Raw genomic sequence first — 122537 nt, forward strand, 5'->3', positions numbered from 1 at the left:
TAAAGCAAAAAAAAAAACCAATATAGGATGGAGAGAGAAAGAGATTGTAATGAGGCGGCACTCAGCAGTCTTGCAAATAAGATACCTTTAATCTGACGTTTCAGGGACTACCCCATCTTCACTAGAACAGGTGTCGCAGACACAGTGACGCTATACGGCGTAGACCAGCAAGCCCAGTGCATCATGGAAATTATGACGTGGTTGCCTTGCAATCGTCATCACTAGAATAAAAACAATAACAAAACGCATTAAAAACAATATACAGCTCCAAAACAGTGGATCATATGTTAGACACCCTGGAATAAGCTATAAGTTATCCTGTAAAGTGCGGATACGGAATATAAATGACTAATTGGAGCATGACCTATAAGAAACACTGTAAGCCCAGTTCATTTAAGCCCTTAGGGGTAAGGATATTTATGCTAATATTATTGTACAGAGCCGTAACTAGACTTTTTGGTGCCCTGTGCCAGAGAGAGCATTGCCCCCCCATTTTGTAAATAGGGACATAAGATAGTGCACCTGAAAAAGGGTCATGGCCTCACGGGGAAGGACCAGGAAAGAGATAGGGGACGCCAGGAGATGCTAGGGATGAAAGAAGTGGAAGCTACACGTGAGAATGATAATAAACAGGAAAACTGACAGGTCCAAACAGCGCCTCCTGCCCTGCGGTACCCTGTGCCATGTCACTGGTCGCACTACCCTAGTTATGGCTCTGCTATTGTACTGTTTCTGTGATCTGTTCTCATTATTACATATTAGCAATCAGTCCACAGCAATAAAGCATATTTCCATTTCAACTTTTAAAGGGGAAGGCAATGAATATGTGTATATAATTAAACTTAGAACTTTCATCTTTTCATTGCGTCTTGGTCTAATTTCCTTTTACACTTTAAATGCGACTTTATTATAATACTATCCAGTCATATACTACAGTATATTGTGTATGAATTGTGTGCAGTATTTTAAGCAGGGGTACAGTATGTATCACTGTTGGAGGTGCATATGTTAACTTTGCCGAGCTGTACACATCTTACGTATACATCCAGTTCTGCAAACTAAGCAAAATGTGTCTCTTTTTAGGGACAACATTTTGTGCATGGAAATGGAAATTCCATCCAATGCAGCATTAGACCTTAAAAAGAGTTTAATTTTTTGATGATACATAATTTACTTGTATCTTTCTCCATATATTGCACTTGCCGAGATGGGCACTGCAATAAACAGAAGTACTAAGTACAAATGCCATCTTGGAAAACAGAAGTCATAGGAATTGTGGCTTGTCTTAAGAGTCGGTCTTAATTTCTCTGTATATTACAATAATGTGAGTGGGAGCTGGCATACTATTTCCTTGTTCTAGATACCTGTCCAGTACAGCATGAGTAGCTAAGAGGATCAAAATCTATGATATGGTAGAATCAAGTGTTCAAAAGTTAAGTACTGTCAAGCAAAAATCACACCCTAATATGTGAATCACTGTATGTAAACAATATGTTTAAACATGTTGTAAATAACATTTATTGGCAGGGTTCCTTTAATAATTTTTATTTACTACAGTTGCTGTTCAGATGTAGATTTGTCTGTATTACTCTTTTTTATTGCTTTTTATTAATATCAAAACACATTAGTTGTTTATTATAAGGGGTACTTACAGGAGAACTATATCACAATCCACCACATGGTGGCTTACGTTTAAATACTATTGGGTATGTGAATCGATGCAATCTCAGCAATTAAGGTTGTAGATTTAAAGCAGCAATAATTTAAAAGGCAAAACTAGGTTGGTTTTGCCTTTTAAATGATTGCCACTTTAAATATCCCACCTTAATCGCTCATATCACACTGTTTCACGGAACTTGCACCCTATTACTGATATTTCAATATAACCTTTTTCTTCATGGATGCTAGGCTTAAACTTGCACACCAAGATATGGAATTTTATTTTTAAGGATTATTATGAAGGATATACAGTATATTATCATCTGACAATCTCTATTATTCTGATATTTAATTTAAAATAAGCTGTAAGAAAGTCTGCCAAGTGTATCACAGCATATTTGACCTTCATGTTTTAATCTGTAAAAATTTTTATTTACAAAACGCAAAAATAATCAGTCTTAAATTAATATTTACAGTCTACTACAGACGCACTAACTATTTTCAAGGTCCAGTAGTTGGTTACTTAGTCTATAGTACCACATCTGCAACAGAAATTCTAAGGTAAAAATACATCAATGGAACATAAAAAAAAAAAGATTTAAACATAATTTTTCCAGCACTTTAATAATGTAACAAACTTACAGCTTCAGTTTTTTAATATATCAGGTTAAAGATCAGCAACATTAATAAGATGTAAAAATATGTTACAATTTCTTCAATAATACAAACGGAATTTACACTTTATTATAAGTCATTACTAGCATTGTATCACGTTAAAAAACTTTAGGCCTGATTCAGTAGCGATTTCACACGGAAAGCAGCTGCGAACATTTGCTAATGCATGCCAAAGCACAACTGGCATAAAGACGCCTACTGCCTTCTCATATTCGTCCAACCTTGCTCTTCTGCGTAACCATCGGTACCATCGATGCCAATCGGCCAGTCACGCAGTATTTACACCGAGTCTGACCAGCCGCAGATATTGCAAGTCTCGTTGCATGCAGAGAGCCCTAATGCTGCGTATGCAATCGCAGTGGCTAATTTATGCACACCCATGAAACGGCGTTCAAACGGACATACGCGCCTGCTTTTTTCTGACCACTCCCGTGTCACAACCACCAAACGCTCACAGCCTGTCACTCACTCTGCGATGGATTCCTCAGTGCGTACGTAATCACAGTGCGATCGCTGCGCACATGCAGTGTGGCTTATACACATGCGCAATGGCTAACAGTCACTGGATATGTGTACGTAGTTGCATTTGCGATTGCTGCTGAATCAGGCCCTTTGTTCACGATTATGCAATTGAAGGAGTAGAAAATGTAATATCAATGCTGGTCCTGATTTTGACGTGGCTGGCACTCCTGGGAGGCAAACGTATCAAAAGCATAGAATTTGATAAACATATTAACGGAAGACCAAGTGGCTGCCTTGCAAAGCTGTTCAGCCACGGCGCCATGTCTTATCACCCTTGTTAGGAACAGGGAGACCAGCTTGTGCATAGACATGTGAAACAGTCATACGAAGCCAGCGAGCCAACGTCTTGTTTGTTTGCTGGCCAACCTCTTTTGTGAAATCCATATAGCACATACAGAGAATCTGATTTCCTGATGGAACTGGTCCGATATACATAAATAAGAAACACTCGAACCACATCCAAGGAAGCTTCACTTGTAGACAGGTCTGAAGACTTGAAGGTCGGGACTACAATTTCCTCATTTATATGGAAACGGGAAACCAGCTTTGGGAGGTAGCCTGCCTAGGTATGGAGGACCGCTCTATTGGATGAGAGATCAAATATGGAGAACAACATGACAAAGCTGCCAAGTCAGAAACTCTGCGGGCTGAAGAGATGGCGAGAAGAAAAAGTGTCTTCGCAGTCAGCCATCTCAAGTCCACCTTATCTAAGGGTTCAAAGGGATGCAACTGCAGTGCCCTGAGAGCCAAAGACAGCCGCAAAATCCCCTGTAAGAATGTTCTAACATTCGGCAGAGGAGCACTCTTGCACTGGAACCAAACTGTCAAAGCCAAAACTTGGACTCTCAAGGTAGCCAGGCGAAGACCTAAGCCTAATCCAGCCTGAAGAAAACCCAGTATTCTCGATACCTTGAAAACTTTAGGGTCATATTTACTGTGGGAACACCAAAGAAAAAATGAACGCCAAAAACTGCAAAGTGATGCCATGAGATCTACGTCCGGTAATCCCCACCTGTCCACCAGAAGTTGAAACACCTCCGGATGAAGAGCCCATTCTCCATCGTGTATGTCCTGGCGACTTAGGAAGTCCATAAGGAGAAAAGAAAAGTACTCTCTAGTGTAGGGGCACAATATCTGCCTAGATAAGTTAAAACAACTTTTAATGTATATCGGAAGACAAGGACTAACGAGACTTAAACAACATAAAACACATATCCATAGTGTACAGGAGAGGGTAGTCAATAACCAACCTGTATGAAATTTTAGAGTAGTACAACAATTAGATAATAATTGAGAGCATTTACAGCAGGAAGAAATGGATCGTTATAAACAGACTATAAAAATAGTCATTAATATATGCTGTTATCATTGCTGTATACAATAGGTGAATATATATATATGAAAAATAAAAATAAATCAACAGATAATTTCTGGAAGTAAGAACTGGACCAAACTACCGCCGTATTGCTATTAATAACCAGACAATGATGTACCTGGTACATATAAAGTATCAGCGCTATATATCAAGATACATTCTATCAGAAATACTGATGATATAAGCAGGTACTAATTAGGGGTGAGCGGGTTCGGATTTCTGAAATTCGAACCCCCCCGAGCCCCCCCAATCCGAGGCAGATCCGAGTCAGGCTCGACTTTTCCCGCCTGACTCGGATCTGAAATTGAGGCGTATCGTCATCATCCCGCCTTCCGGGTCTCGCGGGTTTTGGATCCTATATAAGGTACCCGCATCAGCGCCATTTTCTCACTCGGCTGTGGACAGTGAAGAGGGAGGGTGGGAGTTAGGGCTGGCTGGGCTGTGTAGTGTAGTGTAGTGCAGAGTAGTGTTGTGCTGTGCTGTGCTGCGCTGTGCTGCTGTTGTCCATAGGGGCTGTGTCCACTACTTCAAAGTCCATAGGGGCTGGCTGTGTTGTGCTGTGCTGCTGTTGTTAATAGGGGCTGTGTCCACTACTTCAAAGTCCATAGGGGCTGGCTGGACTGTGTTATGCAGTCAGTTCTCTATAGGGGCTGTGTCCACTCCAAAGTCCTGTGCAGTGTCCCAGTCCTAAAGGGGTGCTGTAGTGTTGTCCAGGGGGTGCTCTGTCCATCAGGGGTGCTCCCCCCAAGTTCTAAAAAAATAATATTTTTTCTATGTTTGTGAATTGTGTGCGCAGTAGCCGCACGTGCATCAACGAAGTAGTGCCAAGCGTGCGCCTGTGTCATAAGTAAAGGGCCGGCTGGCTTGACCGTTAAAGGGTGCTGTAACCCCCAAAGTACACTCCAGTCCAAACCAAAAAAAAAATATTTTCTGTGTTTGTGAATTGTGTGCGCAGTAGCCGCACGTGCATCAACAAAGTAGTGCCAAGCGTGCGCCTGTGTCATAAGTAAAGGGCCGGCTGGCTTGACCGTTAAAGGGTGCTGTAACCCCCAAAGTACACTCCAAACCAAATAACAAAATATTTTTTCTGTGTTTGTGAATTGTGTGCGCAGTAGCCGCACGTGCATCAACAAAGTAGTGCCAAGCGTGCGCCTGTGTCATAAGTAAAGGGCCGGCTGGCTTGACCGTTAAAGGGTGCTGTAACCCCCAAAGTACACTCCAGTCCAAACCAAAAAAATATATATTTTCTGTGTTTGTGAATTGTGTGCGCAATAGCCGCACGTGCATCAACAAAGTAGTGCCAAGCGTGCGCCTGTGTCATAAGTAAAGGGCCAGCTGGCTTGACCGTTAAAGGGTGCTGTAACCCCCAAAGTACACTCCAAACCAAATAACAAAATATTTTTTCTGTGTTTGTGAATTGTGTGCGCAGTAGCCGCACGTGCATCAACAAAGTAGTGCCAAGCGTGCGCCTGTGTCATAAGTAAAGGGCCGGCTGGCTTGACCGTTAAAGGGTGCTGTAACCCCCAAAGTACGCTCCAAACCAAATAACAAAATATTTTCTGTGTTTGTGAATTGTGTGCACTGTGGCTGCACGTGCATCAACAAAGGAGCAGCGCCAAGCGTGCGCCTTTGTCCCATAAGTAAAGAGCCAGCTGGCTCATTTCTTAAAGGGTGGTGTAACCCACAAAGTGCACTACTCTCCAGCAAAAATAAAAAAATATTTTCTGTGTTTGTGTGCGCCTTAGCCGCACGTATATATCAATATAACATAAATGGAGGACCAAACTTTCTCCAATAAAAATAAAATAAGGAAAGATCAAGAACCACTTCCTCCTAGTGCTGTTGCTGCTGCTGGGAGTTGTTCATCATCCCAGAGAGGAAGTAGGAACACCACTACTTTTACTAAACAATTGACCCTCCAATAGTCCCTAGCGATGAGGATGAAGTACGACAGCAGTCATCCTGAAGCAAAACGTATAACTGAGGCCTTGACTGCTATGTTGGTGTTAGACGTGCGTCCGGTATCCGCCATTAGTGCAGTGGGATTTAGACAATTGATGGAGGTAGTGTGTCCCCGGTTCCAAATCCCGTCTAGATTCCACCTGCATCCTCAAAGCAGCAGCGACAAGCGTGCGTCTGTCTGTTAAAGGGTGGTGTAGCCCTCAAAGTGCGCTCCACAAACAATAAAAATATATATATATTTTTTTCTCTTTGTGAAATGTGTGGGCTGTAGCCGCACCTGCATCCTTAAAGCAGCGGCGACAAGCGTGCGTCTGTCTGTTAAAGGGTGGTGTAACCCTCAAAGTGCGCTCCACAAACAATAAAAAAATTCTTCTTTTTTTTTCTGTCTTTGTGAAATGTGTGGGCTGTAGCCGCACCTGCATCCTTAAAGCAGCAGCGACAAGCGTGCGTCTGTCTGTTAAAGGGTGGTGTAACCCTCAAAGTGCGCTCCACAAACAATAAAAAAATTATTTTTTTTTCTGTCTTTGTGAATTGTGTGGGCTGTAGCCGCACCTGCATCCTCAAAGCAGCAGCGACAAGCGTGCATCTGTCTGTTAAAGGGTGGTGTAACCCTCAAAGTGCGCTGCACAAACAATAAAAATATTCTTCTTTTTTTTTCTGTCTTTGTGAAATGTGTGGGCTGTAGCCGCACCTGCATCCTTAAAGCAGCAGCGACAAGCGTGCGTCTGTCTGTTAAAGGATTACATCGGTGACAGCATCCAAGTAGGCATGTCAGACAGTCCGTACCTGTACTGGCAGGAAAAAGAAGCAATTTGGAGGTCCCTGTACAAACTGGCTCTATTTTACCTGAGTTGCCCCCCCTCCAGTGTGTACTCCGAAAGAGAGTTTAGTGCAGCCGGGAACCTTGTCAGCGAAAGGCGTAGGAGGTTGCTTCCACAAAATGTGGAGAAGATGATGTTCATAAAATGAATTATCAACTCTTCCAGGGAGACCAGCCTCCAGAACGTACAGAGGGACCTGTGGTTGTGGATTCCAGTGGGGACGAATGAATACTCTGTGAGAATGAGGATGTACACAACACTGAAGAGGGTGAGGAATCGGTGGATGAGGAGGATGAGGATGACATCTTGCCTCCGTAGAGCCAGTTTGTGCAGGGACAGATTAATTGCCAGCTTGTTTTGTGGGGGCCCAAACAAACCAATCATTTCAGCCACAGTCGTGTGGCAGACCCTGGCGCTGAAATGTTTGGTTTGTTACAGTGCGCATGTCCTGTTTATACAACATAAGGGTTGGTGGGAGGACCCAAGGACAATTCCATCTTGCAACTCTTTTTTTTCTTTGAATTATGTACTGTTTGGGGCCTAGTTTTTCAAACTGCCATCCTGTCTGCCACTGCAGTGTCACTCCTAGATGGACCACGTGTTTGTGCCGCCCACTCGTATCTCTTAGCATAGTCATCCAGCTACCTCGGTGCAACCTTTTGGATATAAAAACACTATTGTGAGGTGTGAGGTGTTCAGAATAGACTGGAAATGAGTGGAAATTAAGGTTATTGAGGTTAATAATAGCATAGGAGCAGAAAAACACACAAATTCTGTGATTTTAGCTGTTTTTATGCTTTTTAAAAAAAAAATACAGATCCAAAACACAAAACCCAGAACCCAAAACACGGAAGGGTGGTTTTGGCAAAACCAATCCAGATCCAAAACACGATGAAAGATCCAGATCCAAAACCAAAACACAAAACACGAAAAGTGGCCGGTGCACACCCCTAGTACTAATGAACACATAACACAAAGGTAAATAGAAAGATTGTTCAAATCAAGCACAATAAATCTAATATAGCAGGCACTGAATCTCTCAATGTAAATGAGATAACAAAATGTGAATAAATCTTATGCGTACATATATGTGCACAGAATGTAGACCCCTCACATAGATCTAATCAGTATTGACCCTTAGTTTGTAAAACAAAATATGTAGTCGTTGGTAATATAGCAGATATCAATTACTGCAAACAAGGCAAAATAATACAAAATAATGGTGACCAGGTATTATGTGTGCAATTATGCACACCTTGTGAGGTAAAAACGTGGAGATCCACACATGGGTCTGGATGCTAATGACCCCTTAAAGCAAAGTGCAGAACAATTAATAAACAATCAATTAACAGACCACATGAGTGGTTAGTACAATATCTGACATATATGAAATATAAATAAAGATAAAGATACCTCTCACTTAAGGTAAGGGGATGAGTGGCTTCTGTATTCCACGTACCGAAGTATTGAATGGGATATGAGCGGACTCTCCACATGTACCATGAGGGTATGAAATAGTGTAATGGTGAATAAATGCTAATTCCCTTGTATGTCCACCCAGGCTTGATATATTGCCAATATAATGGTGGAATACCTGGGGAATGAAAAGTATCCAGAAAAAATGTCAGTGACAGTGAGTAAAGGCAGTGTTTAGAACCAACTCCGTTGGACCTGAAAGATAAGAGTAAATAGTTGCTGTGGGTTACTATAAAGTATTGGTAATGGCACCTACAGCGCTATGAGAGAAGTAAAAGGAGAGACAGCGCAGGTATCTGCAATGAGCGCACCTCACCCTACTGTTATCGGAAGACAGCGCAGTGGGAACAATAAGTGAAGTGGTGCAGCACGGATGTCCCTAGAAAAGAGACAGGACAGATACCTGTGTGTATATTGCGACGGTGGGTCCAGAGAGCGGGAGTCCCCTCGTGCACTCTGGAGGCTCCCTGCTATCAAGCAGACGCGTGTTTCACCTACGGCTTCGTCAGTAAGTCCGCCTCCCAGTTGAGAACACCTGGGATGAATTTTGCTGAGATTGCTGGAAGATGGCCCTCTGCCCACAGCAGAATCTTTGCCACTTCCCTCATGGCTGCCAGACTTTGTGTGCCTCCTTGATGATTTATGTAGGCGACTGCTGTCGCATTGTCAGACTGAACCTGAACAGGCCTGCCCTGAAGAAGGTCTGGAGCCAGACTGAGTGCTTTGTGCACTGCTCGAAGCTCCAATATATCTATTGGTAGGTGACTTTCCTGGTCCATCCACCTTCCCTGAAAGGTGTGATGACCCGTCACTACTCCCCATCCTTGCAGACTTGCATCAGTTGTGAGGAGTACCCATTCCGGGATCCATAACAGACGACCCTTGTCTAAATGAGTTGTCTCCTGCCACAAAGCAAGGGAAAGCCGAACCTCTGGTGAGATGTGAATCATCTGATGCTTTATCCAATGATTCTGGCCATCCTACTGGGCCAGTATCCATAGCTGTAGGGACCTGGAGTGGAACTGGGCATAAGCCATCATGACGAATGTGGCCACCATGGAGCCCAGTATCTGCATAGCCAAGTGAACTGACACTGTTTGCTTGCAAAGTAGATTGTGCACAAGAGACTGTAGTGCTACAATCTTGTCCTCTGGAAGAAGAATCCTCTGTCCCGAGAGTCAAACAGCACCCCCAAGTGCACCATCTGCTGAGTTGGAAAAAGAAAATACTTTTTCCAATTGATTACCCAGCCGTGCTCCTGTAGGCAGGCAATGGTCATCCGTAGATGATATTGTAACACCTCCTGAGATTGTGCCAATATCAGGAGGTCATATAGATATGGCAGTATCCTGACTCCTTGTTTTCTGAGACGAGCCACCATTATCTTGGTAAATACCCGAGGGGCTGTGGCCAGACCAAAGGGTAAAGCCTAGAATTGGTAATGCTGTTGATCTACCACAAACCTGAGAAAGGCCTGGTGGGATCTTGCAATCGGGACATGCAGATATCTGCTTACCAGGAGTATCCCATGCTTCAGACATGAGATTCGACAGCTGCCCAGACTGAGGGAAATAATCCTTAGTCACCACCTGATGCCTAAAGATTGGCTCCTTAGATGCCAATGACACCTCCTCTTCCTCAATACTGAGGATAGATCTGACCGCTCTTACTAGAGAGGGAACATCCACCAGGGACTGATGGTCTTCTTTCACTGACAGACCCAGAACTCTGAGAATCAGTCTGATGAGGAGGTCGAGTCAGACTCCTGAGACAACACATGAAGAGAACCTCTGTTATGCCACTGCTTTTTCACTACCACTGGTCTATCCACCTGTGGAGAGGCTGTAGTTGGCAGTATACTCTGACTAGAGTGAGCAGACAAATTACCCCAACAGGGATTCATGGGGGGCATACACGTAGGATGATGCACATGCTGTGCATACCCCATAGCCTGAGGCACTACAGCAGCCAGAGCCCGTACTTCCGTGGCTTTGCCTATTAAGTAGGACAAAACCTCAGACGTAATGGCCATCCAAGATGACTCTGGTGCTGGAGCAGGTGTACCAGATATATTGGATAGCTGTTTGCGACAGTTATTACACAAACCCTGCTGGTTAACATCCTGGTCAGACAGGCCTGCAGAACAGGACCTACAGGACATAAGCACTGGAGGGCCCTCATCCTCACCCTTACCTTCAGACATGATCATGTATAAATGGTATAAGGTATACCAGAGCCGTAACTAGGCTTTTTGGTGCCCTGTGCCAGAGAAAGCATTGGCACCCCCCTCATTTTTCAAAGGGACATAATGCACCCAAAAAAGGGCCATGGCTTCATGGGGAAGGGCCAGGGAGTAGAAAGGAGAGGCCAGGAGATGCTGGGATGAAATAAGAGGAAGCTACAAGCAAGAATGATAATAAACAGAAATGTGACAGGCCCAAACAGCGCCCCCTAACCTGTGGTGCCCTGTGCGATGGCAGCGGCCGTACTACCCTAGCTACGGCCCTGAGGTATACAGTAAAAATGCAATGTGCCTTTTGTTAAAGCGAAAATATAATTTTCCTTAGTTAAGCGATAGAAGCCATTTGTGTGAAATACATTAATGTTATAATTAATGTAATAATCATAAGGGAATATCATTTATTGGAAATAAGCTTTCATAAATAAAATATTAATGTGCAATAACAATATACATATTTAGAATAGAAATAAGTGATTAGAGATTAATAAAAGGTTGCAGATAGAAAATGCATATTATAGAAATAAATCAGATTGCATGAATAGATAAAGTTAGAATGCAGACATGGTATTTAATCTATAAAGAACTTATATTACTTAATAAGTAATATAAGGATTGTGTGATTAATCAAGGTAAAAGAACAAATAACAATGGCATTTGTATGAAGAGATCAGATGTTTATTCTAAGAAGTGTATTAATTATATTAAAGTATATTTGGAGTGTTCCCTTTAAAGATAGCTGACAGGGCTATAAAGTGAGTTCAAAACAGGGTTTAAAGTTTTGCTGAGTGTAATCAACAGGCACCCAGATGCTTCTTGGAGATCGTGGGCTATAGATAAAGATATACATCTGTTACTAGCTGATGTCTGTGTCTGATACCATGGGAAGGGTCAAGGCGAAGTTGGCACAGTCTGTGCTCAAAGACTGCCCCGTGTGACGTATGGGACATTTCTTGGAATCCAAAATGACCAGGACCTATGGACAACCCTGGACATTTGCATAGGAGCAATGAGAATTAAGGAACATCACTTTAATTTCTCTTAGATATAGATTTGGAAAGTTGAGTAGCTTGCGGCGCTGTATACTTATGAATATTGTAATGAGATATGTTATATAAGGCAACTAATGTAATGAGAAGTTAGGTATTCTATTTTGAAGCTCATGACAGCATGTTGTCGCTGCGATGATAGCTGCTGATGTCATTGTTGATTTATGATGGTTGCTGAGAAGATATAAAGAAGAATTTTATCTTTTACCTTTTTTTGTGGTGTACCATTATTATTGCTTTGATAATTTTGGGGCTACATCCTGACTTTATCTGAGGGAACCATCTGCTCACCACAAACCTGGGACCACAGCTCTTTCCCAATTGCTAGACGGAGGAGACCTTTTTGTTCTGTGTTTCCATGGTTTTCAATGTGTTCAGGAAGCTGCTGCGTTGGATTGGGTTCTGTCACTCTTTCTTGCGTATTTTCTTGTGTTGAAAGTGTTGTGGCTTGTGTGTCTGACTGTAAGACGTGTTGTAGAGACTGTGAGTGGTCTCTAGAGGAGACTCCTAATTGTCTAGAGTTTTGGAAACCCTTAAAGGCTGACCCACAAAACGAGGTAAGTGGGGCAGGTTAAGGACTAATCATTTGGTCAGACGTGGCGACTTGACTACGTGGCCACTTGAAGTGTAGGTAGTAAAGAGTTGCTTTCATTGCACTTCATGCAAGCTGCTCCCTGAACAGCTGCTTGGTTGCACTTGGGATAAGCTGCTCCCCGGGTAAAGGCAAGCCACCTCAGGTTTGACTCGGGCTTGTCACAGGGTGCACCTAAGAAAACACATTCATTGTGCAGGAAGACAAGGTTTTGTTTGCTTGTGCATAAGCTGCTCCCTAGCTGAGGGCTAAGCAAGCCTCCTTGAAGTCAATCCGGGCAACTGCATTTGCAACCAAAACATACAAGCATTACGAAATTGGTTTTTGAAGGGAACGGAAAAAGATGAGTAATCGATCTTTTAAGGTAGCTACGAAGGAATCGGTATGAAATACCGTCGGCCGGCGGTTCGATTCCTGGCAGCGCCTGGCTGATAGATGAGCAGAGCCCGGCAGCAGAAGCCCGACAGCGCTGGAAATCCCGATCGTCCCTAAGGTAAGTATAATTAACCTAACCCCCTAACCCTCCTTAGGGGTGCCTTACCCTAACCGCCCCTCCAAGTGCCTAACCCTAATCCCCCCTCTAAGTGCCTAACCCTAACCCCCCCTTCCCCGCTGCCTACACCTAAGTCCCCCGGGGGGTGCCTAACCCTAAGTCCCCCCCGGGGGTGCCTAACCATAACCCTCCCTCCCCCTAGCCTAACCCTAACCCTCCCGGGGGGTGCCTAACCCTAAGTCCCCCCCAGTTACCCTAAGCCTCCCCCCCCGGCTGTCCGCTCCTGGCATCCCTTCAATCGGGATGCCAGGCGCCGGTCTCCCGGCATCAGGTAAATGTCAGGCGTCTACATCTAGATGCCCGGCATTTCACCCTCGCCGGGGTATTAAGGCAGCCGGTTTCCTGATTGTATACCACTACGAAGACGTTTAAGAAAAAACAATATTTAGGAAGGATGAGCAACAGCAATGAGACCAAATCTATGAGTGAAGATTCACATGCAGATCCACGCGGACCTTGCATTATAATAAACCAAAGTATAGGGACGATGGTATGAAACATGTGAAAGAATGGTCTGAACTTACCAAACACTGTCTGCTCTCTTTCCCAAAACAAGGCACCTTTAGTCTTCCTGTATTATCAAAAGTTGAAGAGAAAATAATTGAATTACGTACTACAAAAATAGATTAAAACAGCTAAGATGTTTGAAACTGTGGAAACATGAAGGAATGTGTTTACTGAGGTCTCGGGAGCCTAAAATGATAGCAGCAGTCATACCTACGGCACCGCCACCGTATAACCTTACTGCGCTTGCAACAGCCTCTCTTTACCCTATATGCGAATATACCACTTCTGATGAAGAAGTGGATACCACTGCAAAGGCAGCAGCTGTTGCCATACTTGCAGAAACCCCTAGACAAACGATACAGCATACATCTGACTCTTCTTCTGACACTTTGTCCGAGGAGGATGCAGATGTATCTCCAGAAGAAGTGAAGATCGCATCAGCACCCTTGTCCCTTGTCTACTGCCCCTTCTCCATCAACCACAATGCTACAATATATTAGGTTAAGGCAACGTGGAAAGAAAAAGAAGAACCGGTACACCCATAATCTTAGGGCAACCGGTACTCCTTTAGATCAGGTAGCAAAGAAATGCACTACTGCCGCTACCACGGCAGGGTCGCGGGGTACTTCACCCCCAGACACCACCAATCCACATTTAATGCCCCTCAGAACTATGATTATCCTGGGACAACAGGGAAATCCCAGCCGCACTGTGGTCATGGATGGTCCCTGGACGTGCACTGAGTTACGCTCGCTGCTACCTGACTTTCCTAATCCAAGAAAGGACCTAACAGCCTGTTGTAATTTCATTAAGACTATAGGGCATGCCCATAAGCCAACAAACAAAGATTGGAGATCCTTTCTGCTAGCTGCTTTACCAGAAGATATTGATAGAGCAGCCACTTGGACTGCAATGGGCATCGCTACAGAGGCACCCGTTACTGCCCAGTCCAACCTAACCAATATTACTAATATCGTGGCTCAATTAAATATTCTTTTCCCACCAAAGGTTGACTGGCAGAAAATATTAACCATTAAGCAAACAAATCAAGAATCAGTAAGGTACTATTGTAAAAGATGTAGATACATGTGCCGCGTACACTACGATGACCGCAAATATACTAGTGGAGGGTCTTTTAGGTCCGATAAAAACTAGATTACAAACACAGCTCCTCAGTTGGAGAACTGACACTGTACAGAATTTGATTGAAAGGGCTGTACAGCATGATGACAATATTATTAGACAGAAAAACACTCAACAAAGTAAATTACTTAATCTGCAGCTGCACACATTGGAATTACAGCACAAGCAGATACAAGCTACACCAAGCTACACCAAACCAAAGGTGTAATGAAATACAAGGTGATGAGAAGCCTACTAATGTTATGCCTGCAGTCACCTGCTATAATTGTGGAAAACAGGGTCCCATCAGCAGATACTGCAGAGTGCCTCCAAAAGGAAGACAAGTCTTCCAAGGGTTTCGAAGTCACGCATCTCGTACACCACCAGCCTGGAACCCAAAAATGGATTTCAGGTTGGCAGAATGCCAAAGGCAACAACAACCATCATTACAGCATGTGCCCTTATGGCACCCGCCGACAAATAACCAGAGGCAATGAAGTCTTGGCCGTTCCTGTATCCTTAATAATCGCACTCTTTCTCCCCTATCAACTGACCCTGTTGAACCCATAGTCCAGTTAACACTACATTGCCAGACCCATAATTTGATAATTGACACAGGAGCAGGCCAATCCCTTATTTCAGGAAGTCAAAATTTACCTTTGTCACAGCAAACTGTAAACGCAATGGGAGTTTCGGGAAAGACGTATCCCTATCCTGTTACTAAGCCTCTCACAACAACTATTGGGCCCCTCACATGTGAACATGCTTACACAGCACCAGTTAGCCTCTAAAGGTGCCCACACACATAGTGATATTTTACACGATCTGGTAGATTCCGATGCATTGGAACGACAGATCATGTAAAATATGGCCAAATTGTGAGGAAGTCGTGAGTCCCCACTCACGATCATGATGCGATGTGTGTCCCCACTGGTCGCACATCGCATCTTCAGATCTGCCGTGCAGTAGGGCAGATCTGACATTCTAGGACACGATGCACTGTGAAAGTCTGGATGCAGGAGAGATCGTTTGAAGATTGGACACCAAATCGTGTACAAATCGTGTGGAGATCGTGTGCAGAGCTGCCGGGGAGAGTTTCAAGGGAAATCGTACACATTGGCTGATCGTGGGCAGATTGGTATGTGTGTGGGCACCTTTAGGAAGGGATTTACTTACTAAACTCAACTGTGCCATTTACTGTTCCTCAGAAGGAGTTTTCCTTGACTTTCCTTCCAAATATGAAGAAGAATCTTATCCCTTACCTCTTGTGTGGTGTACCATTATTATCGCTTCGATACTTTGTATCAATGAAACACCCCACATACTTTCAGAGGGATGAGGAGAAACACAGTGATAGATGCAGGCAGTGTGCACACAGCAGCTAGCATGCAGTCACATACAATGCATAAATACATACATTTGCTAAAGCAATATGGACGCTGGATCAACTGACCATCCCCAAAGGGGTAATGGTAGGATATACAGTGCGATATATGCCAAACCCAAGGGAGAGGTATATAGAGACAGACAAAACCTCTAAGACCAACCGCTTTAGCAGTGCCCGAACAGATGCTAAACTGCGCGCGTCTCACACACGAGGTGGTCAAGTATAGTAAGTAAGACGCGGGAATCTGTATCGGAAGTTTGCGTCTGGGGGGAGGAGTGGCCGGGAGAGCGCCTATCTCCCCTAGGCTGCGATTTTGACAGCCACGTACACTGACCTCACAGCAGCAAGACGTTGACTAGTGTGCCTGCCAAGAACCTCAGGGCATATAGCGGTGCTGGTGTTTCAGCATCAGCGGAGGTAGGAGTCGCGGTGAAAGAGTCTTTCACTGCGCCTGGTACCGCTAAACTCTAAAATTCTAAAAAACTTAAGGTAAAACATAAAATAAAAAAGCCTAGTACTGCCTAGCAGTCTCGCTGTTATAACAGGTGTGTCTTGCCACGCACCAAACAAAAAAATTGAATGCCTGTGGCTGGGAGCGAGGTTTATAGGGAGCTTTGCTGTTTGGTACTCTGGATGTGATCCAACTACATGCCCCAAGGTAGATCCTGTGGACCCTATGGAACCCGAAGAAGAAATACTGTTATGCAAACATAGAATTCACTGGTGATGGCCACGTAGAATGCCCTATTGTTATGAATTATATGAAATACATAACTCCCATGATCCATATTGTTATTGAAGTTATGTATGACATAAAACCAATTATGTATATTTACATATCCCTCAATCATATATTATCACAACCTCAGGATTACTATCTTCAACACTGGCAATGATTTTTGTGGACACACAACACCCTGCCAAAGGACATTACCATATATAATCAAAGGATTTTTTGGATGGTGGCTACATTATTACCATTCACTTTGATAACATTGTTACATAACACTGTGTAAATCCCTGGGGATGTCTGTTACTCCCACCTTCATCTTATAATAAAGTATAAACTCCTCAATACAATATAAAATATCTGAAAGATTCCTGCACACATAAATGTTTAATCCCAATTTCTATCTTTATTCACACTTCTTAGAATTATTTTGCAGACATTTTAATTAACTGTGTTTTAATTTATGTACTAAAAGTTATATTTTATTAATTTCTCTCTCAGTGCACCACAGTATACACATTCTAGTCTTTAAACATATTTTTATCTAGTAATCAACCTTCAAAAACAACCATTAGTAAGGAACACTAAGCACGAACCCTAGAAAAGCACTTTTTCTTAGTTGTACTAGAGAATAAGGACCTCATTAAGAGTCGGTCGTTGCGGCCGCACGGTTGTAAGGGAAAAGGGGCCGGATATGCAAATGATGCACTCGCAAGTTGCGTCCTTAAGATCGGATCGTTAGCTGGCCGACCAAGGGGAGGATGCGGCCGTAAGACAAAAAATATGCCCCCTTCTCGTACGCATTACACGTCATCTCTGGCCATATAAGGATTAATCGAGACCATCGGTAACCATCGGAACTGGTCGTAGAGCTTAAGGTTGACCATACCCTCTCTTAAGCACTACGATCAGGTCAGTGTACAAACCACCCATGTCACGTGTGCCATGACACTACTTTGTTAATTATGCACTCCCATAAAACGCCGTTCGCATAATTAGGCACGCCTGCGTTCGGATCTCCACTCCCCCGTTTTCAAGCACCTTCCCCTGTTACCACCCACAAACGCCTCATTCTGTTACTCAAACTACCGACCTGGCTGTGTTCAAGGAGAGAGAAATTTCTAATCGTAGCAGCTAGTTTGCGCACGCGCATTGCGAACTTTACGCATGCGCAGTTTAGCAAACATTGGTGGCGTACGACCGTGCGGCCGCAACGACCGACTCTGAATTAGGTCCTAAGTGCTGTAAAAACCTGTAATGAATCTCACACCAAATGAGTTGCTTAAAAAAACAAAACAAATGTTCTTTCTTTAAACAAGTTTTTATATTGTGTGTAATTTTCCTTTCTTCTCATATACATATACCATTGCATTCAACAGTCTGCTACCAGTTAAATATACTTAGAGCTTAAAATTTACTTTGGTAGAATGAGAAATAAAAAAAAATATTTCCATCTGAAGGAATGCAGCCTGAAAATGTAAAAAAGTATGTGTTTTTTAAGATACAGTGTTGGGCGACCACAACTTGATGTTGGTTAGGAATCTTACATATTGCTTAAGGGCCTTATTCACTACCTACGCAACTGCGAATATGCACGCAATCTGCCGATTGTTTCGCACTGCGCATGCATACGCATCGCAGCGCGCAAACCAGCCACTGCGATGGGGACTGCGATCGCAGCGGCTACGCCGACCCAGAGTGATTGACAGGAAGTGCTGTTTGTGGGTGGTAACAGGGGGGTGGTCGGCTGAACGCAGGCATGTCAGTGCGTTTGTACGCCGCTGCAGGGGCGTGCATAAATTATCCACTTGCGATCCCATTTGCAGTGTGATTACTTATAGCGTGTGGTTGTTAGCAATTCCTGAGTAAGGTCAGAGCTTGTGCAAGTGTGCGTAAGGCTGCGTTGGTACTAGATTGTACCAATGGTTTCTCTATTCTGCTAAGTATTACGGATGTGTGCAATGTAAAGTGGGCATCCTGATCTAGTGCTGAGTTTGCATTGTCATCGCAATGGATTAGCATACTATAGCATTTGAACTGCGTCCGTACATTATATTGCAATCCGTAATGAATCAGGCCCTAAGTCCATTAATTGTCCATTATGCTCTCTTTCACCACGCTGCACAGATAGTGAATGATTGACATTCAGGCTTGCAATGGCAGCATTTTCTGTGTGGATTTGTAGATTCATAGACAGGGGCAGTGATTTCACAGCAGTTCAAATTACTACAGTCCCTGCTTTTTGACCTTTATCTGAATCTATTCGGGCACTGTCTTAGACTTGTCATAGGTGGCTTCATATATCGGACAAGTAATTTTCTATTAAAGATTATTTTAACACAATTTTACAGTGAAGAGTCAGATTAATGATGAACTTTATACACTGCTTGTCATGATTTATTTCTGAAAAAAATAATGTGCACTTTTAGTAGTCCTTTATTCCGAAAATATGTTGCTTTAAGACTAGACTTAACAATATAACAGAGGGCCTGATTCAGAGCCGGACGCAATCAGCCGTTCGCCAGCAGTAGGTACGACCGTCCAAATGTCAAACCAAGCACTCGCGCGTGTGTTTGCTCGTAGCGAGTCTTCCGCCCCATATTTCCACAACCCCTCCTCTAGCTAACGAGTGTCCGAAATAGCGAACACACTACTCGTTTTTTGATGAAGTGTTCGCTCGCACAAGAACGACCGGAAGTAGGCCTGTCATTTGTCGATTGCCTTGTTTCTCCTTCGTCAAACATCCGTGAATCGATTGGTGCCAATCATTACCTTAATTTACTTAATTGTTGGTCGAATGTTTTCAATCTTGTTTCTTTTTTGAATGTCAATAAACTTTATTGTTTGTTTTGTGTTCATTTTGGTCCGTAGAATCCGTCCGCTTTTAACGGCAAACTTGTTTTTTTTCAATCCAAAGGCTGTTTGTTTGGTTTTTTAATAGCTTTTATTTTGGTTTATAATTTAGAAATTGTTTTATTTCCGGCTTGTTGCTAACGCATCCAAATGCAGCAAGCCAATCCTAAGAATAAAATATATTTTTAGGGGTTGTTCACATGACTCACACATTATCCAATAGAATTCTTCATGTTATTTATGAAAGTACATTAGCCAATCAAAATTTAGGGGTCCCTGTAATAAAACTGATTTGTGTAAAAAAAAAAAAAACATTGCTATCATGAGAGCCAGTGCTTTTACACGGGGTGAGCTGCTGGTGCTCACTGAAGTGCTAGATCGGTGAATTACAGACATGCCGCCCCCCGTCACCAACCAACGCAAGCGATGGGCGTACGCGGAGGTGCGGCGCAGGCTGCGGGCATTGGGATTTTGGAGGACCAACGGCCAATTAGAGAGCTGGTGGTCGGATTTACGCCGCCAGTCCCCACACCTGCTTGCGCATCTTCGGATGAGGATCCGTCGGCGTAAGTGGATATTTGAATGTTTATATATCTATGACAATTTGTTGTTACTTTTTGTCTTTGCTAATGTAATGTGCATGTGTGCAGTATGCGCTTTTTTGTGCATGCCAACATGTTTTCCCAAATCAGGTAAGAAACACATTTGTCCAGGTGTAAAGGTCATTTGTGAGTCACTAATGTCACACGCGTTTATTTTCAGGAAGTTAGAAGGTTGTTGTTTGGATTTTGCAAAAAAAAAATAAAAAAAAAAGGTTAAAATTCAAAACACACATAATTTTCATTAGTCACAATGTCTACAAATGTTAAAAAAAGGAAAATCAAATACCTGAAAAAGCGTGTAACTACCTCATCACTTATGGCCCCCACTGACACTCTCCTCCGACCAACCTTGGGGGGGCCATCCTCAGGCAAGGCATCCTCTGGCTGCATTGGGACACCACTCCTTATGGCGATGTTGTGAAATATCCCACACAGGACCACAATTTAGAAAACCATAGCCGGCAAATACATGAGGTCGCCAGCAGAGCGGTGGAGGCATCGAAATCAGCCAATACAACACTCCACCACCTGCCTGGTGGCAGTAAGTGTGGAATTATATTGACTTTGTGGCCCTGGTGTAGGAACCAAATAAGGAGTGAGCAGCCAGGGTGTGCAAGGGTAACCACTGTGCCAAAGCCTTGATTGTCAGATGACAAATGAATCATGTGCACTTCCTGGAAATTTGGCATTCAGGGACAGGATCTGGAGGGAGGCATCACATACCACCATTACATTCATTGAATGGAAATGTTTACGGTTCCTAAATATTGCCTCCAGCGCTGCTGGAGGCTGAAGTGGTATGTGAGTGCCGTCCACAACCCCTATGATGTGTGGGAAGCCTGCAATTTCAAAAACTTTCTGCTTCACCACATTAAGGGACCCCATATCCAATGGCATATTAATAAAATGATGGAGGTGCTTAAAGAGTGCATCCATTACCGCCGTCAGGATCCTTGAAAAGGAGGATTGGGAAATGCCAGCAACGATCCCAACTGTGGTCTGGAAGGATCCTAAGGGGCAAAAATGTAACACCGACATTAACTGCATAAGTGGTGGTATTGCTGTTGGATTGTTAATTTGCATTTCCAGATCACTCTCTATTAATGAAAGAGTGTCTAGGATGATTTGGGGTGGTAGGCGATAACGCCGTAAAACCACATCATCAGGCATTCCAAAAATGGTGACAAGTGTTCTAAATATCTGGGGCCTTGCACGCCTACGATGTCTATGCCTAGGAGGATGTTCAGGTTGGTCAGGGTTGTGGACCATCGCCACTATAATTCGCCCAACATCAATCTGAAATGTTAGACAATGTAGTTATTTAAACAACATTTAAAAATGTGAAAATATACTTATCTTTTTTACACAGTAAGAAGAATCTTACAAGGTCAGGCAGTGACATCTTGAAGTAAACCTACGAATTAGATTTACCATAAAAATAATGTTAAAATTAACACAAAATAAAGACAGGCTACGGCAAAAATATAAAGAATGCATGCACTACACAGATGATGTTGTTATTCTAGGATTTTCATAAAAAATTAAAATGTACGCTAAAGCCACAGACAGGAGATGTGCAAAATATATGCAATTGAGGTTACAAAATACCGCTAAATGGTACGCTAACGCCACAGACAGGAGATGTGCAAAATATACGCAATAGAGGTTACAAAATACTGCTAAATGGTACGCTAACGCCACAGACAGGAGATGTGCAAAATATACGCAATTGAGGTTACAAAATACCGCTAAATGGTACGCTAACGCCACAGACAGGAGATGTGCAAAATATACGCAATAGAGGTTAAAAAATACCGCTAAATGGTACGCTAATGCCACAGACAGGAGATGTGCAAAATATACGCAATAGAGGTTACAAAATACCGCTAAATGGTACACTAACGCCACAGACAGGAGATGTGCAAAATATACGCAATTGAGGTTACAAAATACCGCTAAATGGTACGCTAACGCCACAGACAGGAGATGTGCAAAATATACGCAATTGAGGTTACAAAATACCGCTAAATGGTACACTAATGCCACAGACAGGAGATGTGCAAAATATACGCAATACATTTTACATTTTTGATGGCCAAAAAAACATTTGACCAAAAAAAAAAAAAACCTGCATAGTGTGACCCCTTAAAAAAACATGATAAATTTAAAAAAAAAACAGGGTCTAATGTATGTCAAGAAACACTTACCGCACAAAGACGATCACCATAAAATAAACGCAGTCCACAACACGAAAGGAGAAAAAAAAAAAAAAACTAAAATAAAAAAAAAAACACGTATTAACATTAAAAAAAGTAAGAAAAAATTCAAGTTTAAATCGACCCAAAAAGCGACCCAAAAAACTTACCTCAACACCAAAAAAAAAAAGGCTTAGTAAAAAAACACAAAAATGCGAAAGAAAAAGAAATAAAAATCGACAACTCGCACCAAATCCAACCAACTACTTCACAAACCACTACTCCGCAATAATCACAACCTCCAACCACTTCAATCAACGCACCCCAAGACAAGGCCACAAAAAAGCCTTAAATAGACCGAACTTTCCCGCTCAAATCAATGACGCACAATAGATGCGCCCGTATAATGCACATGCATCTATAAAAACGTCACGAGAGGGCACAATGGGTCTGCTGAATTCAAGGGTTTAATCATGTCCACTGAACAGCAGCAAAGCCAAAATCCAGGACCTCACAGTAAGTAGCTCCAAAATTAAAGTTACCACACAAATAAAAATAATTAAAAAAAAAATTACATTTTTTTTTTTAAAGGTGTTGAGACTGACAATGAGGAGGCTGCGGGGCCTAGTACCAGGCCAGGGCCAAACGAAAAAGGCAGCCGCAATTCACAAGAAAGGAGATGGAGGCTTTGGTGCAAAAGTGCATTGATAACTTGGCACAGGCACCCCGAAATATGGGTGCAACCCAGAGATGGAAACTGTGGGAGGAAATAGCCAGTGCTGTCAAAGGGGTTCGTGATTTTGTCTGTTCAACCAAAGAGGTCAAGCGCCGCTACGTAAATGCTGTAACCGATTTCCAAAGTTCAAAAAACTTAGTTAAAAAACTAACCATACATTTTTAAACAACAGATGGAGCGACTTCAAATATCGGCTAAAACAAAAAATGGCTGATAGGGAAAGGCATGCAGGGGGGACAGGTGGTGGGCCAACCCTTGTGTCATTGGAGTTAACAGATTTGGAGGAGCTGGCACAGGGGTGTGTGCAGGAAGAGGAGGTGTTTGGCATGTCCAACATGGACACAGACATGCCAGACTTTGCAGCTCCACATGTTGCTGCAGGTAATTTCGTTATAAATGTTTGAAAAACTTGTTTAAGTACAAAGACAAACGTACTAATATTTTTATGATCTCTCTGTTTTACACAGGCACAGAAGAAGACGAGTCTGCTCCAGAACTGAGGTTTGGCCGCAGTAGATCTGCTGGCTCCGCAGGGGAGGAAGCAGTATTTCCGGCTGGGGACCCTGTTGTGGACAGTCCAGGGCCTTCCCCCTCGCAGGCAGTGGCCCTTCTCACAGTTCTCAATGATAAAACGGATAAAAACACAGAAATTCTGATGAGGATGGACGCCAATCTGCTACGGGTGGCAGACGCCCTGGAGGCAAACTCTGCGGGCCAATGTCAGAATAGCTAATGCCCTGGAGCAGCTCGTCCATCTGCGCATGTTGGAGCCGGCCTCCCTTCCTGCTGGAACATCAGGGCCCTCCACCTCTGGCGCAACATCGGCCATTCCTCAAAATATGCCTAGCCCTATGCCTAGCCCAGAGGAAACACCAGCTACCTCTGCCCAGGCACGCTGTACAACCAGACAGACAAAGTCATGCTCCCTCCAACATCAAGCCAAGCGGGGGAGAAGGCGTTGACAGCACTGGCTAATTTCACCAAATTCCATCTCTGTGTTTGCCCCATATTTTTCCTACACCAAACCTCCCTCTCCTTTCTTGTGAATTGATTTTTTTTTAACATTACTTTATTTTTGGGATATAAAAAATAAAAAAAACTTGGCTGAAAAAAAAGCCACATTTCTAACAAAATGTGAACATTTAATTTTTGAAAAATAAAAATTCCTAAAACAAAAAATGTGTGTCAAATTCATTAGCAAATGGCTAAAATGGACTGGAACAAACATACTTAAATACATAACAAAGGTCATATACTTGAAAAAAAATTTAAATCCAAAAAACATAAGGTAACAGGTAGGTAAACAATAACACAAGCAAAGCAATTAGTAGCTGATTGTCTTTCTGTATTTTAACCAAAATGTAAATAAAAATTATACATAAGAAAAAAATGTGTTGGGCTTTTTAAAAACAAAATAAATCTGCCAACAACATGCGTACGGAATATAGCAAAAAAATCAAGCATTTTAACCTTTATTTAAACATTTATTTTGTGATTGCTGTGATTACAAAACACAAACAAATAGGAACACAACATGCGTTCCAAATTTAGCTAATAAATCATGGCCATTGAAAATCACCTTCTCGCAAGTGATCCAATTATTAGGTGATTGGTCTTGTGCCTTGTAAAGGAGAATAGCAAAACATCGATTCGCTAAGGGAGCTACGAAGAGACCATCGTCTTTGCGAGATCCAATACCCTACCACAAGCTGAACGAGCAGTCATAATGGAAACTGGATCACACAGTGACGTATCCAAAATAGCGTCCAAATTGGACGTTCGCACAAGATAATACATGTACGCCCAAAAAACGGCTTGCCACACCTGCATTTTTCTCATTTCCACCCCCGTTACCACCCATAAACGGAACATTCTGTCAATCAAATGACATAGGTCACTTCCTGTTCGCTGTGTATACGAGCGAACAAAAAATTACCGCAATGATCCGGCCGCACATGCGCAATGAGAACCGGACGCATGCGTGGTTTAAAACAATCGAATGCGTACGAGTGAACGGCTGATTCTATCCGGCTCTGAATCAGGCCCAGAGTCTGAGTCCTGACAAGATGGCAGTAACAGAAGTAATCCATCTATAGTGGCCGTTCAATTCTAAAAATATTCTTATTTGCTTATAGTTCACAGGTGTGGGAAAGTTCTTCAGTGATTTTATATGACTAATCTGAGGTTTAATTAAGCCTTGGTGTAACTTGAGAATTTGCTTTTAACATAAAAAAGATTTATAACCACTAAGTCAAGATCAACTGATGTGTGCTGACTATGAAACATATATACTGTAATGCTAATATAAAAACATAGCTAAACTGTAAGCAGATCATACCATCGAAGATGTGCTGATGGGAGAATTATATAGCACCTGTTTGCAGGATCATGAGGATATCTAAAATGCAGACCTGCACTATCCCCTATCCATGGTGCATTTAGGAAGCTACTACAGAAGCCTGAAAGTTTCAGATCTAGCTAATATCACACTGACCACTAGGTGGAACTTACACAGGTATAAATGCATATAACAAATATAAATGCTGAAGGCATAACACTCCCTGGAGATGATGTACTAAGCTCTGAAAGTGATAATTTGGAGATAGACTTCCAGCCACTCAGCTCCTATCTCTCATGTTACAGGCTGTATTTGAAAAATGAGCTGAGTGGTTGGTAGTTTATCACTCTCCAATTTATCACTTTCCAGAGCTTAGTACATCTGCCCCACTGTCTGGTATCAACGAATACCACAATTTAAATCTTAACAAGATCAGTTCAGATAGTCTACATGGTGCATATGATGGCTGTTCTGGTGGCTGACATATAGGGTGGTCCCCACACACAGAGTGATCCGCTCATTGGCATCACAAGGGGGGTGCGGTCCGCACCCAGGTGTCACCTGCTGAGGGGTGACCCCAAGGTGCAGACTCCCCCTCACTGACAGGATCCGGGTGCTGCACTCTTGATTTAAGTGCAGCACTTGGCTCCTGTCACTGGGGGAGCTGGCCAGCACTCCACACAGGGACCTCCTGCACCCCCTCCCCCCTTCCCTCCCAAGTAATAGGCATGGGAGTTTCGGGCTGCATGGCCACGCCCTTTTCTGTGCCGCACACTTCATCACTCCCTGTAGCGGGTGACACAGCGGGGGGGGATGCCACAGTGTGTCACCAGGTTTTAAGTTACTGTAGGTTTGCCAATTTACCACTTGTTCTTTGGTTGCAAGGTAAAGATACATTGTCTTTTCCTCTGTCACAGAAGGTGTTTTCAAGGCTTTTCACTTGTTTGAATAAATCTTTGGTGGTGAATTCTCCAGAAGGAACATTTATAGTTCCGGTTTTCTGAGCAAGAAGATTTGCAAACATAAGTAGCAGTGGATCTTCTTGGCGATTAGAAACTGAAGTCCAGGGTATGGAATTAGCAATAGCTGAGATTGTGGTATAGAAAGTAGACACTTGTGGATGGATTTTGACATCTGAGGCTGCATCTACTAGCTGAAATTCACTTTCAGGAATGTTTCAATCTGCTTTGTACAAGCATTCAGGCCCTGTGAGTCAATAAGGCTGGGTACACACTAATACCCCTTTTCCACCTAAATTCCGGGTCTGACCCGGAGTTGGAACAAAGTTCCTATCCGGATCAGACCCGGAATTTTGCCGGCGCTGACTCGGGATAGACCCGGCTTTTGCAGAGTGAAAGTGGACGCTTGGAGATGACGTCATCTCCAAGCGTCACTGAAGCCGGACCGATCGGCCGGCTAGCAGCGCACTCCAGGTCATCGTGACCCGGAGTGCGCTGTTCCCATAGCAGGGTTTCACGGGCTACGCCCTTGTTAAACCCTGCTAGTTACCAGGGTTGGATTGCCGGGTCACTCGACCCGGCGATCCAACCCTCTGCCCTTTTACACCAGGGAGCTGCCCGGGTTAACCCTTCAAAAACCCGGGTTTTAGCTCCGGTGTAAAAGGGGTATTAAAGATTTTCTGTTGGATGGTTGGACAGAAAATCTTTACGTGTGTACCCAGCATGTGTCTTTACGGAGATTGACTGTGACCAGTAGATACATACTGCCACTGTTGGATTGGTGGATCTCCTGATTCATGACAACCAATTGTTGACATAAATGTGGAATCGTCTGGTCTTGTTGCAAATGTAACCTAAGGCTGGGTACACACTTAAAGATTTTCTGTCCAACCATCCAACTAGTTGATTGGTTGGAATGAAAATCTGGTAAGGTATGAAAGCAAATGACAATCAGCAATTTGCTCCCAAACACCAGAAAATGGCCAAAAACTATTGTTTGAACAAATTGTTTAGATCAAACATTTAACAAACTTGAAAGAACGACCATTTTCATCTGTTTTCCGACATTTAGGAGCAAATTGCTGATCATCATTTACTCTCAAACATTACTGGATTTTCATTCCAACCAATCAACTAGTTGGATGGTTGGACAGAAAATCTTTACGTGTGTACCCAGCTTAACACTATTTTAGAATATGTGTAGACTTCTTTTTCTGCAAACGCAATTGGCAACTCATATTAAATGAGTTCAGCTAATTCAACAGCTAGTACTGCAGCACAACATTCTAATCTGGATACTTTGTGCTCTGGATGTGGTGCTAACTTTGCTTTGCCCATAACAATGTGATATTGTCTTTTTATGTCCACAGTTTTATAGCATGCAACAGCAGGTGTTGTAATGACTGAAGTATCAGAGAATACACAGTCCCTGGTTTTGTATTGCTGTAGAAGGCACAGGAGCATATGGGCATGTAATACAAAGGTTAAGGCAGTGTTACAACTCACAGTGTGGGTTCCACTCCGGTCCTCAGAAAATCCAGGCGTTCCAGATAGCTTCCGGACCTCCCTTCCACGTATTTGGTTGCTGATCCTATTTCTAGGCTTTGAACGGTCACCGCCCTGCCGGCTATAGCTCATTCCTCCGACATCTCTGCTGCTATCTCTGTTACCTGCTCCGTGGAATATCCTCTGGCATACCAGCTTCCTGGAGAGGCCTCCGGAGCCTGATGTACACCGTGCTGCTGCTGTTCACATTCAGCTATACACGTCCATCATATGTTTGGTGTGTGAGTATAACACACCATTACCAAGCCTGCATGTATAATTATACCAACTGTATCTGAACTTACTTTTCAGGTTAAAGTTCTACCTTACTGCTGCAGTGGCTGCTTCTATTCATCTGTGCACATCCTGCATATGTTTAGTGACTGAGTTTTGCACACAATTACCTAGCCTGCATGTATAATTATACCAGATGTATCATTCTGAACTCACTTTGCAAGTTTAAAGTTCTACCTTACTGCTGCAGTGGCTGCTTCCATTTCTTCAGTACACATCCTGCATATGTTTAGTGACTGAGTTTTGCACTCCATTACCTGCATGTATAATTATACCAGCTGTATCTTCATCAAATCTGAACTTACTTTGCCTGTGCCTTCTGAGAATTTGATATACCTGCACTTTCAACTCCACACTACAGGTTCACACACCTGTTCAGTGACTTTGTTTCTACCGGCTCACTAGCCGCGACTCGGCCTGTGCCGCACCTATTGACCCTCAAGGTCCTACATCTTCATTGGCTCAATCGCCACTCCATTCGTCTCACTAGCCGCAACTCGGCTCATGCCGCACCAATTCACCTTCAAGGTCCTATGACTTCATTGGCGCATTCCCCACTCCATTCGGCTCACTAGCCAAAACTCAGCTCATGCCACACCAAGTGACCATCAAGGTCCTACACCCACACTGGCGCAATCGCCACTTCACCTCGGCTCACTTGCCGCAACTCGGCCCATGCCGCACCCAGTGACCCTCAAGGTCCTACGTCCTCACCGGCGCATTCGCCACTTCACCTCGGCTCACTAGCCGCGACCCGGCCCGTGCCGCACCAATTGACCCTCAAGGTCCTACATCTTCATCGGCGCAATCGCCACTTCACCTCGGCTCACTAGCCGCGACCCGGCCCGTGCCGCACCAATTGACCCTCAAGGTCCTACATCCTCACCGGCGTAATCGCCAATTCACCTCGGCTCACTAACCGCGGCTCGGCCTGTGACGCATCAAGTGACCCTCAAGGTCCTACGTCCTCACTGGTGCACTCGCCAGTTCTACCGGCGCACCCGCCGCGACTCGGCCCGTGCCGCATCAAATTATTTTTTGGTTCTCAGGACTTTATATTTCATGTGCTGTGTTGTTAACTATCCCCTGGACTTGTTGGAATCCAACCTTATTTTCTGTTTTGCTGCATGTGTGTTCTATTTTGTTTATTTATGCCAGTAATTGTTTATGCTCATTAAACCTTAATTGGGTTCCAATCACCCTATGCCTCTGTAAAGCTTCACTTGGTCTCCATACCAGGTAGATCATAACAGGCAGATAGAGAGTTCTCCCACTCTTCCCACATATGCCCCTTTTCTGGAGGCAGTAGGTCATCCCAGTAGGTGACTTGCAGGTTAGGTCTCTGAGCAGGACTTTACCGTGGTGACAGGAGATGTACCAGCATTCCTCTGTATCTTTGAGGATGGGAGCTCATTGTGACCATTTTGAAATATTTTGCCCATGTAGGAGAAATGATCTGTTATCTCTGATATTTTGTGAAAGTTGCCTTTAAGTGAGTAGAAGCTTTTAAGTAGTTGTTTTCTGTAGTTAGGCAGGCAATGGCTATGGGTTCTAAAGGGTAAAGGTGCAACCTAGCTGTTTTCTTCATCTTTAACTAGTCCATTCTCCATTATTTCCAAGATGAGTTTGTCCTCCATGGACATTGCCACCTGATCATCCTTCTTTGAAAGACTGTGCACCCAGGATGATCTTGGTAATTGTCACAGATGTGGTTTTCACTAGAAGAGTAGGGCAGTTACTTTATGAGAAAACTGTGATATGGCTGGAGAAGAGAAGGGCATTCATTTTCTACAGTACAGATGTAATGATAAAGCCCATTTCATATCAGAATGGGCATATTAAATATAATATTGATACTGATGATCCACTGTATATATGTTTAAATTGTATCAGCTAACCAAATGAGTGTAGGTTCAGGTAGCAGGCCAGAATGTTTACATTTATGCAAAAACCTAATTAGGTTTCAGAGGATGTGACTGAGAGCTAACCAAACATTCTGTGTGCAGTGTATTGTGTAAAGGGGCCTATCCATTACCAGATCTTTCTGAAAGACAAAAGATTTATCTTTTGAAAATTCCTGGGGCTGCTGTGACAGATATCTGTCATGTACATGACAGATTTTTGCAAACGACGAACGATATTTCATGACATCATTCTGGGAGTGGATTTTTTTTAAAGTTTCTATTCATTTTCATAAAAAAATCGTTCGTCGTTTACCGCAATAGATATTTCTAATAACTGTCAGCAATAAACGATAAATTGACCAACATGTTGGAGAAACAAAAAGACCCAATTTGTCGGCCGCGGGAGTGCGCATTTTTATCATTCAGAGCCTATCCATTAGCAAATAAATTGAACGACTGTACGATAAATCGTTCATCGTTCAAATTTATCTGCTAATGGATAGGCCCCTTAAGTTGTGTTATTAGCACCACAAGGGGTCGAATGGGAAATAGGAATTCACACTTGTAGATTGTCTGAAATCTAAGCCTGTCTCCTCAGTATGACAGAGTATGTCCCATTTTATGCTGCCCACCGTGTCATCTCCATTTGCCGGACAGGAACTCTGTTATGAGAACAAGGTCGGCCATCACACGTGAAAACAAGGAAAATAATTAAATCTTAGACTTGCTGTGTCCCTCTGCCATATGCTATGAAGTTTAGAATTAATTTATGTGAGATAGGAAGTAGGACAGAATGGGTATAGTAAACTAGCAAACTGGACAGCAAATGGTCTGTCACGACCGGCTGTATGGAATCCCCTACTTTGGGGTGCAAGCTGAGGTTCAGGGCTAGAGAAAGTCTGAGATGTGGGGCCTGTACACAAGGTCTCCTCATCCACGAGTACCAGTTATTGACGAGAACCAGTACAAAGGTGCAGAATCTAACCAGCCGGGAGGTGTTCACCAGTGACCCCACCAAGCGGGACTGATACCATGGGAAATAGAGAACCTTGCTATAGTGGCCCTAGAGGATATTTCTATCAGAAATATGCTATACCCTTGTATACCTTCCTATATGTATACATACACCGGAGGATCTAGGAAGCACGATGGGACAGAGGATGAAATGCTGTAGTGACAGCGGTTCCTAGGCTGGGTGCTGTAGTGACAGCGGTACTGAGGATTTGACACTTGTAATGTACACTAAAGAGAGGTTCCGGAGGCACGGTGGTATAAAGAGTAGGCAGGTGTTTGTCACACAGATGATATATCGGTGGACGCACTTTAGCACAGTGAAGTGGCAATAACTCCGTACACAGGTGAGATTTACAGGATGCACTTTAGTACAACAAGGTGGCAATGGCTTCACACAGGCGGGATGTTTCAGGACGCACTGCGGCACAATGAGGTAGCAATGGCTCCGTATACACGTGAGATGTGCAGGACACACTTTTGCACAAGGAGGTGGCAATAGCTTCACACACAGGCGGGATGTTTCAGGACATACTACGGCACAATGGGCACTGGAAAGCACAGGAGTAACACAAAGATAGGACCTGGAACAAGATAGCATCAGTAGACACAGGAAATTACAACATTGCTCAGGCAACTTCCTGTGGTCCGCAGTCTGGCTTTATCCCCTGCAGTAGCAGATCATTGGTGGACAGCATCAGCTGATCACTGTCATGCTACCATTGGGTATGGAGTCGTCAGGTGAAGCAAACTGTCATGGCTGTGTCCATGATAGCAACCGCAGAAACCAGACATGGAGCAGTCCAAGGCAGTTCACATGGCACTAGGTAGAATATGCAGCACATACCCTCCGCTGCACCTGATGTCTGACCTATCGGAAGATCAGGGAAAGCTGGCGCAAAGGTGAGTAACGGCCGATCCTAGGCCGCAACCTGACAGTCATTCTTTTAGGGAGCCACACCTGGCTGGGATGCACCATCTTCTATATCAGGAGAGACCTTACTCCAGCATTGTTCAATTCTGAAGGCAATATCTGAACTTTGTTTTACCCTTTTTTGGGGGCTTACACTTCCCCAAGTCTGTAATGTAAAGAAGAGAGCTAGGGGTTGTATTCAATGTTCACACAGAAAAATTGTACTCATAATGAAACATAACTTTTATTCTTATTGGTCTAAAATTGTCCCATTCTTAGAGATGCATACACCTCGCACTTAAGTTTATTTGTATTACATATGTATTTACAGGTATAACTTCATATCGGGCAGTGTATCGGGCATGAACTGCCAGCAACAATAATAAAAGAAACATTGTTGCCATCTGCTAACAATACCCAATACATAAGTGTCATACAGTATCTTTTGAATGATTACAAATATAATGGAGTAACAAGGATACACCATATCTAAAGGGAATTAGTGTCATGAGAGGAACCCATTTAATAGCTCTGATTAAAGGTGATAGAGCAAGCATTACAATATATATTGCAACCTATACATTATTGTTAGGCGGACAATATTGTTTTTCTCAAATATACAACCACCCTATTTATTGTGGAGTGAATATACAGTATGTATGTGTTGATAAAAGTATTAGATCTTACCTGTATCACCAACATCCACATCATCTAGTTTCAGAGCAACATCAAATATTATAAGAGACCGATTAGTGGACCCAGCTTTTTATATACTACTTGTTCACATTTTCTGATCTATTTGCACAAACTATGGCCCTCATTCAGAGCCACTCGCTAGCGGCAGTACGCTCGTTCCGAGTGATGTTCGCACATCTGTGCATGCGTACGGATCGTTATACGCATGCGCGAACCAGTCAGTGCGGCCGAAATTCATGTGCTCGCAATATAGCGAATGCCTGCTATTTTGAGTGACAGAATGAGGCGTATGTGGGTGGTAACAGGGGAAGGTGCTTGAAAATGGGGAGTGGAGATCCGAACGCAGGCGTGCTTAAAGGTCAAAACGGGCGTTTTATGGGTGTGCATAATTAATACAGCAGCGTCATTGACCACGTCACTGGGTTATTTTATAGCCAGAACTGCTCGCAAGATTGTGGTAGCAAAAACCAACCACAAGAATAGCGAGCAGTTCATACGCTGGTTGATGTACTCGATTAATCTAATAAATAGCGGACATGACGTATGGTGCGAGCGGCCAGGGGGCATTTTTAACAAATAAACGAGCATATGTTTTGCTCGCTCGTTCAGACTTAGAGGTGTGAACAGACTGCAATTTGCGAATGGATCATTTGAATAGCCACCCCTTGTTTTTGAACGAACGACCGCAAATAGCGAACGGCTCTGAATCAGGCCCTATGTTTGTTTGTTAGGCAATCTATAATTTTAACCTCTATATTTCACTATATGTATCCTTAAGAATGGGACAATTTTAGACCAATAGGAATAAAAGTTATGTTTTATTATGAGTACCATTTTTCTCTGCGCCCATTGCATACAACCCCTAGCTCTTTTCTTTATGTTACAGTCTAATCTGGTTGGCATAGGGCTGTACCCCCATTTTTTAAATAACATTCAGTAATCCATAATATGGGGTTGGTTGCATGACTTCAACACGCTCAGTGTGCAGATATATATTTCTCTTTTTCTATGAATACTTCCCCAAGTCTGCCTATTATGGACCGTCACTTGCTCCTCCAATGATAGGTGATGCTCAGGTATCTGTGGGTTGTGTGACTGTTTAGCCGCAGCCACTTGTTATTAAATTTGGAGGCTCGATCTACTACAATCTGGCAGCCATGGTCCCGTTCAGCAGTTCCGACGTACTGCGTGTAGCTGGAAAACGCAGATATGCCTGTATCTGGAGCACAGCGGTGTATCTGGAGCAGAGTGGTGTGTCTCCCTGCCTAATGGCAGTGTCCAGGTCTCCCCCCAAGGTCAGCTACCAAGAGTTGCGGACAATCCATCTACACTATCTTGGGCATGAATGCTAGTGCACCTCAGGCCTCCTCAGTGTCTTCCATTAGACTATCTATTTCATCTTACCCCATCCTGCACCCTTACAAGGCAGCTTTTACCTAGAGCCAGCACTCTATGCTCCCTAGAGACTATTTACTATCTACACTGGAACACTTGAGAACTTTGCTTCTGTGAGTAGCCTGACACCTTTTGGTGAGCCTGTGTAACTGCCTGTCCAAATGTGATACTTGGGAGACTAATTCATCAGTCCTTCTGAGATTTATCTTTTGTACACTGCTGACTGACCAATGTGTCACTCTTTTCAGATTCTTGAAGTCCTTGCTGGTGCATTGTTATCATCTGTTGAACCCTGCATTGATAAGTGGAAAATCTATCCGTATGAGGTGTGCAGGTGACATTTGGATGCACACCATGTAACTTGCCAACTGTGTGACCTGCCCAACTGTGTCTACCTCTCTTCCAATAACTGATAACTTTCAACCATTGCCTGCTTTCATTTGACTCTCAGTTTTGTTTTATGCTCCTTTATTTAGGACCCGCCATTCAAGCCTCCAAAGAAACATAAACTCTTCACCTTAGCCCCCCAGTTCACTTTCAGCCCCAGGGAACTAGGGCTGCAGACATTTCTAACGGCCTGAAAATCCCAATGACATTTGGCTCCCCTCCATTTACTTCCTCTGAAAGTTAATCTCGACTCGGATGCCCAACTAACAACCCATACCATGTATCAAATGCTCTCGGCACTGCAGGTGGACTTATCATCGGAGATATGATATTCTATTAGAAAGCTCCAGGCCAAAGTTACTGAACTTTGTGGGCTGCACTAACCATCTAGAAACTTTAGATGGGTGAAATAATAGCTTCCCTTAATAGTCTTATTATGGCATACAACTTGTCCCAGAGTGGTATTACTGTTTTTTGCCAATATAGCAGAACTAAAGGAATGTTCCCAAATAAATTATTTCAGGTCTTGATGCTTATGTGATCGACTTCTTCAGGAAACTCATAACATCTGTGAATGAGAGACCTCCTTATTGACACAATTCATTGTTTCTCTCATCCACAGAAAGGATCTCACTTTTTGTCTCAAGATGCTTTACTCCATGTACACTACTGCCATGTGTAGGAAAAAATATTAATAGCTGCCAGGCTTTCCAATAACGTAGGACATTACAGTTGTATTCTGACCTCTCTGCATTTATAGTACTAAAATACATTCTTTCTCCACAATCACAACACTCAGAGCTAAATCGTGGTAGGTGGGCATACATCTTTGGCCAAACATGTAGTAAGAACCTCAAAAGAAAACTGTTATTTGATCATTTATTATATATATTTTGATATTTGGTATCCTTAGTGCTTAGAATGTGCATCTGCATCCCCCCTTTTTTCTGCATTAGAACTACAGGTCTCAGCATGGTAGCGCCTCTTATTATGTTTAAATTAGGATGTCCAGCCCAGCCCCCCCCTTTTTTTCCTATGTATGTGTGTTTTTAAAGTACACTTGAAGGTGAGAACCCTTCTCCTGGGCTAGCACTCCTCCTACCTGCGGCAACGAGACCCTACCACAAGGGTCTCGTCGCAAGCCCGATGGTCTTGACCATCGCGACCATCTTCCTGGCCGCTCGATATAGCTGTGTGTGGTCACCCACAGCTATACGAGCGGCAAGGAGGCTGCTCTAAAAATGAAGAAGGACCGCCCTGATTCAGAGCGAGTGCTCTGTCAGAGCGTCCGGCTCTGAATCAGGGCCAGAGAACCTTCCAGAAGGACAACCATCTCTGCAGCAATCCACCAATCAGGCCTGTATGGTAGAGTGGCCAGATGGAAGCCACTCCTTAGTAAAAAGCACATGGCAGCCCGCCTGGAGTTTGCCAAAATGCACCTGAAGGACTCTCAGACCATGAGACAAAGATTGAACTCTTTGGCGTGAATGCCAGGCGTCATGTTTTGAGGAAACCAGGCACCGCTCATCACCAGGCCAATACCATCCCTACAGTGAAGCATGGTGGTGGCAGCATCATGCTGTGGGGATGTTTTTCAGCGGCAGGAACTGGGAGACTAGTCAGGATAGAGTGAAAGATGAATGCAGCAATTTACAGAGACATACTGGATGAAAACCTGCTCCAGAATGCTCTTGACCTAAGACTGGGGCGACGGTTCATCTTTCAGCAGGACAACAACCCTAAGCACACAGCCAAGATATCAAAGGAGTGGCTTCAGGACAACTCTATGAATGTCCAGACTTGAATCTGATTGAACATTTCTGGAGAGATCTGATCAAGGTAGGTGTGCCAAGCTTGTGGCATCATATTCAATAAGACTTGAGGCTGTAATTGCTGCCAAAGCTGCATCAACAAAGTATTGAGCAAAGGTTGTGAATACTTATGTACATGTGATTTCTTAGTTTTTTTTTTAATTAAATTTGCAAAAATCGCAAAAAAACTTGTTACACGTTGTCATTATGGGGTATTGTGTGTAGAATTTTGAGGACAAAAATGAAATTATTCCATTTTGGAATAAGGCTGTAACATAACAAAATGTGGAAAAAGTGAAGCGTTGTGAATACTTTCCGGATGCACTGTATGGCCCTCATTCAGAGGCGGCCGGAGGATGCAAGCGGTCGCTCAGAAACTGGTACCCCAAAAAACCTCCACATGGCACTATAAGGATCAGCACCTCCTCCTAATGCCCTGGGGATGGTCCTTGGCTGGAATTTTTTGGGGTGCCTTGCTTCTCGGACGTGAAGCCCTTAATGTTAGGGATGCTGGTATAGAGGAGCCTTGACGTTGGCCCAGCGCTTATTCATATATTTGCAAATGTATGTAAACCAATACCTCTGATTCTCTATTATCATGTAGGATTCAAGTATTTTTGATTTATCTGCAGTGTGCTGGAGGGCAATTTTCTTTTTTCTGTGTTCAGTGTAAACCCCGCCCTTTACAAGCACCTGTAGTATATTATTAAGCTGATTGGGCAACTACCATATTTTTTGCTTGCAGTTTGGAGGCATGAAGGCAGTCAGCATTAGGAGGACGTGCTGATCCTTATAGTGCCATGTGGAGGTTTTTTGGGGTACCTCCAAGGTAAGTTAGCTCTCAGTTCATACATGTACTGTTATCATGCAGTACATCAATTTGTAATTATATGACCCAGAGTGGGTGCTACTATTATGTAGCAATAATTATTTTGGGGTGAGCATTTGGGAGTGAGGCCCCCGGGGTTGTTCTGGCTAGACCTTTCTCATGGCATCACCACTTAATTCACATAAAATGTTTTCACTTCTCTATTCGTTTGTATAATATTTATGTCATTTTAATTCTTTTACATTTCATTAACACTTATTAACTTATCTTTACACATCCTATCCTTTTACACTTCACTATCACCTTTTTTCCCCTTTTCGTGCGATGCCCTGGGGATGGTCCTTGGCTGGAATTGGCTCTGAAATTCTATTATCATGTAGGATTCAAGTATTTTTGATTTATCTGCAGTGTGCTAGAGGGCAATTTTCTTTTTCTGTGAACCATAGAAGCCCAGCAGACTTTCAGAGAGACCTTATTTTCATTTTTACACACTAATAAACTTGATGATACATACATTTACACCTACTGGTGTTCCCTTAAAGCTGTGCTTCATTATGGCGGTATTTAAGTGGGTGGCAATGAAAGCATAGATATCTGCAAACTCAAGTAGATCTGGAAGCTAAATTACCTCCTTTAAAATTACAAAATCAATCCCACCTGCCTCAATCACTTAAAATGGATCTTAAAGATGTGAAACACCAATTGTAGAAATGATTTCTTACCAGTTCCAGTCTGCTATTAACAAATTCAGAAAGAGGTTCTATGTCAGACGTTCCCAAACGCGGTCCTTAAGGCACCCTAACAGCCCAGATTTTAAGGATTTCCATGCATAACCACAGGTGACTTAATTAGTAGCTAAATCAATTTGATTTAACTACCTGTGCTCAAACACGGATATCTCTAAAACCTGAACTGCTGGGGTGCCTTGAAGACCACATTTGGGAACCTCTGTTATATGTTTTTGGCAACAGGGCTGGTAGGTTGCTGTCTCATAAGCTTCATGGCAGATAAATAGAATTAAATGTTTGCTAAACCCCATGGAAATAAACTAGTCAACCCTCCCAATATCGCTAATCAGTTAGCTGCATACTGTGCTAAACTTTATAACCTTCTAGGTGACCCATCTACCCTGCAATACTCAATCATCAATTACTTACTTTCTAGCTACCATGTTAGCAGCTGCAATAGCAAATCTGTCCGAGCCTGAATCACCTCCTATATCCATACCTTCATTGCCGATGCCACGCTTTTTCAACTTACACACCCCATGCAACTTACTACTCTAATGTGATCTTGGAGGAATTGAGAGGACTCTTGGCTAGGTTTTATGGCTGCCTTTATAATGTTGTTATTAATGTACATTCTCTGCACTATTCCCGATTTATTGCCTAACTACTTGCTTATGGCTTGGTATATTTGGAAAAATAAACCCCCCTAGTATAGCTTACATTACTTTCCTGATCAGCAGATGTAGCAGTAAATGTGCATCCTGGCTTATTTACACGATTAGTTTCTTATCCCCTTACAAAAACCATGGGTTGATTTAGCAAGGGCCTATTTGTTACCCTATCCGGCTGACTAATTTCCTATGGATCCAAGCAAACTTGAGGCCTCTCCGTCCCCCTTGTTGTGGTCCATTAAGGATGCACTGGTGATGTGGGACCATCTAGTCCATCTAGATATAAACTTTGTTCTCACCACTAGTGATATTTCTCTGGATGCTTTGTCTCAGCTGATTACCAATCTTTCTGGTTCTTCTTGGTCTCAGAGAGGCATATGGACTCTAGCACACTTCCTCTCCTCCACCTTTATTGTATACTTTGAACTGTTATGAAATCAGTTTAATTTTCCACAGGCAGAAGTCTTCATATAAAAAATAGTTGTGGCTTCCTCCTTCAGCAGACTAAGAACAAATGACCTCAGTGCTGTGAGGCTGTAATGCTAACAATTACACCGTCTGTGCTGCCCATTTCTGAGAGGCTATCATGAGGTACAGATTGATCCGAAGTTCTCCATTGGCACTGCCTTGTCCAGAACCACCTAAGTCAAACTGTGTGGTTTGTTTCTTCCCTTTTATTTTATTTCTTAGAATTGTGAGTAATTTGGCAATTTGTGTGAACCCCTTATTTAATATTATTATAATCTTGTAACTTTTTGTAACTAAGCTTTGAATATATTCTTGAATTAAAACATTAATTCTAGTTCTGGAACTGTGTTTTTATGACCAAAGGCCTCATTTGGCCCATGTTATAGCAAGTAAGAGCAAAGGCTTACCCTGTATTTAATACTAAAGCTCCTCTTTGCTGGTGGCAGTTGTTCGGTTTATTTAACCACGTGTGCTCAAGTATCTGGTATAAGTCACGGGCGCTGATTCTCAGATTGGCGTATCTGGAGAGATCGGCCGGTGGTCAGTGACAATTGGTAGTCTCTCTTTCACGCTGGATGACACAACCGGTGATCTAACTGAACCTTCTTCATAATGAGTGCTCCCCTTATTTTACTGGTATCATTTTGTCTGTTTTATTTCTATACCATTCATTTACTTTTTGTTGCTGTAATATTTGGCATATGTTTAATTGACTTTGCTGTTAACCTGGATGTGCACTCCCAGGCTTCTTTTATGCATCCTGCTTCCCATATGTGTTTATGTCCTGTTTATAATTGAAAACTTAATATTAATGATGGAAGGAAATTATTTAAGGAATCCTAAAAAATATTAACACTGAAGGACAAGATCACTATACAGTATAAATTAAATCTATCCTGTCTCCATCATGCGCAGTAAGAGCTGCAGAGCGTGCTCCCCTAATGGCCATTGCCAAAGCGACGGAGATAGGACTGACCACCAGGAGAGGAGGACTGTTGCACCAGCAATGAGGTAAATATGGCAGGGAGGAAGCTGGGAGGAGTAGGGTGACCCGGCATATGTCATGTCCATATTACTAGTATTATATATCATAGACACTGATTTCTAATGGCCTAAGGACTATTTAGGGTAAAGTCAAGAATTAAAGACCTAATGAACAATACAGGCTGATATGTGATGAAGCCCTAGTAAGAGCCAAGCACGCATCAAAACAAATACAGAGTAATCTTTTTAAAACTTTTGGGGGACAATAAATTCATCCCCATCATAAGATATGAGACCTTAGGGTCTACCTACATAATTCTTATTAGATAGCAGGAACGGTCTTTATACTTAGCAATTATTATAATATGCGTAAAAAAGATAAGCAAAGTTTTAAAACTACAAATTTTTTATATATTACAAAGTGTGTCCCCCCCCAAAGTTTTCTCTTTTGTTTGCTCTTTCAAACAATCTCCTTTAATTATGTTGTTTCTAGATCCTGGTGTATATTGCCAACATATAGTATATACTCTCAAAATGTATCACTGAATTTAACTTCTTGTTGTTGGTCTTGATCTAATTGTTCAACAGCTGTATTCTGACTGTATTAATCCTGTTTGGGGATCACCTTCTTCCACATATATATGAAACTGGAGAATAATGGGGAAAGGGTTGTTCTAATGAACAAATCAGACTATGAAGGAGCTAATTAGTGACAGTTCAATGATTTAAAAAAAATCTACAAAATAACTGACAGGAGACTCGGCTTCACAGGAGGTCTTGGTGCTCCCTGAGCTCATGTTAAGATATCTGCAGTAGGGTTTGACAGGTTCACCACCCCAAAAGGTGCTAACGTTTTTGACTACTTCTATACCCTGCATACCAGTGAGTTATATTCTGCCAAAAATGCATAAAAATGTACCAAAAACCCCTGGGAGGCCTATAATTTCAGAAGTAATTTAAATGACATCAAATCATCTGAATATAGTTTCTCTTTTTAATAGCCAGTAGTTCTAAAAAACATAATTCATAAGATTAACAGCCGAGATGTACTTGAACTTTCTTTTGAAAACATTGAAATGGCAGGATGATTCATGTATTTTGCAAACTCTGGTCACAACCAGAGTTTGCAAGTGACATACTGTACTATAACTGAACATAACATGGTATTGAAGCAGTGGCCATTTTTGGTTAAAAGTTTTGTAGCATAAAATCTTAAATATTTTATTTAAGAAGCTATATATATTGCTCATTCTTTAACATAATTATTTTAATGATAATTTGTGTATTACACAAATAGGGACAGCAATGGGTACTTTGTTTACCCCAAATTATGCCAAATTCTTCATGGGGTTTTGGGAGAATATCTCTGTCTGGAATAAGCACTGATATGGAACCTAGTGTTCTTGTTACACTATATTGAATACATTTTAGTGATTTAAAAGAGACAAAGCGAGTTTGGATTATTTTTGTAAAAGCCTAAATAATAAGTTTAATATTGCAGTTACATTTCAGATTTGCAATTTCAGGTTTTTTTTAATTTAACAAACTGCTAGTATAAACAAGGCAAAATATTTATGAAAAATTATACCAAACAGACTGAAATTCGTATATATCATGGTAACAAATTGTAATCATCCCAATTGGTTAAACACTATACCAAAAGGTCACATGGAGAGATTATAATGAAACCGTGCAGATGATTACATAATTTGTTGCAAATTTGAAAAGTGAATTTATAAAGATAAGATTATCCATATTGGGAGTTAATAAAGCCATGGAGAAAGTTTCTAGGTTGGATAAAAACATGCTGTTTATCCCTATAGGAAATACAAATAGAAATAAAGAAGGTCTTGAGTGGGTATTTATAAGTAATTTTATTGTCCATCATAAAAAGAAAAAGTATTTTATACACATTGAGGTACTCTCTTCAAGGCACCATTATAGACTCCAGTCTTCAGATTAAATAATTTTTATACTGTATATAGAAAAGCCCCAATCAAATTAATCAAAGCCCCAATTAAAAAACTAACAGGCATAACCCAACAAACATTTAGTCATCGAGTTTTAACTATTGGTTTCCACCATTGTTTTAGAATGCACAAAGTGCAACAGTGAAACAAACAAGTTTTCAGTGTTTATTATAAAAGAAGTAAAGCAAAGTGTTTATGACCTTTGATATTAAAATAATATTTATACTAGAGTGTGTGTGTAAATTTTATAAAGGTTGCACATCACAAGCACTAAAATGCTTCCTTGCGGGAACACATTTTGGGTTTAAAACACACTCCTTATTGTCAGAATTTTAAAAACGTCACAATTGTTGGTGATATAAAATTGGCAAGAGAAAATTAGAGAGAAAAAATTAATCAGGAGCTTTATCAAAATGGAAGTGAGATACAGCTTTGAAACCCTGACCCCGATTACATTATTGTTTTTTAACTTCAATGGTTTAAAGAAAAGATATTAAAAAATGTTATAAAGAGATCATTCTTGTTGGTTTAAAAAAAAAAAAAAATCATATATATATATATATATATATATATATATATATATATATAAAATTATGTATGTTGTGTTATATTTGTAGTTTTATTCTGAAATTAAATAAATGTGATGATGACAGATTTGTACTATATATTTTGATTCCGTTATTCAAATGCGTTGGTGTGGGCCCCTGAAGGCCAAAGGATTCCTGCCTTTTACATTGGTGAAGCAGACAGCTATTTGAGACATGACAGGACTTCATGATTTTGTTATTCAAGAACTAAATATTTACACACTACACAGTATTGTGATATTTTTGGTAATATCTAGTAGTTTTCAGAGCTGTAGACTGTATATTAGCGCAGGAAGTTTTTTTTCACATCCTATTCTTTCTATTACAAGAACTAAATCTACCAGAATTAACTACTCCAGAATGTAGTCAAAAAGTCGACAATGACAATGTCGGCATTCATAATGTTGACACAACAATGTTGACAGCTATGTTGGCAAAGTTAATGTCGGCAGGCAATGTGTCACCTGTCAACATTCTTAGAATGTTGACAGGTGACATGTCGACCTTGTCAGAATGTCAACATTAGGGTTACACTGCGGGTGGGAAGGCTTAGGTTGCTTGGGGGTGGGGATGTTTGGATCAGGCACTAAAGGGAGGGTAAGGAGTAGGGATTAGGGAGGAATACTAAACAGAAACGCCAGAGGATCACAGGTCTGACCTGGAAGTGACAATCAAATGACCACTGGGACCCAGAACCCATTACAGGACGCACTGCAGCTGTCATGAGCAAGGTAAGTCATCCCTGGCCCACCAGGAAGAATATGCTGAAATTCTAACATGTCGACATTTCAACACTGTTTATGTGATGAGTGTCCACATATACTACACCCACTACTCTACCCTAGCTGGGGTACTTTATATTGTGTTTGATATTTTGTACTTTATATTTTATGTTTTAAGTGACATTAAAAGATATTTACGCCTATTTTGCCTTATGATTATTTAATGAACACCACTGAATGTATCTGAAACCGTAAAAAGAGATTGTTTTGATGCCTATTTAAAAATTCAAAAGTGCAAGCACATAGGGGGAAATGGTCTTTATTACTCACAAGGTAAAACTGGCCACACATCTAAAAAGAAAATATATTTTCAACCAGCCAACTAGTCAACCAACTAAAATCTGGTAATGTCTGTGAGCAATCAGCTGTTTGCTCGCAAACGATGGAAAACAGTCAAAAATGGTTGTTCAGACAAGATGTTTGATTTAGCCAACTTGTCTGAATAACTGCTTTCATCCGTTTGCTCATATACATTATTACATTTTCGTTCCAACAAGCCAACTAGTTGGAAAGATAATATTTAGATATATGAACAGCTAAAAGGTGTTTCATATACAGGAACTCTAAGGACAACCTTATGGTGTGACAGCACATATGGTTTTCATGAGCAAAAGAATTACTACACAATATATATTTTATCTTTATTTTCTATGTGCATTGGAGAAAGAGAATACTACGTGGCAATATATTTTAGTGATGTAGTACATTTTCTGTATTGTATTTTTCTTTTATTTTACAGCTGGTTATATATGGTTTTCTTGTAGCGATACTATCTGATGTGGATTCTTGTATGCCATATTCTCTTTCTGTAATTTGGTTCAATTTATGAAAGCACCACAAAATATACCACTACAGATCAAATGACTCATAGGAGGACTTTAGGACAATATTTTTATTCTACAGGTAAAAAATTTTCAGACACACTTTGCAATGTTACTGCCTTTTCCACTTCTTTACAACGACGATAACCTGGGCTGGATTTACTGGTAAAATGTCTAATATCAGTTAATTTAAATCAGGTTATTATAGTTGGAAGTGAATTGGAAAAGAAGAATCCGACTCCTCAAAAAGGAGACAGACTGGCAGTTTAGAGAAAGATAATACAGGTCTTCATATGTGTTAAGGCCCCCATACATCAGAGATTGATTGTAGCAATCGTGCAATTTGCAATCGATTGTGTCTAAAATCTTAACCTTTTTCAATCGATTGCAGATTGCAGAATTGCCACCATCGATTGAAAAAGGGAAAGATTTTTATACACAGTCGATTGCAAATTGCACGATTGGTGCAATCAATCTCTGATGTATGGGGGCCTTTATTTGAGGTAAATGTATCAAACATAAGAGCACAGGTGGAGTAACCAAACACATTCTAGGCTGTACTAGATAAATTATAGCTCACATCTGATTGGCTTCTGTGGGCAAGAACGTCACTTTTAAGCGAGTGATTTGGCAATAGCGTAGGGATGGTTATACTATTGAATAGTTTCCAGGCTTCCAACATCAAATCCAGCGATGCGATGGCCACTAGCAAACCATAATGGTATAACCATTATGCCCACAAGCATTCAGTGCATTGCTAATGCACACATTTGCTAAGCTGTGGATACCACTTACGGGTATCCGCAGCTGCATAAAAGATGGCGGCCATCAGATGGCAACGGAAAGCTGCATCTTATGGCTGGCAACCATTGAATACCCATCATTCGATGGAAAAAGTACTTCCATCAAATAAGGAACATTGATGGTTGCTAATCAGGCAGACTAGATGGGCCAAGTGGTTCTTATCTGTCGTCAAATTCTATGTTTCTATGTAAAAATAGGCTTCCAAAGTCTATATAATAGTGAAACTTAAGTTTATGAAGCTCCCCTGTCAGGTTATACACCCAGCAATGATCTAAGAGCACACTACAAAACAGAATATGTAAAAAAAAACAAAAAAAAAAACAGGTTTTGTTTACAAATACATTTGGGGGAATCCAATTAGCCGCAGGGTAATTACCCATCCCAAGAGATTCAATTAGCACGGTTTACCCACAACCTGTGTTAATCCGCAGAGATGGACAATTCCTCGCAGCCTACAGGAGCTGCGAGAAAAGTCAGCGAGAACAGGCACCCGTGGGTAGTTAATACGTGGGAAAATCCATGGATTCTGCAGTTAACACAAAATCAGTGGGTTATCGCACGTAAACCCCTGGTTTACCGCATGAGGAAAATGCTATTTAATTGAATAGCATTTCCCTGCGCAGCAGGTAATACCCACGGGCAATTGAATTTCCCCCACTGATTGCAAGGAACAATAATACCCGTTTAAAAATCACTTTAAAAATGTATATCTATAAAGAAATACCACTAATATCTGCTTCTGAAATTAGAGTGATGCAGGCTGTCATCTCACCTGAATGGTATAAAGGATAATATAATTATTCTTAATTGCAGTAGCCGGGTGATGGTCATTTCATAGTTTGCCTCTCATCAGTCCTATGTGTGTCCTGAATGAGAGACAGAAGAGTCACGCACATGCGCAGTTCAGTCCTGCCGCGGCGAAGCCAGTGCTCCGTGTGCGCCTGCGCGAAGCCCAGTCCTGCACCAACACAGGAGGGAGGGGTCCAGCTCTGGAGGGATCAGTATTTGGCAGGAAGGCGAGGCCTGGTCCTGGCAGCAGAGTGACAGGCAGCAGTATAGTAGCTGCTAGCTCCAAATCTGGCAGCGCTTGGATAGGGAGGGGGTGAGGGAAGAGAACGAGCGCTGGAGTGCCTGAGCGGAGGGCTTGGAAGTTCAGAGGGAGTGAGGCGGGATATGCTCCACCGCAGCACACACTGGTGGTGACGGAGTCTGACAAAGGAGGGAGGAGGAGGAGGATTGGGGTAACTGGCCGCAGGGGAGCACTGTGCCGCAACCATCACCTGGAGGAGGACCGCAGGGCTGAGCTGCTGCCGGGGAGGGGAGGAGGGAAAAGTGGAGGGAAACGCATCCTATCTGCCCCCAGGTAAGCGGCGCTACCCTTTGTTTTCTGTCCCCGCACATACACTTCTGCCACTATCCGCCTGTTGCTCCCAGCTCCGCACACACAGCTCCTAGTCTCCCCTGGCGCGAAGCGACGCCCCCTTGTGTTCCCCTTCAGCCTGTGACGTCACAATGCCTTTAGACTGTATGACGTAAGGCAGCTGTCTATAGTGTTACACCTGGGCTGGGGGTGTCCGCTGTGCCCGGTGCTATGTGTGTGCGCACCGGTCCCTACTAGTTGATGGCAGGAGCAGCGTCCCCGGAGTGTCAGAGACAGCAGGCGGGGGGAGAGCCGGCCACTATGTGTGTGTGTGCGCGTCTTGTCTGTGTCTCAGGCTCCGGGTTCCTTTGTCTGCTGCTGCCTTCCGCCCCCTCCCCCCTCGTCTCTCTCTCAGGCTCAGTCGCTGCTGCTGCAGGTTTGTAAATACTGGACCAACACACACAACATGGCTGACACTCCCGGCGGCTGCTAGGGCTGCCTGCTCCTCCGAGTACTCTACTCCCCTCTAAGTACAGGGAGACGGGGCCCCTGCGCCCCCTACTCTCAGGGTAAGCACCTCGCACACTGACGGCTGTGCTTTATATGGATCTCAGTCAGGCTTCGGCAAGTGTGGAGGAGTGTGATAGCGGCAGGCCCCGGTACCCACCACTCTGCCTGTTACTGCTGTTTGCTTTATAATGTTTGGTATTTGGGGAGGGGAGTGATGCACCAAAAATGTTTGGCATTCAAAACCTACTTCAGATTATTTGTGCCAGCAAGTGGTCCTCCTTATATTGGATACATGTCTCCCATGATCATTTTCTGTGTTTGAGAATTAAGGCAATGAAGACTCTGCTGGTATGTATTCTGTGCAGGGATCATTGTGCTCCAGCTGGAAGCAATTGGATCACATCTCCCATGTCCTGCCCAGGTGTGTGCTGCTGGAGAGATTACTGGTCTTTTAGTGAATCTTTTAAAATCTTGTCTTTGTGATGTATAATATTGCTCAAGGAAAACCAAAATGACTAAAGAATTGCATGTCAATTGAAGGATCTTGCTATGTTTGTGACCTTGCCGCTGCTTTTTCTCATTGCAAGGGCTTCATCACTTCTACTATCCTGAAATTCGTTAACTGATCATTTGCCTGATCTTTCACATGATGAATCATCTTTGCAAAATGAACAATAGCAGTGGTAGTTTTTTAATCTTCAGTGTAGAGGGGTATGTGGTATAATGCGCCAGTAATTGATTGTATGCATTTCAATGAACTTCATAAGTTGTAAAACTTTGGTGCACAACAAACCCGTACAACCATTTCAGTATAAATCACAAGTAATTTGTATTATTTTTTATTATTATTGTTTGTCAGAGTTCTATGACTTTTTATTTTATTGTTCAGTCACTTTTTGTTTTTTTATGTTATTGTTTTGCTTGGATTGCCGAGAGGAATGCTTCAGAAAATGGATAAGTGCAAGGGGCATACCTTGGAATAACATAACTTATTTTTATGTTACTTACCAGTTTTTCACACACAGCATTACTGGTTTGTGTGGATGTTGAATTACACTTGCTACTAACATTTCTAATGTGCCTTTACTATTTTTAGCTGGTAAGTGTGCAGTTATTGCATTATTTTTCATTCAAATGCTCAGCAAAGTAATATATTATGATTTTAAAGATATGTCCCATAAAATGGCTGTTTACTACTTTTACTGCACATGATGTAGAGATTCAAGTCACAGTTTAGATGTGTCAGGTCATAAGATTGATTAGTACCTCTCTACTTTATTGGGCAAACCTAGCTGTCGGATTTTGTTATTGGTTTTGAGTTGTTAAGGACTTGGTGAGGGGTTTAATGATTTAAGTGTTTAACGTGTATTTTTTAGTGTATATAATCCTAAATGGTAATACACAAGTTTTTTTTTTTTTTTTGTTAGGACATCAGAAAGACAACAACAAGCTAACATTCACATGTCATTCTAGCACCATCACACCCAAGACAGGAAAGAGAAACTGCATGGGCTGTGACAGGTGCAGGGTACTAGAATGAACACTAATTCACATGTGAAGTTCATCTTGCAATCAGATTTTTATGCTGGCAGACAAAATTCAATACAATTGTTTTATTTACAGCCATCTCAGTCTGGCACTCACTCAAAGTAGTAGAGTCAACTTTGCCCCGTTGCCTTCTGTGGAGACTTGGGTCCCAAAATGTAAATGAAATGGCGGCATGCAGACTAGAATGAAGAAATGTTACCTTTATTCCAATGTTTCGATGCATCTGCTTTTTCATCAGTCCCTGATGAAAATGTTGTTGGTTTGAATTGCCAGATTTGTTGAAACCAACCAAATTGAGTATTGGTCAAGTGACAATGTGTTATTGGGTTTAAAATGGCTATGCATGTACTGATGCCGACATTCTTTAAAAACAACATCAACCATGTCTATTACTGTTTGTTTTTTGTTAATCCCATTACTGATCTGATTGAATGTGGGCATTTCGAGCCATGTTTGCCTAAATCTATAAAAGTTGAGTTTGATTGTGTGTTTTCTATGGAAAATTCTGATTGGCAGCTTTGTCATTCCTCTCCCAAAATTGACAGGTAGTTAATAACTACAGTTTGCTGAAGCTGTGTTTTTTTTTTTTTTCCCCCTCCTCTTTTTGCGTAGTTTGCTTCTGGCTAAGGAAACGAGGACTCTTTTACTAACGTTGCGTTTGGTTGAAAAACTTGCCCTGAACCACAGTAATTAATCAACATTTAGGTGTTGGTGCAAGTAGAAAAACGAAGACTGATGCTGGTTTTGTTTAAGTTTTGCATCTAAATGCAAGTGTTAATAAAGAAGCTCTAGAACAAAAATCAATTCAAAAGTTAGCATATCTCTAGCTGCTAGCAAATTAATGGTGATATAGCAATTCAATTGTTTTTGGCACCCATTAATTATTGCTTGTCGCTCCCAATTAGACCGGGGTTAGCCGTGTAAAGCTGCTAAAACCATCTAAAGTCCTCACTAGTGTGCCCAAACAGAAGTTTGGGCGCTTAAACCATGGTCTTATCGTACATTTCTGCTCACCTTCTCAGGAGGGTGTGTAAATTTCCTAACACAAAGGGCGGAATTCAATTGATTTCGCGGCCCGCATCTCCCGTCTAAAGTGACAGGAGATCGCGGGCCGCTATTCAATTGTGCCAGCGTTTCACGCTGATCGCACCCAAAGTGGTCGGGTTTAGCCGCGTAAAACTGCTAACCCCGACCAAAGTGCTGGGCGCGATCGTGAAAAGTGCCGTTTGTGCGCCCAAACAGGACACTTTTCGCCGATTTCAGCCCGCACCCCTCTGGAGATGCAAGCTGAAATTGAGCGCTAGAAGCTGATCGCACCCGACAGGAGCAACAATAGAATAGCTCCGTCGGGTGCGATGGGGGGAATAATCAATTGAATTCCGCCCACACACTCTTGTCCATTTCCGTCATCAGCCACTTAACTTACCTGTATGGTTTTGAAGTGTTAGAGGAAACCGGAGTTCATGGACGAAGCCCATGCAAATAATGGAAAACTATAGAAATTGCAAATACTGGTAAACCTTAGAAATTACACCCAGGCAAGGCCTTGGTCTGGAATAACACTCATTACTCCATTGCTGTGAGATGGCAATACTAGCTATTGTGCAAAATCACGTGTTACCGTTATGACATGATTTTGGAAACGCGTTATTAAATTTTGGAAGTAAAAAAAAAAAAAAATGGGGTCCTACCTGACTATTTCTGGGTCCCATCATAATTTATGCTTTAGAGCTCCCCATATGCCTCTGAGACCTCCCCTTACAAATGATGCCACACAGCAGTGCCCGGCCTTTGCACATTAATGCCCTTTACACATTATGCCACACAGCCGTGCCCGGCCTTTACACATTATGCTGCACATTAATGCCCTTTACACATTATGCCACACAGCCGTGCCCGGCCTTTACACATTATGCTGCACATTAATGCCCTTTACACATTATGCCACACAGCAGTGCCCGTTTTTTAAACATTATGCTGCACATTAATGCCCGGTCTTTACACATTATGCCATGCAGTAATAGCCCTTACCAATGATGCCACACAGTCATGCCCGACCTTTAAACATTATGCCGCACATTAATGCCCTTTAGTCCCCCTATGCATAGCCCCCAGTAGTAATTCCCCCCATATGCATTGCCTCCAGTAATCCCCCTATGCATTGCCCCCAGTAGTAATCCCCCCCCCGTCTATGCAGTGCCCCCAGTAGTAATCCCCCCCCCCCCCTCTATGCAGTGCCCCCAGTAGTTTACCCTCTATGCATTGCCCCCAGTATTGGCCCACCTATTTGCCATTAATGACCTGGGCCTAATGCCCAGGTCACTCACACCTTCAATTGGGCATAATGCCCCCTATGTAGCAAGGGCCTTATGCCCACGTATATGCCTATTGCCTGAATTTATCCCACGGGCCTAGTGCCCGACAACCCTGGTGGTCTAGGGAGGGGTTTAGTAACGGTGGCCCAAGGCCGCCTACCCGTACAGTGGAAGAGGCTGCGGGGGGTGGGGGGAGCTTCGTTAGCTCTTTTTCTTTCCACCCCCGCAATCCTCAGCTTCATTCTTCTGCCGCTGGCCCGTCCTGGCCAGCGGCGCCGCCTCTTCCTTTCTTCCTCCTTGATCGCGCCGTCTTCTGGCCTCCTGCTCGGCCACCGGAACTGTTACTGCACCACTCTTCTCTTGTCTTCGGGAGGTCTTCACTCCTCCCCTCCGCCGCCTGTACTGAAGTTTCCCGCTCAGCGGTGTCTAATTCAAGACACAGCTAGTGGGCAGGGCTATGACGCTGCGAGCCACGATTGGCTCATCGCGTCTGCCTCTTATTGGCTGCTGGACCGCGAGCCGAGTTTGGCTCACGGCCAGTGCCAAACAACCGCCGCCGCTTGGCTGCCGGACATACCGCCGACACTGGTGGAAGGGACAAGGCAGTCCCTTCACCAGGTACCTGCCGCGGTGGCATACCCGGCGCTGGGAACAAACACACTGTCCCAGCGCCGGGCACGGATGCTGTACTGATGCTGGGATCAGACACTTGATCCCAGCACGGTTTTCCACAGCAGCAGCCAATGACAGTATCTGACTCTCATTGGCTGCTATAACAGACAGCGCTGTGTCTTTCTCAGGGGGACGCACTGTGCTGCAGCCAGCTGTCAGGGATTGGCCACAGCACAGCGCGTCCCCGGGGACCCGGCTTCTTTAAGAAAGTGAGTCCCCATAGCGCGTATTTGCGAACACTGATATATGGATATATATATATATTATATTATATATAATTATACAGAAGCACAGTGTAATGCAGCATTATTACTTTTGAGGGAATCGGGATTTGAACCGCCGTGCTGACGTCCGGCGGTCAGTCATACTGACACCGGCAGCCCGACGGGTGAAAATCCAGACAGCTCAGGTAATCATACTATCCCTACCCCCTAACATTAACCTCCCCCCATTAGTACCTAACCCCCCCCTCCCCGCACACCAAACCTAACTCCCGGAGGGGTGCCTAACCCTAACCACCCCCTTCCTAGTGCCTAACCTTATCCCCTCTTCCCCTAGCCTAACCCTGTCTCCCTTGGGGGTCCCTAAACCTAACCCCCCCATCCCCGGCTAAGTGTTTACTCACACCTGGCAGAGGACGATTGGTCCGGTGTCCTCTCTGCTTTCCGGCGTCGGGATTAACATAAGCGTCGGTATTTCAACGCCTATGTTAAATCCCTTGCCGGGATTACAGGTTAGTGTTCACTCTAGGTCCGGCGGCAGAAATAGGGCGGGGTGCAGCGCCCTGCTGAAAAAGCCTAGCGGGAACGCAATGGTGTCGGGATTGATGCCATCTCATAACTACATCCCACTTTTGAGCCATATGAATTTTGTGTGATGCTCATTGTAAGGGAAAATGCTCATGCTATCTTAAATTGTCTTGTCAATCAATTTCTGAATGTTAAGAACGTATGAGGTTCAAGTGCCTTTTTGTTATTTCTTTTGCAGCTGTTTTGCACATTATGGGGCTGATTCTGAGTTGGGAGCAAAGCGAAAAAGAGCAAGTAACATGCTAAAACCATGTTGCACTGCAGGTGGGGCCAATTTAAAATGTGCAGAGCGATTTTAGTTTTGGGTTGTTTCCAAACTCCAATCTAAAGTGTGATGTAAAATGAAAGCAATCAAATATTTATCAGTTATGGGCAAAAGCAGCCAGTATCTACACTGCTTACGACTTGGTTTGTTTCACATATTTTATTTATTACCAGTTATTTATATAGCGCACACATATTCCGCAGCGCTTTACAGAGAGAATATTTGGCCATTCATATAAGTCCTTGCCCCAGTGGAGCTTACAATCTATATTCCCTCCCACATGCGCGCACAAACATGGGTTAATTTTTTGTGGGGAACCAATTAACCTACCAGTATATTTTTGGAGTGTGGGAGGAAACCGGAGTACCCGGAGGAAACCCACACAAGCACAGGGAGAATATACAAACTCCACACAGTTAGGGCCATGGTGAGAATTGAACCCTTGACCTCATTGCTGTGAGGCAGTAATGCTAACCATAACACCGTCTGTGCTGCCCACATATAAAGTTACTTGCTTTTTTTGCTTTACTCCCAACTTAGAATCATCCCCTATATGAGTAGGTGGATATGGTGTTTGGACCATTCTTTACTATGAGGCAGCGCTCATACCCATCCCGTTATTTCATGGCTTCTTTCGAATACAAATTCACAGCAATGTTATAAATCCTCTAAGGGCTCTATTCAATTGAACGCAAATTAAATAGTGCCGGGAGGAAGCTCCCGAAGCCATTCAATTCAGCGCGCTGTTAAGGATTTCTTCTCGCATATTTGCGAGCAGAGATTTAATAAAAGCACAGGCACGATACTGTTTTCTGCCCTTAGCGTCGCAGAAACAGCATCGCGCCGGGAAGTTTAGTCAGGTAATGCCCGTTCTTGCGACTAAACACCCTGTTTGAGGGGCGGGAGAACAGGCTTTCTCCAACCTAACAGCGTGCTGAATTGAATGGCTCCGGGAGCTCCCTGCCAGCGCTATTTAATTTGCGTTCAATTGAATAGAGCCCGAAGTGTTCATTTGCTATGACTGATTTAAATGACTAAATAGTCTTGTAAAGTGCTAAATAATATAAAAGTGCAATATAGACTTGTTAATACAGGTTGAGTCTCCCATATCCAAATATTCCGAAATACGGAATATTTTTAGCATGACTGAGATAGTGAAACCTTTGATTTTTGATGGTTCAATGTGCACAAACTTTATTTTTCATAATTTTGTGCCTTAAACAAAGTATAAAATGACCTATAGGCTGTGTGTATAAGGTGTATATGATACATAAATTAATTTCATGTATGTACACAAACTTTGTTTGAGCCACAAAATTATAAAAAAATTACTGTATAAAATTACCTTCAGGCTGTGTGTATAAGGTGTTTATAGAACATAAATGCATTCTGTGTTTTAGATTTGGGTACTTTTCCTAAGACATTTCAATATGGTATGCAAATATTCCACAATACGGAATATTCCGATATCCAAAATACCCCTGGTCCCAAGCATTTTGAATATGGGAGACTCAACCTGTAGGACTAGAACACATGGAATAAAATATTGATAATATGGCATTAAATTAACTTCCTGTCAGCTGATATTGTATGTTTATTTTACTGACATTTAATTTAAATGTGCAGCTGTATAACCATGCATTTCATTGAAATTGAGTCTGGTCCATAGAAATCTATGTAATTCCTGTGCCTCAATGTGCTGTGGTGATAAATGAAAGAGAACCCTAGACCGTTCAACTGTCTTCAGCACAAACACTGGGCCTAGGGCCTGATTCAGAGCCGGACGCTCTGACCCAGGGCCCTCCTACATGAAAATGGAGCGGCCTCCTGCCGCCAAAAAGATGGTCGCGATGGTCTTGACCATCGCGACCATCGGACTTGCGACGGAGACCCTGCGGTAGGGTCTCCCTGCCACAAGCCCTAGAGTGATTTTGGCTCTATCAGAGCCCAAATCACTCCCACTGACAACACTAGTGATGTCAGTGGGGCCGGCTTCAGACGGTAGGCGTTCCCATGGAAACGCCTCCGTCTGGCCGGCACGCCCACCAAAGGGGGCGTGCTGTCAATCAACATCGACAGCACGCCCCCTTTGGTGCGAGACCCGGAGCGATGGAAAGCCCGTCGCTCCCCAGGTCTCGCGCATGTGCACGACAGAGCTCCCTCCGTTGTGCGCATGCGCAGTGGGGAACATCGACCCACTTGCGAGCGTACTGCCGCTCGCGAGTGGGTCTGAATGACCCCCATAATTCAGACCCGCTTGCAAGCGGGTCAATGTTGGCCAAGTGCGCATGCGCACGAGGGAGCCGGCTCCGGCATGCGCGAGACCCGGATAGTGACGGCTAAGCCGTCGCTATGGGTCTCGCTACAAAGGGGGTGTGCTGTCGATGGTGGGTGACAGCACACCCCTTTTGGCATGGCTGCCCAGACGGAGGCGTTCCCATGGGAACGCCTACCATCTGGGGCCGGCCCCACTGACATCACTAGTGATGTCAGTGGGAGTGCTCTCGGCTCTGATGGAGCCGAAAGCACTCCAGGGCTTGCGGCAACGAGACCCTACCACAAGGGTCTCGTCGCAAGCCCGATGGTCGCGATGGTCTTGACCATCGCGACCATCTTTTTGGCCGCTCGCTATAGCTGTGGGTGGTCACCCGCAGCTGTGCATAATTCAGAGGGACGTCCCTGATTCAGAGCAAGCGCTCTGTCAGAGCGTCCGGCTCTGAATCAGGGCCACTGTTCTGGCTGTGATAGCTATTGTGAAACAATCACTTAGAAGACATAACCTTAAACTTTGCTCACACCATAGTCTGGTGTACATTCTATCGCAACGGAGCCTGTTTTTAAGTGTTTTCCACCTCCCAGATGTTAAGCTTTAGGGCTTAGCTATATGGACTATTTATGTTTTTGTCTGTTTCCCTAGACTAAGGGTATCTAATGATACATTTATTTATATTTTTTCATGTTTACCAATGGTGGATCCGATGGCAGGATTTACTCGTGTATGTATTTGTTGGCCCAAGTACATTACAATCTACTTCTAGATTTTAATTTTAAATGATTTGGTTTTGTGAATAGTATGATGGGAATTAATGTCTGCAACAAAATGCTAAAATATTTTCGTAGTATAGAATGGGGACATCAGTCTCCATGATCTTTCTACATATAGAAATTCTGTTATGAGCAGATATTGAGAGATTATTTTTTTTTTTTATAAAAAATACTTTTTCTTTTTAAAGGATTTTGGAAGAGGCAGGAAAGTTTGTCATATGACAAAAATAATTTTATACCTATAGCTGGTAATCGGTTTTAGCTTGTTATGGTTGTTCTTTTTACTATTTATGGGAAAAAAAGTAAAATGGGGAATTCAATTGTTTGCGTTGGCGGCTGTCAGTATTGGGCGTCTGACAGAGCAACTCGGTTGTTGCTCCATTCATGCGCGATAGGCACGATATTTCTGCTACGCCTTCCTGAGGTGGAGAGCAGAAGTGTGCGATAAGTCCATGGTTTGGGCGCCCTAACCAGGACTTTAGACGTGTGTGTGTGTGTGTGTGTGTGTGTGTGTATATATAGCCATTTTACGCGGCTAAACCCAATCTAATTGGGTTTAATTATTAAATCTAATCGGGTTTAATTAAAACAACTGAATTGCTACATTAGGCGCTCATTAATTACCGCTGCTAAAAGAAAGAAAAATGTAATCACCCCCAAAGTGAGTAGTGTATGGGCTCCATTTGCATTTAATATTTTTATCATAGTTTATTTAGGAGTTCAGCGATAGCACCCCTTTAAAGATAAGTGAGATACAGAGGATTAGTGGAATCCTATATTTCTGTGGAGGTGCATGGTTTTTGTGACATGTTAATTCCGTAATCTAGTTTTTTTTTGTCTTGTCCGTGGAAATACGCAGGCAAGTTTACGTGTAGCTGAGATGGAGATTTGATCTTGGATCTGCAGTAAGTCTCATAATGCCATTGTTATGTAGTCAGCACACATCACTACTACGCCTCCCACTCTGCAACCACAAAATCTGTGTTGTTTTTTTTTGTCTGTACTTGGCCAATGTCTACATACAGGCTAATGCTTTTACAGAAGAACAAGCAAACTATTTATTTCTATTGCGCTTCTTACCATTGGCATTTCAGATGTCATGTAGCTGATTCTAAAAACAAATGTTGTTACACCTGGAAGCAGGAAATTTAGAAATCTGGTTATTTTTCCTTCAGCGATCCTTTCCTAGTTTTATAGTTTCCATGCTTGGGTAGTCATGTGTTGCAATAACATTATATATACAAGAAAATTCCAATGAACGCTCTCACTTATTTGGACATAACATGCTCCTTTTATTCCATGAACAAGTTTAGTTTATGAACTGCACACATTCAATTTCTACAGATCAGAAAGGTAGACTAAAGGGGCCTATCCAGTAGCAGATAAATTGAACTACTGAACGATATATCGTTCAGTCGTTCAATTTATCTGCTATGGATAGGCCCTGAAAGGTGACGGATGCGCACTCCTGCGGCCGATAAATTGAATCTTTCATCTCTCCAACATGTTGGCCAATTATCGCATATCGCTGCCAGATATTATATCTAGCAGTTTATATGCGGTAAATGACAAAAGATATTAGCAGCAGCTACAGAGCACTGCAGAGAAAAAAATCCACTCTCTGAATGATGTCATGCAATATCGTTCATCATTCCTCGTTTGCCAAAATCTGTCATGTACGTGACAGATATCTTTCAGCACAGCCACCGGAATTTTCAATAGATATCTTTTGTCTTTCATCTTTCAGAAAAACATCTACTAATGGATAGGCCCCTTGAAGCTCGCAATCATTAAATTTCCTCTGCCCAGGAGAGCTAATTTGAAAACAGCATGTGCTGTGTGTAGATACCCAACTCCTGACAAGTCAGGGTATCTAACAGTATTATGCTTTCTCCTATGTGGCCAGCTGCCTTTGTTAAGCTGCCCATCCATTACACGATGTGGGGACGACTGCACGATTACGACACCGCTATTCAATTCTGCGCGCTGTTAGGTTGGGAATGCCCGTTCTCCTGCCCCTCGCTCCTTAAACAGGGTGTTTAGTCGCGAGAACGGGCATTCTCCGACTAAACTTTTGGGCGCGATGCTGTTTCCGTCGCAATAAGGGCAAAAAACAGCATAGCGCCTGTACTTTTGTTGGATTTCTGCTTGCATCGCAGGAGGGATGCAAGAAGAAATCCTTAGTCGGGCTTAGCAGCGCGCTGAATTAAATAGCTCCGGGAGCTCATTCCCGGCGCTATTGAAATTTGCGTTGAATTGAATAGAGCCCTTTGGTATGAGACCCATTTCTGTGAAAATTACCCCTGATCCTTTAATGGCTGGATAATTTTGATTTATGTATCTGTTATATGACATGGCTTATTGTTTTTATCCTTTGTTGTTCTCTTTTTATGTCTTCATTAGACAATGATTACTATTATATTCAAATATATATTTCACTCTTTAATATTTGTATTCTAAATTTTGTTTACTGAACTATATTTACCATGTAACCATTTATTTGCTTTTGTGTTCCATGTTTTGTACATAGTTTTGTAACATGTTTTCATAAAAATAAATATTTAAGAGAAGTACTTGTATTAAAGTATTAGACCTCCATCATTCAGCTTATTTATATTATATGGTGACCATGCTTTGTGGATTAAGTAAAACATGTAGTATATTTTATTTTCTTGTATAATTATTTAGAATTAAGATTATGTGGATATAAACAGAACAATTTGCCTTCTGCTTCTCTGTTTTGCTTTGGAGTTGGTCTTCAAATTACTGTATATGGTAATTGCTCCATGAGGGCCTTTGACATAGCCCAATCTCTTTAGCTGGCACCAGGATTTTGTGTCAACTCCCAGTGCTTGAGACAAAGGATGCCATGTAAATATGCTGCTCACTTGACAGAGATGTATGGAGCCTCGGAGAGAGAGGAAGTGGAGAAGTTGCCCCTGTTAGTGTAAAGTGACTGTATATTCAGTGCAGGGTCCTGTGATGTATAGCATATTTGCCATTTTTCCTTTTACTATTAAAACCATGTTTTGGATTTAGTTGAATTTCAGTAATTCTTTTACAGTATAGTTTTCAGCCTTGTTTGTAATGATGCCCCTAATTCTCTGTTATTACGCATGCTGTGTGTCTTTATAATGACTTGCATGGTAATAATTGCTTTACTCTTTCAATCCTCTATGGCAGAGCTTAGAGCGCTTTAGCTGTCTTCTAGATAAGACAGGTAGTTAAAAACACCCTTTTGGATTCTATCTAATGAATCTCCTCTTCCCTTGTCTTAACCGGTCTCTCTAGGCAGGTAGGTAGTGTTATTTTCTGCTGTATTAGTGCTTCTATTTTTTTCCCTGTGGTCCTGGTGCCTCTGGACTCCCTAACCCAGTGTTGGCTAAACTTGACACTCCAGCTGTTGTGGAACTATATATCCCAGCATGCCCTGCCACAGTTTTAGCATGCCCTAATAGCAAAACTGTAGCAGTGCATGCTGGGTTATGTAGTTCCATAACAGCTGGAGTGTCAAGGTTAGCCAACACTGCCCTAACCTGATCAAACCAGCTTACTAACCACTGCCACCGCATCCATGGTTCCAGATAGCCCGCGAGATGGTTCATGAGTAATTGTCACCTCTTCAAGAAGGGTTGGTTTTGAACCTCACTGGTGCTCTTGTCAGTCAATGTCTCCTCAAACCTTATTATTGTCCAATAGAATAAATTACAAAGCTACATGCCAACAAGTTACATTTTTTCAAAGCGGCTGATTTGAACTTTTTATTGGTACCAGACAATCGGGTAAACATTATAGAAAAGAGCAAACATTTCAGGGCACAAAAACGGCTTTTCCTCAGTGCATTATGACGACATATTGCATTGAGGAAGGGGTGTTTGCTCTCTCTCTATAATGTTTACCTGATTGTCTGGTTGCACTAATAAGCTCAAATCGGCTGCTTTTTAGAAAAATTTAATTTGTTGGTCTGTAGCCTTGGTCCTTTATTGTATTGGAAGTGTTGCCTCTACCACTTATTGCTCAAAGTTCATGTCTTTCACCCAAATATAAAGCAGCACGTCTACGTTTCATGACATGGATATTGAATGGGAACATCTCAGAGTTAGTGTGTCAGTGCCTGTAATTAATACATTCATGCAGATAACTTAAGATTACCTTTCAATAGTATATTGATTTTTGAGCTATGTAGTTCATAGTGTAAATTCAACTGAAATACCTAACTATTCTATGTTTCATTTCCTACAGCATGGGTGGAATTCAATGGTTTTTTTATTTTGGTGCACCCATCGGAGCGATTAAATTGGTGCTCCGATTGGGCGTTCAGATTTCTTCTCTCACCCTCCTGAGGTGATGAACAGAAATCTGCAAAAGTCTGGCTTTACGCTGTGTCCCCCCCCCCCCCCCTGTTGAATCTTTCTTTATCCACACTCAAGGAACAGGTATCATCATTGAGTGCTTTCTTACAAAGTAGACTTCAAAAGAATTGAACATTCATTTCTTGAAAGCAGTGAGAGTTGCTGGACCTTCGTTTGGTATACAAGGCACAAATAGGAGCACAGTTTAAACCAGTGCTTTCATTTTCTGAGATGGATGACACTGAAAGTAGCTTTCCTACCAGCAATTACTTCTGCCAGGCCTAGAGCAGAGGTTCCCAAACGCGGTCCTCAAGGCTCCCCAACAGTTCAGGTTTTAGAGATATCCATGGTTGAGCACAGGTGGTTACATCAAATTGACTGAGGTACTAATTAAGTCACCTGTGGTCAACCATGGTTATCTCTAAAACCTGAGCTGTTGGGGAGCCTTGAGTACCGCGTTTGGGAACCTCTGGCCTAGAGAAATGTGGGCACAAACTTTTTATGCTCTGAAATTTAATACTACTTTCTTGCCTTATGCTGTATACACACGGGACGATTGATCTGGCCGAAATGAACGATAACAATATCGTTCAATGATAAATCGTTCATATAGTTAAGTTTTATGCAGTGAACGATCCACCAATGATGCGCGTTCCCGCATGAACGATAACGACATCTATGGTCGACCGTACATGCAGTGCAACTTGGGTGATTTTGTCAAGATTTCCCTGTAAAGCCATGACTTCACTGAAATATCTATCAGTGTGTACACCCAAAATCGTTTGCCCTGCACTAAAGAAAGTTGGAAGGAAATCTATCGGCAATATCTTTGGTTGTGCAGGTTGTACCGTGTGTATGCAGCATAACATTGTTACTACATGTTACATTAACCAGGAAATTGCTACTATCCTTTTACTTGTAGCCAGTGTATGAAAACATGAAGAAACTGCATTCTGAAGTTCTTGTGACAATCACTTTGGGCTCGATTCTATTTTGCGCGAGGTGAATAGCGCCGGGAATAGCTCCCGGAGCTATTCAATACACCACGAGGCTAAGCCCGACTAAGGCTTTCTTCTTGCCCCCCTCCGGGGAAAAGTCCATGCGCGAGGCTGTTTTCTGCCCTTCACGCCTTGAAAACAGCATCGTGCCGGGAAGTTAGGTCGTGGCATGGCCGTTCTCGCGCCTTAAACATGGTGTTTAGTCTCGAGAACGGGCATTCTCCAACTAAACACTGCGCAGAATTGAATAGCTCCAGGAGCTATCTCCCAGCGCTATTTACATCACAGGCAATTGAACCAAGCCCACTGTATATTTATCTTAGACAGAAAATCTTAGGCATACAGAACAGTTGTTTGTGATTCTGACAAGCTTAAGCTACTTTTAATCAAGCTGTTTCCAGGTAGAAAGTAATTACACAGTCATAGAAGGAAATGGATGTAAAGTACTGGATGTACTAAAAGCCCACATTACTCGAGCTGTGGCAACTTCTTGGGCAAAAAAAAGGCAACATCGCTATGCAAATGCAACAGGCTGGACTTCTGTCTTTACATTTTCTGTTCCTTATCAAATTGATATATTATCCTCAACTGACTTTTAGGGGGTGTTTCAATTCAGCATCACTTAATGGAGTTCCCGGAGCATTTCAATTAACAGCCCTGTTAAGTCTGACTAAAACCACTTAAGTCGGAGAATCCTGGGTGTTTTGCCACGCTTACCGGTATTCTCCAACTAAAGTGGCGCGCTAAGCTGGAAAACGGAATCGCAGCCGGCACTTAAGTCTGATTTCTGCTGGCACCTCAAGTGCAAGAAGAAATCCTGGAGTCGGTCTCAATTGAACAGCTCCAGGAACTTCTTCCCGGGGCTATTCAACATCACACTGAATTGAATCGTCCCCTCAGTATGAGAGCGATATTCTCCACACAGCTAATTGAATAAATGTTTACTGCAGCATATTTGTCTTTTTATAGCTCTCCCTATTGTATTGCTTCGGTACAGCCATTTTTGTCTGAAGCCATGAAGTATTTACTGAGAAAACCGCAGATTAAACTAACCAATAATTCCTTTTTTTTTTTTTTTCGAAACACTCCTTGATGGTCAAGATTTCCCGCCTATGTTTCAGATTTTATGTTATTCAATACAGCTTGAAAAGCCACTCGAACACACAACAAGGATGAGTTCCATTGTTTAGCAACCAAAGGGGGAGTTTTTAATTACCTCTGTCTACCTTACAGTATCTAGAAGCAAGCACTGTAACTTCTGAAGTATTTAGAAAAAAATCAGTGAGTATATTGTGCGGTTATCGGCATGTTACAAATTCAAATTGTATCCTTTTAATGCTTAACATTGCTTTCCTCACAATGACCCCCGATAATGTCCTCTTCATTAAGTTGTTAATAGTGCTTGAGTCTGTTCTGATTAATTTTAATATGTGACACTTGTATATCTGTGTGCGACTTGAAGTCTCTCAATCGGCATGCAAAGTGCTACAATGCAACTGCCGCAGGTTTTTTTCACGCCAAGTTCCGTTTTCAGTCTCTGTTGCACACTGATATACAAGTGTCACGTATTAAATTAATCAGGCCAGTCTTCTGGTATGTCCTAGTTGCATTGCATTGACGCATTTTTGGCAAATAATTATGCCCGACACTAGCAGAGTTGCATGTGACCTGGCAGATTACTCACGCCAGGCATATCTCACTGCATGGAGTATTGAGGCTAGATGAGAGAGGACAAATCTGTATATGCTCTAGTTATATTTTTAAAATTGGTCAGAATCACCACAGTCACCTTTTTAGATCAGTTTAAACTGGTAATTCTTGCTTGGTGTTCAGTATTCTAACTGATTCAGTGTGTATCCTGATGTCTACTGCAATCTAGTGAAGATCTCCCCAATACATGCTTTTTTATACAGACAGTATGATGTTGGAACGTCATTGCCAGCTAAATAATATTCATGATTAACCTATGGAATTCTGGTGTGTGTGTGTGTGTGTGTTATATCTATCTTTTCTTTTTTTTCTGTGCTCGCCTAACTGTTTTCTCTATGTGCAATGACAGCTGGATCTTTGCAGTACCCTTTTTCAGAAATGTACATAGTTTTCAGTCTGCCACCTGCTAATTAATTTACCTTTTTAAAAACCCTCTTGTAAACCGCTTGCATTACACACCTTGTTGACATTTATTGCTGAGGGGAGATACTCCCTCATCACTTTTCCCTGGATAATATTTTATTTTCTTATGGTATACAGAGAAAAATATACCTATTTCTATTTGCAGTGGATGCTAGTTTTTAGATTTATTTTTGTTGAACCTTTATGTGATGATGGCTATTTTATTTTGAGTCAATATCTCTGTGTTGATTTTTAAGTGTTTGTAACTTTTGTTTTACGGATTGTTTTAAGTAATACTACTTTTTTTTTTATAGTCACTAATTTTACATCTTAAACAAAAAATAAATTTGTGTGTATATATTGGTAGTAGAGCTTGTAGGTTGTTTTTATTTGTTACTCTCTCCTGCCTTTTTGTGTAACATTAAGAGAGGTTTCAATTGTTTTCGCCGCCCACAGCGGTATTGTGTGTTTTACTGTAGCTATTCAATTGTTTCGGCCAATGGGCGCGATAGCATGATTTTTGCTTGCACCTTCCAAGCAGAAATCTGTGAAAAGTCCTGGTTTTGGGCGCCCAAAGTGCTGTTCGGGTGCGCTAACCGTGACTTTAGACAGAATTAAGCCAATTTGCGCGACTAAGCCCGGCCTACTTGGGCGCAACATGCATGGGGGAAAGAAATTGAAAATCTCCATGTCGGAGCATGCTATCGGGCATGCAAAAACAATTGGATTCCCCCCTTAGTCATAGGGCACCGGACTTTTTGAACATTTCTTCTCCGATGGCAGAAATGTCAGGCACCGGCGGCTCTCGTGCCCAAGCAAAACAACAATTATTAGTTCAGGCGCCCATCACTGACAGCCGCCAGCACAAACAATTGAATTGGCTCTATAAGTGTGATTGTACTTATTGGTGTTCAGGCTATCGAATTAAACTGGTCTTTAAGGCTTTTACCTACTCACAGGGTTTTCTGGGGTTAGCAAGTCCACAACAACAGAAGGTGAGACTCGGGGCCTGATTCATTAAGGATCGCTATTGCAATCGCAGCTCCTTAATCACAGCAGGTCTGCTGCAAAAATGTGCTAATGACTGCTATCACAATGCCATCACACTGCCAGCATAGAGACACCCATTGCCTCCCACTACCGCTATCTCACATCTGTAATACCTTGCAAACCTCCATAAACATCAGTAACATTGAGTACCATCGGCCCCTCACACAGAATTACAGCAACCCTGACCTTATTTAGAAATTGCTAACCTCGTTGCACGCAGTGAGTACTCAAGCTGTGTTTGCAATAGCAATGGCTAATTTATGCATGCCCATGCAACGGCGTTCAAACGGTCAGGCAAGCCTGCGTTTCTCCAACCACTCCCAAATGCTCACTGCAATCACTCTGCTTTGGCTCTGCGTGGTCTGCTTAATTGCAGTGCGATCGCAGTTGCGATCCTTCATGAATCGGGCCCTCCATTCGGACACCATCGCAAAATAGTCCCAAATATGTAGGTTTGTTATAATATACCTTTTAATCCAGGACACCTATGATTTACACAGTTTCTGTGGCTGATTAAAACCAGGTGAAATCCAGGCTTGAGTTTAGCCAGCCACAGAACCTTTTAGTGTAGGCACATCAATCATCTGCAAACATGCTGAATCTGATGTCATCGTCAGGTTGTCCAGCATTTGCCCGATGATAGATGTCTAAATGACCAGCAGGAGCACACATCGCTGGTCGTTTGAGACATTTTTCTTATCGATTTGCAAACTATTTATGAATGATTGAACGTTACCGTTCAATTGCTCAATTTAATAGTCTAGTGGATGGGCACCTTAAGCATCCTAAAGGATGCCTGTGCTGCTGCTCCCTCTACCCTCCCCCACGCCGCAACACCAGTAACCGGACTGGTGATTTTGGCGGGCACCAACGGAGATTGGCTAGTGGTGATGCGGGGACTGTTGCCGGAAGCATGGGGACGCAGGTAAGGTGGTTCCCCGCTCGTGGGGAGCCACGTGGAAGTCCGTACCTTTGGCGGTTGGAGACCAACCGGAGGTTGCTGTAGTGGTGCGACCGGTTCATCCGCTCCCCCACTAGACCACCGGGGCAAGTGAGTCTGGTGCTGGGGACAGTGCCAGTGGCCATGTTTATAAAGCCAGCGCACCTGGGGGGGTTAATACAGCATTGGGGAGGTAGGCTCTCCCTGGCAGTTCCTCCCCCATCCCAGATGCCGATCCAACTGAGGTTTTCTCGCGTCTGGGTTGCTCCTCCTACCCTCCTTTTGTATATGAGATGCCCAGCGACCACTATCAGTGCTCTGCTAAAGCTGCTGGTCTCAGGAGGTTTTGGTCTAGTCTCCCTGTATACCTCTCTCCAGAGGCCAGGTTCTACAGCGCTCAAATTCTACCAAACCTTGTGTTTTGAGCAGTTGATTGCAAGCGGACGATATCACTTTGTTGGTCCGCCCAGCATGTAGATTCAGACGCATCATCGAAGGAGTCAGATGATGCGCTGGCTTCTTCTACAGGGTCTATCTCAGGAGAGCAGGACCATCCTTATACAATGGATGTCCTTTATTTGGTGAGGACGGTCAAATCAATCATAAATATAGAGGATGACGAGCCAGCTCCTAGACCTAAGGCTCCAGTGTTTAAACACCAGAAGGTGGTAAAAGCTGAGTTTCTTAAGTCTGCGCAGCTCACTGAACTTATGGGAGAAACATGGGATGTTCCGGATAAACTGTTCCATCTTACAAAAAGATTAGCATCTTTGTATACTTTCCCACCTACCAAATGTGGGAAGTCCCTCCTACTGTGGATTCTCATGTGACTCATTTAGCAGTAGTGCTGTGTTGCTTATACCGTCCGTATCTTCCCTTAAAGATCCCACAGATAGAAAACTTGAAACATGTCTTAAGTTCGTGTTTTCATGGCTGCGGCCTGGGTATCCAGGGCTGTTGAAGAATGGACGGGGGCATTGGAAGACTCTACCAAATGCTATCAGAGAACAGCTGTCATATATCTCCCATATAGATGCTGGACTCCTGGCTTCTAAAGCATCGGCATCTTCGGTTGTAGCTCGTAGAGCCCTTTGGTTAAGGTTCTGGAAAGCAGATGCGCGATCCAAGAAGGATCTGGAATCCCTGCCTTTTTATGGAAACATACTTTTGGGAGCAGAATTGGATAAGATAGTGGCTACTCTAGCAGCCTCAAGATCTGCAGGTCTGCCATCAACAGCTACATCAAAACCTAGGCAGTCCTCTTTTCGGTCCTTTCACCCTCTGGGAAGAGCAAAAGGACAGCCTAAGACAACTAAGAGGTCTCGGCAAGTCAGACGTCAGCTTCCAAGCCAGACGAAAAACCCTCCGCATGATGGGGCGAGCCTCTTCCTGGGGGGCCCCAGGGTGGGAGGCTGACTTCTTAATTTTGCGGACTCCTGGCATCAAACAACAGAAGCTTGGGTCCGAGAAGTGCTCTCTCAGGTGTATGCCCTCACCTTCTGGAGGCATCCTCCCCAGAAGGTTTTTCTTTTTTGTACGACTCCCCCATCAGATTCTATCAAGGCTTTGGCCCTCCAGGAGGCCATTTACTCCCTGTTACGGGCAGGAGTGATTAATCCTGGTTCCTGTGGTTCAACAAGGAAAGTGTTATTATTCAAATCCGTTTTTGGTTCAGAAATCAAATGGGTCTCATCTCCCTATTCTGAATCTGAAAACTCTCAATAAGTTTATCCATGTACCCAAGTTCTGTATGGAGACTCTTCGGTCAATTATTCTGGCAATGGAACCTGGGGTTTTTATGGCTTCCCTGGACATTCGGGATTCATGTGTGCTTAACAATTTCTATGGTATGCTGTCTTGTAACAACATTACCATTTCCAGGCACTGCCCTTTAAACTTGCACAGACATACGGAATCTATCCGTAGACGCTCTGTTTCCTCTTCCTCTATGGCCGTATCTGTTAGCGCAGAGTCCCTGCTTGCATCCGGACCTACCTTCTGTCTTTGACGGCGTGGCTCTTGAGTCTTCCATCTTAAGAGCCAAAGGTTTCTCCAGCTCTGTGATTCAGGCGATGCTTAGGGCATGAAAATAACTGTATGCCCACCTCCCGGCGCAGTCAGAATAATGGAAAGATAAGGTGCCGTGAGACAATGATACTTTCCTTAATAGGTGAGTTGCTTCTCTTGAATGAAGTTAAAAATTCATATGTGAAAGAAAGAAATGGATATACATAGTGCGATATCGTAAAAACAAATATTCTGTCTATTTATTGAAATAAAATAGAAACAATAAAAGTAAATGGAATTCACTTGTGCCAAGATGCACAAAGTATCCACTGGTGGCAATAAAATAGCATACAATAAAAATATCCAATACTGGGTGGGGTAAAAGATAAAGTACTGATGTAAAAAAAGGTCCAGCTAAATTGCCTGGCTACTCATTACCATGTGGCCTCCCACGATCAATTGATGTGCACACAGAAGGATCTCAGGGCCTGATTCAGACCCGCTCGCGAGCGCTGAGTGCTCGCAAGCGGGTCGATGGTGTCCTAGTGCGCATGCGCACGACGGAGCGAGCTCCGCCGTACGCATGCGCGAGACCCGGCTAGCGACGGGCACTCCGTCGCTCCGGGTCTCGCACCAAAGGGAGCGTGCTGTCGATGGTGAGTGACAGCACGCCCCCTTTGGTGGGCATGCCGGGGGCATTGCTGCCCAGATGGAGGCGTTCCCATGGGAACACCTACCGTCTGGCGCCGGCCCCACTGACATCACTAGTGATGTCAGTGGGAGTGCTTTTGGCTCTGATAGAGCCAAAAGCACTCCTGGGCTTGCGGCAGCGAGACCCTACCGCAGGGTCTCGTCGCAAGCCCGATGGTCGCGATGGTTTTGGCCGCTCCAATTTTAGATAGGAGGGCCTTGATTCAGAGCGAGCGCTCTGGTCAGAGCGTCTGGCTCTGAATCAGGCCCTCAGTTCCAATCAGCGTGTCTAACTGATGTGAATCTGTGAAGTCCAGGAGTTGTAGAATAGCAGCATTCAGTAGGTGCTATTCTACGACTGAGTACCCAGACTATTTAGCTGGACCTCGAAGAAAAGTTAATCTACCATAACTCTTAAGGGGCCTAGCCATTAGCAGATAAATTTGAACAATGAACGATATATCGTTCAGTCGTTCAATTCATCTGCTAATGGATAGGCCCTGAACGATGAGAGATGCGCACTCCCGCGGGTCGACAAATTGTGTCTTTCGTCTCCCCAACATGTTGGTCAATTATCGCTCTGTCAGTTTATAAGCAGTAAACGACATACGATATTTTTAATGAATATTAATAGAAACTTTAAAAAAAAATCCACTCCCTGAATGATGTCATGCAATATCGTTCGTAAAAATCTGTCATGAAATTTTTGAGGGATAAATCTTTTGTCTTTCATCGTAGAGAAAGATCTCCTAATGGATAGGCCCCTTTAATTTTATTTTTTCATTTTCTTAATTAAGCAGGCAATAGGTCTGGAACTGATTCCAAGTGTGGTATTTGCATTTGGAAGCTGTTGCTGTGAACCCACAACATGCAGTCAAAGGGACCTCTCAATACAAGTGAAGGCCATCCTAATGCTGGGTAGACGCTGGCCAAAATATCTCCCGTTCAGTTGAACGGTCGATATATCGTGGGCGCCTCGGCGGGTGTGTAGTAGAGAGATGTCTGTGAACGACTTTGTTCAGACATATCACGTCGGCTGTGCAGCACAGCTGATGGCCGATCTATTTGCAGATATTTTGGCACATTGCGCTGTGTACAGGCTGTCAGTCAAACCACCCGTGCCATTGCTGCAGAGGCCGCCGGTGAGTGACATCAAAACTGGGTGGGCATATGTAAATGTCTACCCAGTTGTGAAGTCAAGCATGACACACCAGACAGACTATTGATAAGTGTATATGCACTTGCCAATCGTCATATAGGATGGTGGATCATCCTTCACAACATCAGCCAAGTACAGAACACACTCCAGGAGGTAGGAATATCCTTATCAAAGTCTCTCATAAAGAAAATACTTCATGAGATAATATACAGAGGATTCACCACAAGGTGCAAAGCATTCATAAGCCTCAAGAATAGAAAGGCCAGATTAGACTTAAAAAAAAATCCAGCATAGTTCTGGAATTCTTTGGACAGATAAAATGAAGATCAACTTGTACGAGAATTAAGGGAAGAAAAAAATCTGGAGCAGGCTTCGAATGGCTTATTATCCGAAACATACCACATCATCTTGAAACCACAGTGCAGGCAGTGTGATGGCATGGATTCATGGCTTCCAGTGGTACTGGGTCACTAGTGTTTATTGATGATGTCACAGAAGCAGCTGGATTCACTGTGAAGTGTAAAGAGAGAAGGGTCGGGGGAATTCAATTTGCCTACCATCCCCCCCCCCTCCTCCATACTGGCTCAGACTCTGTTCAGCAAAGTTGATTGGACGCCGCTTCACAGTACAGATGGACAACGACCCAAAATATAGTGTGAAAGTAAGAAAGGAGTTTTTTGTAAGACAAAGAAAGGGAATATTCTGCAATGGCAGAGTCAGTAGTCTGATCGATCGACCATTCATTACACTTGCTGAAGACCAAACTAAAGGCAGAAAGACCCACGGATGAACAGGCCTGGCTTAAGCAGTGTATTGCTATTCACCGGTCCTCTATTAAAAAGTCTGCAGACCATCGCACACCACCCATGGCCAGACATTTGTGGAGAAAGGACATTCAATGAAAAGGACTGAGGGTGAGCGGCATAAAAATTGCTTCAGCAAGAAAGTGAGCTGATATACACATTTAAAACTCTTTCTCCATCTGGTTTAGAAAATAAATCAAAATTCTCTAAGTGGGTTGCTTGTGAGGTTTTTTTTTTTTTTTTTAACCTTATGTGAGTGTATTTGGAGATATATAAGATATATGTGCGTGTGATTTACATTCTTTAGTATTGTTTGATTTGAGAGAGATTTGTAGCACCTTTTTGTAGTAAACCTACAGGGCTATGGCACTTTTGTCAAGCAAAAACACATTCCTAATGATGTTGTAAATACAAGAAACATGCAAGTCTGTGTAGGTTATGGTATAAAAGATAGACCGTTAAATGTTCGACAGTGTCTAGATTGACACTAGGGGCGGAATTCAATTGTTTCCAGCCCCCATCGCGCCCAACGGAGCTATTCATTTGCTGCTCCTGTCGGGCGCGATCAGTTGTCAGTGCTCCATTTCAGCTCGCAGCCCCAGAGGGGTGCAATCTGAAATCTGCGAAAAGTGACCTGTTTGGGTGCCCAAACGGCACTTTTCACGATCGCGCCCAGCACTTTGGTCGGGGTTATCCGATTTACGCGGCTAAACCCTACCACTTTGGGGCGCGATCAGCGTGAAAAGCTGGAACAATTGAGTAGCAGCCCGTGATCTCCCGTCACTTTAGACGGGAGATCCGGGCCGCCAAAACAATTGAATACCGCCCTAGATGTTAAACAGGGAATAGGTCAACAGGATAAAAGGCCTACATGGAAGGTCAAGCGGTCAACTTGAATATGGTCAACACATAAATGGTGAACAACTTTTTTTTTTTTTCTCTCCCTAATCTTCACCCTAACCCTGCCCTTAGTGCCTAACTAACCCTAACCGTCTGGGTAATTGCCTGACCCATTGCCTGACCCTAACAGTCCCTTCCCCTAACCGTTGAGGTAAGTGCCTTCGCCTAAAAAAAAATTTTAAAAAAATTGCGTGGACTATTTCTGTGACAACCATTTTTGAGTCCACCTTTTAACCCTGTCGACATTTTGTCCCTGTCGACCTATTGTCTGTCTATCATCTGGTGTCTAGCTAAACATTGTCGACCTTTAACTGGCTATAGTCTGAATACTGTCTGTGTGCGTGCAGAGTTCACATACTGGTTTCTTTGCACAGTGCAGTTCAGAATGTTCCACATGGTGTGGCAAATCAATGATAAGGATTCCTAGAGATGAGTGTGAAATCCACAGATAACGCAGGTGCAGGCAGATTTGCGAAAGTTTAAAATTATACAAATACTAGGCTGAATTGAGGCCTGTCCTTTATTGTCTTCAACATAGGGGAGAATTCAATTGTTTTTTTTGGGGCACCTTAACCAATGGGCACTCGACCGAGTAATCCAGTTGTTTCTCTGTTCAAGTCACGAGAGCTGCCCGCACTGACGTTTCTGCTCGCTACCTGTGGTGAGCAGAATAGTGCGAAAAGTCTGTGGTTGTAGTGCCCAAATTGTAGTTCTAAAATTAGTTTTCTTCCTCATTCCCCCATGGCAGCCATTACATCCCTCTCCCATTCTGTCAGTGCGGCCGCGCTGAGTCCGGCTGAAGAAAATCCCCGCCCTCCACCCACCTGCTGCAGGTATAATTTTATGGTCAGGGGGAGGACGCAGGGAAGCACGGGATGGCGCTGAGTGCAGAGACACCTAGCGCCGGCCCTGCTTATTAGGGGTTCTTAAATATGTTCTATGTTAGCAAAACTTTAGATATACTATTCTATGTACCTTCAGCATTTAAAAAAATAAAATAAAGAAGAAACTGCGTTTGGATTGAAGAAGTAGTACTTGTGTTTCTAGCCAGCTGCAGAAGGTTATTGAAGTGGTTAATGATCACTCACCTCAGACTCTGCTCCATTTTCAGGGTGGTGCACATGATGACACCAAACAGAAGTGTGACTACTTTTCTCTATTTAAATAGGCTTAAGCGACTGATTAGAAGATTGAAGACATAATGCTAAATCAAAAAAACTATCCAATTAAACCCCATTTATTAACCGGAAACTTTGTTTTTCTCATGAAAACACACAGGTCCCGCAAAAAGTCGCGGACCTATGTATTTTCACTGCCACGATCTGGAGAAAAACAGCCTCTTTTCACGGATTTGGTTTCGCCTGTCTGTGGCAGGCAAAACAAAATCCCAGAGAAGTGCAGACCGGGGGTAATTGGATAGCCCCGGCCGTGGTAATTAGCCGTGGCTAAATGGATACTGGCCTTAAGGTGCGTATCCACTTGCCGATAGGGCAACGATAGTATGATTACAACATGGTACAGTCATTCCTCATCCCCTGTAGTGCCTACACTGAACGATATGTCGTTCAGTGCAGACACCCTCCCTCATCCCGGAACGTTGCCAGTCTGTCGTTATCGTCAGATTGACCAGCATGTTCAGGCGATGATTGATGTCGGGACCAGCGTGCATCACTGGTAGTTTCTGACATTATACTGCCCGATGCATGCACTATTAATAAGCGATTCAACGATTACGATGTCGTAATTGTTCATTCGCATTGTTTGATCAGCAAGTGGATACGTGGCTTTAGTTTGAAGCTTTTCTAAAGGTTATTGACAAATCTGTCCAAGCCATTTTAGACTATGAATGAAAATGAATTGCCCCCAGTGAGCTGCAAGGGTACCAACAATATGTGTAGGTATACAGGTGTGTTACCCTTGATAAAACTGCTTGCATGCCCTGAAAGTTTGGTGCTGCCTCCTTCTTACCATAATTTATATATACAGATTGAGTCTTCGATATCCAAAATGCTTAGTACCAAGGGTATTTTGGATAACGGAATATTCCATATTTTGGAATATTTGCATATAATGAAATATCTTGGGACTGGGACCCAAATATAAACAGAGAATGCATTTGTGTGTTATATATACCTTATATACACACAGCCTGTAGGTCATTTTATACAATATTTTCAATAATTTTGTGGCTCAAACAAAGTTTGTGTACATTGAACAATCAAAAATCAAAGGTTTCATTAGCTCAGTCAAGCCAAAAAATTCCGTATTTCGGTATATTCGGATATGGGAGACTCAACCTGTGTGTGTATGTATATATATATATATATATATATATATATATATGTATGTATGTATATATATATATATATATATATATATATATATATATATTACATATATATATATATATATATATATATATATATATATATACATACATACATATGCGTTGGAGGTCGCCAAATAGTACCAGAATTACAATGTGTATTCAAATATGAACATGAAATACCATCAATATGTCAAAAAAGCTGAAGCAATAATTTCCATATGTCCAGATAAATGAATAGAGAGAAATTTAATATGTCCAGAAAGGCACTGCTGGGTGGCACGCATCGCAATGACAAGCAGCGGTAATCTTAGATTACTGCTGTTTGTTAAATACAGAAACCTGGCATAGCCCCTTTAGCGAGCGTCAGTATGGGGGGGAACTTCTGTGGTAGACACAATATCAAAACCTTTCTCCCAGCTGTTCCTCTGTTCCGATATTGATGTCCAGTATAATCTAAAATTGAACCCTCCACCAAAAACGACAGAAAAATGGCCAATCATTAGTTGATATCCAGAATGTTTTTATTAAAACAATTGTATACAGATTAAAAAATGCTTCTTTTCTGTGGACACATGGACCTTCACCAGAGTAACTCAAAATTTTACATGTTTCCAGTAAAATGGAAAATACAATACAAATTCAGGTGGAGGCTTATATAGCCTAACTTCAGTTGAGTACAAAAAGTATACAATATGAACTGATAGGTAAAGGCTTATTTAGACTAAATTCAGCTAAGGAATCTGAGGTATAGATCTTAAATGCAAATAAAATATAATGAGTACATATCCAGAACAAAGACTAAATAGATCCAGATAATAATTCAATGTAGAACAAGGGAATTCACTGGATCAAAATGTGATCTCATTATTAATGGATTATAATAACTGCAATAACATTTTCTAACCAGATAGATTTTTGTAACACATCCTGTAGAGACACACACATGCCTCCATTTATCATCGAAGCATAACTCCTTTAGTGCTCGCTAAAGGGGTTATGCCAGGTTTCTGTATTTAACAAACAGCAGTAATCTAAGATTACCGCTGCTTGTCAAGCATTGCTCTCGCCATCTTTTAGATGGCGATAGCGATGCGGATCACATTGCCGGCAATGGAGACCCGGCAGTGCCTTTCTGGCTTCAGCGAAGCCTTCCTGGCACTGCCGGGTACCAGTGTCATGCACATGTGCAGACGGATGTGCATAACACTGGTGCCCCGTCGCTGTTAACGTTAGGTTGCCAGCATCCCAACGGAGGACCCTGCCGAGGACATGGACTTTGCTGTACTTCGTGGAACCTCGCCAAAAGGGTACGTTTTGTTAAATACCAGTAAATTTTTGTTTGCATCACGGTGATACTAAATGGAAAATTGCACTGGTGTGTAATATCGATGATAAATGGGGGGCCTTAATCTCTATGTTTACCACAAAAAAACCTGGTGGCATAAATTATAATAGCAGCATTATATTTCTATAATTAAATAAAACATCCCATAGGATCACATTCTCAAAAACATTTTGCTAGTCCCCCAAACAAACAATACTCAAATGCAATAACTGGGGTTGTCTTTAAAAGATTCTAATACATGCTTATATTGGCACCAAATCTCCCACTGTGATATATTGCTATCAGTCCTCAGGCTGCAGTGGTATATGAGAATTCACAATCTTTTTCCTCTTATACTCAGCTGCCCGTGACATCACTTCCTCTCCTAAAAAATGTTAATCATACACCAAACACCCTTAGTGAGAACGCTTATTATAAATATAACACAACCAGTGTTCTCCCCAGAAATTTTTTTCCAGCCGGGTGGTATCAAGAAGTCGCTGGGTGGGACCTTCGCAATAATAAAAATGTTTTAAACCCTGACCTTTTATAGTGATTTGAAATAACATTATATAAATTAATTATCCTCTTCTTATTGGAGGCCCAGTCGTTTGATTATGAAAAAACTGCAAAGTCTGTAGGATCTGGTCCTTTGTATACAGCTCCCAGATACTGTCCCCACTTGAAGGCTTCCAAAGTGCCGGGTGGTAGGCTGTTTCTTGCCGGGTGGTGCACCTGCCAATGGGGAGAACACTGCACAACTTTAAGAAGGTAATAAAGTGTTCCCCTTTTAGAATAGCTAGATTGTAACTGTGCTGAAAAAAGTTTAAACTCCTAATTGTTGTAATCGCGCCTATTACCCAGCGTGCAAAGGAGCAGGAATGCGTCTCCTGACGCATCCTGTTTTCGTTCCGGCAACAGCCTCTAAACATCCCAACTAGGGCGTCCAGAGGCCTATGATGTAATCGTGCCAAGACGTCACCGGCGTCATTGAGCTCGGACATCAGACGTCAACGCGCTATTATGTCATTGATGCATGTGTGTATGTAACAGAGGGCTGATGCAGAGATGGACGCATTGGCGATTACGTGCGCAGAGCCATTGTTTGCTATTGTGCATGCGTATAAGCCGTACTGCGCATGAGCAGTGATTGCATTGCGATTACGGACACAGACGAATCTATTGCAAAGTGAGTGACCAATTGTCAGCGTTTTGGGGAAGGTAATGGGGATGGTTAATAAAAGGCTGGCGTGCCTGACCATTTATACGCTCTTAAATGGGTCTGCATAAATTAGCCTTTGCGGTATCGTACGCAGCATGAGAGCCCTCTTCTTGTCAGGAGAGCTGCCGAGTTTACTGCTGGTCAGACCTTCCGTAAGGGCAAGGTGGCTGCTCGATATGCGTCGATGTTTCCGCCATTTATGTAGGTATGCAACGTCGTACGCATATGAGAAGGCAGCGGTGGGGGTCTTTATGCTCAGGTATGCTTTGTAACAATTGGCATATATCTTCGCAGCTGCAATTACATTAGCGCCCATCTCTGAATTAGACCCAAAGACTCTACAGAACTTTTTCCTTTATGGTGCTAAAGATATCTTTTAAAGCTTCTTGCTGGTTGTCATGGAAAACCCAGCAAGTAGTTGTTCAATCAGAGATGATGGATTGTGGGTGAGAAGCGAGATTGGGCTGCTCCATTCTGTGTGATCCAAGTCCCAACGATAAAATAAAATGTTCCGTCAGTGTTTTATTGAAAATAATTTAGTCACTTTCGCTGCTCTTTTGGACCTCTGATTAGCCCCCACAAAGATATTTACAGCTTTTCATATACACCTATCTCTTCACATTAAAAGAAAATAACCTTGTTCACCTATGGTACTTTTTATATAAAGATTGTCTTGTACTTGGAAAATAAGGTCTACATTATAAAACAATATGACAAATGTATGTTAGTGCCTATTTGTTAAATGGGTTATAGCCCCATTAATTATCATCTCTATTGCTACAATAAGGAATGATTTTTCAGTCCCATTTAGCAAAGAGTTTGTGCCGAGACAGCAGCTTCAATAAGAGTCTATCCTGGTAAAAAGCTTAATAGTGGAGGATAGTTATCACTTCACTACCCTTTTTGACACTGTGCACGTGCGACAGAATGACCTTGCTCTACCAGGCGATCACAGATTTTTGTGTACTTACTTGGAATAGAGGGTGGTTACTCATCCCTAAATAACCTGAATGGGCTTACTTCACCACTCCTGGGGATTCCCAGTGAAACTAAGTTTATTCACACATTTAACATTTGTCCATTAGGGACAATGAGACCTCTAGGACTAGAACACAACCAGTCAACTGTCTCTCAAAAGGTAAATATAACTCACATTTCAATTGCATTCCTCCTTTTAAATATCTATGACCCAAACCAGTTTGGCTTCAACACAATCTTAACACCTTCTTTTTCTTAAACTTCCACAATGCAGGAAACCCCTTTGTAGTGCATTTCAAATAAAGTTCTTTAAACATAGGCTTGGTGAGTCAACAGCAAACCACCTCTTAGCCAGGACAAGTTCCAAATTGTCACAGAAGACGGCAATTCATTATATATTCCTTATTAAGTGCAGAGTCTGTACATTAAACATGTAACTCCACAATTGCTCATGTTTAAAAACATTATTGCATTTACAGTACATGGTGCCTAACGCTGATAGTTTATATGAAAATATATTGGGATTAACAGGGGATTAACCTCCTCAGTGCCATGGCTGCCATCTTGTCCACATGAGACTGATCTCCAGCCACAGCGACCATAAAGTCACTCGTGTGCAGCTTTTTTTTTTTTTTCAAAATGGCCACATTAATGGATGGAGGCTGCCAGGTAGGGATCAGAAAATGGTGTCGACATTGGCTTTTCTGAGCTTTATAAATGGGACCAGACTTCAATCTGCCCTGTTAGCTTAATGCTGGAAATATCCCACATTGCTCCTGTGTTTCAGCTCTTGTTAATAGCACTGATGCTTAAATTTAAAACCGCCATTTCAGAATGAATTTTATTAGCTGAAAGGTTCTTGATAAAGTATCCCTTAGTACATATGTCCAGAAAACTGTCCCTTCAGTATGAATACAGTGCACATACCTGTTGCCAGACTGGGAAAGAAAATATTTTTGTATATATTTTACCAAATTAAAATTGTAGCTTTAATGAACTTCCCCACAAATTTATATTATCAGCTTATTTTATATGTATGGAAAGCTTTTATCTGGAATGTTATACTCCAAAGGCTTGATCAGGTTTCTCCTCCTCTTAATTTCACTATACACTACAACACAGGTTCTCAAACTCTGTCCTCAGGACCCCAAACAGTGCATGTTTTCCAGGTCTCCTCACAGAATCACAAGTGAAAAATTAACTCCACCTGTGTAAACGACTGGTTTGAATGAAATCGTTCAGTGTATTGTACTGAATATAATAGTTTACAGCCGGAGAAAACTGTCGTTTTTTATTTTTAGACCTGTCCAATGCACCCGACCGTTGTTCAGCCAACTTCAGTTTTTGAATGGAGATCACCTCTGTGCATTGTACAGTGGTGATGAGGGCCAATTGCTTTGGCCCTCATCCCTGCTGGCTGGTCTGCTGTACTGTCATGCAGCATATGACTAACTTTACACTCGCTGTGAGGAGCCTTGGTAAACAATTAAGGAAGGATGGGAAAGAGTGTTTTGGTATATTCCAAAAAGCTACTTATTTGTAAAACTTTGTTTCTACATCAGGGTCCATAGGGTATCCACAGGATACCTTGGGCATATAGGTGATGACGTCAGGCATCGGGCACCATAGAGTTAAGTTTTCAGCCTCCCAGGATGCACTAGGGTCCCCCTCCTATACCCCGCCCCCGAGCCAAGGCATCTCAGTTTCGTTGGTGCCCGGCTCTGAGTCGGAGCACATGTTTAGAGGGGGGCTAAGAATAGCCCCTGAAGTTTTCTTAGACAGCTGTGGCTGCACATCTGGGAGTACAGCATGGACAGTCACTGCTGACGTCCATGCAGTCTCCCCTACACCCCGGCGGTACTCGGGGATGCTGGTAAGTATCTGGGGTCACGGCTAGCTGTGACTCCAGATGCTTCGGACCATGACCGGATTCAAGGGGAGCAGGTAAGCAGTGGGGGTCCCGTGGTGGGTCCCTGCTGAGCACATGGTCCCCAGGCGGGGGGCTCCCTGGGGACTGGCTGCAGCGTGGAGCCAGGTACTAACCTGCGCTTCCACTACCCCCCTGGGACAGCAGGCCGCAGCTGAGCGGCAAGCGCTGCGGCGTCCCAGGGGTTAATTGCATGCGAGGGGAGCGCGCCTTCCCTGTATACAGCCGGCGCCTCCCCCGCTGCACACAGCCCTCTCTGCGCTGCCGATTGGCCCTGTGGCAGCGCTCCTCCCCCAGGCCGGCCTCCTCTCTGCTCCTCGGTGGCCATCTTTGTATGGTGAATGCTGTTGGAGCTGCTGATAGGTGGCATCGCGGTCTGGGTCCCCCGGCATACCTCTCCTCTGTTGACTGCAGGTCAGTGTATGAAGCGCTGTGTCCTACCAGACTCTGTGTCTCTGTAGTTGAGGAACAGCGCTGATAGTGCAGGGATTGATTTCTTCTGCATTGTATGTGACTTCTGCTAGCGTCTGCTGCCTGTACTTTCACTTTCTACTGTCAGCCATTTTACTGTCCCTGCTCTTACTCTGCTAAAGCCCTTGCGGTGCGGTGATTGCAGGGCGGTTCTCCCACTATACTAACGAGTATCAGTGAGAGGGGTCACATACTTACCATCATGTCTGAGAGTGAATTTCCTCTCCAGCTTATGTGTTCTAAGTGCAATGTACCAATAGCGGAGGGGCTATGTCGGCAGTGTTATTTATTGGCGCGGCCAATTACTATCACGGCTCCGGTACAGGAACCTCCCTGGGCTTGTTTCGCTAAGGCGCTTACAACCCTAGTGGGCCAGTTAGCTCCGCCACCTGCGTTTTCCCAGATGGGATTGTCCCAGCAGTCAGTGGTGTCGTCACCCATGCAGGGGTTCCCGAGACAACTGATGGTACCCCACAGTCTCCCCTATTTCCCCTCCCCAGGTTTCCCAGGAGCCTGCGTGGGTTAATTCACTGACAAATTCAGTACAGCAATTGTCGGAAGTGTTACAAGGGGAGTCTGTGTTGCGGCCGCATAAGCTGCCTGTGGTGTCTGTCTGCTCCTTATGAGGATGACGACGTGACGTCCGATGATGGGGAGATTCTGGATCTATCTGATCAAGAACCTCTCCGTACTAAAGAGTCGGACGCTAAGTCAAAAGTTTATATTCCTGGCCTTATTCGGGCAGTCTGCACGGCTTTAGTCATTGAGGATGATGATCCTCCGGTGTCCAAGTCCACATATGCCTTTTTCAAGGATATTGAGGGTGACGCCACAGTGTTTCCTCTTTCGGGTCAGTTAGTAGACCATTTAGAGGAGGCGTGGAAACATCCCGGAAAACGGTATCAGCCTCAGAGGCGTTTAGCCGTGGCTTATAAATTTGCTGACAATTATTTTTCTAAGTGGGAATCCCCTCCACAGGTGGATTCCCACGTGACACGCCTAGTCCACTTTGCCCATGCCTTCCATGTCCTCCTTGAAGGATGCTACGGACCGCAAGGTGGAAATCTGCCTAAAAATCCATTTATTCCCTTGGGGGGGGGGGGGGGGGGCATCCAGACCGGCTAAGGCCGCGTGTTGGGTGACCAGAGCTATGGAGCGCTGGGCTGATAGTTTGGAGGCGTCTTTGGACTCGGCCTGTTCGGCTGAACAGGCCGAGTTAGTGGGCAATCTCTGGGATTCGGCCACTTACATAAATGAAGCGGCCTTGGATATCGGTATCCTCACCTCTAGGATTTCTTCTGCAGCTGTTGCTGCTCGTCGCACCTTATGGTTGCGATCTTGGAAAGCGGACGCTGATTCCAAAAAGGGCTTAGAAGCTTTGCCTTTTAATGGAGAAGTCCTATTTGGTCCGGATCTGGACAAAATTGTAGCTACGCTGGCAGCAGCCAAATCTGCATGTCTCCCGTCTGCTGCTGTCCCTTCAAGTTCGGGTACATCGTCCTTTCGGCCTTACAGGGCCCAGGGTAGGCCTAAAGCACAGTCTTTCCCCCGACAGGCTGGGCTCAAGAAATCGGCCAAGCCCAGGATACAGGCCTGGAGTACCAGACGTCCGGCCCCTAAGTCAGATGACAAACCAGCGGCCTGACGGTCCGGGCCTCCCTTTGGGGCATCCCAAAGTGGGAGGCCGCCTGCTGCAGTTCGCCCAGTGTTGGTCGATAACCACGACCGACAATTGGGTTCACGAGGTGGTTTCTCACTGGTATGCCCTCTCCTTTCAGCACAGGCCCCCATCCCGGATCTTCACCACAGGCCTTCCATTAGACCGGAACAAAGCCTTGGAACTGCGGAAGGTTTTGCACACTATGCTCCAGGCTGGAGTTATAGTGCCTGTTCCATTCTCCCAGAGGGGCCAGGGTTTCTATTCCTATCTATTTTTGGTGCAGAAACCCAATGGGTCGTACCATCCTATACTCAACCTCAAGGCCCTCAACAAGTCCTTGAGGGTGCCATGGTTTCGGATGGAGACCCTACAGTCCATCATTCTGGCGCTGGAACCTGGGGATTACATGGTGTCATTGGACATACAGGACGGTTACCTGCATGTCCCTATTCTTTTGCGCCATCAGCAGTTCCTCAGGTTTGCAATCCGCAACGATCACTTCCAGTTCCGGGCGTTACCTTTTGGCCTGGCGACTGCACCACGAGTGTTCACCAAGGTCATGGCGGCTTACCTGCGGATGGAGGGAGTCCACATGTTGCCGTATCTGGACGACCTTCTGTTGGTGGCAGGATCTCCAGAGCTCCTTCTACGCCATTTGGACCTGACTATTGCAGTTCTGCAACGTCACGGCTGGTTGATAAACTGGCAAAAGTCCACCCTGATCCCGTCTCAGAGGATTCTGCACCTCGGAGCCTTGTTGGACTCCAGACAGCAGCGGATCTTTGTGACAGGGGAAAAGATCTCTGCCTTGCAGTTGAGGGTGCGCAGTTGTCTACGGTGTCAGTATTCGACATGGTGGAATATGCCCAGTTTCACTCCAGACCTCTGCAGCAATTGATCCTTTCCAAATGGAATGGACTGCCTCAGAGTGTAAAATCCCAGACGATGGTGCTCACTCCGAAGGTTCGCCTCTCTCTAGCCTGGTGGTTGCAGACGACCCACCTCAACCAGGGTCGCCCATTTTGGGTGGCGAACTGGGTCCTGTTAACAACGGACGCCAGTCTTCGGGGCTGGGGAGCTGTCACGGGTCCACACTTGTTCCAGGGCAGGTGGACTCGGGCAGAAAAGGAGCTTCCAATAAACATCTTGGAACTCCGCGCGGTTTTCAATGCTCTCCAGCAGGCACATGGGGTTCTCCAAGGTCACCCCGTGCAGGTCCAGTCGGACAACGCCACCACCGTGGCCTACATAAATCGACAAGGAGGAACCCGAAGTCGGGCGGCACTCGTAGAGGTGTCCCGCATCCTGGTCTGGGCGGAGCGCAATCTCCCGGCTATATCAGCAGTATTCATCTTGGGAGTCCTCAACTGGGAAGCGGATTTTCTCAGTCGCCAGGATGTACATCCGGGAGAATGGTCTCTGCACCAGGACGTCTTTCAACTTCTGGTGGACAGGTGGGGTCTTTCTGAGATAGTCCTCATGGCGTCACGGCACAACAACAAGTTGCTGGTGTACGGGTCTCGAACAAGAGACTAAAAGGCGTCTCTGGTGGATGCTCTGTCCGTCCAGTGACGTTCCGGTTTGCTTATCTCTTTGCTCCGTTTTCCCTTCCGCGGGTAATCCGGAAATTCAAACAGGAAGGGGGTACACTCCTGTTGATAGCTCCCGAGTGGCCCAGATGGCACTGGTTCTCAGACCTTCAGAGTCTGTCCGTGGACATTCTTCTGCGGTTGCCGCTACGACCGGACCTGCTATCACAGGGTCCTTGTCTTCACCTGGACCTGGCTCAGCTGTCTTTGACGGCGTAGCTGTTGAGACGGCCATGTTAAGGTCCAGGGGGTTTTCCAGCTCTGTGGTGCAAACCATGCTAAGAGCTCGAAAACCATCCTCTGCAAGGATATACCATTGTGTGTGGCATACGTTCTTCCAGTGGTGTCGACCGAGAGGTTATGCCCTTCGGGAGTTCCGTCTGTCTAGAGTGTTGGCTTTCCTACAGGCGGGGCTAGACCATGGGCTTCGCCTTGCTTCTCTGAAGGTGCAGGTGTCTGCCCTGTCAGTCTGGTTCCATCGTAGGATTGCTGCGCTCCCTGATGTGCGCACCTTTATGCAAGGTGTTCTTCGTATTCAGCCACCTTTTGTTCCACTGGTGGCGCCTTGGGATTTAGCTGTGGTTCTGAGAGCTCTCCAGGGACCGCCGTTTGAACCACTGGGCTCAGTGGACCTTAAATGGCTGACGGCTAAAACAATATTCCTTCTGGCCATTGCTTCGGCCAGACGTGTTTCTGACTTAGGGGCTCTCTCCTGTAGACCCCCTTTTCTGATTTTTCATAGGAACAGGGCGGTGCTGCGCACTCGTCCTGGATTCCTTCCCAAAGTTGTTTCAAGTTTCCACATCAGCGAGGAAATCGTTGTGCCGGCTTTTAACTCGCCTGATCTTTCAGTGGGTGAGGCCACTTTGGACGTTGTGCGGGCCTTAAGGATTTATGTTGACCGCACTTCTTCTTTTAGGAAGTCGGACGCCTTGTTTGTCCTCTATGGCTTCCGTAAAAAGGGTTGGCCTGCTTCAAAGCAAACTTTGGCAGGTTGGATTCGTATGGCTATTTCAGAAGCTTATCTTCATGACGGTCTTCCGGTTCCTTCTGCTGTGAGGGCACATATCACAAGTTCTGTGGGTCCTTCGTGGTCAGCTCGACGTGGTGCATCTGCAGTCCAGATCTGCAAGGCTGCCACGTAGTCCTCTGTCCTCACCTTTGTGAGGTATTACCCGTTTGACACCTTTGCCTCTCAGGATGCTTCCTTCGGGCGGCGGATTCTCCTTTCAGCACAGGCCCACCCTTAAAGGATACTGCTTTGGGACATCCCCAAGGTATCCTGTGGATACCCTATGGACCCTGATGTAGAAAATGAGATGGTAAGAACTTACCTTTGTTATCTCTATTTCTACGAAGTCCATAGGGTTCCACAGGACTCCCGCCCTGTCGCACCTGTGCTGCAGATGGGCTTTACTCTGGTCACCGTTTTTTTCCGTCTCCCTCTGGTGAGAATGTGATTCTTGTGTGTGTCCAGATCTTTCTTCTCTCTCTTCCTTCTCCTCCTCTGGCCTATGGCTTGGTACGTAACTGAGATGCCTTGGCTCGGGGGCGGGGTATAGGAGGGGGACCCTAGTGTATCCTGGGAGGCTGAAAACTTAACTCTATGGTGCCCGATGCCTGACGTCATCACCTATACCCCCAAGGTATCCTGTGGAACCCTATGGACTTCGTAGAAATAGAGATAACAAAGGTAAATTCTTACCGTATCTCATATTTTTCCAGGTAGAGATGAGTGGTTCGGTTTTGAGACTGTTCTTTTCACCATTTGTTCAGATTTATTTTACTGGCTACCCAAAACACGTGAGAGCTGATTAGCCAATATGATTCCGTTGTTGAGATCAAAACTTAACCGAGTAAAACTCTAATTTCCAGGTAATAAATCCCATTCCAACAGGCTTTATAATGCTTGCAGTGGAGATACCACAAACCTCTGATTCCATTCCACCTCCGATGCTCTATAGAGATATAGGATTTCTCTTTTTACTCTTCACATGAAAAGCAGTCTTTAGATTGATTCAATTCCTATGTATTTGTAATTTTGGCTGCAGCTTCAGTATAAGATCCAGAACTAAAATATAACTTAGCAGTTACATCTCTTGTAAGATTATATTCTATATTGTGCATCTTTGTGATATCTTGGATGGTGCCACTAGGTATGCAAAGTGGTTATTTGGAAAGCTAAACTATATGCACAATATATTTATGTTCATTACCACAGAGACAAAAGCACATGCGCATCAGGATTATTGGTGGATTGTGAATGATATAATGTACAGTAGTCTTCATTCTAGCACCCTGCACCTTTCACAACCTGTGCAGTTCCTCTATCCTGCCTGGGGTGCCACACTCTGCTCTGGTGTTTCTAGCACACTCAGCTGATGCAACAAACTGCTGAGATTCAACAGTTTGTGTGCTAGAAGTACCAGAGCAGAGAGCAACATCGCTTTCAGGAAAGAGGAATTGCATTGGTTTTTAACAGGTGCAGGGTGCTAAAATGAACACTACAGTATCTTATCCTTTTGATTTTATCATAAGTATAGTTGACATAGTTCCCAAAGTATACAGGATTTGCAAATGGCGATTGGAACCAAAACTGCAGAATGTTTTAAGAGGTATTTGGTTAGAAACAACAAAGCATACTAGTTGTTGCTTATCGTCACTGTAAAAATAAAACCAAAATATGTTAGTACTTTCTGGCTACAGGAAGTACCAGTCTAGTAATGCTATATGACATTATTATTCCATTCCATTTAAAGCTGATATTTAATAGGGAATTAAATCCCTCCACTCTTTTATTTGCCATAATTTATTATAAAATTCAACCCCCATCCCCAGGCGAAATGTAGTATAACTTGGAAGGAGGTCAACCTACAGTTTGCTGATTTTGGTTCTGGATGGCAAGGTCTAGGGGCTTTATTTACGAAGCAGCTGCTTTTGTAAAGCAGGCCATACACCAAGCCAACTTTCCTCCAACCATCCAACTAGTTGGTTGGTTGGAATGATAATCCAGAAATGCGTGGGAGCAAATGACAATCAGCAATTTGCTCCCAAACACAAACGTATAGTGAATAGAAATAAAACTTAACATTTATTGATGAACCTTTAAAAAGAGTTCTACCGTATAGGTCAGGGATGGGGAACCTCTGGCCCAGGGGCCATATAAGGTCCCCGGAATCATTTGTTCTGGCCCTCTGAGCTTTTTTCTACTAGCCTCACCTGGCTATCAGGGTGCCTAGGATGGCACCCTGCAGCCAGAATCTGTGCAGCAGTACTGCCTGGAGCGTCCTTAGGACTGCCCTTTTACAGCATCTTCAGGATGCTCCGGGCATTACTGTAATCACCGGCGATTGTGGTCCCGCCCTGTGTCACCTCACACGGTGGGGCGTGGCCTGCACTGTGCCCGCAAATAATGTCCTATATATCAAAATGGCCCTCGGCAGATAAAAGGTTCCTCACCCCTGATATAGGTAGATTTGAAAATGACAGACAAAGTACATAGTAATCAAATAAGAAACGTTTGATCAGGATCAAAATGGTCAATAAGGTGAGTTTAATCAGGATACAAGGTGAGTCACTTAGATAAATTCTGAAAAATGACTATTTCACATATGCAGTGATCGCTCTGAGTAGCAAAATATGTGGGTCCCAGGAACCCACCACTTTTAAAAAAAATTGGGTCCTACGTGACCATTTCTGGGTTCCATCATAATTTATGCTTTAGAGTTTCCCATATTCCCCTCAGACCTCCCCACATGCCACCACACTTCCTCACATACTCCTAGAATGCCCATCTGATACCCCCAATAGCATCAGTTTTGTACACAGAGGTCAGCCCGCAGTACCCATTGACAATAATGGGAACTGCAGTCTGCTGTGATAGTTAGCCTTCTGCAGGAGATTTCTGTGAAATCTTTTGCATTAGACTGTTCTTACACAGTGGCGATACATTCAATTATGCAGAAACTGTAGTTCTGCATAATTTTTTGAAAATCCACGAACCGATAAAAACATTTTAAAAACATACAAAAAGATTTTCTTCTCTTACCTCTTCTGTCCTTTTATTCTGGGTGAGCTAGATGGGGGGCGACTGCGCTCGTGCTGCAGGTCCTTATGGCTCCTCATCTTCTTAAAGTGTGGGAGGCGAAATTGGGGACAGGAGCAGGAGGTGGGGAGCCGGGGACAGGAGCACGAGGTGGGGAGCTGGGGACAGGAGCAGGAGGTGGGATGCCGGGGAAAAGAGGATTCAGGGAGACAGATTATAGGTTAAGGGAGCTGGGGACAGGAGGAGTAGGCAGGGACTGAAGAAGGGACTGAATGCCCGGTATTAGATGTGGAGGAGAGCCATGTACAGGAGGAGGGTAGCTAGGGGCAGGAGGAGTTGGCAGGGGAAAGAGAGGTCTGGGTGCCATTGGGCATTAGAGGTTGAGAGGAGCCACTGACAGGAGAAGGGGCTGGGTGCCACAGGTATTAAAGGTTGAGAGGAGCCACTGACAGAATGAGGTGGAGGGGAGCTGGGGACGAGTAAGCAGGGACATGGGCTGGTTGCTGCTGGGTATTAGAGGTGGAGGGGAGGCAGGGACAGGAGAAGGGGCTGGGTGCCATTGGGTATTAGAGGGGGAGAGGAGCCACTAACAGGATGAGGTGAAGGGACAGGAGAAGGGGCTGGGGGCCAATGGGTATTAGAGGGGGAGAGGAGCTGCAGATAGGTGGAGGGGTAGGCAGGGACAGGAGAAGGGGCTGGGTGTTAGAGCGGGAGAGGAGCCAGTGACATGATGGGGTGGAGGGGAGCTGGGGATGAGTAAGCAGGGACATGGGCTGGTTGCCACCGGGTATTAGAGGTGGAGGGGAGGCAGGGATTAGCGGTAGAAAGCTGGGGACTGCTGGGGCCAGGTGCGCTGCTGTTTTCTACTTCCTGACTAACTGAATTAATGGCCATGGTCGCGCTGTCCCCAGAATGCAGGGAGGAGGAGTCGGGGCCTCTCGTCTGTACTTTAGCCGGACAGCGGTGAGCCAGCCAGCGGTACACCTGTTACTGCCCCCCTCCTCTGCGCCCTGCCCGCACCACACCAAGGCCACCGGTAGTACTACCTGCTTTAGGGTGTCGTCTTCAAGCCGGGGCCGGCCGCAGTCTTCTTCATGCCGGGGTAGGGGATGCGGCCCGCAGTCTTCACGCCGGGGGGAGGAGGGGCAGCCCGCACCCACTCTGAAAAAGTGAGTCCCCGGTTCTCATTTATGGGTAAAATACACTCTATAGCACGTATTTGCGATTACTGCATATGTATATCCTGAAACAAAAGCTCATGACAGTTGGATGTTAATCCAATCAGGATCAAAATTAGCAGACTTCTATCCTAAAGGATTGGAACACATATCACATTCACAAAAGACATCACAGGTAAGTGGTGATTCGATAGGTGTCAAAAATAGAAATCAAATGAGAAATGTCTGGTCAGGATCCAAATGGTCAATAAGGTGAGCTTAAGCCGAATACAGGGTTCATCACTTACAGTCAGGTGCATAAATATTGGGACATTGACAGAATTTTCATATTTTGGCCTCTATTCACCACCACAATGGCTTTGAAATGAAATAAACAAGATGTGCTTTAACTGCAGACTTTCAGATTTAATTTGAGGGTAATTACATCCAAATCAGGTGAACGGTGTAGGAATTACAACGGTTTCTATATGTGCCTCCCACTTTTTAAGGGGCCAAAAGTAATGGGACTATCAACTCAAAAGCTATTTCATGGACAGGTGTGGGCTATTCCCTCGTTGTTTCATTGTCAATTAATCAGGTTAAATTGTCTGGAGTTGATTCTAGGTGTGATATTTGCATTTGGAATCAGTCGCTGTCTACTCTCAATATGAGACTGTCAATGTCCCAATATTTATGCACCTGACTATAGAAATTCTAAAAAATGACTAATTCACATGTGTATTTTGGACAAAAGCTCATAACAGTCGGATGTTAATCCAATCAGTATCAAGATTAGCAGATTTATATCCTAATCCTCTACCCCTCAGTTTGAATATCAAGTGATGTAATTAGTATGGGGAGGCACACCATAGATCAAAATAATAATAATATTGAGGAGTGTCCACGGTATGTTTAACAGCAAGATCCCTTGGGAATTGTAGCTACGTAAGGTACTTTCAAAATTAGGTCTAAAACTCTAATAATTTGTTCTGCAGAAAAGCAGGGTTATGACCTATAGGGTATCACAATGAATTTGTATGTGAAATAGAATTATGGACCGGAGAGAGGAATAGTCCAAGGAAGTAAGCAAGACCTGGGATATATGGTATGTTTAGTACGGGATGTAGTCAGGATACCGGCGGATGAAATCCCGACACTAAAAGCCCAACATGGGACTAAAGATAGGCGTCGAAATCTTGACTCCTATCATTAGCCCCATGATAAAATCCAGACACCCGGCATACCGAACGAATGTAAGCCGGGTGTCTTAGGTTCTAGCAACGGGGTAGGGGGAGAAGTAACTTTAGGAACCTCTGGGGGGACTTTGGGTTAGGCACCCCCCTGGGAGGGTTAGGTTAGGGGAAGGGGGGGTTAGGGTTAGGCACCCCAGGGGGGAGGTTAGGGTTAGGCTCCCTGGGAGGGTTATGTTTAGGGTGTGGTAAGGGGGGGTTAGGTCTAGGCACCAATGGGGGGGAGGTTAGGGTTAGGCACTAAGGGGGAGGTTAAGGTTATGCACCACTAAGGGAGGGTTAAGTTAGGGAGAGGGGAGGGTTAGAGTACTTACCATCCCCTGTTGGGATTTCGAACAGTCTGTCTTCCGCAATCGGTATTTGATCCGGTGGCTATTCAGCTGCCGGCATTACATACAAATTCCGTTTAGTACAGGTATGACACTAATATATAGTGTGGAGTATGTATATTTTAAGGCATAGAAGAATGTATTTTAGACAAAAATAGTCAAGATGTGTGATGCGCTAGATGAGTATGAAGTGCATAGGAGCCTAGTATTTGGGCACCTTGCAATGTTCTAGAAGAGCCTAGTAATCCGACTACCTTGGTGAAAATCTAAAGTTTTACTGAATCTGTGCTGCTTAGTTGCAATCTGAGTAAACTCAAAATGACAGTTTGGTCAGAAGTACTAATCTATTGAGACAATCTTCTTCTAGTGCATCTTTATGTATAATCTATACTGTGTATTTTTTTTATCATTTTGGCATAAGTTATGATGAATTTGTGGCACTCTTTCTACAATCAAATATTATTCGGGAATCAAATATTATTCGGGAAGTTCTTCCCAACACTTCCCAACACTGTCGCAAAATGTGTTGCACTTGTATAGATGTGTCCACATTCATCTTACCTCCTTGCACTACAAGTCGTGTTAAACATATTACGTGAGCACTGTGAAACTTGATAGCGCCGAGCATATTTTTGTGTGACTTTAACATGTGTGTAATTCGCAAAGTGATGCACAAGCAGCTTCTGCTGATTAAAATGATATGCAGAATGCCTATGATCTGTGTGTGACTGCGGGTGTATCTGCATGTGAAATGCTACGTTACATGGTCAGCGTCTGTGGCACTAATGTAGCATTTTTCGTGCAGATACAGGTGTAGTTGTACACAGAGCATAAATATGCCACATATAATTAGCAGAAGCTGCTTGTGCTTCCTATTCACATCACTTTGCGAATAGGACTCATTTGAAGATAAAGTTGCACAAAGACAGATGGCGTTACAGAGTCACATCATGGTGTGGTTAGAAGGGCTGTTTATCGCGCAGGGAAGTGAGCTGTATTGGACACATCTGTAGGTTGCTTTGCTTTTACCCTTCAGTTCATATCAAACCAGCTCAATGGGGTTTAAGGCTGCAGACTCTGGTGGCCATTCCATGATATGAAGCCCACCATCTTGTTTTGCTTGGAGGTAGTTCTGACATAGCTTGGAGGTTTGTTTTGGGTCATCATCTTGCTGCAGGATGAACTCTTCACCAACTAGATGTAGATGAAAGGGTATTGCATAGTGCTGCACAATGCTGTGTAGCCCTTTTGGTTCAGAGTGCCAATTACTCCCAGACCATTTATGTTTCCTCCTTTTGCATAAATAAACCCCTGTGATACCAACTGTCAAACATGGAGTATTCTAACCCAGTGTACAGACTAAGGATATGCAGGCCTCTCTTGCACTAGTTAATGTTATGGTTTGAGACCACCATCAGATTATCTCTGACCAAAATGGTATGCATTGGAGGATAGCAAAGAGGAATCCACCTGGTTCCACTAATGCTCTTAAAAATTTACTGTAAACGTTTGAAGCCATTGGGTCACACCATTAGTAAATACAAGAGATTCACATGCTTTTTCGTACAAAGAAATATAATGTTGAGTCATTTTGATGAATGAATGAAAATGTATCCTTCTGTGTTATTTGATCTACTGGGTTCTCTTAATTGTTTTTTCATCGATCTTTTAAGACCTTAACGCTCCCATTTATGTAGAAATTGTTACATTTTAAGGGGTTCACAAGCTTTCTATAACTACTATAATTGTAGCTGAGTAGTTACTCTATATTTCCATTGTCTTTGCAATTTTCAGGAACATTTAGTGTAAGCAGTTAGGGGGCGATTCAATTGTTTTATAGCACCAAAGACAGGGTTTAGGCTGTGTAAAGCCGCTAAATCTGTCTAAAGTCCAGATTGGGCACCCCAAAACCAGGAACCAGGACTTAACGCACATTTCTGCTCGCCACCTCTGGAGGGTGTTATCGCCGACTTAATGGAGCAACATTTGAATTGTATCATCGGTCACCCAGTAGTTAAAGCTGCTAACGTAAGCAATTGAAATCTCCCCTTAGCGTGTCCACTGACTCTTGGAATTTTTTTTCTCTTGGAGTAGGAATTTTAATTTAGGCTTACAATAAATTGCAGTCAAGTGCACTCACCTCTTGGGTGCAGAGAGTAATATCTAGACAAGGGCAGATTTACCATCATAATCACAGATGTACTGCTGGCACACATAAAGAGCTTTTAAGTAGCTTGCGGACCTAACACTGGATGTATTCTGCATTTTGCATCTGTGTCTTATCTATCTTTAAAAAAATAAATATCTCTTCCATTTTAACTCGTCTTTTTGGATTTTTTTTTCATGTTTGTTGTATCTTTACAAGCCCCATACATTTGTCTGAAATGGTTTATTCTCTAGGTGGTGTATTTTGGCAATACATTTTTTTACATATATTGCTGGCCACAGCTGCAGCTTATGTAGGCCTGTAGTTATTGGAAGACAAACCTGCAAAATAATATTTCTACCTAAAAGATAGAATATATATTTTTCATTTTGCTTTTACAGATAAGGGACATTTGATAAGAGCATTTGTGGTCGGAGAGCTCTTCCTCTGAAAGGTGAAAAGGAAAAGGGGTTCTTTTTCATGTAGACTGGAACGACTACAGCAAATTCGGAGTGACTACAATTTTCGCCCTAGTTCGGCAGCCCTGCTGCCCTTTAATACACAGATGAATGAAGACTCCATTTGGAAAGGCGGCCGCTCAGCGATCAAGAGCTGATGCAGGTAAAAGTCTTTTTACTGCTTGTGTTTTGTAACTTTAGGATACATTTTGGAATGAGTTGGAGCTGGTGCAAGAGTTTGGGGTGTACCATACAGAAATTGGAGAGGTGCGCTACTGTAGAACCTTCCCTTTCATTAACTTGTTTTAACACCTAAATACTGCTTAACTTAGCCTAACTTCTGATTTAAACATTGGTAATGTATTTATTACATGGGACATTTTTGTGTGCTTTGATGCTTTTCCTTTTTTACATATTGCAATGCATTTTTGTTAAATAAAATAAAACATCAAGGTACTTGATTGATTGTACTCCCATTTGCTTACTTCGATCCGCAGAAAATACTATTGGCAGTACCCAAACTTCATTTGGAGGTTGAGGTTGTAGCTTTGCCACTCGGACTCTCAGGAACAATTCTAGAGCCTTCCACTCTAGAAACCTTAAACAGACACAAGCACACAGGCTTTTCATTAATGTCACTTAATTTTCATTTTTAAAAGTAAAAACCCAAGTGCTTAGCCCTCTCTTCTGTAGTCTGCTAATACCTAAGTTTATGTTGAATCATTTTGCTTTTTAATTTGCAGGTGTAAAGCACTATTGAGAGAAGTGCTATATTTTTCATAATAATAAGAATCTCATTTGTTGTGCTCCCTAATTGGCAAATTAACTCCATTGCTCCACTACTTAAGAAATTCTCTCCAGTGTGATTGCAAGGTAAATATATGTCCTCCCTCATACACTGAGGGGGGGCTTCAATTAGCAGATTTAGGTATCAGCCACATAGAGATGATGCTGAACTCCGAAAGAGCCTTATGGTACTCAAACTGATAAAGGTTGCAGAGGCGGATCCAGTGAAGTGAACACTGAAAGAGTGATTTGAAAATTAGGAAGAGGACCATGATGGGACAGTGTCCCGAAGACCTCGGAATTGTATCACATGAGAAGAGTAGCTAACAATGTCAAATCCAGCAGAGAAATCCATGAGTGTTGTTATATGAACATGTTACTCAATTGATCAACAGACCTCTATCTACTTATATGGGTATCCTTCTAAAAGGTAGAAGTAATTCTGGGGCAAGATTAACATGCTTATTTTTACAGTTAATGGCTTGTTCCCTCTTCATCTGCCAATTTTTCACACTATAATCTAAATATATTATTTCAGTAGTCTACAAAAAAGGATATACATTTGCTTTGGTAATTGTTTGTACTGTAGTGTAACTAATACATTACATTAAAGAAGACAGTCTTACATTTTATTTTTAGTTTTTAGGTCTTTTATTGGCTACACATTTACTTTCTAATTGAATGGAATATTTTTTAATATTCTGATTAAAAATTTTCAATTTAATAAATGAAAGTATTTGCATATTTATATAGAAAATAAAATTCATGTTATTGTAAACTGTGCATCCTACATTTGTATATGGTAGAAGTGAGCTGTTATGATTCCATTTGCTTGCAATATCTGTCCTTAAATTGTTTTTGGGTATTACATTAAGCACAAAGGTCCAGCTGTGACAAGCATGCAGGAAATCATGTTTCTGTTGTGAAATGGACACTTTATTGTATACAATGTAGTGGACCTGTTACATTACATGCATACTACTTGAATATAGTGACCAGGCAAAATAGAATTATTTTTTTTTGTAAAACCAGAGCTCCACTAATGAGCAAACAGATGAGGAGGTTGTCTGATTCTGAGTTAAGCTAGGTACACACTATACCACTGTGCCACCCAGCAATGTAACGATACATTGTGTGCACTGTACACACTGCACGATCCAGTGTACAACAGCCCAGTGTATCATTACATGTTGCATATAACAGCACCAGGTTGTTCATTGCATTGTCCCATCTGCCGTGCAAAACTGCAGATGGGACGATGCAATGAACGACCGTTGTGAACGTCATACGATGTGTATAATCTATTTTTATGATCAATGTCTGACTGATATATATTACGATACATAATATAGTGTGTACCCAGCTTTAGAGTCAAATAAAAAAGGAACAATATGCATTTTGGTTAAACCATGTTGCTCTGCAGACAGATCTATAATTGGCTTTAAAATGAGCAGACAGATTTATAATTAGGAAGGGGTGGTTCCTAGCTAAATTCAACATTTTTGGTAAAAACAAAGTTGCCCATTATTTTCCCCAATTGCAAAAGCAGCCAATATTTTCCCTACATGCAATACAATAAATCCAGGAGATAATGCATCGTTTGCTTATTTTTTTTATTTGCTCCTAACCCTGAATCAGGCCCATAGTGTCCCAATTACACTTGTCCACAACTTTGTGTTAAGTATGGGATACTCTGAAATAACTATTATATATTCTCATTATATGTACAATTATTTACAGTCCATTAATTTATTGCTGGACTTGAATGAAGCATATAAGATGGGACAGTAAAGATGACTCAGTCCTATGTAGTGCCTCAGTTGTAACTGGCGTTTCTCCTTTACAGATTGCACATTTATATGAATAGGATGGCTGAGACTCACCCCTTAAATATTGCAACCAGGAAGTTAAAGCTGCACTGCCACCTAAGCGACCAGCTTTCCTAAGCTTCTCTCTATTCTATGTTCCATGCAGCTACCTTTCTTAGGGCACCATCTGTTCTGTAGTGCAGAACTGGTAAATTCTGTTCGCCTCATTAGAATGATGGAAGAGGGGGTTTGTGAGCATGAGGACCGATCACAATAAATTTCCACTTGTGATTTGTCATCCTAACCCCATCCTGCTGGTTTTTGGCCTGGGCTGTGTGAAAATCTAGAGAATATTCAAGAAAAATTCTGCATGGAGCAACCCCCATGGCTCTGGCTGAGATAGGGAGATGTTTCGCAAAATATAATTAGTAGATGGTAGTATAGCTTAAAAGGGATTCTTCACCTACAGATTTTGTACCCTCCTACAACTTTTACTAAATCCATTTTTTTTCCTTGTAGGATTTTTCTGTCTTTGTTTTTAGCCATGCCTTTTATGTTTACAGGTTACGGTAAGTTGTTCTTTTATAGTAGAGCTCCGAAAGTGGACAATGCTTTCAGTAAAAGTTGGAGGAGGGTACATGCAAGCCATCAAAAACCTTTTAAACCTTTAGTTCTACTTATACAGCATACCAGTTAATTGACATGTGATCAATTAGAGACTCCCTGTTAAACTAGATAGAATATAAGACAACACCTTTTGCTTTTTACAGGGTGATTCTAAATCTCCATACATAGTGAAAAATTAACAATTTTTAACAGTGTGTGTGTGTGTATATATGTGTGTATGTGTGTATATATATATATATATTTTATTACTTTAATAACCAATTAAGGGCTTCATTTACTAACCAGTTTTATCAACAAAACTAGTGATAAATTTCACTGTGTATGCTAAATGATGCTCCAGCCAATCATCTCCCAACTGTTAGAAAAATGACAGTTGGGAGCTGATTGGCTGGAGCACCATTTATCATACACCGTGAAATGTATAAACTCATTCGTAAATGGGGGCCTAAGTTCTATAATGTAATTACTTTGAAATTACATACGGATGCGGCTCTCCTATTCATGGGGAACTCTCATTAGTATATCTGATATTATAGGCTCGATCCAATTAGCCGCAATTATCTCGCCGCTGCAAGTCATCGCGTCAATGGGTGCATTTTAGGGCAGCCTGGATTCGCTGAGAATTGCTCGCAGCCCCATAGGGCTCCGAGCAAAATTCAGCAAATTTGGGCTCAAAGTGGGCCCCAAAGGATGCGAGGGACCAGAGTTTTAATGCCGTTGCAATGTCTGCTCGCAACCTTAGCATTGAATAGAATTTACCCCTATGTCTGAAATTACATTTTTGTGTTCCTTTTAGGAGGTTCACACTAGACGATATTTTGAACGTTATCGTTCAGTCGTTCACTATATCTTCCAGTTTGTACGCAATAACGATGAACGATAACGACCAACGATGCAAGCTCCCACAGGTTGTTTGTCTTTGCCGTTCATCGCCCGACAATGCAGGCGAACCTGACGATATTTTTTTGCATGTTCGGGGATGAGGGAGGGAGCCCAGCACTGAACGATATCGTGCTTGATATCATTCAGTGTGTGTGATCAATGTCGTTAACGACATTGAGGTACACACCTGCCAGGGAAAGACTAGACAATATCGCTCATTTAGCAAATCATCTAGTTAATGCACCATTAAATTGCATCTGTGAATAAAGTAGTTTTGTTAATGTTCCCAATGGTGTGGAATTTTCTCTGTATGGAGACTTTTTGGTCACACTAGTATGTTTTCTAGTTTTATTTTAACCTCCTGAAAAATGTGTAAAGAAAAATGGCTGTAACATAGTACAAAGACGCATACTGCACTGAGTATTGCAGCTATACAGGATGTCTTTGCACCAATATGTGTCGAAAATAGTCGTTGGAGCTGTGATGTGCAAACCTACTCCTTCAGTGATCTATTGTCCCCCAGTATCGTCTTGGCGTAGCACTGATGTGCCTGTACATTGCTTCACTCTCACCCCTATCTATTGCTGCTCTGAAGTGCCTCCTACTAATGGGAGGAACATCTAAAGTGTAAGTTAAGTCTCCTCTCAGATCTCTCCGGCAACCTAGTAAGCTGCAGCGTCATTCAGAGATTAGTGTTTGTTTTGTTTATAAGCTTAATCATTTGAGAAATCATTTTGGCGCTATGGTGTTGCCGTAAACAGTGAGTTGCTACTGGAGAAATCTAATTTCTCGCTGGAATGCCTTTTGATGCATATGGAGAAGGCTTATAAAAGTGGTTACCACTCTTGATAAATCTAACCTTTAGGGGTAAATTTACTAAGATGGGAGTTCTATTAAGAAGTGATGATGCCTATAGCAACCAATCAGATTCCAGGTATTAGCTTCTAGAACACTGTTGGCTAACCTTGACACTCCAGCTGTTGTGCAACTATATATCCCAGCATGCCCTGCCACAGTTTTAGCATCCCCTAATAGCAAAACTGTAGCAGTGCATGCTGGGTTATGTAGTTCCATAACAGCTGGAGTGTCAAGGTTAGCCAACACTGTTCTAGAAGGTGCTAGATAAATGAGAAGTAGAATCTGATTGGTTGCTATGGGCAATATCACTTCTTAAATAGAACTCCCATCTTAGAAAATTCTGTTTATGACCTAGCTCTTACATCACCATTGTGACATCACATTTAGTATAAATGACTGTGTTCATTGGGTTTGTTCATTCCTTCACTCTAGTACTGCAGTAGGAGCTGTGAAAATGAGATGACATCTATCCTTGCAGTAATTTTAGATATATTTAACAGGTAATATGATGGTTTCAGTAGTTTAATTGCTTCATGCAGTCTGGTCGAAAATCGCCAGTGCAATTTTAGTTAAAGTGAATGAGGGCAGTACATTTGCTGTATGTTGTTTTTTGACCATAGGGATCAAAACATTGTGTTTTTTATAGGCGTAGATCAATCAATCGTTCATATATTACTGAATGCTAAAGTACTAGTTCAGAGGTAACGAAACAAATTTCTAGAGACATTTTAGTCCCTTAATTTTTGTACTCTACAACTTTTGTGTGTGCTTTGTAAATAAGTGTACAGTTCTTAAGCAACTGGCTTAATTGAGTTAATGTAAAATTGATAAAAAAACGTCTTATTCTTTTATTATGGCAAATACCAAAAAGCGTAATTGGTTATTTTATAACAAATTAGATGCTTGTTTTTATACGGACACCACTCTAACAGCTGTGCCCGAAAAGCTGATACTCCATAATCCTGTTAATTCCATGAGCTGTTACCAAACCTTCATCTGACTGGCTGGCTTAAGTTATTCACTGCACTCTGTTCCAGCCAGCAGGAGTTTTAAAAAACACTTTGAATCAGCTGCGGATCTACAGTAGCGTGTAATGTGATTTCCTAGGCTAGCCTAATATTTCGCACAGTAGCTGCACTGTACTTTACTGCTGTCCCAGATACTCCACTGTGGCTTTACACAAGTGCAATGAGAGGGGTCATAGCTGCCAGGAAGCTCAAATCCAGACACCATGTATGGGAGTAACTCATCCTGGGCGCCCCTGTGTCAGCTGGGTAATAAGCAGAACCGTGCTAACAGGCATAGGCTGAGAAGCAGCATGGATAGTGAAGGAACCTGTCGAACCAGCACAGTAGTCTTTTCGTTTTTGTACAAGCCCCATTACCTTATTACTAAGTTTCTATGCTCCAAAACATTTAAGGGAATAGTATTACTAGCAAGTGAGTTTGGAAATGTATGACCTGTATTTAGTGCTTTGCTAATATGGTTCTTTAACCACTTAACTGATTATTTTTCTGGCAAAACCGGTAAGAAATTGCCACGTCCGCAGCAGAATACGGGGAGTCAGAGGAGATCCATTCTGCACATATGTAGAATAGATTTCCTCTTCAAAAACCCAGCAAGGTGTTGCGGTTGCACCTTGTCAGCTGAAGTACAGTTGGCTGCGTTCAAATCCCATACAACATCAGTTAAGTGGTTAAACATGCTAAAAAAAAAAAAAAATGCTCTGCTTTTTCAAATCTCCCGCTGCCTGGCTCCATGCATGAAAATGTATTTGACTTATCAGCCAGATGGTGGGTGTTTTGAAAACTGTTGTATTGGCTGAGGAGCTTGTTGATCGGTCACTGATGACTGTAGGCTCTTATTATGTTAATTATTTGTAATGTCAATACTAAAGTTTTGTAAACTGGTTACTGTCTTTCTATCCATCATAGCGTATGTAATGTGTATTATTCATTAATTTGTAACTCTGCTTATTGCAGTGACTAAAGACTGTTAGCTGGAATACGATTCAAATTGCTGTCATGTTTACAATATTTATCACAATAGGTGTTTGTTGAGTCAAACTCAGGGCTAGTGATGTCATAATCTGACTGCATTCTCAGATTGTTAGACTTGTACAGATTCCATCAGGACACTGTCCTAAAGATAATATGAGATGGCTGTAGCACAATACATGGTTAACGTGCCCTAATATATCTGACATTTTGATCCTGGTATATGTGACAACCCACTCTCGCTAGCTGTGCGTACATATGGGATTCTGAAGTCCACTGCAGAATTCATTTGAAAAACTACAATGGCAGTTTAATTGAACTTTCTGAAAATCAGACATCTGAAGGAGGAATATTGTGTCTCTCGCCAGCGATGCACTGTGCAGATGCCATACTGAGGAAGCTGGAATGACACTGGTGGAACTTCAACGAGGGTAGTCCTGTAAATATTGGTCAATACACCACTGATTATGCTTTTAAGAAGTGATTTTTGGAGAACAAACTTGTGTTTCCACTGTTCTATAGTGTCGTGTGAATATTTGTTGCTCAGGCTGAATGACTGCAGTGCATGAGGCACAACTAGAGTTTCATCTAACAGAATATTCTTGCAGTCCCAATCATGTAAATTTTCTCACCAGGATTTTATAAGAATCACATTAAATTTGTTTCCATTGAGCTTTTATTATAGTCAATTTGATTTAAAGTGACTTAAACCTTTTTGTTTGTTTAGGCTGGCTTGAAAAAGTTGTTCCACATGTTTCTAGCAATGTAAAATGAGTACCTACATGTCTTCAGTTAGGTTGGTTGCTAGCGGTGGCTTTGTCACAGAAACGAAGTCCTCTGTTGTTCCAAATGTCTATCCGCAAATCAAACACCCCTTCTGTTTATATACAGACCAAAACACAATTTAATAGAATTGTAAGCAAATTCTACTTTTTCATGGGTTGATCTTGATTTATGCTTTTTGATGCTGCTTATGTAGAACAGATCTTTTTAATTAGCGATCATTGCACTACTACGGTCTTGATGTATCATCTGTGAGGTTTCTCATTTTTTTTTTCCATATATACACCAGAGAGAAATGTAAAAGTGTTGACTATATGTATGTCTACTGCTGTGCTTGTTGTGCTTTTACTTTGTAGAACTTCATATATTTATTATTTTTTATCTTTTTCTAGCAGCACATGCAGGTGTTTCTGCAAATATGATGAAGAAAAGAACCTCTCATAAGTAAGTATAGGAAGATAATAAGTACTACAGAAAGAGAAGATTTGTATTATTGCATAAGAAGCCAGTAGTTTGTCTTCAGCACACCCTTTCTGCATTAAAATGTTGTCTTTGAATGATTAGAGAAATAATGGCAGTGTAAAGTGAATAAACCATTTGATAAAGATAGTCATGTGATGCGCTGCTGGGTCGGTGATATTGTGATCTTACAAAACTAGATAGAAATAGCATAAATGCTGACTGACACTTTAATACTTGCTGTAAGCCCTTTCGAGACTTTTGGCTCCTGAAAAAATTGTGGTCCTGTACTCAGTGATTCCAAACCATGAAATCTAGAGATGGTTGTTTACCATCATGGAGCACAGGTCACTGCTCTTTATTTAAGAGTACATCATGCACTGTTAGTCCCTTTTAAAATTTGTGTACCTTTTGTAATGTAGATTTTAAAGATTCTATCTGTGCTTCAGAAACTGATTTATTTGCAAATACAAATTTTCTTTGCTGATTGCCAAATATATAAGTATCAAGGTTCAATATTACTTCTTGTAGTTCTTGTTATTCAAGTTATGCCTAAGTTTTTGCTGTAAGCACAGCGATGTTTATGTAAAGCAGAATGGAATTTATATTACCAATATGGGGCCCTTCCATTTCTTCATGTTAATGGTTTTCAGTCCTGCCTAACTAACAAAGTTCTGGTACTTTATGATGCACTATAGCACGGTCTAGAAAGTCTGTATAGTAAGCAATATCTGTCTTAAACTAGTTTTAAAGTCAGTGAACAATATGAGCAGAGCATGCAGGTACCCATATACATTTGATTTTTCAACATGTATGATAGATATGATCACTTTCTCAATGCAGTAGCACCCATATTAATGCATTTCTCTAATGGCTACTGGGAAGTTTGCGTTACACTTTTTCTTTGAGCAGTGTTTCTCCCAGAAACTTCTGTCTCTGTTAATGAACAGTAGTGTTTTGAAGTGTTTTAAAGAAATATAAAACATCTTCAACTCTCTTCCATCCCCCCAAAGAGCGAACTTGATGACCTCCACCCAACCAATCATTTAAGTATTCATGACATTAAAGAGGCATAGCTTGTTAGAATCAGAAGAACTGCATGAAACCATTTTGTTTAATACTTCAAACTTTGTGCGTGCAAGTTTTCAGAGCAAGCCCTGACGCTTAAATGTTTACTCTTTGCTATATTTCAAATAGGCATTTTTATATATCTATTTTTTTTTTTTTTTAGGAAACATCGCAACAATATGGGTCCAAGTAAACCAATCTCCCAGCCAAGGCGGAATATTGTAGGCTGTAGAATACAGCACGGGTGGAAAGAGGGCAGTGGGCCAATAACCCAGTGGAAAGGAACAGTTCTGGATCAAGTACCAGTCAATCCATCCCTCTATCTTATAAAGTATGATGGATTTGATTGTGTCTATGGGCTTGAACTTCACAAGGATGAAAGGGTATCTGCTCTTGAAGTTCTACCAGACAGAGTTGGTAAGTGCACAGGATGACTTAAGAAAGAAAATTACTTTATTTATTATGAAGGATAAATCTGGATCATTATTACACTAATCTACAGTAATATAAAGGCTATAATATAGTGTAGGAGGTACACATGAAAAATCCACAATTTTGAAGTCTGTCCTTTTTCATGAGACCAGTTGGCAGTTAGGGATACACAGTGTATCCACAGAGTCACACACTCATTTCTGATGTTAGACATTTATATTAGGAGAACGTGCAAATGTCTCAAAGGATTTCAATGAGTGGTATAGCTTTGAAGGAGGAAGTATCACTTGCTCTGTCACCCTGTGATGTGGGTGGGGGTGCTGTTTCAGCCAGGGACTCTGTAAGGGATTTTCTGTAATGGTCAAGGCTGGCTCAAAATGCACTTGCAGCCTACGCAAGCACTGATTGTCACCTATTACACATGCCAGATCAGTGCGTGCAGGGAGATGAGATGGCATGGATCAAATCCCACTTCAATTGCTTTTCATCTCTCGGTCATGGCTTGCCATGGTAGGCATCTGCCCTTTCCAGCCATTTTACCTCTTTCACCTACTAAACTAACACATTCTTGCAGACACTTATACAGAGCACAAACACTCATATAACACTACACATTATTTTGATATTTCTGCATGCACACCCACCCACCCATGGACTTGTATGTACACATGCACACACCTTAAGAGACAGGTTCTGAAACTCTGTCCTCAGGACCCCAAACAGTGCATGTTTTCCAGGTCACCTCACAGAATCACAAGTGAAATAATTAGTGGCTCTTTTACAATGTCAGTGAGTAATGACTACACTTGTGCACCTGCTGGGTGACCTGGAAAACGTGACCTGTGTGGGGTCCTGAGGACCGAGTTTGAGAACCACTGCCTTAAGGGATACTCTGCATTTATATACACACAAAAAAAGCAACGCAGAATTAATGTAGGTCTAAGTAACTGAGTGGGTTAGCACATTGTGTCGTAAAGTAAAGACTCACTTTTGAGAGTGACATACGCAGTTCTCCAAACATTGGAGTTTTTTATGTAAACCATTGGGTTTGTGTACAACTCTGAATCAGTCCCTTAGTGTGGTGAATGCAGCATTTTATGTAAAGGGAAATTAATCTTGTGTATACGAGTATGTGATTCCAAAATCAAATAGGTTTGTATGAGAGTAATGCAAAGGGATTGTACGTATTAAAGTTGGAATTTTATTATATACCGGTCGTTCACAAACTTTCGTGAACCACAGCACCCTAGAGTATCAGCATTTTTTTCACGCCACCCCAAGGCCAAAAGTTTCTTATTGAGAAATTCAGCAAAAATTATTAAATTAAGTAAATTGTCTACCTGTTATGTGGCTATGTTTGGCTGCCACCACCACTGGTTTTGCCTATGAAATTTACCATACAAAAATTTATTTGGTACTAGACCGCCTACTTGTGGCACCCCTGGAGGTGCCTCGCAGTACACCAGAGTGCCACAGTACCCATTTTGGGAACCACTGACATAAATATTAACTATGAGTTCAGAAAAAATTATTTTTACATCTGACTTTCTTTTGGGCATTTAATAATTTTTAGAATATCTAGTAGCTTTCTAACTTATTGGGGCAGATTCAATTAGTTTTAGCTCCCGAGTTAAGTGCCCAGAGCTATTCAATTATTTCCCGCAGCTAGCACAGTGAGTAAGCCATAGCTGCCAGGTTAAGTGCCTGGAGCTTAGGCACTTACTGCCTGCAGCTTGTCCTGGAAACATTAGTCAACGTGGATTTACGGTCGCACCTCAGGAGAGTGCGAATGGAAATCTGCATTAAATGGCTCATCGGGGCTAGTCACGTGCTTACTGCAGGCAGTAATTGAATAACACTGGGGCAGGGACTTATGTGAATGGGCAAATACTCTCTTTAAAGCGCTGCCGAATATGTGTGCGCTATATAAATAAGTAGTAAAAATAATAATAGCTCTCTGGGAGCTTAACCCAGGAGCTAAAACACCACGGTAAGTTCCGTGACTTATTGACTCTGTTCCCATTGATGAAACCTCATCTACTATGACTGACATCCGTGGAATTTATTTGGTGTCCATAACTGCCTCCTACAAATTGTATGGGATCTCTTGTTGCTATATTTCAGCTTCTTCATTATACAAGCACAGATTTGTGGAATGGTCTTAAAGGTGTGCACCCCTAGGATGGCAAAATTGTATACCCTATGCCAATCCTTTCTTCATTTTACATCACTATTTTGTGCATGTTTGTCGGGGTTTTTATTAAATTTTAGACTTCTGATTGTAAAATAAGTGATCATCACTAATTTGTAGACTGCCTTTCTTTTATCACAGAAAGGGTGTGGTTGATTTTGGGAACCATTCCCCTCTGTGACTATGTGGTTTGGATCAGATTAAGATGCGAGTACAATATATTCTTTTTTTTTTTTTTTTTTAACACTGATTGATGCATTTGATTTGGTTATTATTTGTGAATTGATCTGTTTTTTTTTGTATTCCCCTCTAAAGCCTCATCTCGAATAAGTGATGCCCATTTGGCTGACACAATGATTGGGAAAGCGGTGGAGCATATGTTTGAAACCGAGGATGGTTCCAAGGACGAGTGGCGAGGGATGGTTTTAGCACGAGCACCTATTATGAACACATGGTTTTATATAACCTATGAAAAGGACCCAGTCTTATATATGTATCAACTTTTAGATGACTATAAAGAAGGAGATCTTCGGATCATGCCAGACTCAAGTAAGTGACTTTTTTTTCTAGTTTTTATTCAGAAAAAAAACTTCACAATGATACATTTCACTTTCTAAGAAATTTTGATATAGGTATTTAAAGTGTTAAGTAACAAAGATTGAAACAAAGAAACGACATTACAGGCAGCCATACTGGGCACACTACAATAATTACAGTGGATGAAGTTCTGCAAATTATCAGACTAGTATGGGGAGATAAGGAGTACGAAATGCAATATATAACCGTTAAGATACCCACAGGTTAATTCTTTTCAAAAAAATTGTTCATCTTGTGAGGCAGCCGTCTTGGGCGCGCACACATAGTGAACGATAAACACGGAATAATCAGATCCAGGGATTGTTCATACCGTCCACAAGCATGCCATACAAGGGAGCCATCTTCGGTGCAATACATAGACTACAGTGAGTGGGATAAGCAAAACCTTGGGGTATACAATGGGGAATTCCAAAGTACTGAAAGTGGGATAATAAAAAGAAGAAATGTGCACACACAGAATCAGCAGATCATGGACTGTACATCCCACAAAGGTATTTATTTTATTTTTTTATACAAGGTACAGCTTGTATGTAATCATACTCCTGAATGTCCCTAACATGTCAGTAGAGGTTGGGACTCTCTGGAACTGACATCACTGGTGGTCGTGCAGCTATAACTCTTTCTGCTTTGCCTAGGCGAAGCAGGAAGCAGTACCTATGAGATGTATTAACATCTCATCTGCTGGAGTGGGGGAGTGAAACCTCACCCCTCCGGCGATCCCTGCCTGAGCACACAGCGCATCATCCTAGCCCTGATGCTCTGTGTCTCACCTCCTGGCCGTCTCCAGTGGGCTTGCACGAGATCTCGCAAGCATCGCAAGGTCTCGAGTGCAGGTGGCAGCCGCTGCAGCCAGGGACAGTGCTGTCCCTGCTGTGGTATTAGGGCAACAACATCTGCAGCTGTCGAAATCGATAGCTGCAGCCATCAGAACGGTCAGTGCCACTGACCGTTCATGCATTGCCCAGCATATTGGTGCTATGTAGATAGCAGCCCTGATGATGACAGGGGCACATAGCTGTCATTTAACACCGAACCACACAATAATACATGGGGAGAGAAGCGGTGTCGGCACACACAACGTGCGCTGATGCCACTTCCCCATATCAGCTATTCATACACTCCCCCTTTGTTACTTAGTAAAGGTGGTTTTTGTTGTGCTACCTTTCATTTGCATCAATCTACAGAGAAAGTGGTAAAATGGGGACCATCTAGGACGCATTTTCTAAAATGCTCTGTGAAATTATATTGCTACATAAGGGCCTACATAGCAAGTGAACGCTTCGGTCACTCTCTAAGGGTTTGATTCAGAGGTAGACTTGGCGGACACCCATCTGCGTCTTTACACAAATGCCGCTACAAAACCCGTCCCTGGTGCACATCTGTGTTTTTGGATGTGCAGGGACTGAGACGCCCACTTTAAGCATCTGTAGATGCTGTAATACCATCTAATCAGTAGCACCATTGAAACGTGCAGCAGCCCTATAGCAGATTCAATATGGACAAGTGATATTCTGTGCATGTAAATACTTCAGTGACACTTCCATAACAGGCCCATAAGATGGACCATCACAGTGTGTCTGTTTAGCCACTGCACTGGAACGCCCAGCACTTTTCCAAGACATTTCTGGTGCTGTGCGTCTGTCACAGCAGCACCTTTGTGGGTACACTCTGTGTAATGCATGTGCTGTAGGAGTTTTTAGGGATTTACGTCGCTCAAGATGAACATCGGTGTTGCATGCGACTCTGAATCAGTCCCTAAATTACATGCAAAGGAAATATCCACCACCCAATTTGGCCAGACCACTCGCCCACTTTGTCCAGTAACTTACCCTGACATGAAGGTTCAAAATAATAGTACAACCTAAACAAAGATCAAGGAAATGGACACATTAAAACAGAGATAATACAAATATACGCCAGAAATCACCATCAGAAAGCACATGAAACGCTAAAGGGGAGACTAAGAACTAACACACAAGTCAGGAAAGGGGATGGAGGGCTGAAAGAAAACCTTTTAAAAGACAAACCCTTTTTAAACAACCTAAACTGAATGAAAAGAGTATAAAGGAAAAACTGATAGGATAAAAAAGATACTAAAGGGAAAAATACTTTCCCTATAACATTCTGACAGACGGTATACTAGAGGACAGTGCAAATGTTGTGGGGAAAAAACATCTACCCTGATGATTTTCATAATCATTTTACTCTGGGACGAATGCCACCTCTATATAAGCTTAATTTCAAAGTTGGAACAGTAGTTGTTCTGTTATGAAACCATGACACTCGCCAAGAGATTGGCAATATTATTATTACCAGTTATTTATATAGCGCACACATATTCCGCAGCGCTGTACAGAGAATATCTTACCAGTCACATCTGTCCCTGCCCCAGGAGCTTACAGTCCTATATCCCAACCACATGCTCCCACACTTACACACTATGGGCAATTTTGTGGGGAGCCAATTAACCTACCAGTATATTTTTGGAGTGTGGGAGGAAACCCACGCAAGCACAAGGAGAATATACAAACTCCACACAGTTAGGGCCGTAGTGGGAATCGACCCCTTAACACAGTCTGTGCTGCCCATAATATAGGATTAATTGCTTGCACATATCCTTGTCGAAATGTTTGATGTCTGATTGATCTACAGCAAAACCTTTGTTACAAATGTCATTAACTTAATTATCTATAATATCTTGATTTCCATTATTTTATGAGACCACACAGGACTCAGAGCTCTGATTTTAGCTTCATGCTAGGCAAACATCCGAAAGATTTTACACTTCATTATTATACTTCCTGATATATTTTGTAGTTAGAATTTGCTTCCAGCACACCCTATATGTACTGTGTGATTGCATAGTGTATTATAGTCGTTTACTACTTTTTTGTGATTCTCCGCCACCTCTTATTCCTGACAACCTGTTGGGCCTGATTCAGAGCTGTACGCTAATGCTGCTGCTGGAGCGTCTGTGTACGCAGCTGCTGGGAAAAAATATGCAAATGTCTAAGATTACGAGGAATGTATTGAGATGCCCATGGTGGCCTGGCATGCATGCAGGGGTAGTTTGAGTACCCAGAATCCCCGCCCGCTGATCAGTGGCAGCTTCAGTAAGTGTAGTGTGGACCGCAGTGAGTGCGGTCCACACTAAACTGTAACAAACGCCACCGGCGGTGTGTTTGTTTTAGCAGCCAATTAGTCAGACACTCTCATTGGCTGCTGCATCCAGGGAAGGAGCCAGGCTGGAGCTCCGGCTCCCGCAGTGGGTGATGGGAGAGACGTCATGACGTCTCTCCCACAGTGCAGAGCAGGCTGGGAGGACGGAGGAGTGGACAGCGGTGGGCGCGGCAGGAGCAGGGATTCAGATAAGTGTTTGTTTTTTCTTTTATTGTGTGTGTCTTTGTCCTATTTATGTAAAGGGCACTGCATAGGGGGACCACTACTGGGGGCAGGGGATCTTTAATAAATCATGCTGGCTGTATTTACTTGCCCGCTGCAGTCATGTGTTTTTAGTGATAGAGGTGTGTGTGCGTGTGTGTCTGTCAGTCATTGCGTGTGTACCCCGTCATAGGTTGAGTGGTATATTTTACTGTAGTGGTCCTAAATCCTATGTAAGTGGTTTCTATCGATCGATCTATTTATTTGTGTCTAGATGTTTTTTCATTGGTTTGATAACCAAGAATTTGGAAACCCCCCTTTCAAAATCCTGCGTTTGCCACTGGTGGCATTGCAAATCCAAGCATCTGCGTAGAAAGACGCACCACTGATCGCAGATCCTTTCATTGTTGGTCTTCTGCGATACCAAAGGCATTTATATTGCGTACAAATATGCTGTCGCTGGCTCTTGACACACTTAAAAAAAAAAATACACTGTGTTCTTCTAACAACACCCCCCTCCCCCTAATACCACCCACAAATGGTCCCGAACTGTCAATTATTCTACATTTAAATGCACTCTGAGTGACATCGCAGAGGCATCATGACGCATGCGCCGTGTGTCTCAGATACATGCGCAATAATGGTGTTTGACTATAAATCGGACCCATTGTTCGCAGTTTATACTCGGAATGTTTTTGTTTTCAGAAATGGTGTAATTTTATTTTTTTTTTTTAAACCAATTATTTTAAGTAAAAAGAGTGCTTCTGCCCCTTTTCTTGTATATTATGTACAACACTAACTCTAGGGAGCTTCGCCAACAGGGTTATTTCGCACACACAGTGAAAGATTTATATTTATGTTGGTCTATATACCATTGTTTCTCTGATTCTAAACACCTCAAGCCCTGTGCTGAAATCTCATACGAAATCAGCTGGTCAAATGGCACAATAGTCTAAACCTAATTACCTAGTCAATCCGTCAAACCTACTTGCTATCGCTGCTGACATTGCGTTGCATGCACCTGGATCTTTATTTGGTCTATTTTTGCAGATAAATGGTTTATCCTATTTGTGGATATAGAAGAGTATTCGTTATTCATCTCACTTGGTGCTAATGCAGATCTTGCTCAGCACATCTTTTAATGTACATCAGTTGTGTATATAGGTTACCTGGGGAGCCTCTGAGATTTGTGGTCCCTGAGCTGTAGCTTTTTGGCGGGCATGTCTTCTGAAGTGTGGATGTATTAAAAAGCTTTTGTTACCTTAGTCTTTGTGCTGTCCTGACAATAGTCTCTTCTGTCACCTAAACATTGCCTGTTTCAGCAGTAAAGATTTTTTTATTTTAAAATACCCTGAGAGCGCATCCTTCCTCTGTTGTTTTTGATGTATATGCTGGATGTCACTTACAGATGTGTCCTCATACACCTATCTTTTTTGCACTAGATAGCACGGCTCGCTTGTATCTGACCTCTTTCTTTTGCCTGTTTTATACACAGGTTAGTGCCTGAGTAGCACACAGAAGCTGCATGCACTGCCAGTGTACAGGGTACCCATGTATTGTCATTTTGTCACAGTAGCAAGGTGAATACAGATGTGTCGACATGCATGTTACTTCCTTGTACATTAAACAGCCCTTGTAGTCGCGCCATGCCTTGGCATGACTCTGTAGCGACATGCCTCTTTTCGTGCAACTTTTTGCCTTCAAATGCATCTTAAACTTCGGTTGTATCTGCATGCGAAATGCTACGTTAGCGTCTCATGCAAATACACCCGCAGTCGCACACTAATATAGGTATGCCACGTATCATTTTAGTGTGCATCCTATTTGTATCGCTTTGCGAATAAGACTTATTTGAAGGTAAAGAGTCGCACGCTAGTACGTTCACCAATACTGAGTCGCACGGCACTCGCGCTTTGTCTAACACGACTTGTAGCGCACAGAGGTAAGATGTATGTGGACACATCTGTAAGACTTAAATTTTGCATAGAAAATGATGAGGGACTTTGTACGGCTTAGTTACAAAATCTGTGGCGTCCCAAATATCCCCGATTTGAGGATAAGTCAAATTCAGGGATGGGGAACCTCCGGCCTGCGGGCCGTATACATGATCATTTTATCAGGCCCGTCCGCTCCTACCTGCAGCCGCACGCTGCACACATGCAGGACCCGGCCCTGTGCAAAATCAAACCGTATAGGATAGCATTGGCATCTTCTGCTGCCGTCTCCCTGGAGAAGCTGAGCAGAACAGCACTGGGTTGGGGGTGGAGCCCGGCTGCCTGATGACTCTTCGGATATTTAAGCCAGTGATCTGAGGAGTCTGAAGTGAGCTGAGCTGTCTGCTTTAGTCTCCTCTGATCCCTGGCTGAGAGCCGATGAGTCACCAGGAAGCTCCGACCCCACTACAGTCAGTGCGGTGTTCAGCTTCTCCAGGGACCCTGGCAGCCAGCGGCAGGCATGCAGAAGAATGAAGATGGCTCTGGATGACTTTTCTTTTCAGCATTGGTACAGGTAAGTGTTGGAGGGGGGAGCACAGTGAGGGTGACGTGGGAAGAGGGTGCACAGTGAGGGTGACGTGGGAAGAGGGTGCACAGTGAGGGTGACGTGGGAACAGGGTGCACAGTGTGGGTGACGTGGGAAGAGGGTGCACAGTGTGGGTGACGTGGGAAGAGGGTGCACAGTGTGGGTGACGTGGGAAGAGGGTGCACAGTGTGGGTGACGTGGGAAGAGGGTGCACAGTGTGGGTGACGTGGGAAGAGGGTGCACAGTGTGGGTGACGTGGGAAGAGGGTGCACAGTGTGGGTGACGTGGGAAGGGGGTGCACAGTGTGGGTGACGTGGGAAGGGGGTGCACAGTGTGGGTGACGTGGGAAGGGGGTGCACAGTGTGGGTGACGTGGGAAGGGGGTGCACAGTGTGGGTGACGTGGGAAGGGGGTGCACAGTGTGGGTGACGTGGGAAGGGGGTGCACAGTGTGGGTGACGTGGGAAGGGGGTGCACAGTGTGGGTGACGTGGGAAGGGGGAGCACAGTGTGGGTGACGTGGGAAAAGGGTGCACAGTGTGGGTGACGTGGGAAAAGGGTGCACAGTGTGGGTGACTTGTGGGAAAAGGGTGCACAGTGTGGGTGACTTGTGGGAAAAGGGTGCACAGTGTGGGTGACTTGTGGGAAAAGGGTGCACAGTGTGGGTGACATATATATTCAAATAGCCGAGGCGGCACTCGACTGACTGTACTAAGAAGTTTAAAAACGTCCTTTATTGAGCAAATTTTTAAGTTGATCATTTTGTATGGCCCGCAAATTATTTTATAAATATCCAAATGGCCCTTGGCAGAAAAAAGGTTCCTTACCCCTGGTCTAATTGGACGCATCTGTATGTATATTTGTCTACATAAATTTAATGAAGTAAGCCAATAAATCATCAGGACAGCAAATTGGCAATAAATGTGAAATTTAGGGGAGAACACTAATGTAAACTGAGAACACAATTAAAATTCAGAGAGAGTCACAAGATCAAATGGAGAGAGGGATAATTGTTTGATTCATAGTTTAGCACAAGAGAATATTCCTCATTGAAAACAAAGGAAGGATGATAATAGCGGATCGAATGTGTGGGGGTGCGTGAAAAAATGAATGGGGGTCTTTAGCGATGGTGCAAATATGAGTAGCCCCGTTTGTGTCACCCCTGAAATGTCACCTCATTCTGATATGAAACATACAAAATCACAAAGATGGAATTACACCGCAAAAATGACCGAAATACAATCTAAAATAATACCATACATGGAAAACAAATCAATGAAACATCCCTTTATGGGGTGATGTCTTTCGCCAAGCTTCTCTGATTTTCATAGATGTATAAAAACACTTAGGCCCTCATTCAGAGCCGTACGCTCTGAGCAGAGCGCACGCTCTGAATGAGGGCCGGGCTCCATTTTCATGGAGCGTCCTCCTGGACGCTCGTATAGCTGTGGGTCACCACCCACAGGCTATACGAGCGTGCTTTGTGATGGCCGCGATGGTCGAGACCATCGCGACCATCGAAATTGCGAGCCGGAGCCTGCGGTTGAGGTTTTCAACCGCAAGCTCCGGAGTGATTTTGGCTCTATCAGAGCCAAAATCACTCCCACTGACATCACTAGTGATGTCAGTGGGCCGGCTTCTGAAGGGAGGCGTTCCCGTGGGAACGCCCCCGTCAGGGAGGCACGACCCCGGCACGCCCACCAAAGGGGGCGTGCTGTCAATCAACATTGACAGCACGCCCCCTTTGATCGGACACAACGAGCGAAGGACTTTCCTTCGCTCGTCGCGTCTGGTGCATGCGCACGACGGAGCTCCCTCCGTCGTGCGCATGCTCAGTGCATAACATCGACCCACTTGCGAGCGGACAGCCGCTCGCGAGTGGGTCTGAATCAGGCCCTTAGTCCATAAGGGATGTTAATAGCCCAGTGGATAATTGTAGATTATAAGGAAGGAGGTAGTCTCTGAATGAGATGACTCACCATTAGGAGAAATCGCTGTAAAACGCCTCTGTGATTGCACTCACACTCAGAAACCTTTAGACAGGCATGTAAAGGTTTCTATAAAACTTGATCCCCATATCATGAGCCTTGTCATATCATGAGTTCAGATGGTATGATAAACCTGCCCAGAAATAATTTATAAGAACCACTTCAGTTCAAAATCCTTATTTAGGCCATGGGAAATGCGTGGTTTTGCATGAATAAATTAAATTCATCTTGGTGTTAGCTAGACGAATTGCAATATCATTAGATCTATTGTTGCCATTAATAGATTTAATCCCATAAAATCATATATCCCTGAAATAGAACATTGATGAGCTTCTTTAAAATGTAATGAAAGTGCGTGTGACTCATGTCCCTTTTTTACCGACCCCTTTAGAATGTAAGCTCTTACGAGCAGGGCCCTCTACCCTCTTGTGCTTCTGCTTACTTTCCTTTCATCTACTTCTTACTCCCCACTAGGGCACCCAACACTTGGCTGCTTTGCTCTGTTGCTTATCTGGGTGTTATGGTCGCTAATGTAGCAATGTATATTATTAACCATGTTCCTTGTTCTGTATTGTATTGTACTGTAAGTCACTGGTCAACCTATTTGTTTATGTACTTTGTAAGGCGCTGCGGAACACTTGCAGTGCCAAATAAATAAATGATAATACATACTGGAGATGTTCACCTTTTTGTGTTCTTCCCATTAATATTTATTACATGTGTATACAGATTTATTCTGTCATAGCCTCTGACCCTGTAATGTAGCATTTTGCATGTAGATATAACCGAAGTCGCACACAATATAGGCATGCCGCATATTTTAATCGGCATAAGCTGCTTGTGTCTATTCTCATCACTTTGTGAATAAGGCACTTTTTAAGGGAAAAAGTCACACAAAAAAAAGCTCTGTGCTACAGAGTCATACAGCGCTTACATATTGTGTAACGCAACATGTAGTTCAAGGAGGATAGATGTATGTGGACACATCTGTACATGGCAGTATAAAGTAAAAATTATATGAACTGCGCTATTGATCATAAGAATGCAACTGGGTAGTCAAGTTACATGTTTAGAGTAGTAAAAAGATGACGGCACTGAATTTGTAATTTATTCACTAAAATTTGTACTTGGTTACTGTTGGCATTTACTATACAGTAAATTAAAATTTTTGATTTTGGAATGAGCCCTAAAATTTCTGCCTCCAACATTTTGTCTTCCTTTTATGTGTGATGGGTCATTTTGTATGAAAATACATGAAACCCCTTCATTTCTCTATAAACCTTTTTTGCTATTTTCTTTTTTATTACGTTATGTAGACATTTGTAGGCTCTACAAACTTTCTACTATAGTATTTGAATAAGTTATAAATGTCTGGATGAAATATATCACAACAAAATGCTTTCTTTGGTGTATTCCTTGAATCCTTTTGTTTGAAGGACCAAATGCACTACAGAATTACTACAGAAGTTGTTTTGAAAGGAAGCTGCATATATGTAGTTCCATCAGTCTCTGAATTCTGTTGTGGCAATACTTTTGTATTTGATTTATTTTTTGTTTGATCTTCTGATAGATGATTCCCCTCCAGCTGAAAGAGAACCAGGGGAGGTTGTGGACAGCCTGGTGGGCAAGCAAGTGGAATATGCCAAAGAAGATGGCTCAAAAAGGACTGGCATGGTTATTCATCAAGTGGAAGCCAAACCTTCTGTGTACTTCATTAAGTTTGATGACGATTTCCATATTTATGTCTACGATTTGGTGAAGACATCCTAAGTGGGATTCTGTACTTTTTTTGCCAAACTTAAAAATCTAATAAATGTAACATTTGTAGAAAGTCGCTGCTTTCTGTTTACAGAAAAGCTCAGCTATTCCTGCGAATTCACAATCCCTTCCTGGAGGAAAAAGAAATTGCGAAACTGTTTAAAGAACATTGTTCTCTTTCCCTTATAAAGGAACGAACCACTTTCCGAGGAGACTGACCTGTTTGGGGTTAAGGTGACATGATGTTTTTGAAAATAAATCCTAAAGCAGGTGGTGTATTAGAGCAAAAGAGTGCAAGAGACCAGCCATGCAGATTCTGAAATATCATGACAAAATGTTGTATTTCATAAGCACTCATTCCTTACTCTGCAAAGTACGGTTTGGTATATCTGGCTTCCATAAGGTAGATGTCCATTATTTCAGCTTCCAATGTCCTTTTTGAAAGCAGTAGAGGTGATCAACACTTTTTTTTTTTTTTTTTCTATTGTGTTTTTTTTTTTCCTCATAGCCCAGTAAAATGTTGCAATGTTAAGTATTGACTTGTGCCTTCTGAGGGTCTCGCCGTCCTTTGCAAAACATCTGGCACAATTCAATTAAACATATGTGGGATGTCCATTAGCTGTTTGTTCAACATCAAATTTATGTAAACATCAGTGCTGAGAGCAAAACTGTATTGTTACAAATAAAGACATGGCGATTCTTAAGTGGCTTGAACCTAGACATGTCGTAGGTAATGGGGCAATGTTGCACCGTGTTTAACTGTGCTGAAGTATTTTCCCAGTGTTACATCTGTCATGACAAGTGGGATTGGTCATGCTTTCCACATTTAGAATTTTTGTTTCGTCCTTTTTGTGTCATGTTGGTTAACTTGTTCTCCAAGTTTGAAAGGAAACTTATAACTTGTTTGAATTCAATAGCGATAAAATACTTTTCAAATAAAATGAATGACTGAGTGAAGAGAAGTATTTTCTGTCATAAGATCGATGTAAAGACTGACCCGACTCAGATTTTCACTGCAGTTTTTTTTCACACTAGTAAGCAAAATGCTAGAGCTTACGCCATCAGTGGAACATGTTCTGTTTCCAAACAAGTATAACGAAAGCAGCACATTTTTCATTGTCGCTGTGTTTGGCAAAAGCTGTTCAAATTGTTGAAGAGTTTGGTTCTGTTGCATGCTAATGAAGGAGAAGCCTTTAAATGGCTTGAGATAAATCTAGCACACTAAAGTTACACATTTTGTATGTTCAAGCAGGGAGAACTTCTACAATGCAGGATAACTAAAGTAAATGGCTATTTCAATAGGAGGGCTGGTAATTGAATTGTTTTTTTTTTTTCTCCTAGTCTACTGTTTTAAGTTTATTTTGTTAGTTTGTTTTCCCCCTGCATTATATGTATCGTGTTTAGGACAGACCACCTTTGCCATGTATAATTTTTCCTCTTATTGCTTGCATTGAACTGTAAAAGTATAATACACTACCTAGTCAAAGTTGATCTTTTTACACTCCACAAAATGCTATGCTTATGTCTAATATACTATGCACAATATATCCCATCACCTTGCTACTAGTTTGGGGATTGTGAACTGTGGCATTCATTAAAGAAAAATAAATACAAGTTTAGACACTTGAATAAGCTTACAGATATTTGTTGCCAATATGATACCTATATAATAGTGGTGTAAAGGTCAAATCCTTGTATTTTGAAATTAAATTCCTGGCATTAACCTCATTGTTCTCCCCAGAATTTTTATTTTTATGCCTGGCAGTATTGTGAGGTAGCCGAGGGGGGAGAGTGGTTGGGGGCAGAACAGACTGTGGGGAGGGATGGACTGAACCCTATGTCAGGAGGTATGCAAATGCCCAGTGTGCACCTTTCCACCCAGCATCTCAAGTACTGTTTGCTAGGCTCCAGGAAGGGGAGGCTGCAATGCTCTCCTCCAGTGCAGGGTGCAGGGTGAGTGGTGGGGGTTGCCAGGATCCTCCATCTGGCAGGGGGGGCGGCGGCTCCAAGCAGTGAGCTGTACAATAGTCAATAAATTGCGCTGCACTGGCATTTGTATATAAAATGTCCTTATAGCTCGACTTACGCTTGCGTCACAGTGCTGGGGAATTTTGCCGAAATATAGTGTGGGGAGAACACTGAACCTCTCTGAGCCATGGCATGAAGGATTATTAGGTGTACTATATACATAAGATGCATAGTGTCTCTAAGGAGTAAAGGACAACATGTTTTTTTAAATCAATCTGCCTTGGTGGTTGTTAGCGAAATTTATACTTCATTTTATCTTTTTATATATGTTCTTGAGGGATCAGAGATTCCCCCTATATTTGCATTTTTTTTTTCCCCTTTTCTTTCACTGTGTTTTTTTTTTCCTTATTTTTGTTTTTTTTTTTCTCTGCGCTGTTTTAGCACTTATCTTCTTGATACACCACTTAGCTGAACTGTTACTACTGTAGAGCCTACAATTTGTGGCTATAATTTCTGCTTTGTTGATGTTGCCACACTTCATATGTAGCCTTCTGACATATCCCTCTATCATTTTATTTCCTACTGCTCAAAATTAATGTTAGAGTAAATGTCCATTGTTACTATATAAGTTTGCATTTTTCTTTGGGCAGCCAAAGGGAGGGTATGCAGTAAACAGATTCTTTGTTTTTTTTTTTTGTGTTGCACACGAATAAAGTCTTGAAGCATATGTTTCTTGTGTATTGAACAAAGTTATGTAGATTTGCAACAGTGTTTCTATTCTGCAGATCTCTAAAGTGATTTTTATTGACTCTGAAGAGTCCTGCATGTAAATCTCAAAGCAGAGCCTGGCTCCGTGAGCCCCAACCATTGTTTGTAACACTTGTATTGTGTACTTGTGCAATTCCGTGTGCACAATATGTATCGGTAAATTCGGCTGCAATGTGTCCTTGGATTTTTGTTTTTCAACCTTTTTTGAGCTGTTGTGAATGCTACATTTCATATTTGACTGTCATACTCCTTGTTTTTATGATTTTTTTTTCTTCACCTGTTTATTTCAGGTGCATGTATATTGCAGACTTTCTTTATTATTTTTTTTATTTTTTTTTACTATTCATCTTCCTTTTTTTGAGTTTTTGTTAGGGCTCATGTTTCAGATCTGCATGCAGTGCTTACATTTACTCTGTTAAATTACAAGTCAGTACCTGGATACAAGGGGGTTGACTTTGTTGTCCAGAAATTTTACAGGACTCAGAACTGCTAGCTGTGTTTCTTTGTAAACCAATTTTTGGCCTTTCATTTTTCTGCTGTACAATTGTATTGTGTATGCGTGATGTCAGGCTGCCATGTAATATTACATAAAAATATATATATAAAGAATATAATTGAGCAGACCATTCTTTTTTGCATGCTTAGGTAGTATGTTAACTGAAACAAAATAAAGTTGCATGTTTAAGTGGTTGATTTTAAATTTTTCTGATTTCCCCTTTTTATATCATTTTCAATCTTTACGATTTTGTAAGTTTGTTTACCATGTTTTGATGGATAAATGTAGGATAACAGTTTTAGTGATGCAAGCTTGGTGCCAACGGACGGTAATGTTCAATTTTATGTATTTTGGCGCATTCACAGGGACTACACTTTTATATAAAGAAATAAAATGTAAAAAAAAAAAAATCTGTCTTTGGAATATGCCAATCATTAAAAAAAAAAAAATCTTGATTTAATTTTTTTTTTTCCATTCTTTCCTCACCTTTTAAAATGTGATGTTCCAAGTTGACGTAACATTAGGCAGTTTAGTTATTTTGTTACAGGAAGGTAATAGTTTGTTTTTGCTTCTCAATGCCTATTATGCCCAGCCACACATTTGTGGAATTTACCAGATCTAAAAGGCTGTAATATCGAATAAAGATAAGATGTAAGACTGGTTAATATCATTCCATTAATGTGCCCATGTCCCCATGCCACTAAAGATCACAGTTCTGATTTTAGTGTACATTGTACATGGAATGGATGGTTGAGCCTTTCTTTGCAGGTTGGACTTTATATCATGTTGAGATGTGAACAGTAAAGATTTACATTTGTCAAAAACAGTGCGGCCATCAGCACAGTATTTTAATTCACAGCACATGTCAAGCCTTAGCCCTTTTGTGCATGAATTGTGATTCGTCTTCAGGGTTTTAAAATGCAAAAAAAAAATTTTTTTTTTTTTTACTGTAAAACTAAAGAAGGTACAGGTTGTCTCCCATATCCAAATATTCCGAAATATGGAATTTTTCTGGCATGACTGAGATAATGAAACCTTTGATTTTTTTGATGGTTCAATGTACACAAACTTTGTCGAAGACAAAAATTATTAAAAATATTGTATAAAATTACCTTCAGGCTGTGTGTATAAGGTGTATATGATACATAAATGAATTTCATTTCTGTACACAAACTTTGTTTGAGCCACAATATTATTGAAAATATTGTATAAAATTACCTACAGGCTGTGTGTATAAGGTGTATATAACACATAACTGCATTATGTGTGTATATTTGGGTCCTATTCCCAAGATATCTCATTATGGTATGCAAGTATTCCAAAATACGGAATATTCCGTTATCCAAAATACCCCTGGTCCCGAGCATTTTGGATATGGGAGACTCAACCTGTATACACTTGTCCAAAAGGTAAAATGAAAATACAAATGTCTGGTATGGTTCCAATTTGTTCTTATGTTGCCTATATTTCTCCAGAAACAGTACAGATCTTTGTATTGCACAAGGTCCACTAAAGTGGATTTACATCAACTATGAAAAAAAAAAACCTCTACCATATTGCTTTCCTTGAATTTTTCTTTTACATGCTTCGCTATCTTTGAGTAAAAAATTTTTCTAGAAATTCTGGAAGTGTTCGGTGCTGGTGAACTTATTTTCCGCCATTTTATTTGGAACTTTTTGTTTTCGTAGGACTTAAAAGCTGCCTTCTAGTTTTGGTAGAGGCCCTTAGATGAGGGCAATATGAACTAGAGTTTCTATAGGAGATACAGGTAATGACTTAAAAAACAGCTGTCAACCATAGTGACCTCTGCATCAAAGAGTTAAGCTAATGACATGTATAAATACTTGCCATAGACCACATGATGAGCACCTGAAAGTATAGCTTCACACAAAACTAAAATTCTGTTTGGGTTGAAATAGGGGAGATTTTAGCCTCCAATGCCTCCTTAAGGTCCCTGTCGTGTAAGGCACCTTGATGACAGGTGTCAGCCAATTGATTCTTTGTCAGTCAGTAAATAAGACTGATACTCAGGATTGTTAAATACAGTTTTTATTGATGTAGATAAGTGGTGATAACAAAGGTATGCAAGCCCTTTGTCAAGATGTCGACACCCACAATTCAGCGAGTTAAAACACAACAAAGGGATACTTGCTTCTATATACAGTTCCATCAGTATGTTCAGTTCCCCAAGATAATTGGTTAGAGCTGTCCTAGATCAGTACATCTATATATGTCCCAGAATGCTTAGTGCGTCCACTACGTGTTTAACTTTGTGTCTAATGCAAATACATAACAGCTGCAATCTCACATCTAGCAAGTATAATCAAACACCTCTCTCCTACAGTATGTCCTAATTAGTCCCCTCATTATATTACTATCTTATTTGACCACTAAGTTGGTGCATTGAGCCATTCTCAGTATAAATGCTACTTTCTGATTAGTATGTGTTCAGTATCCAACAAGGTAGTGACTTCTTTACCCATTAGGAGACCTCTTTTCAGAGTCTTATTAAAGCTGTTTTTCCTATCGGATGTTCATGCAGAAACCATTATTTTAACCCTATGGTCACAGAGCACCCTCTGGTTTCTACATGAACATATGATATACATGATCCCCCACCTATTGCAAAGGTAAGTCTGCTTCCACTCTCCATTCACATTTCCCTACACTGGTTAGAACAGTGATAACTATATAATCACTTTTAATGCTATGATTATATATAGCAGGAAATATAATGTCCCACTCAACTACCCTACCCATTCACGAAACCAATTAACAGGATATAACTAAATGAACCACTCTGGCTACCTTGCATCCTGCCGATAAGTCTCTCATGGCTATAGATGTAATGGTTTTACCATTGATCTTCTATGACTATTGTCTCCCTGGACGACTCCTCCTGTACGAGTAACCACTTCCAAGTCATAGTTTTGTCAGGCACACCTGCCAGGAAAGCCATCTCATCTCTTCTGGCTGAGGGAAATCCACCTTTGAGCAAATAAATAAATATATCATGTTCCCTAAACAAAACATTTAATCACACTGGCACTTGTGGATGGTAAGAAGCTTAGAAACTTAGAAAAGTCTTAAGTCTTTCACAAACTACAGGATACTCTCTTGACATTTAAAACTGCTCAAGACACCTTCACAACTGAATAACTATTTAGCATCCTCCATCTTCTTGGTAACAAGTGAGAAATCCTTATTGCTATACTCCTGCAGTTGTTTAAAAGTAGATATGGCATTCTCCAGTATTTGGCAGTTGTCTATAGTGTTTTTGACCATGGCTTGAATTATGGAAATCCCTTTCGCTTGTTGAGTTACTACCTTATGCTAATGAGATTAGCTATATGACCAATGCGTTGGTTCGTGCATCTGCAAACAAACTCGTGCTGGCCCTAGATTTTACACCCCCGCAGCAACCGTTATCATTTAGAGTCCGCACGTGCACCAGCTCCATGCTAGGTTTCCCCTCTGCGTACACATGACTCCGTATCGCACAGAGATTTAGATACATGCCACACACTCAAGGCAGTCCCAGAAGTCAGGGCTGTTCCGTGTGCTCGCATAGTTGCAATCTGAAATGCTAAATTTCACAGAAATAGATTCAACAGAGTTCTGTCCAACACAGAATAGGACGCATCTGCACATGCACTGTATGCCTTTGTGCAAAGAGCCATTCAAAACAGAATCAGCCCCTTTATCTGTAAGGTGGCGCGATCCATTAACCAATACTTCTATATGTCTTGAGGAACTCTGCTATAGATAAGGAAATTTCAAGAATTGTCCTGCTTTGCAGGGGCTGACAATTGAACTCTGGTTGTTAACATTTTGTCAGTGGGGGGTAAATTTACAAAAGCGAGTTTTTAAAAGTGATGTTACCCATAGCAACCAATCAGATTCTAGCTATTATCTTCAAGAAGGTACTAGTTAAATGTTAAGTAGAATCTGATTGGTTGCTATGGGCAACATCACTTTTAAAACTCACTTCTTAAAACTCTCACTTTAGTAAATTTACCCCTGGGTCTCTTTCAGACTGATTTGAAGGACTTTTAATACTTGTTGAACTCTAAAACGCAAATTGCTTGCATTTGTGATCACTTATCTGCACTAATTCTTTGTTATTTTGTTATATAGCACAAGCAAATTCCGTTGCACTCTACAATTGGGAACAAAACCGTAATAAAACAAGACTGGATAATAACAGAGGCAAGATGTGCAATGACCAATTCACAGAGAGCAGATTTGACTCCTGTATCAATCAGTTTATTTTTTGCAATAAAGCCATAGTGAGAAACTACAGATGGCGTGTAGTATCGTGACTGCAGGGAATATGAGCACAATTTGGTATTAATGACCTCTTACCTTCAGGTAATTGGGAAAACCCCAGGGACCTGTAGCTTGTACATTGGAGGCAGGGAGAACATTTCTTTTGAAGAGGTTGTACTCTTGTGTACTTGCAGTGTTCTTATCCTTGATAGGTGTACTTTGTATAGACATGTTTTGCATTACCAAACCTATCCCTGATGTGTTGAATCTCTCTCAAAATGCATCTTTGCTTTAGAAAACAAAACAAAAAAAAAGACAGGATTAACATACAAACCTATTAAAAGAACTGTTAACTGAATGTTTGTGGTTCCCTTCTTTTTTCAATTTAAGGTTTTTTGCCTTTCCCACTTTCTATTAGTGCAGTTTGAGAGCGAGCTAAATGTCTATTGTGTGCTAATAAAACCTGTAGGCAGAACTTTCAATATGTTACTTCTGTAATCTGGTGTGACTCCATACTTTAAATGGTTAGATACTTTTACATGTAACCTGTGTTTGAAAATCTTTGCTTCAACTCCTGAAACTTTGTGATAGATGTACTAAAAACCTTGGATTTGTTTCCTATAGCAAGCAAGCAATCAGACTCTAGCTATTCCTTTCTAGAATCTACTAGATAACTTTGCTACTGGCAACACCTCCACTTTCCTTTTTAGGTGTTTTAGTGAATCCACCTGAGCATACAACTTTTACTTGTATTCTTAACTGCATTACTCAGACACAACTTAAGCCCTTTAGCTAGGTTTCTTATGATACATAAAAGATAGACCAGTAATATGTTAAAATGTGTATTTAGGTAAATGTATTGGTGAGTATATTCCCTCCAGCTTTTTTATTCAGCCATTTATCTACATGATCTGGCAGAAATAATGGCCATTTTGTGTGATAGTACATTGCTTCTCTCTGTATGAAATAGTTTTCAAATGCAGTGGTACAGGTTATCATTTGCCAACACAATAATAAAACTATAAGGAAACACTCATATCTCATGCTGGGAAGCCACAAAACTACATACAGTACGACCCCATTTTACATCTCTTTTTACATTGTCAGTACTGAGAGAATTTATTTTTTTTATGACATTTATATACTTTGTTTATTTTGGAACCCATGTTATCATGCTGCTTGGTGTTGTCTGTCTCTCTCTCGAAGCATTGCCTGTCTGATTCTTCTTACATCAACCCTAGTGCATTGTATTACAGTTGAATTTGCATTTTCTGGGGTTTTTTCTTTTCATATTTTCAAGTTTCCGTAATGGATGTTTCCCTTTTCCTGCAGAGCATATGGCATAAATTCCTTTGCTTCAGAATTTTGCACCATCATTTCAATTATGGATTTATACCCTTAAGTTATGCACAGGCTGGTATATAAACCTCACACCCCCTCCTAGATGGTATAAGCATCCTGTCTTGTGTATTTTGAGGTGTCTAAGCCAGGTAGGTTAGGTAGCAGTTTTGTTTTTTATTTCCTTCTGTAGT

General features: G+C 42.4%; 1 protein-coding gene across 5 annotated transcripts; it reads left to right on the forward strand.

Moving 5' to 3' along the window:
• The first annotated feature begins 45869 nt into the window (after window positions 1-45869).
• SPIN1 (spindlin 1) lies at window positions 45870-117356 on the forward strand. Of its 5 annotated transcripts, none has more exons than XM_088470054.1 (6): window positions 45870-46315; window positions 91316-91535; window positions 99506-99557; window positions 100804-101057; window positions 103579-103812; window positions 113317-117356. In XM_088470054.1, the coding sequence occupies exons 2-6, from the start codon at window positions 91484-91486 to the stop codon at window positions 113514-113516; spliced, it is 792 nt and encodes a 263-aa protein (XP_088326180.1). In that variant the 5' UTR covers window positions 45870-46315; window positions 91316-91483; the 3' UTR covers window positions 113517-117356. The 5 variants fall into 5 exon arrangements, with proteins under 5 accessions (XP_088326180.1, XP_088326184.1, XP_088326182.1 ...); XM_088470058.1 differs by having other exon boundaries at window positions 45871-46315; window positions 99509-99557; XM_088470056.1 differs by lacking the exon at window positions 45870-46315 and adding an exon at window positions 46433-46748.
• Window positions 117357-122537: the final 5181 nt, after the last annotated feature.

This window comes from Taudactylus pleione, unplaced genomic scaffold (assembly GCF_031769625.1).
Source record: "Taudactylus pleione unplaced genomic scaffold, aTauple2 ptg000095l, whole genome shotgun sequence".
Taxonomy (NCBI): Eukaryota; Metazoa; Chordata; class Amphibia; order Anura; family Myobatrachidae; genus Taudactylus; species Taudactylus pleione.

Coding starts and splice junctions, on each gene's coding strand:
- SPIN1 (XM_088470054.1), top strand. CDS start 91,484: ATGAAGACTCCATTTGGAAAGGCGGCCGCTCAGCGATCAAGAGCTGAT. Junction 91,536..99,505: donor GCGATCAAGAGCTGATGCAG/GTAAAAGTCTTT, acceptor ATCTTTTTCTAG/CAGCACATGCAGGTGTTTCT. Junction 101,058..103,578: donor AGTTCTACCAGACAGAGTTG/GTAAGTGCACAG, acceptor TCCCCTCTAAAG/CCTCATCTCGAATAAGTGAT.